General features: G+C 39.2%; 3 protein-coding genes and 7 pseudogenes across 7 annotated transcripts; 3 read left to right on the plus strand and 7 right to left on the minus strand.

Moving 5' to 3' along the window:
- The first annotated feature begins 39,840 nt into the window (after nt 1-39,840).
- Nucleotides 39,841-42,385, plus strand: LOC143548183 (zeatin O-glucosyltransferase-like). 3 transcript variants are annotated; one of them, XM_077039424.1, is made up of 2 exons: nt 39,841-40,766; nt 41,650-42,385. In XM_077039424.1, exons 1-2 carry the CDS (start codon nt 39,982-39,984, stop codon nt 42,326-42,328), a joined length of 1,464 nt encoding a protein of 487 aa, XP_076895539.1. In that variant the 5' UTR covers nt 39,841-39,981; the 3' UTR covers nt 42,329-42,385. The 3 variants fall into 3 exon arrangements, with proteins under 3 accessions (XP_076895539.1, XP_076895538.1, XP_076895537.1); XM_077039423.1 differs by having other exon boundaries at nt 39,842-40,811; nt 41,650-42,383; XM_077039422.1 differs by having other exon boundaries at nt 39,843-40,814; nt 41,650-42,380.
- Nucleotides 42,386-62,367: 19,982 nt separating this feature from the next.
- Nucleotides 62,368-64,116, minus strand: LOC143548184 (zeatin O-glucosyltransferase-like; annotated as a pseudogene). The gene is made up of 3 exons (XR_013137902.1): nt 63,815-64,116; nt 63,322-63,779; nt 62,368-62,999 (listed from the first exon to the last, which is right to left on the minus strand). The product of XR_013137902.1 is annotated as a zeatin O-glucosyltransferase-like (transcript).
- Nucleotides 64,117-67,120: 3,004 nt separating this feature from the next.
- On the plus strand, nt 67,121-69,016 carry LOC143548185 (zeatin O-glucosyltransferase-like). The gene is made up of 2 exons (XM_077039425.1): nt 67,121-67,924; nt 68,220-69,016. Exons 1-2 carry the CDS (start codon nt 67,147-67,149, stop codon nt 68,849-68,851), a joined length of 1,410 nt encoding a protein of 469 aa, XP_076895540.1. The 5' UTR covers nt 67,121-67,146; the 3' UTR covers nt 68,852-69,016.
- A 14,808-nt stretch (nt 69,017-83,824) lies between these two features.
- LOC143548188 (increased DNA methylation 1-like) lies at nt 83,825-85,872 on the plus strand (annotated as a pseudogene).
- Nucleotides 85,873-88,007: 2,135 nt separating this feature from the next.
- Nucleotides 88,008-89,221, minus strand: LOC143548186 (cytosolic sulfotransferase 13 pseudogene; annotated as a pseudogene).
- Nucleotides 89,222-90,241: 1,020 nt separating this feature from the next.
- Nucleotides 90,242-91,510, minus strand: LOC143548187 (flavonol sulfotransferase-like pseudogene; annotated as a pseudogene).
- Nucleotides 91,511-97,654: 6,144 nt separating this feature from the next.
- LOC143548195 (cytosolic sulfotransferase 13 pseudogene) lies at nt 97,655-98,866 on the minus strand (annotated as a pseudogene).
- A 1,240-nt stretch (nt 98,867-100,106) lies between these two features.
- On the minus strand, nt 100,107-101,141 carry LOC143548196 (cytosolic sulfotransferase 12 pseudogene; annotated as a pseudogene).
- A 1,834-nt stretch (nt 101,142-102,975) lies between these two features.
- LOC143548190 (calcium-binding protein CBP-like) lies at nt 102,976-106,698 on the minus strand. The gene is made up of 5 exons (XM_077039427.1): nt 106,083-106,698; nt 104,212-104,258; nt 103,934-104,109; nt 103,822-103,840; nt 102,976-103,236 (listed from the first exon to the last, which is right to left on the minus strand). The coding sequence occupies exons 1-5, from the start codon at nt 106,675-106,677 to the stop codon at nt 103,132-103,134; spliced, it is 942 nt and encodes a 313-aa protein (XP_076895542.1). The 5' UTR covers nt 106,678-106,698; the 3' UTR covers nt 102,976-103,131.
- Nucleotides 106,699-128,113: 21,415 nt separating this feature from the next.
- LOC143548191 (chromatin-remodeling ATPase INO80-like) lies at nt 128,114-143,022 on the minus strand (annotated as a pseudogene). The gene is made up of 23 exons (XR_013137903.1): nt 142,637-143,022; nt 142,462-142,525; nt 141,440-141,791; nt 140,922-141,357; nt 140,636-140,836; nt 140,377-140,487; nt 139,399-139,826; nt 138,641-138,749; nt 138,484-138,564; nt 137,619-137,791; nt 133,788-133,913; nt 133,490-133,651; nt 133,350-133,407; nt 133,032-133,262; nt 132,295-132,441; nt 131,720-132,224; nt 130,913-131,173; nt 130,114-130,221; nt 129,939-130,033; nt 129,680-129,836; nt 129,399-129,593; nt 129,164-129,310; nt 128,114-128,502 (listed from the first exon to the last, which is right to left on the minus strand). The product of XR_013137903.1 is annotated as a chromatin-remodeling ATPase INO80-like (transcript).
- Nucleotides 143,023-144,179: the final 1,157 nt, after the last annotated feature.

The following is a 144,179-nucleotide window of genomic DNA, read 5'->3' on the forward strand; positions in this document are numbered from 1 at the left end:
AAATATGTTAATTTGACTCTAAACAATTTTTGCATCAGCTCATCCGATAAGAAATATGCAGTTTGACTATTAGAAGTCAACTCCTCACACAAATGTAATCAAAACTTCCCCAGTTCCTAAAAATGACAGTGGCCCATAACTAGTTGAATACATACAGTCTAGTTCTTAAACCATTAACCAAACAATAGCAAACGATTAGTACAAAAGCATGTTATCCAAATCTGCACCAATTCACATTTACCCGATAATGAATCAAAGTGAGAGAAAAAAAAATATCCATTAGCATCCTAAATCGCCCCTTTGGCAAATCTATGAATCTCGTGAAACACTTTCACCCGTAACACAACATGTAACGGTTGCAACCTCAATTTCCAAAGCTGAACTGTATTTAACTTGGCTGATGCACACTTTGACTTTCACAAAAAATGTTATTCGTATCCTTTAATTTGAACTGAATTATCTAGTAGTGATAAGTTTTAACCCGTTTTAAATCAAATTTTCATATAATCCCTTTTAATACAACCCGTTTATTTGAACCTTGAAGGTACACTACTACACCGGTACACCTTAATCTGATTTTTTGGTTAGAAATATGTTGACATTGATACTTAGATTATTGTAGAATCTGTCTTTATATATGTTGGCAATTTCACATGCTTGGATTCTTGATTAGATTTATAGTTTTGAAATATACTTTTTGTATAATTTCATTTTTAGCCGGTGATTCCATTTTTGAGAATTTTGTCTATAATTTGTGATGTTTAAGACTTCTTAGATTTGTGATTCCTAGGCATTTGATACTTCAACTAGAATTCATTTTGTGAATCTGTTTGCAATTTGTTATTCTATAATGTTAAACAGAAAATATGAATTTGGTAATTCAAAAATTGTTTTGACAAACATTTTTTTTTGGAAAATATTGTAGGAACAAACGAAGAAATACAGGACAACAGGCCGATAGCCGCCGAACCCATCACCTGAACCCAAGGGAAATCCATCCAAGAGGTCAGGCAGATGGGAAGGAGGCAGAGGTTGGCGAGAAGCCCCAAGCATACCTGAAGGATCGGCCGTAGCTGCCGACGTCGGAGGAGGCATGGAGGCCGCCGCGGTAGAAACCAACGGAGGTGAACTCACCGGAGGTGAACTCACAACCGTGGTCGCCGCTGCGGAAGTACCCGCAGGAATAGTCACCGCCGGCTCAGTAACAGATTCAGTAAATATGGCACTGACAGCCGGCGGAGATGTCATCGCAGTTGGAACAGTTGGCTCAACTGGGTGAGCAACTGAACCAACAACTGAAGCAGGCACAGCCGCCTGGGTCATCGCCTCAGGTAGGTTGACCAAACCAACCGTCATGGGTCCGGAGGTGCTCCTCCCCGCTCCACCCTGGAATGCGGTAGCATCCACGCCTGCACAAAGAAGATATAAGTATAATGGCGGAAAGATATGAAGTTAAAAAATAAAGTTTGTACTTACGGGTTTTCTTGAGCTTAAAAGTGCGAACAGGCGGGGACGAACCCGATGGAGCCGGCCTCTTCACGCCGCTCACCGTCGTTGTCCTGGGCTGCTCGGAGGTGACGGTCGTCTCAGCCTCCGGAGCAGTGGTCTTATCACCACCAGGGTTCCCCGCCACCTCCTCGCTCTCGGTCTCTGAATCAGACCGAGGCACCGGATCGGCAGTGGAGGCAACCTTCGCCTTCCCCTTCCCGCCGGCAACCTTCTTCTTCCGCACCAACGGAGGACCATCTGCGGATTCCTCATCAGAACACAAGATTAGAGGAATTCCAGCAGAGGTTTCAGCATTGAGGGGTCGAGGGTTGAATAACTCCTTACCTGGCCGCCTGGCGCTCAGGATCTCGTGGCCTGGCGGGTAGACCTCCACGAACCGATCCGCCGTCTGTTCTAGGATGGGCAACTCGTTCTCATCTAGAGCACGAGTACCCATCCGAGCGGGACTATCAGCCTCCCGCGGATGCAGGAGCGACTGCAAGTCGTTCCCCTCTGAAATAAAAGAAACAAACAGTTAGAAGACAAATGTAACATCTGCCCGAATCCGACCCGACCCAGATACCCGTTTTCTGATCCGATTCTTTTTATGATTTAAAAATTAATTATAATCTTTATAAATCTAACCTTTAATAAATCTTTATGTATATATATATTTTTAAAATGTTTTTTCCGCCTCTCCTTCCTCTTCTTCTCTTTTCTTTCCGCCGTCCCGCCTTCTTTTCTCTTGTCGCCATCCCCCCCCCCCCTTTGTTTAACCCTTGAGCCTTGAACCCCTTTTTCTCTTAACTCCTTGCTTGTCCTTTGGCTCTTCCCGCCTAAGGATGTCTGCGCAGCTCCACGCGCTAAACTCCTTACAAGGAAGCCTGCGTGAAGATTGACTGTTCCTGCGCTACGCGCTAGGAACTATAGTTCTTCCCGCGGCGCGCTAAGAATGATACTTCTCCGCGCGACGCGCTAAGAATTGTAGATCCTCCCGCGACACGCTGTAAATTTGTAGTTCTTCTCGCAGCGCGCTAAGAATTGTAATTCTTCCCGCGACGCGCTAAGGATTTATGTTCTTCCCGCGACGCGCTAAGGATTTCAGTTCGTTCCGCGACGCGCTAAGGATTTGTGGTTCTTCCCGCAGCGCGCTAAGGTTTGTCTGTGTCAGCCTTCTGTGTGTGCCTTCGCGCTCGCGCACTCAGCTTTCTCGCGCTAAGTCTTGTGTCTTTTATCTTGATTTATCCAGCCGTTTACCTTTGGTGATATCTTATCTTTTGGGCTGTTGACCTAACTTGCTTTGTGTCTGAAAAGTTACTTTCGGCGCAGCATGCGCGTCAATCCTATTGGTTGACAGAAAAAGGTGACTGACAATATCTTTTGAGATCTTCTTTTCCTTATCTTGAACAGTGTTTGCCTGACATATCCCATGTGCTGTGAACAGTAACCTGACAGCTTTTTCCCCTTTTCCTGCTGCCATATCTTTTGCTTAGATTTGGTGAGATATTTTCCCCTTTTTCCGGGATTGTGTTCCCTAGGGTTTGCCTATTTATACCCAGCCATTTTTCTTTAACATTTCACACACAGACACTTAATCTCTTCTCCTTCTCCCTGCTGAAGATCCTCGCAGCGCAGCCGTCAACATAACTCCAGCTCTCCTTGCCTCTGTTTTTCTTTCTCTTCTTTTCTGCCCAGATCTCGGTTAGTAAATGTTTATAATTTGTTTAAGTAAATCGATGCATATTACCTATGGTTAGTTATAATCAAGACACTAAAACCAATCGTTAAACCGATAATCTTATTTATAGGTTAACTTTGCTTGTTTGGTTCTTGCTTTATTTATCTTCATCGCACCGTTTATCATGTGAGTTATCTCGTACCTAATCCCTTTTTATTTTTAATGTTTTGGGATGTTCATGTGTTCATACAAACTTAGAGTCTTAAACTGTTTATGAACTTTAGTCGCGCAGTATCCCATGTGTTGAGGATGTTTACTTGGCTGTTATTTGTATGTGTGTATCATTAACCGCTTTGTTCGGCCTATTCCGAAGTTTTCATGGATCCATTGGATGAACACGGGAGACCTATCGTTTACGGTTTTCTTTGTTTACACTTGCACTGATGTTTTCTCGTTTTTTTTGTGCTCAAATGGGAGCACGGATTGAACTATGAGCTATGATCTATCTTAGGCTTGATCACAATCTGATTACACCCTTGCTAAACTCTAGACATACACGTGTTGCGCGCAGATTTACTGTATTGCATTAAACTTGATTTCTCACCAACACGCAAGTGTTTGACGTTTATTTTAACACATGTTCAGGTTTGCAGTAGCTGTTTTGGAGCTTGTGGACACGTAGGAAGTTTTCTTTTATTTTGGACCTAGATTAAAATGTATCAAGACAAGTATATGTTGATCGAATACTTTGCTTTATAATATAATGATTTTTGTTGATTTATGTTATCTTGTGTTGCGCTGCGCGCGCGCGATAAATGTGTATTAATAAATATTGACACCCAATAGTGTCACGGGTAATGAAACAATATGTGGCGCCCCGATGTATAATCCGCCTTTGGTCGGGGTGTGACAGATTGGTATCAGAGCTCGTTGACTTTAGGATAGGTGGTTAGACGTAACGACCTAGAAAACTTAAGTCCCCTCTCGCGCATGAGAGAAATCTCGTGTTTGCGCGCTTATTGTTAATTACTCGTTATTTATAAATATGCTCGCGCCTGCGCAGTATATGATTTTATGTTTTATTCCGCGATCTTTCGATTTTTATTTATGTTCGTTTGTTGGAATTGAAAATCCGAGAAGTCATGGTGATACATGAATAGTTGACTTTCAATTCCCATTTACTTTATATTTTTAAGTTGAAGATTGAAAAGTCATGGTGATACATGAATTGTCAATCTCCAATGCTTATTTACTTGTATATTTTATATTGATGATTGAAAAGTCATGGTGATACATGAATCGTCAATCTCCAATACCCGTTTGCTCGTATATTTTTTTTTTAAATTGAGAATTCGGAAGGTCATGGTGATACATGAATTGTCGATTCTCGATTCGAATTTGTTACCTTTATTAAGTCTGCATATAAAGTCATTTACTTTACCTTAACTTTTGTTAGCAACTAACTTCGCGAAACAAGCTTTAACAAGGTTATACTTTGCGCTAAAACGGTTTCTCATAACATGATATTAACTAAAACTAGAACTTTTATAGAATGCCTCCACTATCAGCTCGTTATCAGAGGAGAGAAGCCGCGCGCAGACGTAGGCAGCAACGTTCCCAGGAAATGGCCGCCGCGATAGCCCAAGCCTTAAACCAAAACAATATCAACCACTCTGGTTACAATATTAAATCCTTTAATGCGGGTAACCCTCCGAAATTCAAAGGACTTGAAGGAGCCACCATAATGCTCCAGTGGCTCGAGAAAATTGAAAACACTTTTCTCCATACCCATTGCCCTCCAAACCAACGAACCTTATACGCCTCAAGTGTCCTGGAATCTAGAGCGCTTACTTGGTGGAACGGAGTAGCTCATGCGCGTGGCGCAGAGGTTGCTTCTAGCATGCTCTGGGAGGAATTCAAGGAACTTCTGACGCGAGAATTCTGCCCTCCCAACGAAGTCAAGCGCCTTGAGGAGGAATTCTGGAACTTGAAGCAGTACAGTGGCGAAGCGCGCGAGTACGCGACGCGCTTCCACGAACTAAGTTTGCTTGTCCCTCACCTTGTTACCCCTTCCCGCCGAGCCATCGAAAAATTTCTTGGGGGTCTTCCCATGGAAATTCAAGATTCTGTATGGGCGAGAAACCCAGTAACCCTCTCTGACGCCATCGAGTTGGCCGCTGTGCTCAGCGACAACCATGTCAGAACAGGAACCCTGTTCCTGCGGGGAACTGAAAAGACCAAACCCACCAAGACTGACCCAGAACCAACAGAAACCAAGCCAGAACCCTCAAACCATAAACGAAGGCGCAAAACCAATCATCAAGCTTACGCGCTTACTAACCCACTCGTTGTCCAGCAACCCCTTTACCAACCTCCAGTATACGTGCCTAACCCACTGTCTACCTACCCAACTCCCCCTGTAGTCCATAACTATGCCTTAACTAATCCTGCACTCCCTACCCCGCCAACTAAGAAACCCTACACAGGAAATCAGCCCTTCTGCCCAACCTGTAAATTTCATCACCCAACTCAAGCCTCGTGTAGGCAATGTAACCAATGTGGCCGCGCTGGTCACTCTGCTGAGTACTGTAGAGTCCCTCCCGCCAACCCAATTGTGCAAACATCACCAACCTACCCGCAGAACCCACAACCAACATACCAGAATCCCCAACCAAGATCGTGCTTTAACTGCGGTGATCCCAGTCATTTCCGGAACGCGTGCCCGAGGCTACAAGTACAGATTACGCAAGCGAATCCGGTGAACCAAATTTCGAACCAAGTGACGCGCTGACAAACTTTTAATATAACCGCGCACCAAGCGCAAGCGATTAATGACGTAGTTAATGGTACATTTTTTTTTAACGGGCGTTACGCATCTATACTTTTTGTTACTGGTGCCGATAGAAGTTTTATTTCTCGCGCGTTTGAGCAGAAGCTCGCGCGACCGTGCATTAACTTAAGGAAAACTTCTGTTGAATTGGCTAATGGCGAAACTATTTTAATAAACTTTATAATCATGGATTGCACGCTTAACCTTAATGAAAACGATTTTTTTTTTGATCGACCTTATCCCCGTACCTTTTCTTTGCGCATCCTACTTCGAGATAAATTTCGGGACGAAATTTCTTAAAGTAGGGGAGACTGTAACATCTGCCCGAATCCGACCCGACCCAGATACCCGTTTTCTGATCCGATTCTTTTTATGATTTAAAAATTAATTATAATCTTTATAAATCTAACCTTTAATAAATCTTTATGTATATATATATTTTTAAAATGTTTTTTCCGCCTCTCCTTCCTCTTCTTCTCTTTTCTTTCCGCCGTCCCGCCTTCTTTTCTCTTGTCGCCATCCCCCCCCCCCCCCTTTGTTTAACCCTTGAGCCTTGAACCCCTTTTTCTCTTAACTCCTTGCTTGTCCTTTGGCTCTTCCCGCCTAAGGATGTCTGCGCAGCTCCACGCGCTAAACTCCTTACAAGGAAGCCTGCGTGAAGATTGACTGTTCCTGCGCTACGCGCTAGGAACTATAGTTCTTCCCGCGGCGCGCTAAGAATGATACTTCTCCGCGCGACGCGCTAAGAATTGTAGATCCTCCCGCGACACGCTGTAAATTTGTAGTTCTTCTCGCAGCGCGCTAAGAATTGTAATTCTTCCCGCGACGCGCTAAGGATTTATGTTCTTCCCGCGACGCGCTAAGGATTTCAGTTCGTTCCGCGACGCGCTAAGGATTTGTGGTTCTTCCCGCAGCGCGCTAAGGTTTGTCTGTGTCAGCCTTCTGTGTGTGCCTTCGCGCTCGCGCACTCAGCTTTCTCGCGCTAAGTCTTGTGTCTTTTATCTTGATTTATCCAGCCGTTTACCTTTGGTGATATCTTATCTTTTGGGCTGTTGACCTAACTTGCTTTGTGTCTGAAAAGTTACTTTCGGCGCAGCATGCGCGTCAATCCTATTGGTTGACAGAAAAAGGTGACTGACAATATCTTTTGAGATCTTCTTTTCCTTATCTTGAACAGTGTTTGCCTGACATATCCCATGTGCTGTGAACAGTAACCTGACAGCTTTTTCCCCTTTTCCTGCTGCCATATCTTTTGCTTAGATTTGGTGAGATATTTTCCCCTTTTTCCGGGATTGTGTTCCCTAGGGTTTGCCTATTTATACCCAGCCATTTTTCTTTAACATTTCACACACAGACACTTAATCTCTTCTCCTTCTCCCTGCTGAAGATCCTCGCAGCGCAGCCGTCAACATAACTCCAGCTCTCCTTGCCTCTGTTTTTCTTTCTCTTCTTTTCTGCCCAGATCTCGGTTAGTAAATGTTTATAATTTGTTTAAGTAAATCGATGCATATTACCTATGGTTAGTTATAATCAAGACACTAAAACCAATCGTTAAACCGATAATCTTATTTATAGGTTAACTTTGCTTGTTTGGTTCTTGCTTTATTTATCTTCATCGCACCGTTTATCATGTGAGTTATCTCGTACCTAATCCCTTTTTATTTTTAATGTTTTGGGATGTTCATGTGTTCATACAAACTTAGAGTCTTAAACTGTTTATGAACTTTAGTCGCGCAGTATCCCATGTGTTGAGGATGTTTACTTGGCTGTTATTTGTATGTGTGTATCATTAACCGCTTTGTTCGGCCTATTCCGAAGTTTTCATGGATCCATTGGATGAACACGGGAGACCTATCGTTTACGGTTTTCTTTGTTTACACTTGCACTGATGTTTTCTCGTTTTTTTTGTGCTCAAATGGGAGCACGGATTGAACTATGAGCTATGATCTATCTTAGGCTTGATCACAATCTGATTACACCCTTGCTAAACTCTAGACATACACGTGTTGCGCGCAGATTTACTGTATTGCATTAAACTTGATTTCTCACCAACACGCAAGTGTTTGACGTTTATTTTAACACATGTTCAGGTTTGCAGTAGCTGTTTTGGAGCTTGTGGACACGTAGGAAGTTTTCTTTTATTTTGGACCTAGATTAAAATGTATCAAGACAAGTATATGTTGATCGAATACTTTGCTTTATAATATAATGATTTTTGTTGATTTATGTTATCTTGTGTTGCGCTGCGCGCGCGCGATAAATGTGTATTAATAAATATTGACACCCAATAGTGTCACGGGTAATGAAACAATATGTGGCGCCCCGATGTATAATCCGCCTTTGGTCGGGGTGTGACAACAAACCTATATAAACAAAGAAGACAGAGCATACCGTAAGGGACAGAGTTCAAACCGTATTCGAGGACGATGGGAACCTGTGACGCCTCCTTCCACACCCGGCTCATCCCAAGCATCACCATCCCAGACTCCGCAAAGCGGTATACCGGAGTCTGGACCCGGGAGATCTTGGCGAACCACTCCGCCTCCTGGTAGTTGAGGGCGTGAAGGGCGGGGAGTGCTCTCCCATTCTTAAAGGTCATCGCAAGGGGGATGACGCGAGCAGAGATATAAAAAAACTCACGCTTCCACGACCGAAGACTGCGCTCGGTAGCACAGATCTTCAACCCCTTGATCCGATTGACCAAGGTGTACCACCCCTGGATGCACCTCCAAAAATAGAAGGTCATCAACCGGTCAACATGGGGCTCCACGCCCAGAATGAGGCACACCCACTCAAAGTGGCGGATCTTGGCGATCGCCATCGGGTGTACCTCCGTCAGATGCACGCCGTGCCTCTCCAAGACACGGTATACAAACTTCGTCAATGGGAACCTGAGATTCCCATAAACGAAGAATGCAGCGTACACCCCTATCTTGCCCTGGGGGGCATCGTACACCGTCTGGTGTGGCTCCGGAAACTCAGGCTCGAACGACTCGAGCATGAACTTCCGGACGACGTACCGATAGATGTCGACCGGAAGAGCACACTGGCATTCGCCAGCAGTGCTCTTATCGTCTTTATCAGACGTAGACGTCGGGATCTCGACGTGCACGTCAGATTCTTCGGCAGCAGCTTCAAAATCGTGAGTAGAAGACATGGTTTGGAGGTAAAGAAGAGTGATTTCAGGAGAATGCTTGGCAGAAAGTATTCGCCGGAAATCGTTTACAAGAAGAGAAGAGTGAAAGTGAGAATTACAAGAGACCCTCTCCCCCTTTGTATACTCATCGCAATTAATGCGATGAATTTAATGCGGAAGAGAGAGAAATCGCAGGTGCAGTGAAACTAAGACACGTGGCAAAGTGCAAGCTGGCAACAGCTGTTGAAAGGACGCGTGCCATTAATTCGCGGCCACGCGCCCGAAAAATCGCGCCCACGCGTCTGAAAAAGCGTCTGGAATGACCATGTACTGTCACGTCGCCATAACTTCCTGCACGTCCTGACACAGTCAGAAGAAACCGTCGGACGACGTTTAAACAGTTTGGACTGTTCTTATCCTTTCACGAACTCTTCGAATTTCAAATTTTCAAAAAGATTCAAAAGTAAGCGGGAAAATACCCCTTACCTTGGCAACCAAGTAACTATAAGACAGGTGCGAGTACAGTGTTAAGGCAAAACCCTTCACATACTTAGCACCTGCAGGGAATTGAAGCCAAGAATACCTCGGCAACCAAGTAACCATAAGACGGGTGCGGGTACAGTGTTAAGGCAAAACCCTTCACATACTTAGCACCCGCAGGGAATTGACGCCAGGAACACCTTGGAAGTAAAGTAACCGTAAGACGAGTGCGGGTACAGTGTCAAGGCAAAACCCTTCACATACCTAGCGCTCCGCAGGGAATTGAAACCAAGAAGGATCTTCTGGGCCATGCTTGCGGAAACGGGAATAACATCCCCGCATAGCGGGAACGTCGAGAACTATATTGTTTGAAACTCCAAGATGGAATTGGTGGTTTTAACATAATTGATCACTATGTTCAAAACTACCAAAACCTCATGGAGAATCCACACAAGTGGGACTCAACGCTCCTGACTTGCGAGGAGGTTACAGACCTACCCGCATCATACCCAAAGATCAAGCAGGAAAGTCGGGAATTTCTGCAAGTGACATTAGGACTTCCGCGGGAAGAATCCCCATGGAAAACCTTAAAACTAAACCCTTTTCAAAAACCCTTTGCTTAAGTCCAAAAGTTCACCTCACTTATTAAACATTCATGATAAGAACATTGGACTGGGGGGACTTGAAGAGGTAGGTCCCAGCAGAGCCCAGTTGGACCCGCAGGACTCACCTTGAAGAGAGACGTCTGCGCAGAAACCAACTGGATTCGCAGGACCCACCATGCTCAGAGACGTGACGTCCTTACGCGCAGTACGCAAGCTGTTCCCGCAGGAAATGCCTCCCAATGGTGAAGTACTCCGCCTGTTCCCGCAGCTGCGGATACAAGCTATCAGGGAAGACCACCCGCGCAGCAAGGCTACACGCACAAGGCACTTAGCTCTCAAAATAATTCAGTAGTCACCTGAAGGAATGAGCAAAGCCGGGAACAATCCCGCACAAAGGCGGGAGGGGGAATACTCCCGCCCAAATGAGCCAGTTCGTACGATACTGGAAGATCTTTTGTACTGTACCTGACGAGGTATGGGCGAAAGATCTGACCAGAGATACGACAACTCATTGACAACAGTATGGCGAGCAGCATGCTCTTGTACTGTATGTCACTATTAGCCGCTGCCTACTCACCAACTCCTGTCATACCACGTGCATAGCCTGCAGTTGGTGGAAAAGGAATAGTACACAGCAGGCCTGGTCACTGTCAGCCGCTGCCTACCCACCAACTATCAGCATGGCACGTGCGTAGGCCACAGTTGGTAGAACATGAATACTATTCAGCCGGCTACACCTTCTTGGAAACCTACCTTCGGCTATAAATACCCCAAATGGTATGATCATCTCATCTCATCTTGTATCTTATATCTTATACCTGATATCTGCTCTAGCAATCTCTTAATATACACTTATATTCAAGAGCAATCTAGTCTGATTCTCACGCCGGAGGGTGGTCACAAGGAGGTACCCCCCCTTCTCAGTGACGAGCTCACGGTGTCTGTTTTGCAGGTTATCAGAAGAACCATCTTTGCCGGGTCTAACCCCTCGTGGGAAGCATCTATTTAACCCCCAGATTATCCGTAATCTGCCCGGGGTTAATTAGTGTTTCTTCAAATATTCTTATTCGAAACACATACTATAGCTTTTATCGAATGTTACATTTTGGGTGTTCATAATATTCTTGCATTGTTGTTTGTTTCAGTTAAACGCAAAAAAATTTGATAAAGCTTGTTTAGTTTGTTTTAGTTCTTAATAATGTTGAAAGCACGCTTTGGTGGCTACGATGACGTACTGGCCGTAGCTTTTTATTTAATACTATATAATTTAACGCCATTAACTACTACATTTAGCCACACTAATATATGTGGTGTTAATATAGGCAGTTGAGGGCATTTATAATTTATTCAAGAGAAATTCCACTAAAATTCTCATAAAAGTCACCTTACCTTAAAGACCACATAAATAAATAAATAAATAAATAATTCCAAAATCAAGAAAACATATTTCAGCCAAATAGTTTATCAACTGACTTGTAAGTTTTTTAAAGTAGAACAACACAATTTATACTTGCTCGGACATCTCATATGTGGTGGACCAATTAAGTTTCCATGTTTTTGGGCCTTTGGCCGTCAATTTTATTTCAAATTACATCAACCCTCGGTATTTCTTTAATCATCAATCTCCTTTTTAATCCGTATGATCATAAGATAAATATACATTAATAAAATAAAAATATATTTTTTTTTTACTTTTTGCAAATAATAACATAAGCTAAAAAAAATAAAATTAAAATTCATGTAAGGTGAAACGGTTTCTAATCCTAGATCCATCCAAGAAGTAAAAAAGGTAACACAAATGGATCACCCTAGTTTCAAAACATTGATAAAAATATTGTCCATGATCATCTTCATTGCAGTTTGTATATAAGTTGTCTAATAATTATTTACTTCATGATCTAATGTACTTTATCGCATATATGTATATAAATATAACAATAAATCACTACAAATATTAAGGTTACGGTTTAATGTACACAACCTCCTTCGTAAACCACTTCCCTTTTATGTATTATAGCCTTATAGGATATATATGCCTTTTTGAACACTTAAGGGTGTATGATGCCACCACCACTTCATTACATTGCATATCAAAAACAAAATCAACGTGTGAGTCAACAACTCATCATTTTTACTAATTAATTTCTGAAGTGACACGCAGCCACTTTTGGCTATTTAATGAGCAGCAACTAACAGTAATTGAGGATAATATCATCTAGTTCTTTATTTATTTACTGCAAAAATATATTTTAAACAGGTGACCTTACCGAGGGTGTTCATCGGATCGAATAACGGATTATTTGGATTTGAAAATTTCTGAATCCTATCTGAAATCCGTTTCGATCCGAATTAGGAATATTCCTATCCGATCCGAATATATCCGAATTCAATTCGTATAGGATTCAGATAATATCCGAATAATCCGAAATACACCTACAAAATTTTCCTATTTTTTTGTTCTTAACATCTAATAGTTTAGAATCACAATAAACATATAAACCGGAAAATACAAATTACTCTACACAAATTTAACGTTAAACTTCAAATAGTAGTCTAATAAATATACCAAACCAGAAAATACCACTAAAAACATGTTTTTTATTCGGATTAAACGGATATCCGAACAATCTGATTTTTTTAAAATTCCATATCCGAATCCGAATTAGTTATTCGGATTGGTTTATTTGGGTTTCGGTTTTCATTCGGATTTCTTGAACACCCCTAACCTTACTTTCTTAAGAGGTGGAGATTGTATACACACTACTAATTTGTATTAGCTAGCTTAATGTATAACCTTTTTCTCCTTTTTATTTGTATTCATACAAAAAAAACGGAGGTTTCGATAGCTAAACAGTGAAATAGTTAAAAGGATAATCTCACGGACCCTGCCCTGTGGTTGGTTACATGGCCAGTGTAAGAGCATTCTCATTCCATCCCATATAATTATATATGGAGAGTTTGTAAATTATAGGGTTGAGTTGTGAGTGTAAATTATAGGGTGGAGAGAGAAATGTAGTGATTTTTTGTAAATTTAGGGAAACATTTGGGAAACATTGTTTGCCCCTATTTATTTTTTAATATTTGTTGAATTGGTTGTGAGTAGATGAGAGAGAAAAGTGTAATGATAAAGGTATAAAAATATTTTTTAATTAAACATGAGAGAGAAATATAGTGTTTTTAGTGTAATTATAGAGATAAGGATAAAAAATGAGATGAGAATGCTCTAATATCCAATTCTCAACCATTATGATTGCGGGTGAAACGTTGGGCTCTTGGACCGTGTAAAAGGTCTTACACTTAAGACATCTTTAGTTGGTCTTTCTCTAGTATAATAAGCAATATTTTAAAAACTGGTATTTTACTTGTATCGGATTGAGTTAAAAAATGATACAACCAGTTGAATCGGGTTATACCGGAAGGTTCAACCGGCTGAATAGTTTACCTTATAATTTCTTATAAATGTAATTTCAATCCAAAAATAACCCAAAAGTAAATGATTTCATAACAAAACATAACCCAAAAGTTAATCCATATTAGAAAAATAATGCAAAAGCACTGAATTTAAAAAAAAAAAATAGTCCTAAAGTTTATACATTTGAATGTTAATTTTTAGGTTAAAAGTAATTTTGAAAAAATATGGGCCGCAAATATCAAAAATTTCTCGAATATAAAGCCGGTTTTTTAGACATGAACCGCCGGTACGATGTTCTATCAAACTGGCCAAAAATACCGGACTTCTAATACTGGTCTGCTGTGCGAAATCCGGTTTAACCAGCCGGTTTGAACCGGTTTTTAAAACACTGGTAATAGTGACCTCATTACGTTCTTCTCTCACATCCTGCACATCATAAATACATATACACTTACTAATGAGAGAGAGAGGGAGAGAGTGATATGATCCTACATATTAATATTTAATATAAGTTAGTATATATATATATATATATTAATTAAGATTTATATTTTATTTAGTTTTTTAATTATACTCTAATTGTGTTTCCTTATTGTTTATCGTTTTCTATTTTTATGTCTTTAATTTTTCTATAAATTGTAATCATTGTTTGAGAAAAAGAACAAGAAAAATAATCAGAAAATTTGTCTCAAGTTCAATTTCTCTTTTCTCTCTTGTTCTTAGAACCTAACCAACTCTATGGTTATATCGAAAGATTGACATTCTCGAATCGATCTCTATCAGTAAGTGATGAGTTTCTTCACCTTGAAACAATTTTTCAAGCAAGAGCAAATAATAGAAGTTTTGTCTTATAGTGTTCTCAGAAGTACTAAGACTATTATAATTAGTGTCTATCCAATTTGTCTAGTGTGTTGCATAACTAGTTTGAGTGGTAGTAAGACTATAACCTACCTATCTCTGCCCAAGTTGTCTAGCTAGCGTCTTCCATAACTAGTTTGATATAAGAACATATGTTATGTGATACGTTCCATAAGTTTCAATAGCGTTTATGGTACTGAACATCATAAGGCGATAAAAAAAAAGGATCCGTAACCGTAAGTGGTTTCTTCCATGTTTACAATTAAGTGTTAACACAAAAGAAACAAAGCAAGCCTATCTGCCCGGTAGATCCATGGTGTGTAATGGCTAATTATTAATTTATTATTATAATACGTCAATTCATAATCACATAGATTGTGTGATACTTTTTATGGTTCGTGTAACACCATTTTTAAGTAATTTCATGCACTTACATGCTGTGTGATGCATGTACAAATCCTTATATGGTCAGTGTAAGGATCTTAGCAAAAATGTTATTTTTTCAAGATAGACAAATGTATGATTTTTTATACAATGTTTATCTCTATTTTACATGACCCTATAAACAGTGGCGGATTCAGAAAATTTAGTCAGTGGGTGCAAAAAGAAGTTCAACCTAAAACTTGTCAATTCGAACTAAAACAAGTCAAACCAAAATGGGTCGGGTCAAACCGAAGTAGGTCGAGTAAAAAATTATGGATTACAAAGTTAAATAGTGTAGAACTCTAAAAAAATAACGATAATAATAAACTGCACACTCATACAATTAATAAATTAGAAAGCTAGAAACCAAATAATCATTCACCATAAGACAACAAAGATCACATACCTTTTGAATTTGAAGAAAATGGCCTTATTTTTTTTAAACAGAAGATCTCAACTGGTTACTGGACTTGTAGCTGTAGAAATCAAATACAAAAGAAATAAATTAACAAGTGATGAACCATAAATCATGAATGTTTGTTTTATATTAAAAATGAAATCAAGAATTCAAATAACAATTTACAAAATTAAATTAACCTTAAATGCCACATGTGAAGTCGCCATACCCTAATCTATTCGTCTACCAAAGTCTCACTAATTCCAAGTTTTCAATTCGTGGTTGAGTAATTAACTAATATGGGCTTATTTGTTATTGTTCGTAACAAAATTAAATTTGGGCTTTAAAATTTTGGCTTAATATTTAAAAAAATAAGTTTGGGGCACTAAAAAATAAGGAATGGGTCGCTATAATATTTTTGGATGGGTCACTTGGGTCTTTGTACATAATATACTACAAATTTATAAAGGAAACTATGGACTTGAGTGGGTGCAAACGCCCCCTGGCCGAACATTAGATCCGCCCCTGCCTATAAAGGTATGGAGTTAAGTCCTATGATGATCTAGATATTTGATACAAACTGATAATGCTATATAGATGGAAAACTATCGATTATTCTCACTTTATATAGATATTCAATTAGATAGACAGACTTAACATATATGCTTATGTGCTTAGTTAGACCAACTTTGGTCACGTTTAACCATTTTCATACCACGTTTAAGCATCCCTATACTTGGTAACTTTCATTCTCACTCTTTTACTCTCTCACTATATTCTTTATCATTTGTTTACTAACTAGTTTTTCGTAGTAAAAACTTCCTGGGATTTGCAATCCGTAGTAAAAAAAACATAAGTACATTGCTCGAAGTAGTACAATAGATTTCTTATGGCATATGTTGTGAACGAGCTATTTAACAAGCCAACACCCGGGTCAATGCTACAAGGGTGGAAATATAAAAGTCATAAATTAAACACATATATATTTTTTAATATTCTTTGAGACGACAACATGATTTGTAATTGCAAGTCATATTAAAATGGAAACATATCGTTTGTTAGTTAAAATGGGGATCAAGAATGAAGGTAAACGGGTCCGTGATTTTTTTTAAGTTGCAATTTTAATTTTAATTTCAATATAATTTAATCAAGATCATATGTTCTATATTTGGAAAATTGTCTATGTGGATCCCCGTTAGGATTTGAATTTCAATTTTAATCAGTTATACCTAAAAAAGTTATGTCTTTTCGTTTAAACCTTGAAAATAAAACAGATTTTGGTATTAAAAACTTGGTATTTATATGTTCTTCGTTCTTGTTCGTTGGCTCAATTCGGCTTTGTTGCTTGTGGATCATGGCCGATGGCCCAACCATTTTAATGCATGCATTCTTCATCTGAATATTAGCCCATGACACATAGAGGTGCACAAAAAACCCGAACCCGGAACCGGGCCTGAAATAAATACCCGGAACCGGTTTTTCTAATACCCGGGTTTTTAATTCCCGAACCCGAACCCGACCCTACCCGTAGGATACGGATAGGGTATGCATTTTGGCACTAAAACCCGAACCCGATCCGGACCCGATTTGTACCCGGTAATACCCGAAAACCCGATTTGTATCCGGTAATACCCGAACCCGGAACCGAGGTTTTCCAATACCCGAAACCGGGTATTTCAAATACCCGATGTATACCCGAAAAATACCTTAAAAATACCCTAATAATACCCCTAAAAAGTGTAAACTTTTAAAAAATCCAATCTATATAAAAAAACCCGTAAATAGAGTTTTTTCAATACCCGATAATAGGGTATTCAAATACCCGGTTTTAGAATACCCAGTTCTATACCCGACCCGAACCCGATGCATAGGGTATGATTTTTAGAGACAATACCCGACCCGAACCCTACCCGATTATTACCAATACCCGGTCATATCCGTACCCGGTCATATCCGAACCCAGTTCTATATCCGAACCCAGGTATTTAGAAAACCCGATTTGTGCACCTCTAATGACACATTCTATTTCATAGACACTTATTGTGGATTTTTGTGGTGCCATAAAATTAATTAAACGATTAGTTACTTCAAGTTAATTGAAGTTGATAGCCATAGTCCATAGAAGTTTGCATGAGATTTCATCCGTTGATCTTTTTTTTTTATGTATTTGTTGTAACACCGTTGGCAAACACAATATTGTCTTACTCTTAAGCTATCCCACATCGGCTATGGACAAGAGAGATCATTGGTTCATAATTAATGTCCTGCATCTTAACATCACCAACGCGTTTTGGGCTTAGTTGGCTTTGGAGCACATGAAAACTCCACGGTTAAGCGTGATTAGGTGGAAGTAGTACTAGGATGGTGACCACATGGGAAGTCTCTACCTGGGCAACCAAAAACAAAGCCGTGAGTTCCTAGATGGCAACCCATCGGGGACAAAGCGGACAATATTGGTAGTACGAGAGACCGGGGTGTTACATTTGTACCGATACATAAGCAAATAAAAGTAGTAAGTTACATGTACGAATACAACTAAAATAAACAACAATACAAAAAATAAGATGAAAAGGGCTTGATTCGTGTTAAATACAGGTTTTGTATAACAAATTATAAGTCTGTTTCCCAAGGTATAATAGCCAAAACACGTGTACTGCCGAAGAAGATTCTGGCATCGGAAATGCGTACCTTGAAGAAGAGGAAATAAAATGACCAAAGGATTTCTTGGAGAAAGTTCAAGTGTATTGTTTTGAGGTATGTTTGCAACTATGAAGCACGTTAGTGAAAAGAGATGTCCAAACATAAGTATTTATAGTGAAAAGAGATGCCTGAAGATGTATGCACCCGCCTTAACATCGAGCGGGGCGGGTCAACCCACAAGATATAGACAAGAGGCTTGAAATCAGGATGTCATGAAGACACAAAGCCAAAACCTATGCGCGTGGCGCATATCACATATGCTCACGCATATCACATATGTTCACGCATCACATATGCTCACGCGTATCACATATGCTCACGCATCATATATGCTCACGCATATCACATCTGCGCGTGGCGCATATCACGTATGCTCACGCATATTACATATGCTTGCGCATATCACATCTGCGCATGAAACATCTGCGCGTGAGAATAAAGAGAAGACCTCGCGCATCCCCAGGATAGGCGCATATCACACATGCACATAGTCAACCACGTCCTTATCCAAATCAGGATAAGGACAACCATGATTGTGCTCATCAGACAACCTTCCAAAAGGTATCCTTTAAGGAATAAAGAATACGCTGATGTTGACAGCTGCCAATGAAGGGTGGACAACTCAGCAAAACCCATGTGCTACCACGTGATTGCACATGGGTCAGGTGAAATACCTTGGTCAGAGAATAATCAATGAAAAAGCACCAGGTGTCCTAAGGACACGTGGCGCGAAGCAATAGGAGGAGGCCAAAAAGGCCCTAATTGGGTCTGAGCCCAATCATTGGAAACCCTAATACTATAAATACCACACCACCTCCACAGTGGGAGGGAAGCAAGAAAATACATTCTAAGTCCTTACTCACTTTCAGATTATTATTATCTTCTCCTACAATATCTTATTCTCACACCGGAGGGTTACCTCAAAGAGGACCTCTCTGTCCCTTTCTGAGGGGTAAGTTCACGGTGCTGCTCGTTTTGTAGGTGGAAGAATTCATACTCCGGAAAACCATCGGTGATATAGCACACTCATACCCGAGGAAAGTTGATCGTATACCAGTAAGTCGATCCACGTTTCTTCATTGGCGCCATCACCTGTTACAACGGCAACAAAACCACTATCTCATCAGTTCTCTCTGAAAATCTTCACCATGGTTTCCGGTGTTCGAAACAGCGATCAAGTTCTGGAGGATAATGAGCTTGAGGATGTTAATGAGGGACATCAGTTTCTGAGGGCGCCGCGTGATACTGCGCGCACCACCAGTAACCATCCCTTCATCACAATACCTCATAGCCAGACTGAAACTCCTCCAGACGATCTCACGTTCCAAAATCTGACTGGTGCAAAACAAAAAGGACCAATGGGTCCGGAAGTTGAAACCAATGACCCTAAAGAATGGCTCATAAACGAACAACGGCGTTTAATGGACAAATACAATGAGCTGGTCAAACACAAAAAGTTAGCCGACTTAACACAAAGGCTCGCATTTGATAAACAAACCATTCAGGGAACAACAAAAAGGGCGCGCGCGCCGGAAGATGGTCACTCTGTTCACACCGAACACGCTGATGTTAGTGATGAGGAAGAGGTGCACAGCATGAGGAAGACGCGAGATACCCATGCAGGAGGTTCACAGCTTCTCGCGCACATGAACATAGCGCCTGGAGCCAAAGTTGATATGTATCTATACACACCGTACAACCCACAAGCGAAAGGGCAAGTGGACGTAACCACACCATATAGGCCAGCCATCTTGGTGAAGCATTCAAAATTCACTGAGCGCATTGCGAAGGCTCCCATTCAACACAAAACAAAGATGCCAAGTGGTCTAGGCAAGTACGATGGTACAACAGATCCAGATGATTTCTTACAAGGTTTTTACAACACTGGAAACCTAGAAAGCTGGACGATGCCAACATGGTGTCACATGTTTGCTCGCTGCCTCACGGGTGCAGCGCGTGTCTGGTTCGAAAGCTTGCTGACAACAAATCGATGGGTTCGAAGAGCTATTGGAGAAGTTCCAGGCTCACTTTGTACAGCAGCGCAGACACACGCGCGACCCCGATGACATCATGCACTGCGTGCGTAGGAATGATGAAACCATTGAAGACTACATAACTCGTTTCAATCAGGAATCTCTTGCAATTGGAGGTATCACTGAACAAATCTTGCGCGTGGCCTTTATACAAGGTGCGCGCAGTGATCAACTCCGCAGAGCTCTCGTGAGCAGAGATGGCATGCCAACCACTTGGGCTAAGCTTATGGAAGCATCGGGAGTCTTCGCGCGAAATGAAAAACAAATTGCCCAAGACAGAGCAAGAGATAGAGGGCATCAAACAGAAGCACCACGCAACAATGAAAGGAGGGGCAAACAAAACTCAGTATGGTCCAGGTTGCAACAAACCAGTTATTCTCCCGCAGAAAAGCAAGCGCAACAAAGTTCACCCCAGCCCCAAAAAGACATTCGTAATCGCGGAGAAGGTGACAAAAGGGAAGGCGGCAGAGAGCCTAACAGACATCTACCAAGAATATGGACTCCCCTCACCAAAACGCCTTCGCAAGTGTTAAGCACAGAGAATGTCCAGTTTAAAAGCCCCAAGCCATTACTCCATAAGGGACCACCAAACAGTGGCAAGTATTGTGAGTTTCACAAGTCCACAGGGCACAACACCGATGCATGCCACCATTTGAAGGATGCGATTGAAAGAGATGTGAAATCAGGCAAGTTGGCTCACCTGGTGAAAAACCCAAGACCAGATAATGAACAACCAGACGGAGCCTCAGCCAGTAAAAAATTCAAAAGAATCTGTGTAGCTGAAGGAGGAAGGCAAGGGCAAAGATCGAGGAAGAGAAGCGCGCAAGTCCAAGGGGATTGGCGCGAGCAACAAGTAATCTTCCCAAGAATCAGAGGAGGCCCGTCTATCAGAAGTCCTCTAGTCATCACTGCACACATCGCTCATTATGAGGTGTCAAAAGTCCTGGTGGACACCGGCAGTGAATCAGACATCATGTATGAGCAATGTTTCAGGAAGTTGGATCCAGCAGACCAAGCAAGGCTCGAAATTGTGAATGCACCAATCTCGGGTGTCTCAAACGAAATTATTCACCCCCTAGGTCAGATACAATTCGAACTAACTATGGGGGGATGAGAAACACAAGCGAGCTGAAATTGTCAACTTCTTGGTCTTGCCCACCACTTCATGCCATAATATGATCTTGGGTAGAGGAACGATTGCCCAATTCAACGCCATACCGTCACCAGCGCACGGCGCGTTGGGGTTCCCAACACCAACAGGAGTAACATTTGTATACCGAGATCATTTGTGCGCAGTAACAAGTATACCGCGAGAAGGGAGAATGAAGCTTCCAATGGCAAACAACGCGCCAGAGGAATGGATTCTCAACCCAAAATTCCCAGAACAAACAATCACAATTGGAGCTACGATATCAGATGACACAAGGGTGAGAATGAAAAGATTGCTCACAACGTATATATCGGTCTTCGCGTGGCAACATTCTGATATGACTGGGGTCCGCGAGACCTGGCGCAGCATTCTCTCAACACATTCAAGTCTGTAGAGCTAATTGCTCAAAAGAAAAGAGTCATGAGGGATGAGAAGGCAAAGGCCATGAATGAGCAAGTAGAAGATCTACTGCGCGCAAATATCATCCGCCCAATACGATACCAAACATGGGTAGCCAATCCTGTGATGGTAAAGAAGAGCAATGGGTCATGGAGAATGTGCATTGATTTCAAGGACCTCAACAAAGCGTGTCCAAAAGATTGTTACCCCCTCCCAAACATTGACGCGAAGGTGAGCTCAAATGTTTCCTGGATGCCTATAAGGGCTATCACCAAATTCAAATGGCACCACAAGATGAGGACAAGACTGCCTTCAGAACTGACAAGGGTGTTTTATGTTACACAAAAATGCCCTTTGGTTTGAAGAATGCAGGAGCCACTTACCAAAGACTCATGGATGCGGTTTTCAACGAGCAAATTGGAAGAAACTTAGAAGTCTACGTGGATGATTTGGTGATTAAAAGCAGGGAGGAAAAACAAATGCTCAAAGACATCGAAGAAACCCTTTGGCGCCTAAAGGAAGTAAACATGAAGCTCAACCCGAGCAAATGCACATTCGGCGTAGAAGAAGGGAAATTTCTCGGTGTAATGGTCACCAAGGATGGTTTCAAGGTGAACCCAGAGAAGGTGGAGGCTATCCTTGACATGCCCTCACCATCCACCATGAAGGAAGTTCAAAAATTGAATGGCAGATTGGTATCAATTAACAGGTTCCTAGCAAACCATGTAAGCAAATCTACCCCATTCGTTAACACATTGAGAAATTGCTTAAAGAAAAGCCAATTCAAGTGGACGCCTGAGGCCGAGCAAGCTTTCAATGAGATAAAAGAATGTCTGATAAATCTGCCTGCGCTCACAGCTCCACTTCCTGGTGAAACTTTAACGTTGTACCTGTCAGCAGGAGAGCGCGCCATTGGCGCAGTATTACTGGTGGATCGCAAAGGAATCCAAACACCAATTTATTATGTAAGTCGGGTGCTGACAGATCCTGAGACGCGCTACACCATCATAGAAAAGTTAGTTTTATCACTAACGCATGCGTCGCGCAAGCTTCACAGATATTTCAATGGTCATCCTATTGAAGTCTTGACTGGTTACAACATCCAGCAAGTCTTGCGGCGTCCCGCGCTCTCAGGAAGGCTGACAAAATGGGCGCTGGAATTAGGAGAGCACACGATCACCTATAAGCCTCGTCCAGCAATCAAGGGACAAGTCTTAGCTGATTTCATCGCAGAAATCCCTGAAGGAAAAGTTGAAGAGGCTCAGCGCGAATTAGACCCTCCGCAAGCCAATAATGAAGAAAACGTTTGGAGATTATTCACTGACGGAGCTTCAAACAACGAAGGGTCCGGCGCAGGCCTCAAGCTGGTGGATCCAGAAAATCATGAATATACTTACGCAATCAGGTTGGATTTCAAGAGCACCAACAATGAAGCTGAGTATGAAGCCCTGCTGGCTGGTTTGCGCATCGCGCACAAGTTCGGAGTCAAAAAGCTAGAGGCTCATGTAGATTCATACCTGGTAGTAGCGCAAGTCAATGGCCTTTATGATGCCAAGGAGAACACCATGCCTCTGTATCTAGAGCAGGCGAAAAAACTCATCGAACAATTTGAATCTTTCAGAATCATACACATTCCGCGCAGTGAAAATAAGTCTGCCGACGCGCTGAGCAAGATGGCATCAACCAGCTTCGATCACTTTGGCAAAGATGTCAGGGTGGAAGTAATGAGCAACCCGTCGGTGGGAGCGAAGTCTGTCCTTGTAATTCATACAACACCTTCATCATGGATAACTCCAATAATGGAATTCTTGAAGGAGGGAAAGGTACCGGACGATCGCGCACAGGCGAGGAAGATAAGACACAAGTCACAGAACTACGAACTGCTTGATGGTACGTTATATCGACGCTCTTATCTTGGACCGCTCATGAAATGCCTGGATGCTGAGGAAGCAAGCTATGTGATCAGAGAGATACACGAAGGAATCTGTGGAATACATGCTGGCCCGCGCATGGTGGTTGCCAAGGCAATGAACGCAGGTTGCTATTGGCCAGGCATGTACTTGGACGCGTTAAAAGAGATCCAAAAATGCAAAGCGTGTCAGAGCTATGCGCCAAACACCATGCGGCCAAAGAACAACTTGATTCCAGTGACCTCCGCATGGCCTTTCCACAAGTGGGCAATCGATATTGTGGGTCCCTTACCACAAGCGCTGGGGCGAGTAAAGTTTTTGGTAGTGGCAGTAGACTATTTCACAAAATGGGTTGAAGCCAAGCCACTAGCAAAAATCACAGCCGAGGCAATGAAGCAATTTATTTGGAGCCACATCATATGCCGTTTTGGCCTGCCAATGGAAATTGTGAGCGACAATGGCAAACAATTCACTGACAGGAAGATATCCAGTTGGCTCAAGGAATTGCGCATCAACCAAGTCTTCACTTCAGTATACCACCCTCAAGGGAATGGCCAAGTGGAGCGCGCGAACCAAAGCTTGCTGAATGGGCTGAAGAAAAGGTTGGAGGGAGAATCCCATGCATGGGTCGAGGAGTTACCTAATGTCCTGTGGGCGCACAGGACATTAAGCAAAACCAGCAATGGCGAGTCCCCGTTCAGCCTAACCTATGGAACGGAGGCTATGATTCCAGCAGAGATTGGATGCCCATCCTATAGAGTGCTCATGATGAGTAAAAAAGACAACGAGCAAGAAAGGAGGTTGGATCTCAACTTACTTGAAGGGCGCAGAGAGGCGGCTATCATCAGTGAAGCCAGATACAAGAAAAAACTAGAAAAATATTACAATCAGCGCGTGAAAGAATGCCACTTCAAGAAGAATGATTTTGTCCTTCGGAGCAATGAAGCTAGTCGCGCAATACCCCCGGGAAAGATGTCTCCCAACTGGGAGGGACCTTATCAAGTCTCGGAAGAATTGGGAAAAGGCGCATACGCTTTAAAAGATTTGAATGGAAAGAAGATCTCGCGCACATGGAACGCAGCAATGTTTCATGTAAAAGTTGTCAAGTTTGTAATCAAGGCCCTTTAAGCCATTATGAATAATGATGCGCGCTATTTTCTCTTAATGTGTGTTCTATTACCTTTTGCATACATGTTTCACACTTCCCTTTATTAATTTTGAGCAATATGACAACATTGTATTGACATCAAACTAAAAATAAAACGAAGTAAAATATACATGCGCGAGCTTCAAGCTCAAACGCGTTAACGAGTTTTAACTCTAAAACGTCGGGGCCTTAGCCCAATAATATGAGCCTTAGCTCAAATCACTCACAACATCCATCCTACATGCTGCGCAGCTAGACCAAAAAAGTACCTAAGCACAACTAAGGCAAAGCACATGCCAAAACATAGTTGTTAAGGTCTCAGGTCGAGGTCGCGCATGGGATTATAATGGATATCAGAGTAACACATACTGACACGTAAAGGCTAAAAAACTCATTCATAATTCCCTATAATAAATGCGCGATAACGTCGCGCAAAGGAGGAATAATGAAGTGCCAAGGCACGTGTCAGCATATTCAGAATATTGCAAAATAACTTGAAATGTGACAACTGTTAAGGATTAAATAAAATAATTTCCTTACAGCCTTGTCCAAGTTTCAATGTGTAAGCATACCTTATATTCAACGAGCACAAACATGCAATATAAAGAGATGAATTGGGAATGCGCAAGATGCGAATAAGGGAAAAACAAAATTTCATTCCAAAACATAGAAGTTTACAAATTTACAAAATGATGAGATAAAAACTACAAACAAAAAAAAAACATGAAGGGCTTTTCAAGTCTCTATATCAACATCAGCCTCTTCATCGTCCTCATCATTACCTCCTCCCTCAGCATCTGGTGCAGCCCGCTCCTCGTCATCTCCAAACTTACCATAATCAAGCTGTTCGTCTTGAATGGAGTCGTCTTCTATCACGATAGTGTCAGGAGTAGGTCCTTTGGCCACGCCAGAGCCGCTAGCAGAGGCAGCATTGCCCGCGCCATCATCACTGCCACTAGTCCCTTCACATTCGTCAAGTAATTTCTTTAGCGCGCCAAGATCGGGCTGGTCAGCAAGCGCGGCTATCTGCAAGTCGCAAGGAAAAGTATGAGTACAAAAGATTAGGAAAATAAGTCAAGGTAAACTCATTAAGGTTAAAATACCTGCTCAAGGATGGGAATTGGAGTATTCAAGTACTTCTTCCCCACCTCGGCCATGTCAGCGCAGACAACGTCGATGTGATAAGGGTAGTCGGATGGATTCTTCTTCGGCATGCCATATTCATAGCCATCCTTAAACCCTTCAGCTCGACCCACCAAGCGCGACGCAGCATTGCAATCCATCACAAGGGTCTGAAACTCGTCTGAGTATTTCATCGCATAAGCGCAACGAGTCACACCCTGTGAAACTAGCCATTGACGATCCTGCGCGAGGGAAGAAACAGACGTCTCAAGAGCAGGAATCTGAGAGTTTAACAACTCAACAGTTTCCTTGGTTTGTTTTAGCTCTTCTCTGTCAGACGCTGCTGCCGCCAAGGCTTCATTCTTTTCTGCTCGCGCAGCATCGAGCTCTTCTCTGTCAGACGTTGCTGCCGCCAAGGCTTCATTCTTTTCTGCTCGCGCAGCATCGAGCTCTTTCTTCAGGCGCGCAACCTCACTCTCTAATAAAGATTTGTCAGTGTTAGCCTGCGCAAGAGTTTGATCACGCGCCTCTGCCTCCAACTCCAAGTCACGCGCTCGACGTGCGTACCTGGCCGCATCCGCTTCTGCCGCTTGCAGCTTCTCCCGCGCAGCCTGCAGCTCATGCCCGCGCTTCACAAAGGCAGCGTTGGCACTTGCTCGGTTCTCGCTAAGTTCTGCTTGGAGTTTCTCAGCTCTCTCTCGAGCGTCAGAAAGATTCCAAACAGAAATCTTAGCCTCTTGCTTGGCCTCCACAAGGGCATCACGCACTTTTATATAATCATTGCGAAGCTCTTGGCAGGCAGCAAAGAACGCAGACCCAGCAAAAAGGTGGTCGTTGAGCAAGTCCACGCGAGCACGGTCCTCCTGAAACCTCCTTTCAGCCGGAGGAACAGAGTGAGCCCAGAAGTCTTCACACACGCCCATGGATTGAAATGAGCTATCTTCAGTAATATTCCAGCTCGGGCGGTATATGTGATCAGCTTCCTGCAAACACAAAGCAACGTAAAAGAAACGTTTTAGTTATCTAGACACTAATTTGGAAGTCCGCACAGCGGAGAAAAACAAACTTATACCTGCGGAGAACCGGCAGAAAGGTCAGCGCCAGCTGGTGAGCTCCTTCCTGCCCCACGAGAAGAAGGCTGGGCCACGAAATCTCGTGGCGCTATAGGGCTTGCGCGGCCACCATCGGAATCTTCAAAATTGACCTCCTCATCATCCTCTGTAACAGGTCTTTTCTCCTGCGACTTGGAAAAATCAAAAACAGTCTCACGAGGAGGGCTGCGCGCAGGAGGAGGTGAGGGAGGTCTTGACGCCGTTAGATCAGCACGTAAAATAGTCTCCTGCTCCTTAGTAATCCCAATGAGAAGAGATTCAGTGCTTGTTGGAGCAGGAGCAGAACTAACGGCGCCGGCGCCGGCGCCAGCAGTGCCACCAGCAGCTTGTGTGCCAGCTATAATTCCTATGAAAAAACCAACAAGGAGAAATGATTCATGAAAAAAATCAGAAAATCAAAGCGCAATAAATACCTTGGCGCACCGCCGTCCGCGAATTGAGCATCGCCATGAAGTCCATTTTCCCCCTTTTCGAGGGTAAAACAGGGGACTTCAAAGCAACCTTCGGCGCAGCCTTGGTACCTTGCTGCGCTTGAGGTTGAGCCACCAAAGTCGCCGGCTCTATAAACATTTGAGTGAGCAAAGCTTCATTAATAACTCTATCGGAATCACGCTCATAAAACCACAAAATATAAACAAAGTATACCTGTTGGAGAAGATGAAACAGCAGGCGCAGCGCCGCTTCCCTGGTCCGCCGCGTGAAGAGATGAGGTGGCAGCACCATACCTCGTGTGGACGGGAGGATTGCCCACACCTCGAGGCAAAGAAGACCGCAGCATGGGGGATGTCCGCGTCTCGTCGCAAGGCTCATTTTTAGTTGTGGGTCATAGGGTGGGCAGCTTTATCTGATCAAGGGCCGGGGCACAAGGGTCCTAGTACTATCCAGGTGCGAAGAAGCCCGGAGGTGACTGCAATGAGCAGAAATCTCGAGGAAAACTTGGAGGTAAATCCCTTGGTTTTCTTAAGTCCCTTCGCTTGGGTAGGAGGAAAATTTTGGGCAACAGGGGCATCATTTTTCTTCTGTTTTTTACTGGCCCCTGCGCCAGTTTTGCCTTTAGCTTTGCGCTTGAGTTGTGGAGCCTCAGCTGCTTCCTCCTCCACCTCCTCTTCCGCAAGCTCCAACTCATAGTTCTCGAGCGCATCTACAATACGTGCAACAGAAATGTTAACCAAATTTGGTATTCTAAAGGCATAAGCATAAGTACAAAGGCTTACCAGGCGCATCGCTGTCAAAGCAAAATTCTAAATCGACAGGGATGAACATATCATCGAAGCGATCGGGGAAAGCAACTTCCCCAGCGCTCAGCGCGACAGAGCCGCCCTCCATATGCTCGTCATAGGCGGCGTGGACGTATTCCTTGCTTACTGCATAAAACAAGACAAATGATATCAGCAAAACGAATTATATTCGCGCAGAAATAATGCATTGAGCTAATAACTCACCTAAGCCATCAACTTGGACGACAGGCTCAGTCGCGCTGTCAGTCCACCTCTTGCTCATACCAACCCCCACCAGCGCCTCCTTGCAAATATTCTTGGCGGGGGATGGTTCAGCAAATAACTTGTTAACCCATGTGCCCGTTGGGTTCTTAAGAACATTCTCATCCGCGGGCGCAGAAGTGATCGCGCGCATGGTCATGCAGATGGGAATCACACCAGCCTTAATATAAAAAACTTTTTCAGACCAGTCATGAAGGCTTTTGAAGGAAACAGTGCAGCACTTAACCTTCTGATTGCGCGGTGTGAATGAGAACCAAGAATCTTGGATTTTTGGCTTGTAAAAATATTGAAAGCGCCGAGAGGTGGGCTCCTCGCGCTGAGCTTTGCACATGAACTCAAAATGAGTCATGCGCACTAGTCCACAAGGATGGACTTGGGATATGTGAATCTCATAAAACTGAAGGAGCGCACCTATAAACCTTGTCATCGGAAGACGAAGGTTACAGTGAGTGAAAAAGTGAGAGTATAAAGAGATATAGCCGGTGGGCGGATCTGCCGCCGTTTGCCCGGTCGCCGGGAGCAGACAGCTGTACTCAGGGAGAAAACCCTGAGAGGCGACGAGATTATCGAAGTCAGACTGTTTCAATTTGCAGGGAATCTCATCCCATCTCTTCACCGTTTTGTTCTTCCCCACCTCCTCCGACGAGGCCTCGGCAGCCCGTTTACCCTTGCCGGTCATCTTCAAAGTGGACATAACTAACGATTTTACACGGCGTTTGCTGGGGGAAATTGTGGTGTCTGGGTTATCAGACATACAATTGGGAATCAAACAGCGGTTACTTTAAGCGCGGAAATCTGGAAGCAAAAGATAAAGGCTCTTAATCGAAATGAAAATTGAAGGAGAAAGAGCTCTGAAAATAACAATGAAGATGAAGAAAAAACCACTCAAAAGGCTTGCTTTTATAGGCCCAGGAGAGAGAAAGAAACAGGTAATGATCAGAGTTACGCTCACGCGCCCCCACTCGCAGGTGCAGGCCAACATGAGCGCGACACGTGTTCCTGACACTGTATGAGGAGACATGAAAGGTCACTGTAGCACCTCGAGCACACGAAAAGTCTGACACATAACGTCTCCATCTCTGACGCATGTCAGCACCAACCAACCACGTACATGGACGATTCATTTCAACCAAAAGGATAGAATTTCGCGCAACGCACATATGAGAAATAAAAAAGAAAGACAAACCCTATTAAAAGAGCAAACTATTAAGTCTAATATCTATCTTACCTCGCTCGCGCGAGACAAGACACACATTAGACTGGGGGGCTTGAAGAGGTATGCACCCGCCTTAACATCGAGCGGGGCGGGTCAACCCACAAGATATAGACAAGAGGCTTGAAATCAGGATGTCATGAAGACACAAAGCCAAAACCTATGCGCGTGGCGCATATCACATATGCTCACGCATATCACATATGTTCACGCATCACATATGCTCACGCGTATCACATATGCTCACGCATCATATATGCTCACGCATATCACATCTGCGCGTGGCGCATATCACATATGCTCACGCATATTACATATGCTTGCGCATATCACATCTGCGCATGAAACATCTGCGCGTGAAAATAAAGAGAAGACCTCGCGCATCCCCAAGATAGGCGCATATCACACATGCACATAATCAACCACGTCCTTATTCAAATCAGGATAAGGACAACCATGATTGTGCTCATCAGACAACCTTCCAGAAGGTATCCTTTAAGGAATAAAGAATATGCTGATGTTGACAGCTGCCAATGAAGGGTGGACAACTCAGCAAAACCCATGTGCTACCACGTGATTGCACATGGGTCAGGTGAAATACCTTGGTCAGAGAATAATCAATGAAAAAGCACCAGGTGTCCTAAGGACACGTGGCGCGAAGCAATAGGAGGAGGCCAAAAAGGCCCTAATTGGGTCTGAGCCCAATCATTGGAAACCCTAATACTATAAATACCACACCACCTCCACAGTGGGAGGGAAGCAAGAAAATACATTCTAAGTCCTTACTCACTTTCAGATTATTATTATCTTCTCCTACAATATCTTATTCTCACACCGGAGGGTTACCCTAAAGAGGACCCCTCTGTCCCTTTCTGAGGGGTAAGGTCACGGTGCTGCTCGTTTTGTAGGTGGAAGAATTCATACTCCGGAAAACCATCGGTGATATAGCACACTCTTACCCGAGGAAAGTTGATCGTATACCAGTAAGTCGATCCACGTTTCTTCAATGCCCAAACATTTAACAAGGATGCTTTGCACCTTTTCTCTTTTTTTGTGGTCGATCAAGCTTATGTGTGTCTCGTTCTAAGTGAAAGTCAGACGTCAAATACATGAGGTTCCGTGCTACATGCAAAAGGTTGTTGTTTAGCTGCACCCCTAATTCAATGTAGCAACTTTTCACCATGGTTCATGGTGTTAGATAAGTACGAGACGTTATCATAATATCATTTTTATAGATCCCATTAGCAGTGACAAGTATTTCGTATAAACACATCGAGTATCGAGAGGTGATTACGTGATATACTGTTTGAGGTATGATTGGTTGTTGATGTATAAAACTAGGCGGCCTAGTGTTGTTTAATTCAGTTTTATGTAGTATAAGATTGCTTTCGACGGTGCGTTATTGTGTAGGAAGTTTTTTTTTTTTTTTTTTTTTTTTTTTTTTAGTATCACCTACTTCTCTGACTGTATGGTTGTCGGATTTACAAAAAGGGCCTTGACATGTGTACATCCACTATGTGTCTTATGAACCACCATCATTGCATAAATATTGTTTGGATTTTGGCACTATTCCATATGCTTTTCATATTCCAATATTCAGTGGTACGCCCTGCTTGCGGTGCGCACATATAAAGTATATATGTGTGAACCCTTGGGTGGGCAAAAGTAAAATTGCACTAATTTTGACGTTATTTTACTAATCACGTGAAAATAACGTTAAAAGTGGCGGAAGGTTAATCAGGCATCATGTGGTGGCGTTGATAGCCGAAAGACAAGGGCACATGCACCAATCAGCCGGTGTCCCGATGATTGAGTGTTATGTGTCTTATGTCTAAGGCTTGATTCAAAACTACTATCGAGCCGGGGGTCTCACCGGAAGCAGCCTCTCTATCCCTATGGGATAGAGGTAAGGCTGTCTACATCTTACCCTTCTCAGACCCTACCATAGCATTGCTATTGGTGGGATATACTGAGTATGACGATTTTTTTTTTATTCCAATATTCAGTGGTCCTGATGGATATCTATACCTTGTGTAACAATGAAGAAATTAATGCCTTGAGACATTGTTTTTTTCTATCAAAATGTGACCAACATCTATTGCTTGTTAACATGGGTGAGCATAGAGAATTTTTCTTAAGGTGTTCAAACTAAACTACTCCACAAAAGAATGGGAGAAGCTAGATGGTTTAGGAAAACACGTATACCTCTAAAGCATTATTTCACATGTTATTTAATTAAAGTAGGCAACTATGATGCCAACTAATACTATTACCATTTAGAATTACTAATAAAATTACAAATATATCTTTAAATGTTATATTTAATGATATTTTAGATATTTATAAATTATATAGGTTTATTTATCATGATTTATAACTTTTTTGTTATATTCTTTTAACCACACGTATTACACGGGCTATATCCTGGTGACATATATATTATATTAAACGTTGCGATATTATAAAGGGTGGTTCGGTAAATCTCATGGGATGGCTTGGAGGAGATTTAATATAATAATTCGTTTATTATTATAGATAAGTTAGTCTTATCTTAATAAGTTAGTCTGATCTATTTAGTCCTATTTGTTTTTGAGTCAAATTATGTATTTGATATAGAATAGGATTGGAGAACCGTGGGGTATATATGTATACCCTTGTATTGGTGTTTTGTTGAGTTTTGAGTTTGTCTTTTATCAATAAAGCATAATCATTTGTTGGTTTATTCTGTTTTTGTCAATTGCAGTCAATAGCTTGAAGATCAAAGCAATTTGTTTATGTTTTGGTTTTGGTTGATCAGCAGCAATAAACTGTTGCTGCAGTTCGTGTTTTAAACTGTGGTTTAATTATCACTTGTGAAACAATTCCAAGTTTAAAAAGTGGTATCAAAGCCACATCACCGAAGCGTCCGTTCGTTACAAGATTCTTGCGATCGAGGTCCAGCCAACGAGACTAGTCTCACGATCGATTGCTTCTGGGCGAACGATCAGGCTGTAGGTCGAAGAATCTTTAGGTGAGAAGGAAGAGGAGTCAACCCCATTCACTATGGCTGATTCTCAAGTGTCCGCTGCGATAAGGAAATTGAACAACAACAATTACAACACGTGGTCAACTTGTATGGTTTCGTACCTACAAGGACAAGATCTTTGGGAAGTTGTAAACGGAGATAGTACCGCTGAACCACGGGTCGATACGAATGGGGCTGTTCACAAGTGGAGAGTTAAGAAGGGTAAGGCTATGTTTACCTTGAAAACTACTGTTGAAGATGAACTCTTGGAACACATACAGGATCTCGAAACACCGAAGCAAGCATGAGACGCTTTGGCATCCTTTTCTCCAAGAATAATGATATGAGACTTCAACTGTTGGAGAATGAGTTATTATCTATAACTCAGAAAAATTTGGCGATCCCACAGTATTTTCATAAGGTTAGGTCCTTATGTCGAGAAATAGGCGATCTTGATCCACAAGCCCGTATTGGCGAGGCACGTATGAAGAAAATTATCGTGCACGGGCTGAAACCAGAATTCCAAAGCTTCGTTGCAGCTGTTCAAGGGTGGCTAAATCAGCCCTCGTTACCAGAATTTGAAAATCTTCTTGCTAGTCAAGAAGCTCTAGCAAAACAGATGTCAGATGTTTCTGTTTCGGGCTCAGTCAAGCAGGAATCGGAAGCCCTATATGCAAGTAAAGGAAAATCAAAGTGGCAAGGAAAAAGAAACTCGGGGTTTCGAACGAAAGGGGTTGAAGATAGCAGGGCAAACAACAACAATAAACGTGAACAAAAGGAGTGGAGTGGTGATCAAAAACAGGGAAATTGGAATAAGAAAAAAAAAACATTTAAGTGCTACAATTGTGGTCGTCGAGAGCACATAGCTAGAGATTGTCCATCGAAACCACAAGAAGAGGGTAACGTTGCAGAAGCGGAACCGAGGGTTGAACCTACTTGGGACGCAGAAGCAAATTTCACCCAAACGGTTACTAAGTCGGTCCATGCTCTAGTTGCAACAACTGAATCGTTGAGTAATAAAATCCAAGACTGGATAGTTGATTCGGGATGTAGCAATCACATGACAGGAGATAAGTCTCGTTTGAAGGACCCGATTAAGTATAAGGGAAACCAAGTAGTGGTGATAGTGGATAACTCAAGGCACGGTATTGAGCATATCGGAGACGTTGAATTATTCCCGGGAAGCAAAAGTGATATGTTACTCCTGAAGGATGTGTTCCACGTTTCGGGAATGAAGAAAAATTTACTTTCGGTTCCCCAAATAACCGACACCGGGAGATATGTTCTTTTTGCGCCAAAAGAAGTAATGATTTTTGATGAATTCGAGACTAAATCGAAACCGGTGGTGCGCGGGAAGAAGAACGAGTCGGTGTACGTATTGTCGGCTGGAACGGCTTTTGTAGAGAAGGTGAAAACAAACAATAGTGCAGATTTGTGGCATCAACGACTAAGCCACGTGGGCTATGACAAGTTAAAACTCATGATGACGAAACAATTGGCAACTGGTTTGCCTAATCTGGGCGTTAATCTTGATGTAGTGTGTAGCTGGTGCCAATATGGGAAGGCACATGAACTACCATACGGAAGCTCACAGCACCGTTCAACCGCGCCTCTCGAGTTGGTTCATACCGATGTGTTCGGTGCCGTCAAACAATCGTCAATCGGAGGTAAACGGTATATGATTACGTTTATTGATGATTTTTCAAGATATTTGTGGACCAACTTTATGAAGGAAAAGTCGGAGGCGTTTGAATGTTTCAATAAATTTAAATTTGAAGCCGAACTAGATACCAAGTGTTCGATCGTGTGTCTAAGATCTGGCAATGGTGGAGAGTATACATCGAAAGAGTTCTCAGATTATTTGAAAAAACACAAAATAAAGCGCCAATTTACGTGTTCAAATACGCCTCAACAAAACGGCATTTCAGAAAGGAAAAACCATCACCTAACAGAGTTGTGTGGAAGTATGATGCATGACAAGAATGTTCCTGGAAGATTTTGGGCTGAAGGTATGAAAACGGCTACGTACGTGAGTAACGTTTTCCACAACAAGGTATGGATTATGAGTCACCATTTGAAAGATTGTTCAAGATTAAGCCGAATGTTAGTCATTTTAAAGTTTTTGGATGCGTGTGTTACGTGTTCATCCCGAGCCATCTAAGACACAAGTTGGAAAAAAAGCGGTTCGATGCATATTTGTTGGGTATGATAACGAAAAAAAAGGGTGGCGTTGTTGCGAACCGGTAACCGGGAAGTGTTACGTGTCCCGAAACGTAATTTTTGACGAAGCGTCTTCATGGTGGTCAACTAAATATGAACAACTACCGGATTCAAATAACTTAAAGAAAGAATTGGATGAACAAGTTTCGTTAAGATTGGAAGAAACCGAAGATGAGTCAGAAGTGGACGAGAGAACAACCAAAACCTCTAAACAGTCATCTCCGAAAAGATCAGCCTTGCAAACGGGTCTGTCCCCAAGCCAGCAACCTGGTCAAAATGCAGCAAATAATACCGAAACGGGCCCATCTACTGTTCATCGATCGGAAAGAATAAGGCGGCCTAACCCAAACTATGCAAATGTGGCTATTACTGAAACTGTCGAAAGAGACCCAGAATCTGTTCAAGAAGCCTTAACCGATCAGAATTGGATTCGTGCAATGGAAGATGAACTGGGTGCGTTACGCGAAAATGAAACATGGGAATTAACCCCACAACCGGAAGGAGTTAAACCGGTTACTTGCAAATGGGTTTTTAAGATTAAGCGAAGGGCTGATGGATCAATAGAGCGGTACAAGGCCCGCTTGGTTGCTCGGGGGTTTTCTCAGGAGTTCGGAATCGATTATGAAGAGACATTTAGTCCCGTAGTGAAGCTCGCTTCTGTTCGAGTTGTTCTAGCCATAGCCGCGAGTAAGCAATGGAATTTGTGGCAAATGGACGTAAGCAATGCGTTTTTATATGGTGATCTTGATCGGGTTATTTATATGGAGCAATCGAATGGGTTCGTAAACGCAGAATTTCCAAGTTATGTTTGCAAATTAAAGAAGGTGTTGTATGGGCTAAAACAATCACCGCGAGCTTGGTTCAGAAAGATCGGTGAGTTCTTAGAGGCAAATGGTTTTGTACCAACTCTAGCCGACACGAGTTTGTTTGTTCGAACCGAAGGCGAACAAGTTGCGGTGGTGTTGGTGTATGTAGATGATTTAATCATAACAGGTAACTTAGTTCGTGTTATAAGTCAACTAAAAGTGAATCTGAATACTAGGTTTCGGATGAAAGATCTGGGTCGGTTGAGCCATTTTTTGGGTCTAGAGTTAAAATATGAAAATGATGGCATTATTATGCACCAACATAAATATGTGGTGGATCTTTTAGTAAGATTTGGTTTAGAATGCTCAAAACCCACTGTTACACCTATGTATGTGAATTTGCAGTTGCAAGTTGATAAAGGAAGTGAGTTAAATGATGCAACTATGTACACAAGGCTTGTAGGAAGTCTTATTTATCTTACGCTAACGAGGCCCGATATCACATATGCGGTAGGTGTGCTTAGTCGGTTCATGCAAAAGCCTTTGAAACCTCATTTAGATGCTGTTCGTTGAGTGTTGAGGTATGTTAAAACTACTCCGACTTATGGTGTAAAGTTTAAGAGGGAGTCGAGTTTGAATATAATTGGCTATTGTGATGCCGACTATGCTAAAGACGTGTCTACCCGACGTTCGACGACTGGGTATGTGTTCGTTATGGGAGGTGGAGCTGTAGCTTGGTGTAGTAAGAGACAACCAACCGTCTCGCTGTCTACCACCGAAGCAGAATACCGTGTAGCCGCTGTGGCTGCTCAGGAAAGTACTTGGTTGGTGCAGCTCATGAAGGAGTTAAATCAAAAGACGAGTGCTAAGGTAACGTTGTTTGGAGATAATATATCCTCGATTATGTTAGCTGAAAATCCTACATTTCATGCTCGAACGAAACATATTGAAGTTCACTATCACTTTATTCGTGAGAAAGTGTTGCGAGGAGAGATTGACTTCAAATATGTCAACACGATGGAACAAGTTGCAGATATGTTTACCAAGAGTTTGTCTCAAGAAAAGGTTATGAAGTTTTGCAGCGATATTGGCATGGTGGAAGCTAATATCGAGAGGGAGTATTAAACGTTGCGATATTATAAAGGGTGGTTCGGTAAATCTCATGGGGTGGCTTGGAGGAGATTTAATATAATAATTCGTTTATTATTATAGATAAGTCAGTCTTATCTTAATAAGTTAGTCTTATCTATTTAGTCCTATTTGTTTTTGAGTCAAATTATGTATTTGATATAGAATAGGATTGGAGAACCGTGGGGTATATATGTATACCCTTGTATTGGTGTTTTGTTGAGTTTTGAGTTTGTCTTTTATCAATAAAGCATAATCATTCGTTGGTTTATTCTGTTTTTGTCAATTGCAGTCAATAGCTTGAAGATCAAAGCAATTTGTTTCTGTTTTGGTTCTGGTTGATCAGCAGCAATAAACTGTTGCTGCAGTTCGTGTTTTAAACTGTGGTTTAATTATCACTTGTGAAACGATTCCAAGTTTAACATATTACTACTACATCATGTATCTGCATTGAAGCCAAATCACCATAAATGAGGAACGAGATCTACTTTCCAAGATGGCAAAACGAGGATGCAAAGATCGTAATCTATTCTCTCGAGACGTTCAAGTATCACGTTCGATAATAAACATTCAAGAAAGTTTGGGTGCCACTTTTATTCGAAACTAAAGATGAACAGGTTGGAGCTATTATAACGTTAATTTGTCCCCAAAATAATGAATGCCTTTGGTCTATAATTGGTATGATGTTTTATAATAAATTCGCATATTTGTTCTTGTAAATTATTCGATTAAATTTTTGATATATGTCATCAGACTATTTCAATCTAAACCGCTAAGGACACGTACGATTCACAAGATGTATCCAAACCTATACGAATTCATGTAAAACCTACAAGAAGTCACGGTCTGTTTATGGTTTCATAGAAATTACCAAAAGCTTTGGCTTTGTATGAAAACTCAAAATAAAAAAAGGTAACCATTTCTAAATTAATACTCACCCAACACACTTATCTAGGGCTATCACTTTCCTCCCAAACCCAAAACCCAACCCCAAAAAACTTGCACCCGAACTCGAACTAACCCAACCCATGGAACCCGAACCTAATAAAAGACTAACCCGAACCCAAACCGAAGTAATTCGGGTTGATTCTTGGGTTTGATTTATAATTCCGGGTCAACCCGAAAAACCCGAATAAACTTTTTAGTTTCTATTTTAAATGTATTTTATGTATAATAGGCTAAGTCTTAGCCACTAAGTTATCGGAATCTGGCTCTAATCGACTGTTATCATTCTAACTATTATGGATTGAGTGTTTATTATTAATTTATGTTTTTCATTTATTATTAATAGCAACCGTAATCGAACAACCAAAGCACGCCCAATTGAATACGATTATGGTTCGAGTTAGTTTTACTCTTGTTTTGAATTGCTTATCAAGTTATGTTGGTTTATTATATTATTATTTGCATTATAAACAAAGAATACTATGTTGTTTTAATTTTAGCATTTTAGTTTTTAAATTTTTTTTATTTTTGTTTTTGTGTTTTGTTTTTATCTTTGTCTTATATGATACTCGAAACTCGATTAGCCTAACCCGAAAAACCCGAACCCGAATTTACCTGAAACTAAAAAACCCGTGAGAGATTTGGGTTGAATTTCGAGTCAAGATTTAAAACTCTGAAATCCAAATAACCTGATCCGAAAAACTCAAAACCAGGAAAACGAACCCGAAGAACACCCCTACACTTATCTAGCAGGTAGCATGTGACTTAAAAAAGTGATTCATTTGTAATAAATCCAACCCTATCCACATGTATGACATGCAAACTAAGAGTTAACTTTTTGTGGCTTTTCAACCTTTTTTAAAGTAACAAAAGTTTTTCTTCATTAATTTAAGTTAGTAGGGTTATCAATCTACCTTCTAGTGTTCTCTTTTCCGTTAATTATCTTTTATGTCATATATAATATGCATTTATGCTCCAAAAGCTAGATGCCTTATGCCTAATTATATTTAAACAAATATAGTTAAATAGTCCGACTAACTTATTTGACTAATAAAAAAGTTATGTAATCAAATAAAATATTCACACACTGAATATTAAGTATACCCGGTGTTCGACTTTGCTTCTGTATTTACGCGAGAGGTGACGGGTTGCTGACTAGCTTCACGATAATGTATGTAACCTTATCTAAACTTTATATATGAGGCTATACATCATGACTTAAACCTCACAAGGTGAACTGGGAATTAGTTAATAGATCACGAATTAAACACACAAATCGTTGGTATAACTCTTCATTTATATTAATCAAGAAAATAACTTAAAATTTGATAAATTCTCTAATAACCTTAAATTCTTTAAGATTATATAGAGATTACAAATACAATTAAAAACTAAATTAAAATCCTAATGTATACTTAATAAATAGAAGTCCATTTTTACTACTAATATAAACTAGATACTTATCTTTTGAGATTATATAGAGATTACAAATACAATTAAAAACTAAATTAAACTCCTAATGTATATTTAATAAATAGATGTCCATTTTTACTACTAATATAAACTAGATACTTATCTTTTGAGATTATATAGAGATTACAAATACAATTAAAAACTAAATTAAACTCCTAATGTATATTTAATAAATAGATGTCCATTTTTACTACTAATTAATATAAACTAGATACATATCTTTTGAGATTATATAAAGATTACAAATACAATTAAAAACTAAATTAAACTCCTAATGTATATTTAATAAATAGATGTCCATTTTTACTACTAATTAATATAAACTAGATACATATCTTTTGAGATTATATAGAGATTACAAATTCAATTAAAAACTAAATTAAACTCCTAATGTATATTTAATAAATAGATGTCCATTTTTACTACTAATTAATATAAACTAGATACATATCTTTTGAGATTATATAGAGATTACAAATACAATTAAACCTAAATTAAACTCCTAATGTATATTTAATAAATAGATGTCCATTTTTACTACTAATATAAACTAGATACTTATCTCCAATTGTTTAAACCGACCCCAGTCTCATTACTTGAAATACGCCTGTCCCTAAGCCATTTATTCAGGCTCGGAAACTAATGTATAATAAATTACACAATTTTAAAGTCACAAAACAACAACCTTACCAGTTATTTATAGGTCTAACATACGTCATATATTAGTGATTCCATATCAATTCACATGATGGACCACGACATTAAAAAAGGAAGTGATGTGGGAACAAAAACGGCACCTTCATCTAAATCTACATGTGTATGTTTTTATTATATAAAGCTCCAAAATCTCATAAACCAAATGACACATCTATACTACACACAACTCCTCTCACACCTTATACCATGGTTGCTGACCAAAACCCCGTGGCGGTAGTGATGATCCCACTTCCACTACAAGGCCATCTCAACCAACTCCTCCACCTCTCCCGCCTCATCGCCACCCACAAAGTCCCGGTCCACTTTGTGTGCACCACCACCCATGGACGCCAAGTCAAACTCCGCGTCCAAGGGTGGGACCCTAACACTATTTCCACTATACACTTCCATGATCTCCCTATCCCACCCTTTGCATGCCCACCCCCTAACCCTAACTCCACTAATAAGTTCCCCTCTCATCTACAACCATTATGCGAAGCGGCCACGAATCTCCGTGGCCCTGTCGCTTCCCTTCTCCATAAACTCTCCCCCACCGCCCGCCGCCTCGTTATTATCCATGATTCCCTCATGAGCTCCGTCGTTCAAGACTTTGTTTCGCTCCCAAACGCCGAATCTTACACTTTTCATAGTGTTTCGGCCTTTTCGATCGCTTTATACATTTCCGAGAAAGTTGGAGAACAAATCCGAAAATTAATCAAACCAAACGGCATAACAAAAATCAGCCTCTCATTTGAAGGCTGCTTCACTCCCGAATTCAAGCAATTCATCAGTGTCCAACACGAGTATGCGAAACTTAGCTCGGGTCGCATATACAATACGTGTAGGATTATTGAGCAGCCGATCTTGGAACTACTTGAATCCGAAGCAAGAAGTGCTAACAAGTTACTATGGGCTCTTGGACCATTCAATCCTTTGGAATCAAAAAGGTTGTGAATGAATTTGATCTACATCTATTTTTAAATGCTATTCCCTCATGAATGTGAATATCACGTGCAATAACATATATGACAAATTGGTTAAGAATATTTTTTGGAATATAGTAACATTTAGGCACACAAAAAATAGTTTGCCTAAAATTTTAAATTGAATTTATTATTACTTTTTTGACGAACTACGTACTAGTTTAAACAAGTTCACATGTGAAGATGGGAACTTTTTTTAGTTTTTTCACATTTTTAAATAAAAAGTTTGTATTGGTTATCAATTAAAGTTAGTTTACATATTCAAAAACAACAAAGTCATAGTAATAGCAATAACATTTTTGGGTCGTGTTGTAGACATCCCACCTCCATCTGATTTAAGTACATCATCGGATGATTATTCACAAAATACCTGGACGACTATTTTGATCAAAAAAGAAATTATTTTTCAGAACGGCCATTTTCACAATATCAAAATGGCTATTCTAACCTTAGGGGGATTAAATTTTGAAAACCATTGGTCAACACGGGCTATTTAACCGATATCAGGCGGTGGTTCTGACCATAGACGGTCAAACTTTGAAAGTGTTTGGTCCATTAAAATCGTCGTCCGACCTGTATCCAAACAACCGTTTGAAACTGTGTCGAATTAAATGTCAGTTGATTTGTGTATAGATGACCCCGACATTTTTAGTGAAGTGGTTTTTAACATTTGTTAAGAGATTTGAATTACTAACGAACTTGAAACTATATTATATATTTACAAATACTTTTTATTTACCTATGAATACAACATAATATTCACATAAATAGCAACACTATAATGGTATATCATTTTGTGCAGTGGGTCAAAACTCCCTAAAAAAGATGGTGGTCCAGTCGATAGATGCCTCAACTGGCTTGACAAACAAGCATCCAACAGTGTGATATTCGTTTCATTCGGGACAACTACTTCATTCTCGCAACAACAAGTCAACGAGATCGCGACAGGGTTAGAAAAGAGCGAGCATAAGTTCGTTTGGGTTGTACGAGACGCAGATAAAGGCGATGTTTTTAGCGACAATAATAATAATATTATTCGTGTCGAACTCCCCAAAGGGTACGAAGATCGAGTTAAAGATCAAGGGTTAGTGGTTCGAGAATGGGCCCCACAGTTAGACATACTGGCTCACCCGTCCATCGGTGGGTTCATGAGTCACTGTGGATGGAACTCGTGTATTGAAAGTATGTCAATGGGTGTGCCAATAGCTGCATGGCCCATGCACTCTGACCAACCAAACAACGCAGTTTTGGTAACCGAGGTTCTTAAAACCGGGGTTTTGGTAAAAGATTGGTGTCAGAGAGAAGAAGTGGTGGTGGCGGCTGCGGTGGAGAAGGCAGTGAGACGACTGATGGGGACAAATGAAGGGGCGGAGATGCGGCGGAGAGCGGTGGCGTTAGGGACAAATGTTAGAAAGTATGTTTTAGACGGGGGCGTTACTCAAACGGAGTTAGGAAAGTTCATTGCTCATATAACTCGTTAAACTATTTGTTGCCGACATCAATATTAATATTATTAATAATTGTTTGATTAATGTTAAATTTAATATCTGCTAGCCGTTATTTTATTTTATTTTATTTTGTGGTGGCATGGGGCCGACAAATAATGTAGGATTCAGCCGCCAGAACATAGTACGTGAGTCATGAGTACGTTCAAGTGAAGAAACTAAATACTCTCTATATATTGGGTGCTGTATGTCGACTGAAGAAACACTAAGTGACCCCGGCAGATTACGGATAATCTTAGGGTTAAGTAGATGTTTCCCACGAGGGTTAGGTCCGGCAAAGATGGTTATTCTTCTGATGACCTGCAAAACAGACACCGTGAGCTCGTCACTGAGAAGGGGGGGTACCTCCTTGTGACCACCCTCCGGCGTAAGAATCAGACTGGATTGCTCTGAATATAATTGTATATTAAGAGAAATAGCTAGAGCAGATAAGATATGTGATGGTATAAGATAGTATATGATACCGTTCCAAGGTGTTGGAGTATTTATAGCCGAAGGTAGGTTTCCAAGCAGGTACAGCCAGCTGTATAATATTCCTTTTCTACCAACTGTGGGCTACGCACGTGCCATGCTGGTGGTTGGTGGGTAGGCAGCGGCTGATAGTGACATGGCCGGCTGTGTACTATTCCTTTTCCACCAACTGCAGGCTATGTACGTGCCACGACAAGTGTTGGTGAGTAGGCAGCGGCTGATAGTGACATTTTGTACTAGAGCGTGCTCCTCGTCGTACTGTTGTCAGTGAGCTGTCACCCTGTGATTGGTTCATGGGCTGCTTTGGTCAGATATTGTCTATTTTGTCCATACCTTGGCAGGTATAGTACAAAAGATCCTCCAGAAGCGTACGGACTGGCTCATTTGGGCGGGAGTATTCCCGCCTTGCTCATTCCTTCTTCAGGTGACATTACTGAATTATTGAGAGTTAGTGCCTTGTGCGTGTAGTCTTGCTATTAGTGCGGGTAGCCTTCCCTGATGGCTTGTATCCGCAGCTGCGGGAACAGGCGGGGTACTTCACCATTGGGAGGCTTTTCCTGCGGGAACAGCTGGCGTACTGCGCGTAAGGTCTTCATCTCTCTGAGCATGGTGGGTCCTGCGGAACCAGTTGGTCTTTGCGCAGACGTCCCTCTTCAAGGTGAGTCTTGCGGGTCCAACTGGGCCCTGCTGGGACCTACCTCTTCAAGTCCCCCCAGTCCAATGTTCTTCTCATGATTTGTTAATAAGTGAAGTGAACTTTTGGACTTAAGCAAAGGGTTTTGAAAAGGGTTTTTAGTTTTAAGGTTTTCCGTGAGGATTCTTCCCGCGGTTTTCCTAATGTCACGTGCAGAAATTCCCGACTTTTCTGCTTGATCTTTGGGTATGATGCGGGTAGGTGTGTAACCTCCTCGCAAGTCAGGAGCGTTGAGTTTCACTTGTGTAGATTCTCCACGAGGTTTTGGTAGTTTTAGACATAGTGATCAATTATGTTAAACAACCAATTCCATCTTGGAGCTTCAAACAATCTAGTTCTCAACGTTCCCGCTATGCGGGGATGTTATTTCCCTTTCCACAAGCATGGCCCAGAAGATCCTTCTTGGTTTTAATTCCCTGCAAGTGCTAAGTATGTGAAGGGTTTCGCCTTGACACTGTACCCGCACTCGTCTTATAGTTACTTGACTTCCAAGGTATTCTTGGCTTCAATTCCTTGCAGGTGCTAAGTATGTGAAGGGTTTCGCCTTGACACTGTACCCGCACTTGTCTTACGGTTTCTTGGTTACCAAGGTATTCTTGGCTTCAATTCCCTGCAGGTGCTAAGTATGTGAAGGGTTTCGCCTTGACACTGTACCCGCACTTGTCTTACGGTTTCTTGGTTACCAAGGTATTCTTGGCTTTAATTCCCTGCAGGTGCTAAGTATGTGAAGGATTTCGCCTTGACACTGTACGCACTTGTCTTACGGTTTCTTGGTTACCAAGGTAAGGGAGTATATTCCCTCTTATTTTTGAATCTTTGTTTCACGCATATTTTAGTTTAACTTAGCAATTTCTTGAGTAGTTTGGATAAGTTAACCTTTCAACGTGGCAGATGATAGGTTAAAGTTTTGCTCTCTTTCATGATTGTGCGGGTAAGACCGTCACTTTCACTTAATGACTTGCTTTATAAACGTTATATGACTTGCTCATGCATATTATAGTTTAATTTGGCACTTTTTTTGCCTCAAAAACAATATATGATTCGCTCGTGCATACTTTAGTTTAACTTAGCAATTTTCCAAGTGTTTTGGATAAGTTAACCTTTCGACGCGTGGTTGTCAATAGGTTAGTGTTCAGTTTCCTCTATCATGATTGTGCGGGTAGGACCGTCACTTTTATTTAGTGGGATGACCAATCTTCACCTATAACTGACCTGCGTGAAGGTTTTCCTCATCTTTTCCTTAGAAATTTTTGCCGTTTTGTGTTTATGCGGGGTTTGCCGCCATCCACACGCAACGACTTACTTTCCCACTTATTTATGCGGTGAATACCGGCATATCAGTGTTTTGAATAAGTTAACCTTTCGACGCGCGGTTGTTAATAGGTTAATGTTCAGTTTCCTCTATCATGGTTGTGCGGGTAGGACCGTCACTTTCATTTAGTGGGATGACCAAACTTCACCTATAACTGACCTGCGTGAAGGTTTTCCTCATCTTTTCCTTAGAAATTTTTGCCGTTTTGTGTTTATGCGGGTTTTGCCGCCTTCCACACGCAACGACTTACTTCCCCACTTATTTATGCGGTGAATACCAGCATATCAGTGTGGTCAGATCATAAGTATAAATGTAAGACCATCAGCGTCAATATGATAAGGAGAATCATTTCCATTAGAAGTGGCTCTAGGCCTTTTCTTTACAAGTTTGGAATTGATCTACATGCAGCCTGTGTAATTGAGCTCCCTTCCATGTTCTTGGGATGGGGGTGTCATCGAGCCTTTCGAGCCGATATGCACCTGGTTCGGAATCTCGTTGTTTACGCAGTATGTAGTCTCCAACATTGAAGCTGCAGTTTCATCCGTGTTTTCCCCAACTGGGTTTCTACACGCATTAGCCTGCTTAGCGTCCATTACGCCACGAGGTGAGTGAGTTTCCCATTTCTGACGAATGCTTCGACGACGTCCTTCAAGGATACGCATTCCTCCGTGGTATGGCCTTTTGTCCTGTGGAAGTCACAGGATTTGCTCTGATCAGCGTTGTGACGCTGTCGGATTATTGGAGCCTTTGGGCATGGGAGCCTCTCGGTGGCAAATATTTCGGTGACGCTTTTGGTGAGTGGCGTCCATCTGGAGTTCCGGTTCGACGACTGCATGTTATCCCTTCCGCCTAACCGAGGGTGCGGGCCGGATGAGGTGTCAAAGTTTACCCTTGACTGCCAAATACCAAGCTTCCTCTTTTTGTTTTGTCGGGCGGTAAGGACGTTGTTTTCTCTTGTTTTTTGAGTGTAGAGGTTTGTGCTCTGGGGAAGATCTCTACCCAGTTGTTTTTCCGTTTCCGCGAAGCGTTTAGCTGCTGTCATGATGGCATCCCACGTGGATGGCATGTCATCATTACCCGTTAAGGTGCGGATGAGCTCTGGGTCTTCCGCGCCCTGGATGAAAGCAGCGCGAACAAGATCTTTGCTAATAGTGCCCAGACTTAGCTTTTTTGAATTGAAGCGCGTGATGAAGTTTAGTAAAGACTCATCTTCCTCTCGGATGCAGTTGAGGATCATCCATTGCTCTTCAGTATACTCTTTGTTGACTGAAGTGTTGGCTGAACTTCTGCTGGAAGTCTGCCCAATCGTAGATGTGATGGACCGGTAGACGGTCGAACCACGCTCTGGCTGCCCCAACAAGCGTCATTTGGAACATGTAACACCACGTGGGTTCCGTCCAATTGCTGACGGTTGCCCCCGCTATGAATCTGTTCAAATGATCGTCTGGGTCAGATATACCATCATATGTGTCTATGTTGGACATTTGTTTGGCACTTTTCGGGGCAATTGCTTCCGCAATGTCCCTTGCAAATTTGGACGTTCCCGCATTTGCAACAGTTGGTCTGAAGGTTTTAGAGAAGTCACGTGGGTTTCCACCCGCGTTTTTTGGTTTAAAGGTTTCTCCAAAATCTCTTCTGTGGAAATCTGCTTGTTTACGCTTCCCTTTCGCCCTATGGCGCGGGTTTGCGTCACTGTCAGATTCTTCCCAATCTTTATCATACTCGCACTGATTACTCATGTTGAGCTGTTGTCGAGTGCTTCCGATTTCGTCAGCCTGTTGGAGTGAACGTAAGCGTTCATCCAACTCAGCTTGGAATTCCTTCTGACGTGCTTCCGCCCACGCTTTAACTTGATCAAGTGTTTGGCGGGGGAGCCTCGTCTGTTGTCTCTCCAACTGGGTATCGGTGAATCCCAGGGGAGGATTATTTACTGCACTTGCCCCGGGTTGGGTAACCGGGGTAGTGTTCGTAAATATTGTGTACTCGCCGGTGTTCCCCCCAGTAGGTGGGGTTGTGGTTACCGGAGTTTCTTGGTCACTCGTTGGCCTTGGCACCGGAGTAACCTTAACCATCTTTCCAGAGGTTTTGAAAAAACTGAGAAAATTAGTTCTAGCTTTTATGCACGGATGGCGCCAATGAAGAAACACTCATCGACATAAAACAGTTTTAGTATTGTTACATGTTTTCTTGTCCATTGCAAAATGTTTTGTTTTTTTAAGCAATAATTACAATACTTGGTTTATATATTTTTCTAAGAGCAACACGATGTAGGCTTAATTATAAGATTAATCAAACTGTGACACCAAAAATTGAGTTCTATTTGGGAACAGTACGTACTATATAATAACATTTAAATATTAGTTATTCATAGACAAAAGCATGCATTTCTTGTTATTGCGTAGCCGCCTTCAGACTTCAGAGTAATGTATAGCGAAGGCTCAGCAGAGGCACAAAAGATTAACTACCCATGTGGGCTTCCGTTGGGTTTCTTTTTAAGCTTAATTTCCTAGCTATTGAAACAAATACAAATATAAGAGCATACACAACAACAAATCGACACATCATCGCCATATCAAATTCCAAACTTTTCTTAAAAACTCTCACTCTCTTCCACAACAATAAATCTTCACAAACCTATTAAAAAATATTAAATATGTATATATATGCATGTATATGTGCATATAGTATGTGTGTGTATAAAAGATGGGGGCCCACAGTGCAAGTTTGAAGAGACAAACCTGTCACAAAACTTCAAAGCTTCACAATGGGTGATTCCAACTTTCCTTAAGTTTGTTTGCTGCCACAAAGACTCAAACTATGGGATTTATGGCCCATTGTGGGTGCTTTAAGACGAGGTAAAAAAAAACGTACAATTAGTTGATGATGCACGATACATAACATTACATACAAACCTCGGGGTGCCTAGATGAAACACTGTCAAAGGTGATCGCCTGATCCAGGGCCGGCTCTGAGAATTGAAAAAAAATTTGGTCCGAAGACGAAAAATATTTTTGACATTAATCGCTATGTTCTCGAGTAGTCGAGCTAACTTCACGAAAGAAAGGAAAGGAAAACTTTTATTTTTCTCTTCCTTTTTTTTTAAACATCATATCTATTTTCCTTTTCTTTCCATCCAATTCTTTTCGTATTAGAAAGAAAACTTTCACTCTTTAAAACCTCATCCCCCCCACCCATCCATTTTTCTTTCTACCATTAAATGGAACTTGGGAACACAAAGTTTTTATGTTTCCATTCATCTTTTAAAAAAAACTTGAGAACACACCTCCTTCTATCTTTCCATCAATTTCTTTTACTTTCCTTCCTTAAATGGAACTCGGGAACACACGGTAAGTTAAAAAAGTATTTTGTTGGGTTTAAATAATTTAATTTTTTAATTGGCTTACTTGGTTATAATTTGGATTGTGTAGAAAACTTTTGTATAAAATAGGCTTAAACATGTCTCAAATCCTTTTGGTTAGGAGTCATACCATTTTTGCCAATACACCAAACTAGTTGTTATGTAATTGAGTTTAAACATTGAATATACATATCGTTTTTCATAAATACATTTAATTTTGTTTAAAAAATATTTCAGACCTAGCTATGCGATTGACCACCTAGCCCCCTAGGGCCTGCCCTGGCCTGATCATTGAGCTTATATGCATGCCCCAGACTATGTTGTCGAAGCGGTCATATAAACGTGATTGCTTATTGGTCAGCAATTTGCACGCTGCCGGATAAACGTGATGGATAATATAGTAGCAAGAGGAGTGGGGTAAGTTTTTTAAAGTAAGCTAAACAAAATAAGTAGTCCTTGTGATTTGTAGAATGGTAAAGGTGTTATTTTACACTAAATTATCAGTCTTATAATTTACAAAATGTTAGTTTTAGTTACAAATTAACAAAAATATCCCAAACCTCATCTCTCTTAAAATTAAACTTCAAACCTTTATTTTTATCAAATCACATCATCATATAATTGCTTATATATATCATCTATAAAGCTTCAACTAACTTTTAAAAAGAGTTAAGTGCTATTTTAGTACATGTGGTTTGATCAACTACGCAACTTTAGTACTTTTTTGATTTTTTCGCAACTGGCTACTCTATGTTTCAAAAACTGGCCATTTTAGTACTTTTTCGTAACTCCGTTTAATTTGTCCGTTAAGTCAAGGGCATAATTGAGGACACTTTGGTAATTTCATTATTTTCTTTATTTCTTTTCTTTTAACACCCCCCCCCCCAAATATACCAGTAAACCCTAAATCCCTAACCCATAACATCAACCAATCCAAACTCTAAATCCCCAAATTAAAAGCCCTTATCTCCTCCATCGATCCTCGCCGGAAAAACGCACCCAACCACCGTCGCAAACCCGGAAAAACGCACCTCCTCATCACCGGAAAAACGTACCCAGCGTCCCAACCACTTTCGCGTCCACCGTCTACTCACCGGAAAAGCGTACCTCTTATTCGCCGGAAAAACACACCTCCTCCTCGTCGGAAAAACGTAGCCAACTCTTGCTCGCTGCACCAACACTTACATCCACCATTTTTACCCACCTCCATTATCTCCATCGCCGCTGCACCATACTCGTCACCTCCATCACCGGAAAATTCCTTTCGCCAGCAGTGAATTAGGGTTTTTTCAAATTTGTTTAATTTTTCCGATTTGAGCTTCGATTGAAATTGGGTTTCGTCTGATGAGGGTTTTGGTTTAGGGGTTTGGTTTGGATCCTCTGCGAGCTTCGAATATGCTGCAAAGATGCTTGACTTTGCCTTTGATTGAATCGGAGGGTTTTTTAACGGATTCGGAGCGGTTTAAGGTCAAATTAGGTGAGGGTTTTAGTGGGCAATAGATGGTGGAGGTTGAATTAATGGTTTAAGATCGGTTGTAGATTGAGAGGTGAAAGAATGAGATTAGGGTTTGGATAATATTAAAGGTGGAAGGGAAGGAGATCAAAAGAAAACAAATAAAATAACTAAAGTTACCATTATACCCTTGACTACAAATTAAACGGGGTTACGAAAAAATACTAAAATAACCAGTTTTTGAAATATGAAGTAGCCAGTTACGAAAAAAATCAAAAAAAGTACTAAAGTTACGTGGTTAATCAAACCACATATACTAAAATAACACTTAACTCCTTTTAAAAATGAAGACAAAAGCAATGAACTAGTCTTATATACTTTTTTACAAAACCCTGCTTTATTACATGGTATTAATGTTTTCCCATCCTTGTGCCCATCAATAGATTTGACCACCAAGGGCAATGCCACCTCATCTTTAGGCATGAGGAGGTTACATGCTCCACAAAGATTGGATACTTTCAAGAGAGGATATATTATACCCTACTTAATACAAATCCATGAATTAAAATGACAAGACAATTACATATGTTTCCTTAGGGATTACTTCGAGGTCCACATCAGCATGACATTGACTAAATGTAAATCCAAACTAATCTAGTAGACACACATTAACCGCTATTAAAGTAAAAGTATCATCAAGATAAACCACAATATTATAATGTCATTCGGCCACGTTGCCTATGTGTAATAACCACAATTCAATATTCTGTATTATATTAACGACACATCATAGATTCATAGTCTTCTCCAACCACCCTAATCATACAAAGATATATTATAGTACCCATCATTATTTATTCATTACTTTTATCATTTTTCTAATACAAATAACGTTTATTTTAATTTTGAAAACGAAAACCTACTAAACACTAATTGAATATAAAGAGACAATATTATTTTGTTTAAAAAAAAGTGCATCACCTCAAACTGAAAATAACAATAAACGTAAAAAGCTAAAGAAAGTTCAACATCTACATTCGTCACGTAAACATTTTCATACTTTGTAAAGTCGTACAGAGCCATCCGTATTTAAACTTTCAATAGTATTTATATTTATGATATTCCCACGTAGTTCTATTTATATTGTACAATACCGTAAACATATAATGTAGTTTTATAAAATTTTAGTTGTGTTAACTTTTAATTGAATTGTTAGTACACCACTTTGTGGACGAGCATTATCTTAGTGCTTTGATGATTCAAACCATGTGTACTTAAATGCATAAAGCCATTAATTTAGGGGAAAGTGACAATGTGATTTGCTATTTTGCCATATCTTTATAAAATATAAATCTAAAATGCCAAATGAGCATTTTCATTTGTGTGTCAAAATAAAAAAGGTGGAGTGGTCTTGGGGTGGGCTCGGGGAGCTATTGGGACCGCTGGAAACACCACCCTTGTGCCCCCCGAGCCCTAAAAAACACCTTAATTCAGGATCACTACACCGATTTAAAAAGGAAACAAATAGTTGAGCCATTTTTTATGGTGAGTATTAAAAAATGAACTATAAATTGTAATATTTGTGTTTTCTCTTTGTAGCTTAGGTCATGGGGTATACTCTAACCCCTCGTAACTCCACATAAGCACAACCTTACTCATTTTTTCTCTCTTTCACTCCAACTCATCCAAAGAAAATGGTTTAATCCATTTAACTTCATCCCACTCCTATTGATTGTTAATTTAATATATTGTCATTTGACTTTTAACCCGTGAAGAGCATAATCCATGGCCCTTTTAAACAAATTTAACACAAGTGCGGGTGGTTTAATCCATCTGAGTGTCATGTCATCTTAATTTATGTTGAGCGTTAAGAGTATATCCCATGACCATTTAAGTTGATACCATTTAACTTGTTTAAATACTCGTTTAAAAAAAGTTGGATTATTTGCTGTTGACGAGATTCTGTGGGTTTTTCAGTAAACACTTTTCATGATTATCAAATAAAGTTAAAAAAAAAGGTAATACACAACTAGACATTCATCCGTCCCCCACTTGTGACCCAGTGGTAAGAGGTTTGTGTTTTTCGGTGGAGACTCATGTTTGAATCTCATTTGTGTCACTTTTGGATGGATATTGACAATGAAGGATTTGAGTTAGTTCTTGTGTAAAGGTTGTCAGTTCGAGTCATTAGTCCACTCGGGTTTTCGTCCCACCGTGTGTTACGCCAGAGAATTTTGCTCTTGTGGTGGCACAATGACTGTCAAGTGGCAATCGGCGGTATGGTTTCCTAGGAGAACGCCGAAGCCAAACTCTGAAGTTAGCATGCGCCGATTATGACAACATAGTCTGACTAAAGTGCATCAGGGCTCTCCAACTTTAAAGAATACGATAACTTATATACAAAAAAAGTCGATGTTAAAAAAAACTATAAATTCATCTATTTTGTTCCTGTGCATTCCACTTGTATCATTTCTCTCATTTGCATTCAACATATATCACTGATAACTTATACAAATAAAATACTTATACTAATAAACAGTTATTTAATGTACTTTAAATTATTATCAAAATAATTAGATTTCATGAACATTTTAAAACATAAGAACTTATATGATATGGACATTAATACATTATCAAATTCATATAGTTCACGATCATTTCGATATTAGATGTTTATGATTGGTGTTGGGTGTGCTAACATGATGTTGGTTAATTTACCAAGATTTCATAATATAAGTATGGATTTTGGGTCGGTACTGACTACTAGTGTTTCAACCCATCTTTCATTATTCATTGTGGTTCTCAACCCGTCTTGACCCATTTCTTCTTTGTTCTATTTTTCATGGATTCGGCATCACCAACTTGCTCGGGATGTTTTTATTTTTTGCCTCAGTACCGACCACCATATGAGGGTGTTCCCACAGGTATCGATCGGTACCGGCATCCGTTTAGAGCCCGCTTCATCCACCCTAACAAGTGGATTATTACTGACACAGGCACACAGCCTTTTGACATCTGTAAATGTTGGATTGTTGTGTTGGATTTTATGGACGTTTCGGGTCAAGTCAACGTGACCGACCCGAACGTGACCCGGAGAGTTACACCGGGGGTAACGAGAGATGGGCCTACTTAAATGTTAATTAGGCCCGACACAATTAATTAGATGGACAAGATGATGGTCAAGGCTTGTTTTGTTAATTGGGCTCAAGCCCAATTGGTTTAACATGCTTAAACCCTACAAATATTACTATATATAGAATATGATATTAATATTTTATAAAAACAGTTAACAAACGCCTAAACCCTAGCTGCCACCTTAAAACCGGCGCCGTTTTCCGGCAGCCGCTTTTCCGGCGATACATTCCGGCCACCGGAATCTCAACCACATCATCTTCTCCGGCCATTTACTTGCAAACCACCACCACAATCCCTTATCAAGCTTCTGGTGTTGTTCTTTGCTCGTCTCCGGCCACCTATAGCCCTACTCCGGCCACCACGTTTTTCCGGCGAGCTATTTTAGGCCGCCAAATACCGTCTCAGCCAACCTACACCAAACACTGTCACCAAGTTTCATTCTCTGGTCATTGCAATCATCACCGCACCCCAATAAACTCTTGACGTCCATTAAACACTGATCCGTGCTTTTCCGGTGAGCTGTTATCTTTCCGGCAAGCTCGGTTTTCCGACGAGGGTTAGTCCGGTGAGTTGCTGCTGTTGTTTGCTGCCGTTAGCTGCTGTCCGTTGTTGTTGGAGCTGCTGTCCGCTGTCGTCTACTCTTGTTCCGATGAGTCGCCGCCGTCTGTTGCCGCCCTCCGCCGCCGTCCGCCGCCGGAGCTGCTGTCGGGTCTCTTTTGTGTCCAGATCTAGCCTTCTTGTTAACTCCTCGGTGTCTTCCCGGTTCTTGTTAACCGAGGTATATCGAATACCCAACTATGGTTGATTATTTATTTGTTATTCGTACTCGTAGTGTTGTAATCGGATTCGGGTTCGGGTTTCCGTTTTTGGTTCGTTTTAACTCGTTAATATCCGCTGCGTTTTGTTGTTCGTTTACATACATATATTAATATTGATTTCGAAACGAAACTTATAACTAAAACGGGTTCAATTTTGTTTATCCGTTTTCGTTCTCGAACCACCGTTGAAACCCAACAGTGGTATCAGAGCCGCGGTTACAACGTACGAGTCGATCCCGGTTCGTTTAAAACTGGATCTACATCTTAAACTTTAAATCGTTTAAAGTTTATAGATCTAGAATTTTTTTTTCGGGTGATTTTGGATTGGTCAAAGTTTTGTTTATTTTATTTGACCAAGTCAAAACGACCCGAAATTCGTTTATTGTGAATATGTAAATCCGGCCCCGACGTATGTGATTGATTGGTTGTGTTTGGTGTTTGAGCTTGTTTTGGCCATACGGTTGGTTCAAAAGTTGTAAAAAGGTTATTATTTAATTTTCGGTTTTCTTTTGACCATAAAGATGGTTCAAATTTGTAATAGGACATATTATTGTTAGTCTATAAATTTGTAATTAAGAAGACGCGAAGATAACCGAGGACGAGCTCATGGACATCTTGGAGTTAGTGGGAGTTCGGACAAGACGATGGGATGCACGGAGAAGTCCATCCTTGTGGTTGTTTGTGTTGTGAACCCCTTGACCCGATCGGTCTCCCTAATTGGCTCTAGCGAGACCGATCACCTTTTGGCCATAAGGATTTACATATTATTGTTATTTGCTATTTGTGGTTGCTTGGATTGTTTATAATAGGATTATAATATCACCGACCTAATACCAAATAAATTGGAAAATAAACATTTTTTAACCGATTTTGTTTTGCAAATTAAAATCGTTTTGATTTCCAAAACTAATAAGTTATTTTAACTTAAAATTGGTTAGTCATATCGCGACAAACTTAGTTTTTAATAGGTTATCTAAAACTAAGTGTCATAAGAGATGAAAGGGTTCATCTATTCGTCCCGATAATAATTACAGTAAAATTTGACTTTTACTCTATTTGGTAAATTTTAAAATTAATCCTAATTTAAAACCAATAGTTTATGTCAATCCTACTACAAGTCACACTTGAGGCATACTGCGAAATTTCGAGTGTTTGGAGCTACAGCACCGCATTTGTTTTCTAGCCTATCCCATCAAGGTGAAAGCTCTTCGTTGACACATCCGGCCCTTTCACACGTCACGGTACTAGGACAACTATTATTTTACTCTCCTGTTACGTGCTAAAGCTGTCTGGAGACTTAAAATGGGCAAAGATGAGGCTAAACGTATCTATACAGACAATCGTTGTCTCTATAGGCCTCATAACCGAGAGTTGTGCTCTATTCACAATTGGCAATCGTTGTCAGTCTGCCTAACCACTTATTAATGTTGTGTGCTACAGCTGCCTTTAATAACTGGAAACCAGATTCTCATACTCCTAATTAATTAATGTTATTGGGTCATTAATAATAGGACTACAACGTCGAAAATACTTATTAAATTTACTTTTGCTTAATTAATCAGATGTCGTCAAACGAAATTTCACCCTACGCCCTTAAGACTATCCTTGAGAAGGATAAACTGAATGGTACCAACTTCATCGAATGGCACCGCAACTTAAAACTTGTTCTCACCATGGCAAAGCGCCTGTATGTTCTCGATGGACCTGTTCCAACCGAGCCTGAAAACAACACAGCCGCTGCACGAAAAGTTCTTGACAAGCATAAGGATGACTCGGCTGAGGTCTCCTGTATTATGCTAGCCACCATGACTTCTGAGCTTGCTAAAGGCTTGGAAGACTTTGGTGCCTATGAGATGCTTGAGCAACTCAAGGGCATGTTACAGAAACAAGCCCGTCAAAAACGTTTCGACACCATGAAACAACTCATCAGTTGCAAGATGGCAGAGGGGTCTCCCGTCAGTGCTCATATTCTAAAGATGAAGGGGCACATCGATCAGCTTAAGAAACTTGATTATCCCATGCCCGATGAAATGGCATCGGATTTCATTCTCAACTCTCTCCCCAACTCATACGACCAGTTCGTAATGAATTTCAACATGAATGGTTGGGTGAAGACAGTGCCGGAGCTTCATAACATGCTCAAAACGGCTGAGATGAACATTCCTTCTAGGACCAATCAAGTTCTGATGATACGATCTGCTGGTGTCAAGAAGCCAAAACCAAAGAATCGGGGTTTTAAGGGAAAAAGGCAAGAAGAAAGTTACTGTTGCTGCCCATGTTGCCACCAACACTAACAAGGTGGTTGCAAAGAAAAAGCCGCCACCTTTTGAGGAGCGCAAATGCTTCAAATGCAACCAAATGGGGCACTAGATGAGAAACTGCCCCGAGCACCTTGCTGAGATCAGAAAGAAGAGAGCCAATGGTGAAGGCTCTTCTGGAGGTATTTCCTTATACGTTATTGAACTTTTCACTGTCTCTAGCAATACATGGGTATTTGATACCGGATGTGGTTACCACATCGTTAATGTCTTGCAGGAGCCTGAGAAGTGGAGGAAACTGAATAAAGGCAGCATGGAACTCATCGTTGGAGATGGGAAGAGAGTACCAGTTCTGGCAACTGGAGTATTTCATTTTACTTGTCCATCTGGCCTAGTTTTTCCTTTAAATAATTGTTTGTATGCTCCTGGCTTGACCAGAAACATCATTTCAGTTTCTTTGTTATTTGAACAAGGATTTAAGTATGTTCTTAATGGCATTGCTATTTCTGCTTACTTAAATGATATCTTTTATTTTGAGGCTAAACCTCGAAATGGTATTTATGAGATTGATGTTCAACCTGACAATAACGTATATCATCTTTCAAAACGTAACAAGACTAGTGTCAATGATACTTTTCTATGGCATTGCCGACTTGGCCACATAAGCAAGGCAAGAGTTAAAAGGCTCCAATCCAAAGGTATTCTTGAATACACAGGACCAGACTCTTTTAACACTTGTGAATCTTGCTTAGTTGGCAAACTCGTCAAAGACTCCTTCACTAATAAAAGTGAACGAGCAAGTGATCTGTTAGGACTCATACTTACTGATGTATGTGGACCTTTCAGAACCATGACTAGAAACCATGAAAGATACTTCGTTTATTTTATCGACGATTATAGTCGATACGCTTATGTGTATCTTATGAAACACAAGCACGAAACTTTTGAAAAGTTCAAAGAGTTTCAAAGCGAAGTGGAAAAACAACTTGATAAAACCATTCAGATACTTCGATCAGATCGAGGTGGAGAGTATCTCAGCACAGAGTTCATCACTCATCTAAAAGAGCATGGAATTGTTTCACAGCTCACTCCACCTGGCACACCCCAACTTAATGGCGTGAGCGAGAGGAGAAATCGAACTTTGCTAAACATGGTTCGATCGATGATGTGTAGAACTAACTTGCCTCACTCCTTTTGGGGTTACGCCCTTATGACCGCCGCCCGCATTGTCAATCTAGCTCTAACTAAGAAGATAGACAAAACACCATATGAGATATGGCATAAGGGAAAGAAACCCAAATTGTCTTATCTTAGAGTATGGGGATGTGATGCTTATATCACAAGTGAGTCTGATGACAAACTTGATCCCCGTGGCGAAAAAGTTATTTTCGTCGGATACTACTGCAAGAGCGGTTATTATTTCTTTCATCCTGATACAAATACGATTTTTGTCAGGAGGAAGGGCTACTTCCTTGAAGAAGAATTTCTTAGTCAAGGAACTAGAAGTAACATTGTCGATCTTGAAGAAATTCAAGAACCACAACCAACTGCTGAGGAAGTTGGAGAGTCTGATCAACAAGTTGTTGTTGCTGATACATCAGACGTGAACGCAAGCGTTCGCAGAAGTAGTAGGACTCCCGTACCAAATTCTAGATACTTATGTCATCTAGATGGTGCCGAAGTCTTATTAGTAGCCGAATCTGGGGACGAGCCTACTAACTACAAGTCTGCTATCTTGGATCCGGAATCCAAGAAATGGCAAGATGCCATGAATGCTGAGATGCAGTCCATGCATGATAACCAAGTTTGGAACTTGGTTGAGCTACCCCCCGATTGTCGGGCAGTAGGGAGCAAATGGATTTTCAAGAAGAAAACCGACATGCATGGAAATGTGCAAACCTACAAAGCACGGCTAGTCGCGAAAGGTTTCACTCAAACTCAAGGTGTTGACTATGATGAAACTTTTTCGCCCGTTGCTATGACTAAGTCAATTAGGATATTGCTTGCCATTGCTGCATACTATGATTATGAGATATGGCAAATGGATGTCAAAACCGCTTTCCTTAATGGACATCTTTCTGAAGATGTCTATATGGTTCAGCCTGAAGGTTTTGTCGATCCAAAATATCCTAATAAGGTTTGCAAATTGAACAAGTCCATTTATGGACTTAAGCAAGCATCTCGAAGCTGGAATCTTCACTTTGATGAGAAAATCAAAGAGTTTGGTTTTGTCAAAAACGAAGATGAACCTTGTGTTTACAAAAAGGCTAGTGGGAGCACTATATCATTCCTCATCTTGTATGTGGATGATATACTGATCATTGGAAACGACATTCCTATGCTTAAACAAGTTAAGCTATGGTTGGAATCTTGTTTTGCAATGAAAGATCTTGGAGAAGCCGCTTATATTCTGGGAATAAAGATCTATAGAGATAGATCTAAGCGGATTCTAGGGCTTAGTCAAAGTACTTACATAGACAAAGTGATGGCACGCTTCTCAATGGAAAACTCTAAGAAAGGAGCTGTTCCAATGACTAAGGGAACCATGTTGAGCAAATCGCAATCTCCGGCAACGGACATTGAATCCAAACGTATGCAAGCAATTCCATATGCTTATGCGGTTGGCTCTATCATGTATGCTATGTTATGTACTAGACCTGACGTCTCGTATGCCTTGAGCATGACCAGTCGTTTTCAACAGAGTCCTGGCATTGCCCATTGAACTGTTGTGAAGAACATTCTAAGGTACTTGAATAGGACCAAAGACATGTTCTTGGTGTTTGGGGGAGTGGAAGAGGAGCTCACTGTAAAGTGTTACACTGATGCTAGCTTCCAGACTGACCGAGATGATTCTCGCTCACATTCGGGTTTCGTTTTCACTCTCAATGGAGGAGCTATTTATTGGAAGAGCTCCAAGCAGAGTGTAGTAGCGGATTCTACCACCGAATCCAAATATATAGCCGCATCTGATGCTGCTAAGGAGGCTGCTTGGATGAAGAAGTTCATCACCGATCTCGATGTGGTTCCGAGTATTCACAAACCAATCGAGATATTCTGTGATAACACAGGTGCTATTGCTCAAGCCAAAGAGCCAAGGTCTCACCACAGAACCAAGCACATTCTAAGGAAGTTCCATCTTATTCGGGAAATATTGGAACGAGGTGACATTGTGATAAGCAAAATAGACACAGATCAAAATCTAGCCGACCCGTTCACTAAGCCAATGACTCAGGACAAACATGATCAGCATAGAGATGCTATCGGGCTTAGACTTGCTAGTGATTTATTTTGATTTAGTATTTGGATGTATGAACATTCAAACAGTTGTACTTTTTAGTTCACCTTTGATTTAATGGTTAAATGCAAACGTTGAATGATACAACTGTGTTCTTTTTAATACGTTTAATCCATGAATATTATATTCTAAACTATCCGTAGTCGATCAGACTCGTGGGAGCGATTCTGAATTAAGACTATTCTGACTTTGGACTCAAGCAGTTGACTTCCAAACTCACAGACCTCATTATGAATGACGTTGGATGTAACTCGCATCAAATCATCTTCATGGATCTTGATCATAAGATGTTTTGATAATAGTATGCTCATTTAGTATCCTTAGACCTGAGATACATATTAGAACTTTCGTTTACCGAGGGATATTCTTTGATCATGTCAACCGCTGTTGCGTAACTGCCAACCATAAAGGCATAGGTTGGGAATGTTCTGGAGTTCAGTGGGAGTTATATGTAGTCAAGATGGGATTCTGCACTCTTACATTTAAATGTAACAGTTAGACATATTGACGCCCTCGTTGATTCAAACTGGTAAAGTGTGAGGCCTCACCCAAACTAACTGTGTGTTTGATTGGACCACTTTGACTCTATATCGAGAATTACAATAATTGAACACTATATGAGATTGATTTGATCCATGTCTCATTGTTCAATTAATGTTTTATACAGAAAGGATAGATGACAACGATTACTATAAATTCATTATCTTGCAATAAGATATTTAAGATACTTTGGTTATGGATTTAAAAATGTCATATTCGGTTGGGGACATCTATGTGTAGCTAGAACGCCTCTAGCTGTCAGCGTTGTGATACTTGACCCAAATACGTCTAAGTGGGAGACTGTTGGATTTTATGGACGTTTCGGGTCAAGTCAACGTGACCGACCCGAACGTGACCCGGAGAGTTACACCGGGGGTAACGAGAGATGGGCCTACTTAAATGTTAATTAGGCCCGACACAATTAATTAGATGGACAAGATGATGGTCAAGGCTTGGTTTTGTTAATTGGGCTCAAGCCCAATTGGTTTAACATGCTTAAACCCTACAAATATTACTATATATAGAATATGATATTAATATTTTATAAAAACTTTTAACAAAAGCCTAAACCCTAGCTGCCACCTTAAAACCGGCGCCGTTTTCCGGCAGCCGCTTTTCCGGCGATACATTCCGGCCACCGGAATCTCAACCACATCATCTTCTCCGGCCATTTACTTGCAAACCACCACCACAATCCCTTATCAAGCTTCTGGTGTTGTTCTTTGCTCGTCTCCGGCCACCTATAGCCCTACTCCGGCCACCACGTTTTTCCGGCGAGCTATTTTAGGCCGCCGGAATACCGTCTCAGCCAACCTACACCAAACACTGTCACCAAGTTTCATTCTCTGGTCATTGCAATCATCACCGCACCCCAATAAACCCTCGACGTCCATTAAACACTGACCCGCGCTTTTCCGGTGAGCTGTTATCTTTCTGGCAAGCTCGGTTTTCCGACGAGGGTTAGTCCGGTGAGTTGCTGCAGTTGTTTGTTGCAGTTAGCTGCTGTGCGTTGTTGTTGGAGCTGCTGTCCGCTGTCGTCTACTCTTGTTCCGACGAGTCGCCGCCCTCCGCCGCCGTCTGCCGCCGGAGCTGCTGTCGGGTCTCTTTTGTGTCCAGATCTAGCCTTCTTGTTAACTCCTCGGTGTCTTCCCGGTTCTTGTTAACCGAGGTATATCGAATACCCAACTATGGTTGATTATTTATTTGTTATTCGTACTCGTATTGTTGTAATCGGATTCGGGTTCGGGTTTCCGTTTTTGGTTCGTTTTAACTCGTTAATATCCGCTGCGTTTTGTTGTTCGTTTACATACATATATTAATATTGATTAATACTTATCGAAACTAAACTTTTGTTTATCCGTTTTCGTTCTCGAACCACCGTTGAAACCCAACATGTTGGACCTCTACATGGTGACTGTTAAGGTTGGCCCATGACCTAATTTTTTCCTAGACCAAAGTCGTCCAAAAAAGTATAACCTCTTTATATCCACCCAACTTTTAGGCCCACTAGTAGCCCAACAATAAATCCAATCATTTTATTTTATTTTATTTATTTATTGTTTTTTTGTACACAAACATGATTCATATATTGAAAAAAGAATCCGTTCATATATATCATCAAATGCCAAAGCTTAGGAATTTAAGTAACACGTACTATAGTGAAATTGCCTGTTCACCGTTCTCTGGGTCGTTCCCATAAGTAACACTTTAGTGAAATTGGTTCTTGACGTCAATACGTTGACAACTTAGAGTCGCATTGGCACATCATAGCAATTAGCAACTCTAGATTACAAGTTTAAACAGTTTTTCAATCCCAACCGACACAACAAGAAAAATGGTTAGTCAAACCAGTTTTTAAGTATGAGCGTGTGCTGAGTGTTGTAAGAAACGATCCATAATGGTTCAATCGGTCCCCTTTCAACCAAAGACAACTAAGACATCAGCTTTGGCAGCTGTAGCACGTTAGCTTCCGGCATGCACACAACCAGCAGTGACGTCCTAAGCGCTGATGTTGCTCCGAACTTGATTTAAGGACATTTTGGATCAATCTCAATGACATATTTGAAGATTACCTCATCCAACTATTTATAAGAGGTCAAAACAATCAAAGGCTTGCAATATTGAATCAAACGGTTATGATTGTTTTAACACATAAGTTTGCACATTGTGACCAACATATATAAGCTACTTAGTGACCATAACCCAAATAAAGGGCAGAATATGTGTCTTTATATCTGGCTTGATTTGGTGTAGTCATTAGTTTTGATTCACATGTATTTCAAAGCGGATGTAAGTATTATAATGATGCATCAAACTCATCAGGTATGATTCGTTGGTGTAGTTACTTTGGATGCAAATTGCATATTAACGGTGAGTTTAACCAATTACAATAGTGTGTCCAACTTCACATGTTAGATCCGTAGTAATATTGAGTTGTGATGTAGAAGTTTAACCATAGATACCATAATTAAAAACAAAATGGCCATGATATAGAAAGTTATATAATATTTGAAGATATATATGTTGGATATTTTTAAACAAGAAAAACGAACACGATACAAAGTTAAAAATTTGAGTTGTGTTCGGGTTAAAGAATACAATCTGCCAACCTAACACGATTAAAACCCCACAAGTATGTATGCATATACATGCCTAATGTGTTTTTGTTACAGTATACTTAATCATCTAGTGATGTGGGCAATAAACGATTGTAATTGCAACCAAGAGCCACCATTTTCCTTCACCGATTTCCTTACACGGCCGCCCATCTCCATCGCCCTCCTCCGTATATCCACCCCTTCCTTCGTCGCCATTAATATCCTCACCGCCTTTTCGACATCTTCTGCCACCACTATCTCATATCTCCACTTCCAATCTCTTACCGTCACTCCAACTTTCAGAATATTGGTAATAAGCACCGAGTTAGTTGGCTGATCCGAATGCATGGGCCAAGCCACAATTGGTACACCCATGGATATACTCTCCATACACGAGTTCCATCCACAATGACTCATGAACCCACCCGTGGCACGGTGAGCCAAGATTTCTAGCTGTGGGACCCACTCACGAACCACCAATCCTCTTCCTTTGATTCGTTCTTCGTATCCTTTTGGTAATTCGACTGTAATGTAGTTGTTAGAAGCGTCGCCTTTATCGGCATCTCGTAGAGCCCATATAAACTTTTGCTTGCTCGTTTCTAATCCGATTGCGATCTCAGTTATCTGTTCTTTGGTGAGTGAGGTTGTTGTTCCAAAATAAACGAATATCACCGAATTTGTTTCTTGTTTATCAAGCCATTTAAGACACTTGTAACCTACATCAAATAATCATGTGACATTATTATTTATATAACTATATGAAATAAAGAATTCGTCTAATCATATAAAAAGTTAGTATTTTTAAGTGCACTAAATAAAAAATTTGTTCATACTTTAGATTAATGAATCTTAATCCTAAAAGATTGGTTTTTCACTTGTACGTTTTACATCATAAACTTTTAAAAACTGTCTACCTAGTGCAAGTTGCGATTCACAGATTTCATTGATTAGCATGGTATTAGCAGGTTCCGTGAGTTGTCTATTAACTTCGTTATACTAAAAATATGAAAATCTTTTCTTCTCAAGAAAACTACTTACCTTTCTCGCCTTCTGTTGTCCTTATAATGTCTAGGGGATTAAAAGGACCAAGAGCCCACAACGTCTTGTTTCGATTTCTCTCTTCATTTTCAAGGAGGTCTAACATCGGTTGCTCCATGATTCCACACGAGTTGTAGATGCGACCGGAGTTTAGTTTAGCGTAATCATGTTGCATAGCCGTGAACTTCTTGAACTCGGCGGTGAAACAGTCCTCGAACGACAAGTGGTCGTTCGTTAATACTACTGAATCAGTTATGTTGTCAAATTGTTTACGAATGTTTCTTAAAGTATACAACAATATAGTAAAAGCCGACACACTATGAAAAGTGTAGGATACCGCATTAGGAAGGGATACAAAGTCTTGGATGAGCGAGCCCATGAGGGAGTCATGGATGATCACAAGGTGGCGTGTGGTGGCGGAGAGTTTACGGAGGATGGACGCCACCGGGTGGCGGAGAGTTTACGGAGGATGGACGCCACCGGGTGGCGGAGTTGGGTGGTGGCTTCACATAAAGGTTGAAGGTGTGATGGGAATTTGATGGTGGAATAAGGGTTTGGTTTTGGAGACACAAAGTTAGGTGTTTGTATTTCATGGAAATGAATAGTGGCAACCTTGAGTGGGTCCCACCCTTGAACCCGGAGTTTCGCTTGGCGTCAGTAGGTGGTGGTGCTGATGAAGTGAACGGGGATGTTGCGGTCGGAGACGAGGCGGGAGAGGTGGAGGAGTTGGTTCAAGTGGCCTTGTAGTGGAAGTGGAACCATTACCACAACTGCCGGAGACAATGAATGAGTCATTTTCAGGTTATAGTTGCAAGAAGTGAGTTGTCTTTGGTTTGTAGGGTTTTTATAATAACGTTTTTTACTTATGGTGATGTGATAATTGAATTATAGGTGACGTGTTTGACCAAAAGGGGTTGGTGTGCATGTGTTTTTAATATACACCTAGACATCTTCCTAAGCAATTTAAAACGTTTAAAACATTCCACAAACTTGTATTTAGAGTATGTGTCGTGTTTGATGGTTCGTTAATGAAAAGTGATGTCACATTACTGTCACGTAGGCGGTGGACATTAACAATTAATCCAAAAAACAAATGTAATAGATATAGGCTACTTAACCAAGTGTACGTATGGATATGGGTTAGTTATTTGACTCAAGTCCTCAATCAATCAACCATCGGATCTTTTGGAAATGAGGGAATGGCACAACTATTTTGGCGAGAAGGGAGGATTGCGCCTGACAACCATGGAGTTGTAACGGTGGTTGGCGTCTCGCGCGCTTGCTTATGTGACGGTGGGCGACGCCCCTCAACAAACCACAACACTTAGTGTTACTAGTAAATCTTTTGATGATAGGGTAATAAAAGGAACGATTATTTTAAGTTATTAACAGTATTAACTACCAAGTTACTTCATTAGTACGGACCACAAGTTATACACAATGCACTTGTCTTATTAAAGGTTCATGAAACACAATGTGTACACGCCAAAAGGTGAGTTTCGCCGACATTTATTTGCAAAACTTTAGCATTGGTTTCTTATAAAAAAACATGCATGCAAAACATTTTATGAATACCAATTTGGTTATTCTTAAAAACATAAATGAATCCATACTACAACAAATTAAATCAACTTTATTGCAATAACGAAAGTCGCAGATGTGATGACAACATGTCGTCGCTATACGGTTTAGTTTGGGGCCAAAGGATCGTACGAAATACATGTGTCTTTTGTCACTGCTGTGGATGCCATCATACATCATAGCTAGTCGATTCATATGGTGTAATTTGGGGCCAAGGGATCGTACGAAATACATGTGTCTTTTGACAATGCTGTGGATGCCATCATAGCTAGTCTAATCCCAACAAGAAGTTGTCACCATAAGCTTGTTGTCAATAAATAGTATTTACTAAATTAAAGAAAAAACCTATGTTTAATTATTTTTGGCCCTATCAACAAGTACGTCGTCATTGCAGACTTGTACGCATAAAACTTTTTTCAAATGAAAAGTATCCATTTAATTATTTGATTAACTAGTTTATAGCTATAGCGACGAACTCTCGTCGCCATAGGTTCGCTAGATTTAACGTTTGTGGTTATATGTGGCAATGCCATATCGACATTATAGGTCTTCAAGAATTACTATAATAATAATATATTATTATTATTATTATTATTATTATTATTTCATGGCTTTTTCATACGATGAACAACAATAACAATTTATAGAATATCATAAAACTAACTTTGATTCTAGTTAACATAGCATATCAAAATGTTTAAAATCTTTGTAAATTATCATTATTTTAATTTATAGAATATCATAAACTAACTTTGATTCTACTTAACATAGCATATCAAAATGTTTCAATTTTTTGTAAATTATCATTACTTTCATCACGTCGTTGCTAATTTTTTTTTCTCATTTCTTCCATTCATTGTTGAAAATGTTTTAAATTGTCACATTTGTTGTTGGATTTGTTGTGAGGGGGGGGGGGGGGGGGGTATGAACTCAACACATCGGGAGTTACACCCATGACAAGTTTGAGACACTCAATATCATCAATTGAAGATGAATCACCAAACTCGCTTTTCATTTTACTTTGCTTGAATAAGTTGATATGTAAAACAACATATATAACGTATATTAAATTATTGCTAAAAATTACTATTGTAAAATGGATAACCAACATGTTCCATTGTATATAATCGGTACAAATTCCGAATTTCAGTAGGCCTACATTAACAGCAACGCAATTAAAAATGCAAAAAATAAATACAAAATTTAGTCTTTTTAAAGTGAGCTTGAGTCATCTTGACCCCCTTGAACTAAAAGTGGAATATTTTAAATTTATTAAGGTAGGTTTAGTTCATCTTGTCTCATTTAAACTTAAAGCTTGATATATTAAAGGTATTAATGTGGGTTCGGTCATTACTTAAATGTCAAAACTTTTATTTAAAAGGGTCGACCCTAACCCGCTTTGATACAGTACTTAACATATCAGTCCTTTACTTTTAGTGTGTCAAATAACCCGGGCCTACTTTTATACACTTAATATATCAAACTGAAAGTTTAAATTAGTTAAAATGACTCGAAACTACTTTAAAATAGTCTTAGTGTATACAACTTTAGTATAAATGAATCAAAATGATCCGAACTCACCTTAATTAACTAAAATATCCAATTTTTAGTGAATCAATTTGGTTTGGGGCTATTTTCACCCACCTAAATTACTAAAAACTGGATATTTAAGTATAATAAGATGGTTGTGCCTGTTATTTTGACTCATTTAAACTTATATATTATAATATAACATATATGTAACATATATGTAGATAAACAATGCCATAAAAGTAAGACATGAACATTTAGCTTGGTGTTTGGTGTTTTGTCAATCATCGTTATTTAGTTTTATTAGTTTTTTTTATATGTTTTTAATCTTTTTGTAAGCGCTTATAAATGACTGAAAATGGAGATTTTTAAAATTTTTAATGTTTCAATATATAAGAATTAATGAAATTATATATATATATATAATGGTAATAATATAGAAATTGTTAATATATAAATCATGGTGAAATTTGAAAAATAATTGTAAAAAAACAAAATAAAATGATCTGAATTGCTTAGAAAAATTGTCTAGAAGGGATATATTTAAAGAGGAATAAAAACATGTTAGTAATACCCACAACTAACCTATTTTGGTCAAACACACATCACCAATATTCAATATTGCATCACCATGCATAAAACGTTATTATATAAAAAACCCTACTAATTAACCAAAGACCGTAACAAACATAACTTATTCCACACATACCAAAAATGGCCCACGTTAGAAACAATGAGCCACCACCCTTTCCGGCAGCCGTGGTGATGGTTCCACTTCCATTACAAGGCCACTTGAACCAACTCCTCCACCTCTCCCGCCTTGTCTCCGACCGCAACGTCCCCGTTCACTTCATCAGCACCACCACCCACTGCCGCCAAGCGAAATTCCGGGTTCAAGGGTGGGACCCACTCAAGGTTGCCACTATCCATTTCCATGAACTAAAAACACCTAACTTTGTGTCTCCAAAACCAAACCCTAATTCCACCATCAAATTCCCTTCACACCTTCAACCTTTATGTGAAGTCACCACCCAACTCCGCCACCCGGTGGCGTCCCTTCTCCGTAAACTCTCGGCCACCACACGCCGCCTTGTGATCATCCATGACTCCCTCATGGGCTCGGTGATCCAAGACTTTGTATCCCTTCCAAACGCCGAATCCTACACTTTTCATAGTGTATCGGCTTTTACCATATTGTTGTATACTTTAAAAAACATTCGTAAACAATTTGACAACATAACTGATTCAGTAGTATTGACGTACGCCCACTTGTCGTTCGAGGACTGTTTCACCGCCGAGTTCAAGAAGTTTACGGCTATGCAACATGATTACGCAAAACTAAACTCCGGTCGCATCTATAACTCGTGTAGAATCATGGAGCAACCCATGTTAGATCTACTTGAAAATGAAGAGAGAAATCGAAACAAGACGTTGTGGGCTCTTGGTCCTTTTAATCCCCTAGACATTATAAGGACAACAAAAGGAGAGAAAGGTATTACTCTTTTTTTTGTAACCAATTATTACCTTTGGTACCGAGAGATCAGATAAATCACAGTTTGTGTTGGTTAACTAGTCTTCGAGATGTTACGATAGTAATTAAACTAGTGGAAGCATCGGTCTTTCTTCAAGGAATTAGGTGTTTATCACTATATCAATCCTTAAAAGTAAGATTGGTTATTATTTTTTAGTATTAACAAATTAAATCCTCCTTTTCTACAAGTAGGCAACATGTTATTACTTTATATGATTACAATGAATATTTTACCATGATTATATGTTTCCTATAGGGTACAAGTGTCTTAAATGGCTAGATACACAAGAACCAAATACGGTGATATTCGTTTCTTTCGGGACAACAACATCACTCACCAAAGAACAAATCACAGAGATCGCGATCGGGTTAGAAACTAGCGAGCAAAAGTTCATATGGGCACTAAGAGATGCCGATAAAGGTGATGTTTTTGATGAATACATTACGGTCGAATTACCAAAAGGATACGAAGAACGAATCAAAGGGAGAGGGTTGGTGGTTCGAGAATGGGCCCCACAACTAGAAATCTTGGCCCACAGGGCCACAGGCGGGTTCATGAGTCACTGTGGATGGAACTCGTGTATGGAGAGTATATCAATGGGTGTGCCAATTGTGGCTTGGCCCATGCATTCGGATCAGCCGACTAACTCGGTGCTTATTACCAATATTCTGAAAGTTGGAGTGACGGTTAGAGATTGGAAGTGGAGAGATGAGATAGTGGTGGCGGAAGATGTCGAAAAGGCGGTGAGGATATTGATGGCGACAAAGGATGGGGAGGAGACACGGAGGAGGGCGGTGGAGATTGGCGACGGTGTAAGGAAATCGGTGAAGGAAGATGGGGATTCTTGGTTGCAGCTACAGTCGTTTATTGATCACATCAGTAGATGAATATTGTAAGGAAGAAGATATATATGACCTATGAAGTGTAAAGATATTATTCCACCTATGATTTGTCTTCCTAAACTTTGTGACACAACATATTTGCATGTATGTGTTGGTTGAAGTGTTTTACTTGAACACAACCTATATTTTTATTTATATCATTTCATGTCAGAGTAACTAAATATCGAGTTTTGTTGAGCTTGTATTTTGGCTTGATCCGTTGACTTAACAAATTAAAAATTGATTACACTGCTTAAATGGAACATTTTTGTGATTCGTCTTTTTAACTGCTCGATTATACCTCCACAATTAACAAACACATTTTTACATATTTAGCTCAGAATTACAATAATTGAACAAAGAGAGAATTGAAAAATACACTTAATATTGTGAAACAAGACTAATAGCTTACACATAGGAGAAGGAGATGTAGAAAGAAAGGGAGAGATTTCATTAATAGGGTGTATATTACAATGAGGTATAATAAGATGTATATAAAGAGAAGATAACTTGGACAATCAGCCTAATCTATATTAGGTATTGATAACCACAATAATATATATTTATAACAATCTCCCTTTGTTATCAACTTAATACGCATGTTGATGCTGCCTCATTAAAAACCTTGCTAGGAAAACCTAGTGGGACAAAACCATAGCTAAGGGAAAAAGAGTGCAGCGCGTATTGTCTCCCCCTGATTTATAAATCTGTCAAAATGGTAAATATCGATCTTCTATGAAAGTTGCTCAAAACTTTGTAGTCAATCATTTGCGTCTTCGTTCGTTGACATTTGAATCCTTAAGTTGAATGATGTTGTATGATCTACACGTGAAAACTTCTATTGCTTCATCTGGTAAACACTATGATCCTGTTGTGTTTCTCTGCATCAACAAGACTAACCAAACTTTGTTTTGATGGGTTAGTAAAATATAAACACATATTTTCATACCTGAAATATATGTTTTAACCCATTCTGATGTCTCATAGCAGGACACATGCTGATAAATATAATAAAGAAAATAATAATATAGCTAACAACATAATGCATATATGTATTTAATTATGGTATTTCTGAACCAATAATATTCATATTCAGATAGACAATGATATAGAGTCATTGTTAGACATCCTTTAACATGCTAAAAGGATTAAATTTGTCTATGGTAAAATGTCTCAACATTTTCTAGATGCACTTTGATGGATTTATAAGCATATAATTACACATATACTCAAACTATAAGTCGAACAATAATCACACTGTGTCAAGTTCTTTCAAAAAGAATTTTCTCTTTAAAAGCTCATAAGTTTTTCTTGGTGATATGTACATCATTGTAAATTGTGATTATAATGACCTTTTAAGAGTGAAATTTTGATAAAAGTATGACTAAATATATCCAACTTATCTCCCTCTTTATCAAAATATCTCTTGATTTGTGCCAAAGTCAATTCGAATAATTTAGTCCATACATAATAATCATAAATCCATGCATTCACGAATCCATCATGGACTTCTTGTCAACTTGACAATTTATGCATACGCATTCACTTTTCTAGGATTTTTTGCTGCATAAACTTGCTCATTAACACATAATTTTATGTCACATATCAAAATTCCATACTATAAATTTTTTTTGTTTATTGAGATATTGTACTCATCATGTGCATTCTCTTCTATGTGTATGCTTATTGATGCACAAGAATTCCATCATTAAGATGTATCAATCAACCTTTCAAGTATACAACTGTCTTAGGAAACTCTTCAGGAGTTCCATTTATATTCAACATATTCAATAATCGTAAAGTATTCAAATACTACTCTATACACAACAATTAATATGTTCTCGAGAACTTACTTTACATGATTTGATAATTTAAATCCTTCATATATTTTCTTGTGAACTTTCAGTATCAACTGAATAACAATATTTATTAGACGCATATAAATTCTCTCATTATATTACCAGATTGTTTAGTTATCGGAAAGTCATTGCTTCTACCATTGGAGAATGTGTCTCCTCATAATTAATCATGGGTCTTGCATCAATTTTTCCTTATATCACTTGATGAATTTTCATAACTCATATACAATACCCGTTTGTATCTAACACATTTTACAACTTTAGTTGTACGGACTGCTGGTCCAAAACTTTCCGTTATTTAGAGAATTCAACTCTGTCTTGTTTGTGTCTTTCCGCTTTGGCCAATCATTTTTCATTGGCAGATTTAGATGCTTGATCCTCATCATCATTTCAAGCGCTAAATATATATATAAATGAAAGTATAATGACGTCGACTTTATTTCGATTCCATATATATTTATAGACATGATACAATAATTTTTGAGAGCTCTTTGTTTTCAGGTACCTAAAGTTCTTTAAGAACCATCATGTCTAATCTCACTCAAGAGACCTTTTACTGCACCTCGACTTGACCATCTTTATTACTTGCTCCAATTTTCAAGAAAATTTTACATTTGGAACCGATCAATCTACCACGCTACAAGCGTGCATTAGACTTATTATCAATACGTGTTTGTTCTTTTGGGACATTTATTAATTGGAGCATTAGCAGTTTGTATAGGTGTCTTAGTTAGACACTCCCTTTTGGTCAGTGAATCGTCTGGTAGATGATTTGTTAATCTTTATACATGAATTATCCTTTGAACTTTTAGTTCATATAATTTAGTTTGAGGATCAGTGATAATTCATTCCAACTAAATTCGTTTTCCAACTGCTTATATCTCCCTCTAATGTTGGAAATGTTAATTCATTAAACTGAACACCGATGAGCCATAAACAAATATCTCACTAATGGCTCTAAGTATTTAATCATAGATAAAATTTAATACCCGACATAAATTCCCAACTTCCTGTGTGGTCTCATCTTTGTGTGTTGTGGTGGATTAATTTCAATATATAACACACACCAAATATTAGATGATAAATAATTGGTTCCTGACCAAAAACCAACTTTAATGGGGAGTAATTATTATAACTTATTGGCTTGATGTGAATTATGATATTGTATGTAACATACATGTACCCAAATGCAAACATGAATTGTTGCTCTTATAATCACTTGCTTTGAAATCAATTGTAGACGTTCAATAATTGTCTCACAACATAAACAATTTATTTGTGAACATAATCTATATGGAGTTCAACAATTATCCCAATGATTATTAATAACTTGGTAATCGAATTCATTATATAACCAAATATAAATATGAAAATACATAATATTGTGCTTGCTATCTCATTAGCTAAGCCACAAATCACACAAACTTTAAGTTGTGAAATTGATAACCATTTAGACGATGCATCGATTTTGAAAACACTAAATGGTATCATGTTTAGGATATGTGTATCTTTTTCTCAATTCCATGACATTTAGGGATTCACACCCTCCTTCATTTGGTTTTATAATTCCCTTCGAGAGCAATATTACATGTATAATTGTTAGAAAGAATCTTTTAGTTCCTCAATAAATTTCACATCATTGACTCGGTGTGGTCTAACCGGCCATGCCATTATATAATCATGATCCATAAACTTCATGTTTATGATCGTATATGTATTATATGCTTCTTTAATACAATACATAAAATGTAAGAGAACCTTTTATTATCATTTCAAGCGATCATGCGGTTTCACTTTTGTATCTCCATATTTTGTTCTCATATATGATCAATCCATTTGCCACTTGTGGTGGTCGATCTCATTATTAACATGACCATGCTAACAAATTCCTATGGTCGATCTCGTTTTTAATATGACCATCATTATAGAGATTTTCTCAATCGTGTTCATGATCGTAATATATACAATGATCATTATATAGTCACATTCACTTTATGGAATGATATAAAACCAAACCATTTTCATGGTTTAGTCATATTTTCTCGGACATGAATACAAAATCACTTCAAATTTTTTCATACGTATTTAATAATATGCTACTTCACGAGCATATTTGAGGTTTGACAAATGAAAAAGTGTCTTATCAAGATTTTCCTTATAATTAATCATCGAGAAGTAATTACATGAATGAGTCATGTAAGATTTACCATGCTAATACTTTATAACCTTTAACAACGAGATTTACATAGTTTGACACATCAAGTGTCGTGTTATAAATGAATCTTAACCATTATTCAAACGCGTTTATAATATTTTGTAACGGTAATACAAAACCACATCTTTGATCATATAGTTTTCTTCAATACTATCATCGATCTATGTAATATATTTTAAGACATAGAACACAACTAAATTTAGATTCTACAATACTCGACATCATACAATGTCTCAATATAAAACAAGTTTTATTAAAACTTTGATAAATAAGATGTTTGTTTTTCATCCGTTATAAACAAATATATAAGTCATGTATCCACATATCATACCATAAGCATTCACACGTATATATGTTGCATACATATATATACTACTACACTTTGAAACATAAACAAATTTCTCATTGAATTTCTTTAATGCTATAATAAATTCTTTACTAAGAGTTAAAAACCTTTATTTTCGTAACATATCATTCTTTTCCATATGTGTTGAAGATCTCAATGTTACAAATATATCTTTTGTCATACATATGTTTCAATTATATTTGATTAAGCAAAGTTATAAAACGTATATATGATTACATCCATATACTAATTTGTATATCCACGACATACATAAATTAATAATTCTTGCTTAGTTATTTTTTATTATTATTTTTTTATTAAAAAAAACAAGAACTTAATTAATTAATACAAGGATTCATTTAAAACTAGACAAAGCTGTCGTGAACCTCAACGTAAATATATTTTATGGAAAGTTCTAATTAACTTGGCAGCCAAGTACGTAAAATATTGTTACCATTAAATTGTAAAAAATCTTTATTGTGAATGAATTAAACCATTAAATAGTTTAAAAGAAAATATATTGATGATATGTTCCTTTTAAGCTTTTAACCATTAGGAACTTCATCTAAAGGAACCTTCCATGTATATCTCCATTATTATAGATTAATAATCTAGTCCGTAATTCATTATACGTAAAAATAGATTTTACTAATTATTAGAAACTTCTTAATTTGTCAAGAGATCAAGTTTATTAATCTAAATCAATATTATGCATATATAATTTCTAAACATGATGAATTCATACATCTTAACAACCATATGCATAAAATATTATAGATATCTTCACAGAATATATATATATATATATATATATATATATATATATATATATATTTAATTAAGATTGCTAAAAGAATATTCAGTTTTACAAAATATAATGCATGAATAAATAGTATTTTCTTCTAAATGAGCAAATACATGTAATGACTATAATCTCTCTTTTCTTCTCAATATGAAAGTTAACTATCCATTTATTTTAAAACCAAATATAAAAATTCATAAGCTTACCCGGTAAAAAAATTCAAAAATCTTTACAAAAGAATCATTAAATTTTAATATAATTAAACCACTCTTGTATCATTGTATGCATAATAAATAATAACATGTTACTGGACCCATGAATAATTTTTCATGTACCAATTATATATATGGAAAAAAGTATCATCATAGTGGACTAATTATTGTAAATATGAATAATTTTAATATCTTCGATTTACCAAAAATCAGATTACTACCTAATAGGCCAATATTGAACGACTTCCCTTAGGTCCTAGTCTATGTGAAAAATAATATCGAAAAGAGAAGTGAAGTATTTTAGCCTTTTGACTTTTGTCTACTATTATTGTTTTATGAACAAAATAATGTTTTTGTTTCGAGTTAGTTTATTACAAACAGAATATCAACCTCTTATAAATCAAAGACGTGCGCATATGAGTATAAACATGAATTACAAGGGCTAGTCTTGTTACCTGAATTATAAATGAAGAACTCGTTTAGCTGAGATGATTGCCTCACTCTTAGGTTATTGGCAAGCTATTCATTGACTTCCATCTTCTTCTTTTGCCGGTATCTCCATGGGGTTTTGACCAAAGGTAAGGAGCAAAAAATAAAAAAATAATAAAAATGAGTTAAGCAACTCGTGCTGATAACGTATTGTGAAACAAGCCTAATAGCTTACACATAGGAGAAGGAGATGTAGGGAGAAAGGGAGAGATTTCATTAATAGGGTGTATATTACAATGAGGTATAATAAGATGTATATAAAGAGAAGATAACTTGGACAATAAGCCTAATCTATATTAGGTATTGATAACCACAATAATATATATTTATAACACTTAAAACTAATCTACGAATTTTTAAAATTAATATTAAGTGGTACGTAATGAAGAGTTAAAAAAAATAAAAACTTTAGAAATTCAAATTTAAACATTACCACTTTTTAAATTTTCATCTTAACATCTATATATGTACTAAAAAAATACTTACAACAAGTTAATAAGGTAACCAGTTTATTATTAACCTTCTAATATATTAAATGTGTTGTATTCGAATTATACTATTTATTAAAACACTTTTTGTTAGTAATTGATCCAGAACCTATTTAATTTTGTGTCGTGTTCGAGGCTGTGTTTGAAATCGCCAACTCTAATATTTGGTATGAAATCGCCACATCATATTTCAAACTTTTATCAAAAACTAATTTTCTTTCCCAACAACAAAACTTCACAAACCTTATTAAAAAATATTAAATATGTATGCATAAGTTTAATATTGTATGATATGGGTGTGTAAGAGAGATAGAGGGACCTATACTCCAAGTTTGCAGCAAGTTCCCAAAGTCAAACTTACAACAATCTTTAATTCTCTACGGTGGTAGAGTTGGGCTCCCTTAAAGTCAAGGCTATCACATGAACTTGGACATTAGGACGTGTAGCCTATTGTGAATGCTCTAAGCTTATTCCAAACACGATTTGAGTCCGTAATTGGTTAAACAAATCGCTATCACAACTATATCATTTCCAAACCCAAATAATATAATATTGTTAGGATATTTAGAATTATAAGCTTACGTGGTCAAAGTTGCATTCATGTCCATAAGCCGTGTGGGCACCTGGCTCAAAGCTTAAGTAACGTTCTTTGAGAATTGACAACTTGTTTAGCTTAATTCTAGTTTCAACAAATATTGGTTTACTATATATAGAAAAAACAAGTCATAAACTATTGTGTATATCTACTAGGGAAGTACATGAGGTATGTCTGAGATGGTATTGAGCTTAAAACAAATCAAAACTGAAATATTGGTTTTCCGACTTTAAAAATCATATTGGACCATAAATCCAATAGCAAACGTCGAAACAAGTCTTGTTCATGTTCAATTTGGTGTGATTTAGTTTTGAAATGAGGCATAACTGAAATTGAAGCATGATCTTCTGTTATTTAATCGGTCTTTTTTGACCCCTCTCTTTTCGTTTCCACTTGGGGCAGTGTCTTTTCGTTTCCATTTGGGGGTGGAAAAACCATAAACAGTGGACTCATGTGGGCTTTGGTGCCACCATCATATGATAAGTCAACCGAATGCTACCGGTTTGAACTATGAGTCAACCCGAACATGACCTTTTATTAACCAATTTACTTGTTGACCGGCCGTTAATAATTAACCTTTTTTATTTGAACCAAAACCGTAGCTAAACACTACAAATAAAACATTCATAATATCCCAATAAAATCCAACTTTTTTACACACACAACCAAATTATAAACCACTAATATATTCATCTTTTATTCAACCTCGAATATTAATAATTCAAATGGCTCAATAAGATTCAAGTCGTCTCTGATTGTTTTTCGGCTTATCTGATTGTAGTGGTATGTCTCTACTACTTTCCGACTAATCCGATTCTAGCGGTATTACGAATTTATGTCCGAAGTGATTACCACTGCAATCAAACTTGAAAATATAACTCCATCCAAGAAAAGGCGTGCGAGGAGACATAAATCCAAGAAAATAACCTTTTGGATCATCTTTAACATCTACATTTAAAGCACGTATGCTCGTTGTTAAGTTGCAACTTGGTACATGAACAACCACTTCCATTTATTGGGGGTGGTCAAGGGTTTTCTCTTGAGGTGGTGCTCAAGTTCGAATCTCGGCTCATGCACACAGGGCCGGCCCAACCTTTTTAGAGGCCTAAAGCAAATAAAAAATTTGAGGCCCTTTCACAAATTATTTGTTATCAATATGTTATTTTATTTTGTCAAGTATAGATTATACTAATTTTTAATAGCATAAATATTTACGCGTGTAAATATTAAAACATTTAACCTTTAAAACATACAATCTATATATGGACATATGTTATACATCAAAAGATATACATAGAAAAAGGTTAAATATTAATAAAAAGTATAATTATAAACATCGTAAATAAAGGATACGTTCAATAGACTATTAGATTAATAAAAAGAAAGAAAGAATAAAAAAGAGTAAAGAGATTTTAATAAAAATAATTGAAAACACATAGATTAATAGAGAAAAAAATGAGTGGCTGGCATTCAATTCAATTGTGTGGTTTCCTTTAACCATTAACCATCTCCTCTTTCAATAAAAAAACCTGCAACCTCTTTTTTATCATCACCTACGTATGGGAAACACTTCATCGACGCAATTAAAACTTTCAGCTTGTCCGATTAATCTAGATTCCTACTCTTATTGATCTCTCTACCGGTTGGCACAAACCTTGGTTCTACATGCTTTCAAAATATGGAGGCCTTCTCAAATTAGAGGCCTTAAGCCCTTAATTATACTGTAGGGCCGGTACTGCATGCACATGCTTTGAAATATGGGCAACATCGCTATAAAGGAGATTCGAAGTTGGATAAGATGGATTATATACTTGTGGTAAGTCTTTCAAGGTCCTACAACAACTAGTTGCACTTGGCTATTAAAAAATTATAATAACAAAAAAAATAAATGCAACTTGAACAATTGATTTTCTCACACTTCACAACAAAAAATCTTAGTTTCCTTTTATGTGGGACACGTACGAGACATGACGTTAAGCACGATATTATTTGGGTTGCCTGCTTTTGTTTTTTTGTCGCCTTACCTTGCCGACTAATGACGACATGTATAAGGTTGGCAACTAATGCACATATTTAGTTTGACGAACTTACTTTAGTAGTTATAAAGGGTTTTCACGTGAAAGTAACATTATAAAATGATCTCTTCACATAATTAACACCATCAGTGTATAGAATATTATAAAGACATTATAGGTTCATATGAAGTTCACATACCATATATATACCACCCCCGGGACATTATATGGGTATGAAGAGGCAAGAGTATTTCAACAATAATATCATATATGGCTTGAATGAACATTAACCATTACACAAATATTTGACTAAAAAAAGTGATCTGGTAGAAAATGCCCCCCTAAGGCACGTATGGTCTACAAATATTGCATTAATTGGCCATCTTTAATTCAGAACTTAAACACCATACTCGTCATTTAATTATTTGAACTAAGATAAAAGCACTACGTCTGGAATTTATATAATCGATATATCTTGTTTACGTGCCTTATTTTTTGTGTCCCATCTGCACTAAAGAGGTTGAATTGTTGAAACGTTGTTTGGAGGAAGCAAAGTTGTTTTTTTAATGTGGCTATCCTTTTTCAAGTGGTTAAATATTTCTTGCCAAATTTCATATGGGCATTAATTAAAGAAAGAAGAAAGAGTTGATTCATGCCTTCGTGGGCATTATTTTTACTATGATTTCAGAAGTCGTTAGACGCTCATGATTCGGTTGACTGAGAGTGACGAGTACTCATCTAGACGGAAAGTACTCGGAGGTATTCAGACATGATAAATTATTTTTTGAGAAATTACATGTATATCAAATAACATTACTTTACTAATATTCATAACAAAATACATTAATATCAATATAAAAAAATAAAAAGTGCATCCTTAAATAGTTAAGTATTCTTAAAGTTGATAATAATTGTTTATAAAAATGATATTCATTCTTTAGTATTAAATCAAGATCGGCCCTAGTTCAATTCCAAGTAATTAGACGTACTTAAAAAGAGCCGCATCTGCATTATACCTTGTAGCGATTACTTGGTCTTCTAGACCTACTTTTACAACTCCGATTTTAACATATTCATGGGGAATTTACGACACACTTTGATTATGTTGATCGCCAAAAAGAAGCCACTTTTTATTTCACTCGTAATTACAATTATTCTTGGGTTTTTTTAATAGGAATAGGTATTTATTTAATTTCATTAATTACTATTTTTCTGGTTTGTTACGGTTATTACATATTGTATCCATATAAATAGGGGTGTTTTCGCCAACCCATATATTCTAAATATGGGTAATTTTACGAATATATTCCTCCCACTGTCCCACATGCATTATCCAATTTGGTCAATCATGCTTGATATATCGTTGTACGTGATGTACTACATTAGTAGCCAATGAGTACTAAAAGTATAAACAATACAAAATACGTTTCCTTGAAAATCTGCATAATCCAAAACATTGAGGATAAGAATAAATTGGATTAGACTGTATTTGTGTTGATATTTGTTACTTATCATGCCAAGTCACAAGTGTAGAGAGCGATCGGAAAATGTGACATATTTATAATTTATTATTTTTATATAATGAGATTATAAATTCGATTTTTTATAAGGTCTTAGCTTGCAAACTTAAATATGGTGGAATTAATTGGATCGAACACACACAATAACAAACAACCATGTTTATAACCCCAACTTCAGGACACAACTTTTTTATTTTTGTTTAGGATCAAATTAAACCACACAAAATATACATTGACATTATTATTATAGTTTCGAAACGTGTTTCCTACTATAACTATAATTCCTAAGGATAAAATTGGTTGAGAGAAATTATTGACTTGTCTCCATCTTCATTAACAATTTGATAACCCAAAGTCTTTCATTGTCATTCTCCCTCTCACATGTAGCTCTCCTTAGATTTGATCAATCAAAACCCCATCTCACTTCATTGAGGATAATATTGTAATAGGCAATAATAAAGGTTTGAACTTCCAACGATTAACCCGAAATATGTAGTTTTACCATCAAAATATTTAACTCAAGTCACACATGCTACGTTTGATCCTCAAATAATCCAAAAATCTTCAATTCAGTTCCCCTTCATTGTGAAACAAGGGACGGACTCACACTATGTGGGTCAGGGTCCCGGTACCCTAGTCTTTTTGAACATGGGCGAATCTAGCATAGGATGATGGTACTTTCTTGAAGAAGTACATTTTTAGTGTAAATTTTTTGTTTTCTTCTTTATTTTATGCACTGGCTACTCTTGAACCAAATTTTTCGGTCCATGTCACCTCTCAACTTTTCTTTTAAATCTGTCACTATTTTTGAAAATTTCTTAAAAACAGAATATTAAATGTTTTATGTACCCCATATCATATAATAAATGTTACCCAGAGTATCAATATCAGCATTGATGTAGTTTGTATATCTCTTTGTATTATATCTTGCGTCACATGTTCAAGACTTCCAAAAATCTCCTTTTTGTGATTTTGGAATAGCATGGAGATGTTTCATCGGGATTTGGGTTTATATTTACGTTGAGAGATGGATTAATTTGTTCATTTAATTTGATGATCTTGGTTTCTTGTTATATAGGAACATGATTTCTTGTGAATTTTGTTACTTTTTGCTAATGGTTATTGAACTAAATAGGCTTGTTTATATCATGACTTACTATACACAGCAAGTGTTTGATGGAATGTTTGAACCAAACCTACTTGACAAACATGATCTTAAATGTATAAGAAAGAAGAATATGATTTCCTGTGAATTTTGATATTCTATGTTAATGGTTTATTAACTTAGAGAATATTCATATCGGATGCGTGATGATTATATTAACGATGCGAAAGAGACTTTCTTACCAACGCCCCAACCGAAGATTTAATGGTTTGTTTTCCAAAGATGAAATCTTGTATTGGACAACTTTAAAAGGTAGTAATATTTTTTTTTCATATTTCGAATGGCATCGTACATCACCCCGGCCCAACTCGACGACAATATACTCAAAAATTCTAACGTTGCCACCATTATCTCCTCTTCTCTTTCTTAATTAACTTTGTCACCAACGTAGCAACATTTATTCTCTAACCATTCAACTTTCCTATTCACCATTCTAGTCGAGGTAGTTGAATACTTATACAACTTCCATGTAATATTATCCACCATCATGAATTCTTTGAGAAGTATCAAAGATTTGTTGGTTAAATGTTTTAAGACAAACAGAAAACACAATAAAACAAAGATAAAGCTCTATAAGCTAATAGTATCCTTATCTTTCGCACTTTTCAAGTATTTGCACCCGACAAAATTCATTATAGCAAGTTTGACGGTTTGTGCGTGATAGATAACGATGAAATGATGTTCTTAAGAAATTTTGTTGAATCCTTTGAATTTGAATGTATAACTTTTGATGAGGGTATACCAATCATGTTGATGTTGGACACTATTGAATGATCGAGACATGAAACTGTCCTAATTAGCTAATAATGACTTTTGAATTATGCTTTATGAACAATGATGTTTGTGCATTAATGTTATACATAATGGTTTCCTTGAACGTGGGATGGTGGGTTTGGGCTACCCCAAGTAGCCGACTTTTTTTTGCTAGTTGTTCAATAAAAAAATGTTATCGTAATCGGGTATATAATGAAATAAGGTGTGTTACCACGTTTAACTAAATTTACATATATGATCACAACATAGTTGAATCATCAGCTTACCATTAGACGTAAAGCTCTAAATGTGAGGCTTAAAGGAAGAGAAGGGGAAAGGGTTTCTCAACGAAAGTGAAGAAGTTTCTTTTACTATTATACTTAACCCTCTAGTCCACATGTTATTTACTTTGATCTAATTTTTCAGTTAGATGACTAAATATAAATTGAAGGTATTTTGTAATGCTTAAAGCAATTTGGTATAGGGTAGTCTCCTTTTGGTTTTATAATAATGTTTGTTAGAACGTATATATTTAGCACTTTGTTCATGTGTCAAGTGAAGCTCGTTATTATCTTAATAACACACTGTGTTTCACAAAATCAGCTTTCACGTTCTGTGGTCGATATTGTGGAGTTGGCGGTTTGTGTCTTGTGTTTGAGGGGTGCATGCATGTTCTAGAGCCGACAAACTTAACGCAATCCTTATAGAACTACGGTTATGATCGTAGGCAGTGGAAATGCCTGTAAAAGCACTAGGGTGGTTACTCATTAGGGTGGCATTTGTAGCATGGGACATGGCTATCGTCCTTTTATCAACATGAAAAGTTCAAACCTTTACAGTTTATGCGACTTCTGGCATATCAAAGTATGTACGTTTTGATATAACTCTAATGGTGATATATCCTATCAGGCTATCAAGATATAAATGTTGAATCCGTAAGGTTTGAGGGAAAAGGATAGTTAGCATGGACTTAGAGCTAGGGATTATGGTTGGTGCTAACATGAATAGGGTGGTTAATTGGGAACCGGTTGTGTCCAAGTTCGAGAAGAGGCTTTCTAAATGGAAAGTTAATTCGTTATCTATTGCCGGTCGGGTAACCCTTATTAAATCGGTGCTGGATAGTCTTCCCACTTATTATTTTTCGCTTTTTAAGGCACCCAAGAAGGTTATCAATGATTTAGAAGCTTTGATGAGAAGGTTCTTATGGGGTGGTTCGGATGAAGTGAGGAAGATGTCATGGGTGGCTTGGGAGGTAGTCACCAAACCTATAAAAGAAGGGGGTTTAGGTATCGCTCGTTTAGAGGTTAATAATCAAGCGCTGATTACTAAATGGCTTGGGAGATTTCTAAACGATCATCACGCGATGTGGAGAAGAGTAGTGTTGTCTATTCACGGGTCCTCGCGCTGTTGGGGGCTTGCTCGCTTAGGTTAATAATGGGATTCCCGGGGTTTGGAAGAATTGTGTTATGTTTTGGAACAAATTTAAGGTTGATGGTGTGGGTTTTAATAGAGTGATCCGGGCCACAGTTGGGAATGGTCGCCAAGTTCGGTTTTGGATGGATTTGTGGTTGGGTTCGGCGCCGATTATGGACAAGTATCCGTCCTTATATGCGGTAGAAAAACATAAAAATGTCTTGTTAGCAGATCGGTTGGTGGTCACTGGATCCTCTCGTCGCATTGTGTGGGATTGGCTTAGAGCTCCTTGCTCCCAACAGGAGGTGATCGAGAAGCAAAAGTTGGAAGATCTCCTTCAAGGGGTGGTGATGGTTGACCGTGAAGATTCATGGTCTTGGGCGGTTGGTAGCTGCAAAGAGTTCGAGGTTTCGTCGATTAAAAGATGGATGGTGCGGTCCGTTGTGGATGCTGGGAGTTTCGGTTTTCAATGGAGCGATTGGGTCCCGAAAAAATGTAATATTTTTATGTGGAGGGCCGTTCTGGATTGTCTTCCAACCAAGGAGGCTTTAGCTAGGCGTCATTTGCATTGTGATGATCATAGTTGCGCTTTATGTGAGAGTAATGAGGAATCGCTCGAGCACTTGTTAACCGGGTGTTTCATTTCTATGGCCGTTTGGAATGCGATTGGTTCATGGTGCAACATCCCTAGATCTTTTGTTTTCCATGTCAATGATTTGGTGGAAGTGCATAAGGTTAGTGGTGCGACGGGGAACAAGAGATTGATTATTCATGGCATTGTTATCATTACTTGTTGGAGGATTTGGCGGGCTAGGAATGAAAAGATTTTTTCGGGCAAGAACACTAAGGTGGTAGAAATGGTTGCGGATATAAAATCTTTGGGTTTCCTTTGGTACAAAAATAGATCTAAGATAGGGGTAGTGGATTGGAAAAGATGGTGTTTATTTGATGTAACGTGATTGTTGTTATTGGTTTTTGGCTTTCGGCGTCTATCTCCGTCTTGGTGATAGTCGTTGGTTATGTTTGTTTTTAATGAAAGTCAATTTTCAAAAAAAAAAAAAAATCAATAGCCCATATTCAATTCATTCACACAAAAAAACACCCTAAACCGTCATCACTCCAAGAACCAAGATTCAGCACCATCATCAAGCAATCTTCTTCAATGGAGTTATCTCCAGATTACGTAAAGTATCAACCCGAACACAACCCAGAAGCCATAATCAAGTACGCTTCTGACGGCGTTAATATCGGCCGAGTCAAGAACCCGCACGTTAAAGAAACAATCTTGAAGGCCAAGAAGCATCTCGCTGCACTCGGTTGGTCTTTCTTCTACTATCACAAGACTGATGACCGCCGGGAACTGCGGTATCATTCTCCCGCTGGGAGAACTTATTGTTCCCTCCGAATCGCATGTCTCAATGCGGTTCATTCCCAAAACACTAAAAAATCCGAGAAAACTGACGATTGTTCGTTGGGTATTAGTCGACCGAAGAAAAAGATTCGTGTGGTGGAAAAAGATTTATGTCAACATGCAGTTCAAACCCAAAACCCTAAAGAACCCGAGAGCAAACCCGGAAAGAAAATCAATTGCTTTCCGTCGGGTGGTAAGCGACCGAAGAAAATGATTCGTCTGGAAGACGTCGAAGAATCGTATTTTCGACGACAAAAAGATGAATTTTTAGTCGAAAATTATGAAAACGAGAAAATTGGGGGTTTTAGGGTTCAAGAAGTTGGTGTTGGAAAGAAAACTTGTGGCACAAGGAACTATTTTAAGCCGAAGAAACTTATTAGAAAGGTGTCTGCGGGTTCGGGTTCGCGTTTGGGTTCGTCTACACGCAATCGAAGGTGCGTTCTTTCGTTGTTAATCGAAGAGAACATAATATTATCGGGTTCACGAGTCTCGTATTGCAAGAAAGATGGTCGGGTTTTGGCGAAAGGGCGGGTTTATGATTCGGGTATACAATGTGATTGCTGTGATCAGTTCTTTTGGTTGAGTAAATTTGAAGCACACGCGGGAAGCACGATTCGTCGACCGGCTGCCAACATATTTCTCGAAGATGGGAGGTCGATTTTCGATTGTCAAACGTTGTTACAACACACCAACAAAGCTGTTCGTGTTACGAAAACCTTAAAGCCCACGAAATCGGTAAAACCGACAGTAAACGATGATTTTTGCGCGTTTTGTATCGATGGTGGCGAGCTGGTGTTATGCGATTCGTGCACGAGTTCTTTCCATTTATCGTGCATTGGGTTGAGTCAAATCCCGGATTCGGATCACTGGTTTTGCCCTTCGTGTCGTTGTGGAATATGCCACCAAGGCGATATTGGTAGTGATAGTGATAGTGATAATCAAATTAAATGCGAGCAATGTGACCGTAAATTCCACGTGGATTGTCTTAAAAAGTTAGGGTTTTTTGTAACCGGGTCGGGTCATGGTAACTGGTTATGCTCGAAGGGTTGCGAACGCATATCCTTCAGGCTAAAATTGCTGTCAAGAGAAACGATCATACCGTTCACCGAAATTTTAAGTTGGAGGATATTAAAGCTTGAAAACGACGAATTCGACACGTTTGAGTACACGGAAACTTATAGTAAACTAAAGGTTGCATTAGACGTAATGCACGAGTGTTTTCAACCCATAAAGCATAAATGGTCCAATAACGATTTAGTCGAGGATTTGGTCTTCGGTAGAAGCTCAACCCGATCGAATTTAAAAGGGTTTTTCACTGCGGTTTTGGAGAGGGACGACGAGATGATTACGGTGGCTACATTGCGTGTTCATGGCGGTAAAGTGGCGGAGATCACACTCGTGGCAACGAGGTTTAGGTACCGAAGAATGGGGATGTGTAGGGTGTTATGGGTGAGATCGAACGAAAACTGGGAGATTTAGGGGTTGAGAGGCTCGTGTTGCCTGCGGTGACGGAGATGGTTAGTACTTGGACGTCGTCGTTCGGGTTCGAAGTGATGAATGAAGATGAAAGAGGGGAACTTGTTGCATACAAGTTAGTTGATTTTCCTGGTACTGTAAGATGTCATAAGATGTTAAGGTGAAAGTGAATTGTGTTTTATGTATGGATGTTTTATTTTGGGTTATTGTGATTATTAATATGATTTGTAGAGATGTTTTGATTCATGAGTTTAATGAAACTTATATTTAGGTGGTCTAATTTGTGTGATATAACCTATCGTGTGTTACTGTTTATGTTTAATTACTGTTTCTTTATTATTAATGAGCCAAGCAACTCGAGCTTGTATTAAAAAGGGTCGAGTTTTTTTGAGCTCGAGCCGATATCAAGTCTTAAATCCTGGTTCTTTAGTTATCAAGCCTTGTATGGAAAGCTAGTTTTTAGGCTTGTTGAGCCTTATGTGTTTTCAAGTTTACCTCTTTTGGATTTCTATGTATCAATTTCACATTACACGGTCGAGCTCGAGCGGAGCTTTGGCTCGTGTAAGGTACCTTTCGAGCTTGAGTCGAGCCTAAGCTTGAAAAAAACAAACTAAAAACAAGCTGAGCTTGAGTTTTAGAAAAAAAACTTTGAACGAGCCAATCTATAGCTCTTGTAAGTCAAAACGAAACGACCTAGCCAAGTTCGTGCTTGAAAAAAAAGAGTTCGAAACTAAAAGACTTGTTTATTCATGGGTTTTGACAAAGAGAAGAGAGGGTTGACACGTCTTGTCATAACCAAGACGTCTTCCTAAATTAATTATTTTTGTACTTCTGTTTGTATAATATGCTAAAATCCATTCCAAACATAAACTTAGTTAAGCAAAAAATTTATTAAACCAAAAGTATATCATGTGATAAAGTATATGGATCAGTTTTGTTCTTTAAGGAGTTTGTGATTCTGGGCCAAAGGTTACAAAACAACACATAAGTGGGCTTGGGAAGCTAATAAATTGGGCTGTGAACGCCGAACGGGTCCGAAGGTCAATTAATATTTTAAGCGAATTAAAAATAAAAATTTCTTTTATATTAATTTGGGTCAAAATTATTCTCTTACGATTTTAAATTTATGGTTTTGTGTTCTTCTTAGTTACGATTTCGACCGGTTCATCATGATCCTTTTTTACCGTTAAAGACGCATCAATATATTCCCCGATTATGAAATGTCATGGTCACAAGGATTTATAGGTTGTTAGATTTGTTTGTCTTTCTTGGAATATATGCTCATGAACATGTATATAATTAACATCTAGGAGATTCTAGTCTTATGTGACACAATAAGAGATGAAGTTTTGCAAGAATATGAACAATTGTTAACCGCCAACCAATCATTCATTAGTAATTCTAAGGTACTCATAATATTGTGAAATGGTGGAGAAATAGAATGGTAGTTTTGTTTGGCATTTCGTAGTCCCGATAAAAAATAAGCATAGTCAACAGAATAATGATACCTTCTGTGTTGATGGTATGTGGGATGTGTCATGTGTAGCAATAGCTACAAGGTGTAGGTGTAAGGCTATGTATAACGGGAGGTTGTACATGAGAAGTTAGGCAACATAGGCATAACGTCCATAGAACACCACTCCACGGTTATGTGAACAGGGCGTGGAGAGGCATCTCGTGAGCCCGCCCATGGGTGTGGAGGAAGTGTGTTAGTAAAATGAAAATTGTGGAAGACAAATATGTACCTCCACTCACCATTTATTTAATTCAAGTTTGGATTTATTTTTCTTAAATAGCAATACGCAGTATTGTTTGTTATTTTATTTTTTCTGAAAATTATGATACAAATCTTGTCTAAAACATAGTTTTCAAAAACAATGTTTGTAGTCTCGATGGCGGGTTTGACCAATTGTTGGATTGACATTTTAGATTACACGTAATTGTTTAAAGATAAGTAGTATTAACTTTTTAAAGATATTTCGATTAAAAGCTAATGGTGAAGTGGTAAGAAGGAAACTTGGTGTTTCAGGTAACAAATGTTCGATTCCTTCCCCTAATATTTAGTTTCAGCCTCACCAGGGTGATGATGAAAGATTAGACGAGTAGGTGACGTTCACTGATTAGATCCTTGAACTGAACAAGTTTTATCTCACCGCACTTTCGTGCCTTTGACAAGTGTTCACGGACATTGGTCTTAGGTGAGAGTTTTTCCCGGATCAAAAGACTATATCCTGATATGGTGAATTTAGCCAGTAGTTCATTTGAAGGATTTTTTTCCCGTTCAAAATAATAATAATAATAACACTATCAATAGATTAGTTAAGGAAATTCATAAATAAAAGCATGTATTCATACACACCACAATAACGAAATTTACTAACTTATTACATTCAAATCAAATTTATTTTATTTTGGAACGACATACTGAAACCATAAACATTTATTTTGAACAATGAGTTACGAAACTTATGTGACCCAGTTGTCACATATATGCACTTAGTGAGAGATCCAAACCATTAAAATTTTCTTTTGTAATTTGATCCAAAGTTTGACTCATTTCGGTTGTAAGATGGTTTCGCCAATCACCAACTTTTCCTTCTCTAAAGAAAGCATGATTAGGTATGCCTATACTTAAAGTCCCATGTTTATTAACTTCGCTTAGGTTTTCGAAACTACATAAACTTGCAATCTCTTCCACTATACCTTTGGCCTCTTCCTCCTCGGTGAAAGGGTATCCCAAGAACTTTGCAAGACGCCTCAAATTATTTTCGGTATCCATTTTCATGTCCTCGTATGTTACAAACATAATCCTTGTTGGTTGTTCTAACCCGACCTTATAGTATCCTTTAACGTGATTCCAATATGATCCATTTGGTACAACACCTTTTATAAACATCTCAAACGCCTCCTCAAATGTCATTAAATCCTTTGATGATTTCGCTCTCAACTTATTTGCAAAGTGAAACAAAGAGACTAACACGTCTTTAGGGTTTCAACACATATAAATTATACGACAACCAGAATCAAGAATGGATTGAGGTAATGAAGTGTAAGGCATATGGGTAGCAAAGAGACGTGACGAATGCACATCAACATAAGTAGGGCTAGTTCTTAACACTTCACTCTCAACAAAAGGTACACAATCATGAGGGTTAGAGGTTTGTAGTGGGTGAGATGATAGAGGCTTATTTTTGTACGTGTTTCGGTTCACCATAGCAAACACAAGAGCTTTGAGCCATGTTGTGCCCGATTTTGGTAGTGTGGATAGATAGTTGTCGTTTGGACGGGCTTCGAAAGTGTCTTGTGTAGCCATCACAGTTTCAACTGAGACAACGTCCTTCGACTGGTACCAAAAGCCTTAATAGTTGTATAGATCTTCAGTCATCCAACCTTTTGCTTTTGGGAAATTTGTAAATCTATCCTTGTATCGATCAAAGATCATGGCCAGATTGGCCTCTTCATCTTGATTGTCTTCTAAAACAACTTTAGTTTCCAGTGACATTTGCAAGATTTTCTTTATAAAGGGATTGTTATTCTTTACATCCTTAAGTAACTACATATATATAGGGAAAACAATTCATATATTGGGTTGGAAAATTGGTTCATGTGGTAAACGTTTACAAATTACAAGTACCTTTTGAGCAAATTTTAACAAAGTGATCACAAATCTATAACATATTGAAGATATCTTATTTAAATACATTAAATTGACTGCACAACAAACCATTGATTGTTTACTTAAACTAAATGTTTTCGTGACTCATTATTCTTGTCATAAAATAAAATATTTGGGAGATACAACACACCTTCAAAAATGTATAACATAAATGATAACTGATAAGCATCTTACTATCTTAGGGCTATATAACAAGGGACACTACGACATTGTAGACAAGTGTAAAGCTATGTAATGATTTTAAGTATTCCCTTAGGTGTGTGATGAGAAATCGCAATGAGTCGTGTATTAGGGGTCGCACGGTGTGGCACGCCCGATGTTATAAGGCGTGACAATTTTACACCTACAACCTACAAGTGATAATATGGATAACAGAATTACTTAATCATGTATCACATCTTTATTTTTTGGTGAGTGACAACTATCATGTTTCTACCATGAAACAAAATTTTCAGCGTGGGCATCCGTCAAAGAGATCCGTCAAGAAATATGGTGTGCGTAAAGATCTTATCGATGGTCGATCGATCTACTCGCAATATCGATGGTTTGGTGATGCAGTACACTCCTAGTTCACATGTCAAATATCAACGATAGATTACGATCCTAGGGATGTGATGCATTTTATATGCACCTTGTTGACTATCAATTATGTTATATGAATGCATTTATATTGTGATAATGTATATTATCATTTAACTTCAATGCATACATTGGACAAATTTGATGTGTGTAGATCATAAAGTAACAAGCATGTGAATTTGGTCAAAGGAGACAACTAGGCAAGTTTTATTCTAGATATTAATAAACAAGATAAGTAATTTTTTGATTAACATATTTACATATGATATGTAGCTTTGTTACAAACTTCTCGCTATATGATCGGCCAAATGATGATGATGGATCATCATCATCTATGTTAGAGGATCATCTAGTAGTATCTCGTGTCACCTTCGAGTCACTCGTAACAAAGAATTTGCAACTTATTACAAACATGGGAACATAAGGAATAACATCACTCGTAATGAAAATGGACTAATTTATTACATTTGATATGTTTTCTAATATCAAATCTCGGCCAATGTTGGAAACTTATACTTTTAATCACGGTTTTCAAAAGGAGATATCCAAACCATGAAACTGTTCTTTAGTGATTTCATCTAAAATGTTAGTCATTTCTTTAGTTAGATGGTTGGTCCAGTCACCAACTTTACCTTCTCTGAAGAACAAGCTATTAGGTATGCCTTCGCGTAAATTCCCATGCTTGTTAACCTCACTTAATTTTTCAAAACTACAAAGTCTAATAACTTCTTGCACCGCACCCTCAGCCGCCTCCTCCTTTGTGAAGGGGTAGCCCAAGAACTTCGCAAGTCGCTTCACAATGTTCATAGTATCGCGTGACATGTCCTCATATGTTAAGAATAATATATTCTTGTGGTCTTCCATACTAACCTTATGGTAACCTTTCACATGGTCCCAATAAGGTCCGACTGGCACGATACCTTTACTAAACAACTGAAACGCCTCTTCAAAAGGCATTATACCATGCGATTTATCTCTCAACTTATTTGTAAAATGAAACATAGAGACCAAAACATCTTTAGGGTTTCTACATAAGTAAACTAATCGACAATCGGAATTAAGAATGGATTGAGGCAATGAAGTGTAGGGTATATGGGTAGCAAAGATCCGTGGCGAATGTGCTTCTACATATGTAGGCGTGTTTCTAAAAACTTCGGTTTCAACAAAGGGTATACAGTTATGGGGGTTAGATAGAAGTAAAGGGTGAGTTGAAAGACAATTTTTATACCGGTTTCTATTTACTAAAGCAAACACAAGCGCCTTGAGCCATGTTGTACCGCTTTTAGGTAGTGTGGCCAAGAAGATATCGGTTGGATGAGCTTTGAAAGTGCTTTGCACTTCCATCACAGTCTCGATTGAGATTCTACGCGACGATTCATACCAAAATCCTTGGTACATGTATAGGTTTTCCTTCATCCAACCTTTCTCCTTTCGAAGCATTGCGATCTTGTCTTTGTATCTATCGAAAATGAGAGCCATATTTGCCTTTTCTTTATCTTCATTACTATTTTTAGCCATGTAAGCAGGAAGAGAGAAAGCATAAGACCCTATAGGTGCTGACATTTTAAGGTTATTTGTATGGAATCAAACGATTTTTTTTTCATATTTATAGACCAAAATAGTCTTCTTTATTTAACTTTCTTTTATTTAAAATTGTTCATACTAGATTTAAGGAATAAAAAATCTTATAATATCAAAGTAAAAGACTATATGTCATTAAAATACATGAACCAATAAATCTTGGATTTGATCACAAGTTTAGTTTAAGACAAAGGACAAAACTATGCAGGTTTTCTATGTTTCAATAAAAAAATAATAAACAAAAGGTAAGTCAGCGGTGTATCTTGAAATTTTCATTCATGGCCTGAAACAGGTTCATTGAAACGATTACTAGCATTTAAAAAAAACTATACATTTATAAAATTTTATTGAAATTCTCTTTGAAAGGCCACAAAGTTTGCATCTCTTTCTGAAATTCACAAAAAGCCACAAAAGTTTTCATCTTGTTAAGTGTGTTTCCAAGATCCTTGGGATCGGATGCATGTGATGGAATTTGTGACCCCCATGGCCATGAAAACAGATCTACATCGGTTTCCTTTTGATTTAGATTGATCCGGTTTTAAGCTATTTAACAAAATAAATACTTGCATGTTTTAACTTAAAAGATGTAAATCTTATATTTAGACGCTTTAACTTTAGGAATTAAAAATAAAAACCAGGGTTATCATACGAATTCATTGGCAAGATTGGTTGAAATGGTCTAAAGAACCGGATGACCATATAACCAATTTAAATATATAGCAGAGTTGCAAAATTAATCATCCATATAGGTAATTTCAAATAATATTCCAAAACTTAAAAAACAACCATCTAAAGAATATACATAAATATAAACATAAAACATGTATACAATAGATAGCAACTAAACTGAACAAACCGATTTTTGCAAATTCCCGCCGGTTCATTGTAAACTAGTCCACTCGGTCCAATTTGACTAAAGATAGTCAACAAAAAATAAGTTTAGAAAGATAAGTGTTCTTGCTTTTGATATAAGCTTAACCGTAGTGGTTTAACTAAAAGATGCAAAAAGGATTAGCACATCATTGCCACGTAGATACGGGGTCTCTCACTAACTTTTTCCTCAATAACACGTAATGATAAAAAATACACAATTACTTATTAATCTTTTTAAATTAAAAATGTAAGATGATTATTGGTTAGATATATAATAGGCCAGTCCCACACCCAAGCCCTTGGCGCCCAAACCCTCACACCCTACGTGTTTTGGTGTTTGGTGTGTTATGCGGTTGATGTGGATAGGGGCATTAACCCGGATGGTTAATGAAAAGTTCTACCTATTTCTAAATATATCCGCATTAGAGAAATAACAATAGAAAATTTTGGATATATAGAAAACTACCATACACATGATTTAACGAAAAGTTCTAACTATATCCAAGATTACGACAAAGTTCACATCTATCTTAACATATGAACAAATAACTATTGATAATAAGGTTGTTCGTTGGGGTGTTGTAGGAACCAGCGTTAAGCACCACTTGACTGCCTATGTGGCACGCTTTTTGCAGAGACTGTGTTGTTTCAGACGTTAAAAGTCATGCATGGGCGTTGCTTGGTGTTATTTACCTAAAACGTTAATGGATAGAGGGAGTCGGCCGGTGTTAACCACAATGAACCTAAACAAATTTGGTGGTTTTACCGGCTCCTCGCTGTCGTGCCATTTGGCGAGCGTGGGGGACGGGTTTTATCCGGTGAATCCCTCAATATGTGAACCGCTAGGGGCTCCGTCCGGACTAGTGGCCGGCTCGGGCTATCTTTAGCCAATGGGGGCCGCGTACGAAGTACCCGGCGTAACTTAGTTGGCCGTTCAAAAAAAAATAAAGAAATTGCAAGTAGCACACACATAATTCCATATGTTGCAAGTAACATTAAAAATAACGAACAATTTCACTCATAAAAAAAATGGACTAGTTTTTCTACACACGATATGTTTTTTAATACTACATAATATATTATATGGTTAACCATGATTAACCTTATGAACTTTATTAGTGTTAGAAATTATAACAAAATAATAAAGAATATCGCTTGGAATTAGTGTCCATCATTTCTACATATAGAAGATTTCAATATTGACAGCAATATCATACCGTTGGACATAATCAAGGAATACACATTCCTTTTATTTTATTGTTTTCCTTGTTAAGAGTCAACCCCTTTTTTTCTTGTATTAATAGTTTACTCTGTACTTTCTAAACACATAAACATATGAATCAATTGAAATCATCAAAGTTCTCTGTTCCATATCAAAATATGGTATCAGAGCAGTAAAGGTCTTAGGATCCTATTGCTCATCATATATTTTTTGATCCTTCTTCATTCAAACATCACAGCAAGCTACCATGTCTAACACAGACGGTAACTTGGACCACGATAATCTCTCCATTCAAATAGCCAATCTTCTCAAGAATGGTCTCAACTCTCAAACCCAAACTCCCAAACAAAACCTCTCTCATAGCCTTAAGATCAGCCTGAATCTCAACAGCCAAAACTACGCCTTGTGGGCTCGGATGATACGAGTCGCCATAGGCGGAAAATCAATAACTCTTCTGAACCATCTAACCACCGATCCACCGGAACCAACTGATGAGAAATATGACCAATGGGAACAAGGCGATCTTGTCGTGTTCTCGTGGCTTATTCAAAATATTGAACCCGCCATTGCTAGTAACTGAACCGGGTTCCCAACAACAAAATCACTATGGGATGCTCTGGTTATTACCTATAGCAGCAGTAAAGACAAACTCCAAACGTTCGATCTACACGTTAAAGCTAATGAATTCAAGCAAAATGGCATACCTCTAGAAGAGTTTTGGATTGTGATGCAGGGAATTTGGGGAGAAATCGATCGGCGTGATCCCAACCAGATGACGTGTGCCACTGATATCACCACATACAACAAAATCAGGACTGAACAAAAACTTTTTCAGTTCTTGAATGCTTTAGATCGTAGATACGACGCGATCAAACGAGAAATTCTAAGATGGGAACCCCTTCCTTCAGCCGAAGGGGCATACGCAACCGTGAGAAAAGAAACGGCACATCAAAATATTTTAGGGGGAGTTTCGGGCGAACCATAAGGGATAGCGGCTGGTCTGATTGCATCTGAACAGAGCAATACTAAAGGGTTAGGATTAGCAACGAAGGGGAATCGCCGGTCGGACCAGGGGTGGAAACCTACCGGGCCATCGTCTCGGGTTGATAAGTCACAATTGAGATGTACTCACTGCGGGATGACAAAACACACAAAAGAGCAGTGCTTCAAACTCGTCAGTTTCCCCGATTGGTTGACCGACGGGCACAAAAAGGAAAATAAAGACAACGGAAAGGCAGCGGCCGCTGTGGGAAACTTGGAGGCTACCGACGCCAGCGATGTACAACCCTCTAATGTAAACAAAAGTGGCTCTTTTTGTGGGATGGCATCGGTCGATAATGAAGGCACCGTTCATACTGATTGCAATAGAGGTAACGGGTTTGAGAGTTTATTCTCAAACCCTTGTATTTGTAGTCCTAATTTTATTAACCCCAATGTTAGGAGATTGCTAGACTGCTCTCTTGAAGAAACCAATAATTTCAATAAAAAACATGGAGAGTCTGCTACTCTTAATAATATCATTGGAAAATCAGTGATGTTAAATGACTTGAAAGAACATGATTTTATTGATACAGGCCAAAAGTCTACGAATGTTGACTCAGAAGCCCCTAAAGATTTTGATTTTTTTAAAAAAACAACCAAAATAAGATGGGAGAAGTTAATATAGTAGGAAAATGCGAAAATTTAAATAAATCGTGGATTTTTGACTGTGGTGCGACCGACACCATGACGTTTGAACTATCTGACATTATTTCAAACTCTAAACTAAAAGTTAACTACATAAAAACCGCTAATGGGGGATAGTTCCCGTAAAAGGTAGGGGAACTATTGAAATATCGCCCACATTAAAACTGTCAAACTGTCTTTATATTCCTTCTTTGTCACATAAATTGTTATCCATTAGTCATGTGACAAATAAACTTGTTTGCACTGTTTTAATGCACCCGACCTTCTGTATCTTACAGGATATCAGGACGGGAGCGATTATTGGGCGTGGCACTGAACGTAAGTAACTCTCAAAATTCTGAGAATATAATAGATGACGAGCCTCATGATATTAATGAAAATATAGCTAACAACTATGAGGTAGATGTAGAACAAACAGTGCAGGCGGAACAAGAAGAACCAATACAAGAAGAAAATAGACAAGAAGAAACCACCGAGAGATACGTTCTTCCACCAAGAGTTAACAGAGGAATTTCAGCAAAACGGTATTCTCCGGAAAAACAATCTAAATCTTCTAGGTATCCCATGGTGAACATAGCCGATGGGAATCTATCCAAAGAAGAAAAAGCCTTTAGCTCTTCTCTTTACACCGAACAAATTCCAACTACTGTGGAACAAGCCCTGAATTCAAAGCATTGGAAGGATGCAATGGATACTGAAATGAAGGCATTAATGAAAAGCAACACATGGGAAAAGTGCAATCTTCCTCCAGGAAAGAAACCAGTGGGATGTCGCTGGGTCTTTACAGTTAAACACAAGCCAGATGGAACAATTGAAAGATATAAAGCACGATTAGTGGCTAAAGGGTATACTCAAACATATGGGATTGACTACTCGGAAACATTCTCTCCGGTAGCCAAGTTTAACACAATACGGGTTCTTTTTTCGATTGCTGCAAATGAAGGATGGCCTCTTCAACAGTTTGATGTTAAAAATGCTTTCCTGCACGGGGAATTGGAAGAAGAAGTTTATATGGAAGCTCCGCCTGGGTTCACACAAACTTTCAAAAAAAGGGAAGTATGCCGGTTAAAGAAATCTTTGTATGGGCTTAAACAATCCCCTCGAGCATGGTTTGGTAGATTCACTCTAGCAATGAAGACATATGGATATCAACAAAGCAACTCTGATCATACATTGTTCCTTAAACAAAGAGGTAAATTCGTGACTTGTATAATTATATATGTTGACAATATGATTATTACAAGAAACGATGAGGAAGAAATGAAGAAGTTAAAGATAAACTTGTTCACGGAATTTAAAATGAAAGACTTAGGAAGACTTAAATATTTTCTTGGAATTGAGGTATTAAGATCCAGAAAATGGATCTTTATATGCCAGAAGAAATACATTCTCGATCTTCTAGCCGAAGTAGGAATGGTTGATTGTAAGCCGGTGGACATACCAATGAAGGTGAACCATCAACTTCATATGGAAGAAGGAGTGGAGTTAACAAACAAAGAAAGATACCAACGCCTGGTAGGTAAATTAATTTATCTTTCACATACCCGTCCTGATATTGCATATGCAGTTGGAGTTGTTAGCAAGTTTATGCATCAACCTCAAGTCAACCACATGGAGGCAGTATTGAGGATTATAAGATATCTTAAAGGAACAGTGGGCCATGGAGTTCTTTTTCAACAAAACAAACATTTGAAAGTCCAGCTATATACTGATGCAGACTGGGCAGGAGATCAAGATGACCGTAGATCTACATCAGGATACTTCACTCTGGTTGGCGGAAACCTAGTAACCTGGAGAAGTAAGAAACAAAAATCAGTGCCTAAGCCGAATTTCGAGGAATTTCTCGAGGCCTGGCAGAAGTTCTCTGGATTCGTCGACTTCTAACTGAAATTGGTTTCCCTCCAACAGAAGCAAGTAAAATTATGTGTGATAACAAAGCCGCTATACAAATCTCGGAAAATCCAGTTCAACACGATCGTACAAAACACATAGAAGTTGACCGGAACATCATCAAAGAAAAGCTCGAAACCAGAATTATAGAATTACCATTTGTCCGATCTGAAGATCAATTAGCAGATATATTAACAAAGGCAGTCAACGGACGAATATTCAGTTCTTGTCTTAACAAGTTGAGCATCGGAAACCCCACTACTCAACTTGAGGGGGAGTGTTAGAAATTATAACAAAATAATAAAGAATATCGCCTGGAATTAGTGTCCATCATTTCTCCATATAGAAGATCTCAATATTGACAGCAATATCATACCGTTGGACATAATCAAGGAATACACATTCCTTTTATTTTATTGTTTTCCTTGTTAAGGGTCAACCCCTTTTTTCTTGTATTAATAGTTTACTACTCTGTACTTTCTAGACACACAAACATATGAATCAATTGAAATCATCAAAGTTCTCTATTCCATATCAAAATAATTAGTTAGGGAAGGATATATCCAAACCATGAAACTTTTCTTGAGTGATTTCATCTAAAATATGGCTCCTTTCATCGGTTAGATGGTTCTTCCAATCTCCTACTTTACCTTCCCTGAAGAAAGAGTCATTAGGTAGGCCCTTCACCAAATTTCCATGCTTATTAACCTCACTTAAATTTTTGAAACTGCAAAGTCTAACAATTTCATGCACTGCGCCTTCAACCTCTTCTTCCTCCGTGAAGGGGTAGCCCAGAAACTCCGCTAGTCGCTTCACAATATTTGTGGTGTCGAATGTCATCTCTTCGTACGTTAAAAATAAGACTTTTTCGGGGTGTTCTAAGCTAAACTTACGATATCCTCTCACATGATCCCAGTACGGTCCATGTGGCGTGATACCTTTAGTAAACAACTTAAACTCCTCCTCAAATTTCATTAGACCAAGAGATTTATCTCTCACATCTCTCAACCTATTTGCGAAATAAAACAAAGAGACGAAAACATCTTTTTGGTTTCTACGTAAGTAAACAACACGACAACTCGAATCAAGAATGGATTGAGGCAATGAAGTGAATGGTATATGGGTAGAGAAAAGGCGGGGTGAATCTCCATTTGTGTATAAAGAAGGGTTTCTAAAAATTCCGACGGTAATGTCAGGTACACATGCATGGGGGTTGGAGACAAGTAGAGGGTGCGTTGCCAGATTGTAATTCTTACACCGGTTCCTCTTTACCAAAGCATATACGAGTGCCTTGAGCCACGTTGTACCAGATTTAGGCGTAGTGGCCAAGTAGATATCACTTGGAAGAGCTTTGAGTGTGTCTTGTATGGCCATCAAAGCTTCAATCGAGTTTATAGGACCCGATTGATGCCAAAAGCCTTGATACATGTATAGATCTTTGGTCATCCAACCTTTCTCCTTCGGAAGCACTGCAATCCTCTCTTTGTATCGGTCAAGGGCCATATTTATCCTTTCTTCATCATCGTTAAGTTGAGCAATAGGAGGAGGAGATGACAAATGAGAAGCCTTAGGAATCGACATATGAAAATTATTTGTGTGAAATCAAATGATAATTTCCTTATTTATAGACCAAAATAATTCTTATACTTTTCTTAACTTTTATTTTCCACGCATGGATGACTCATGACTAGTTTATATGTGACTAGTTTATAGACTAGAAATATTTGCTTTTGGTTAACTTTTTTATATTTTATTTTAAACGTTCATAATGATAGGTATGTAAGGAATAAATTATTTTATAAAATCACGGGAATAGATTGTATGTGATTAGTTTATAGATTGAAATAGTTTTAAATTGTTCATACAGATTGCACAAGACTTCACTCCTATTGTTCACTAAGTTTGTATAGTGGCAAATATACGAGCGAGTGTGTAAACCAGCTACTCATGCAAGTAAAATTATGCAATGTCGATAATTTAAAAGATGACAAAACGACATGTGCAACCCATAGCTGCTTATATATTAACTTTATATATGACTTCAAATAAACGACAATCCATCACTCATAACAAAGAATTTTGGGGGTGGGGGGGGGGGTTAGCTCAGTGGTGGATCTCGAAATTTTCATTCATGACCTGAAAACCCAATTTGTGCACCTCTACACAAGCAAGGTTCGGTGAAACGATTACTAATAGATTAAAATAAATATTAATAAGAAAATTAAGAAAACTGTACATTCATAATATTATTGAATTTTTTTTAAAAAGGCCACAAAGTTTGCATCTCTTACTGAAATTCATAAAAGCCACAAAGTTTTCTTCTTGTTAAAGTGTGTTTCCAAGATCCTTGGGATCGGATGCATGTGATGGAAGATTTGCGACCCCCATGGCCATGAAAAACGATCGACCCTACACCGGTCTCGTTTTGATTTAATCGACCCGGTTTGAAGCTAATTAACAAAACAAATACTTGATTTGTTTAAACTGAAAAGACGTAAATGTTATATATATTAAGGTCGTTTTAACTTTAAAAATTTAAATAAAAACCAGGTTATCATATGAGTTCATTGGTTAGACCGGTTGAAATAACCTAGGTTTTAGTTTCTAAATATGCATGGAAATATGCATGGTTCGGTTTGGATATAGTTAAATTAGTTAGCCCCGTCATGGCTACAAAACTGAAACCAATTTAAACATTGGAAGTATTGATTTAGTGATTAAAAAATTATGTGGCGGCCGGCTCCGACGTGGATGATGAATAACATGAACAGCCTAAACAAATTTGGTGGGTTATAATTCTTATTTTTATTTAAATATGTTTTATACTTTGTATAAGAAACTATAAAGAAATTTGCAAGTAGCACATACTTAATTCCATGGGTAGCAAGTAGCATTACAAATAACGAACAACTTCATTCATAAAGAAAATGGACTAGTTTTCTACACACGTTAATATTATATATATGGTTATCCATGATTAATCTTATGAACTTTATTAGTTAGGGAAGGATATATCCAAACCACAGAACTTTTCTTGAGTGATTTCATCTAATATATGACTCATTTCATCGGTTAGATGGTTCTTCCAATCTCCAACTTTACCTTCCCGGAAGAACGAGTCATTAGGTAGACCCTTCACCAAATTTCCATGCTTATTAACCTCACTTAAACTTTCAAAATCACAAAGTCTAACAATTTCTTGCACTGCGCCTTCAACCTCTTCTTCTTCTTCTTCTTCCGTGAAGGGGTGTCCCAAAAACTTCGCCAAGCGCTTCACAATATTTGTGGTGTCGATTGTCATCTCCTCGTACGTTAAAAATAAGACTTTCTCGGGGTGTTCTAATCTAAACTTACGATATCCTTTCACATGATCCCAATACGGTCCATGTAGCGTGATACCTTTAGTAAACAACTTAAACGCCTCCTCAAATTTCATTAGACCAAGAGATTTATCTCTCACATCTCTCAATCTATTCGCAAAATGAAACAAAGAGACGAAAAAATCTTTAGGGTTTCTACATAAATAAACAAAACGACAACCCGAATCAAGAATGGATTGAGGCAATGAAGAGTATGGTATATGGGTAGAGAAAAGGCGGGGTGAATCTCCATTTGTGTATAAAGAAGGGTTTCTAAAAATTCCGTCAGGTACACATGCATGGGGGTTGGAGACAAGTAGAGGGTGCGTTGCAAGATTGTAATTCTTATACTGATTCCTCTTTACCAAAGCATATACGAGTGCCTTGAGCCACGTTGTACCAGATTTAGGTGTAGTGGCTAAGTAGATATCACTTGGAAGAGCTTTGAACGTGTCTTGTATGGCCATCAAAGCTTCAATCGAGACTACAGGTGCTGATTGATGCCAAAAGCCTTGATGCATGTATAGATTTTTGGTCATCCAACCTTTCTCTTTCGGAAGCGTTGCAATCCTTTCTTTGTATTGGTCAAGGGCCATATTTATCCTTTCTTCATCATCACTATGTTGAGCAACAGGAGGAGAGGACGAATTAGAAGCTTTAGGAATCGACATATGAAGATTATTTGTGTGCAATCAAATAGTAATTTCTTTATTTATAGACCAAAATAATTCTTATTTATATTTTTTGCTTAACTTTTGTTTTCCACATAATGATGACATGCATTTACGGAAAAGACAAATCTTATAAAATCAAAGGTAAGATTATATGTGACTAGTTTATATAGACTAGAGTGCTTTTCATTTACTTTATTTACTTTCTTTAATTTTAAAATGTTCATAATGATAGGTATTTAATGAATTAAATATTTTATAAAATCTCAGGAATAGATTTTATGTGATTAGTTTATAGACTGGAATAGTGTTCTTTTATTTCACTCTTTTAATTTTAAATTGTTCATACATGATGACAAACCTTTAAAGAATAAAAAATTTAATAAAATCAAGGGAAGAGATTATATGTGATTAAAATTCATGAAGTCATGAACCACGAATTCTTGGATTTGGTACAAAGTTTACTTCGACATGATTAAAAATAAATAAGAGAAAAATCGATTTTGTATAGTAGGTAAGTCAACAGTGGATTTCGGAATTTTCATTCGTGGGGTTGTAGGAAAGTCGGTTTGGTTTGGTTTTTGTTTCTACCGAAGCCAATAACCAGCAAGCTTTGGTTATGGTGGGTTCCTTATCCGTAATCAATAACCGAGCTTCGGTTATAGATGGTTCAATATTTTCTTTTTTGCTTTGTTCCGGCTGAAAATGGTTTAGTTACGGTATTCCAAGCTCGGTTATGCATGAAATACGTGGAAATATGCATGGTTCGGTTTGGAAATGGTTAAATCAGTTAGCCCTGCCCTGGGAACAAAACCGAAACCAATTTGAACATTGGCAGTATAGAAAATTTGAAATAGTGAGTCGTCTGGCCCTCTTTAAACATAAGAACATTGGAACTTATGTGGCTTAACTAGACCATACAAAATCTTGGGCCGAGATATCATTCTTTATTGTTTAAGGCCCAGTTAGGGTATCAAACAAAAGCTGACCAGGAACATGATACTGATTGCTGATACATGTATCTAACCTGCGGGTAGAAACCACCGGAACCAAATAACCCGCCGGAACTGGTTCCACCTCTACCCGGTCAAAAGCTCATCCAGGCCAAAACTTGATAAGGCAAAACCAGTCAAAAACCCAACCATACCCAGAACCAGTTCCAACTTGGTTCCGGTTCCAAATAAAAACACGGTTTGTGCACCGCTACACAAGCGAGTTAGGTGCATAGTAGCTAAACTGCTAAAGGCCCGAAGCAAACCAAGGCTGTGTGTTTGTTGGAACCGACTATAATCAAGTTCTTGGTTTGTGATCAACATGAAAATTCAGTTTTTTCCGTAAACCGATTTTTAACCCTCTTCAAAACTCAATTTCTCTTCTTTAATTTGATCGTTGACTACTTCAACGAAAGCGTTCGATCTTTGCAATAATCAGTGATCAGTGTGTGTAACTATCACTTTCAATTTATCAAGTTAATGCAGAAGAGTTCACTCCTATTGTTCACTAAGTATATAGCGACAAATAAACGGCTGAGTGTGTGAGCAAGCTACCGATGCAAGTAAAATTATTCAACGCTGGTAACTTATGACAAGATGAAAAACCGATACATGCAACCTGTAGCTGCTTACATAAACGACGTCTGACAGAAAAGTACAGGGTGTCGGCAGCTCGGCAACTAGTAAAGTGCTTGTATCTAGAGTTGCATAAATTGCCCCTCTTTAATGACTTTTAACATATTATCGGTGTTCACACATCGTCGTCATAAAAGAGATGTTTGATACCTAAATACGAAAATGTGATAGCGTATCACATGCATTTACAAGTGTTTTCCACACCCTTCTTGAAAACGGGTTTTGTTTCATACCTACAAGGCTACACCCTTCAATAACTTCGCAATAACGAGTCGACAACACTTTATTTAAACAAACACATCACAAAACAAATTCAACAAAATATTAAACAAAACAAACAAATGTTTTTTTAAACGAAAGTACTAGGCAATGAGGAAGGGCAAAACGGTCAACATAAACGCTTCATATGTAAACGTCGCATTCCCTGAGTATGTTGTGTCCTTCTCCTTGAACTTCTCTGTTAGCCCCTGAAATCACCATAAAAACATATCTTTAAATAACATCAAAATTACAATTTTTATAAATGATTCGATTTGGATTATCGTTTGCATTTCATTGGGTCTAGTAAGAAAATTGGTCAAATAATTTGAACCCATAAAATATGAGTTGGACCAACAACTGATCAGTAACCGAAATAACTGAACAACCAAAACAAAATTTTGACAGTTTGGTTTTATTTTTTCGTAAAACATAAATTTGATTCAGTTTTGGTTTTGCTTGTAATTAAACCAAAAAAGACAAACCAAATGTATGCTTTTTCCTTTTTTTAATTTTTATTCTGAATGTTAATACTTTACAGGAATTTAACACGTGGAGTAACCCAAAAAATTCAAATCCAAATGGTATAACCGAAACCAAAACCAAAATGTTTTCAAAAACTCTCGGTTTTTTGGTTCGTTTTAACCTATAACAGAATCATAAATCCATAATGACATCAGACCCGTTTTGACCAAAACCCAACCAGTCATTCTTCAACCTCTAGCTATAACAAATGTAGTCAAAGTTTAATGAAAAGAATAGTAGTTTTCAAGTACACAAATTTTGTTACATACCTTAACGGTCAAACAGCACCTGAAATCATCAAACATAAAACAAGAACATCGTTAGAGATGACCCAAAAAAAAAACTAATAAAAAATAAAAATGATATATCAAATTAACATACTCAATGAAGTTATCATATTCAATAGCCTTATTCTTTCCACCAGTTTTATCAAACTTGGACACCAGTAAATCCAAAACCACAGGTGAAACCGCAAAGCCAAGGCTCAGCAGAGCTTCTCGTAATTCATTCGCATCAATCTGGCCACTACGATCACGATCAAATTTCTCAAAGTTTGCCTACAAAAACAAGAAATATGAATATTATTTGTTTGTTAGGATATTAGTAGATAAAAGATCTTGAAATGATTATAATGAATCTTGTTAAAAGTTGAAACTCACCCTCCAGTTTTGTAAGCTGTAGAAAACTTGAGTAAATTCTTTGGGTCCTGATTTCATAAGGAACAATGAGTCAGTATAAAGTTCATAATCATTACGTAACACATATTCTTGCCTCTAGCCCTCTATATAGTTATGAAATTCCTTAAATTATTTTAAATTTCGTGTATTGTACATGTCTCAAATATAAACCGAAACAAAAACCAACAGTTGGGTTTTATACTAAACTTTCGGTTCGGTCTTGGTTTTGCATGTAAAAAAAACGTAAAGACCAAACTTAACTGAATGTGTTGTTTTTTAATTTTATGTGCTTTATTAGAGAATTTAATAAATAGTGTAACTCAAATATAGTCAATTAGTTATTAATTAACTAATTTATTTAGGCCAAAATTTATTATTTCGAGCCAAATTGTATTCGGCCCAAAAATATGGGGGTGTTTGGTTGAGCTTCTAAAAGTTGTTTATTTGCTTACTTGATTTTTAAAAAGCAAAAGCAATTTTGAAAAGCTCCAATTTGAAGCTTTTGAAGCTTTAAAATGAAGCTTACCAAACAGCTTTTGCGTTGCAAAACGCATATAAGCAATTTTTAGAAGCTCAGCCAAACACCCCCTATATAACTTAAATGGTAAAACCAAAAATACTGCAACCGAGCAGTTTTCGGTTTTTGGTTCCAAAACCGAGCCATGCAAATACCCTACAAGGATAATCATGGTAAATTCACTAGTTTTAACATTGCAAATATCTTATAAAAATATTTATTTTCATGAGTTTATCTAGGGGTGCAAACATGCTAAGCCGCTCGTGAGCTACTCGAGATTGGTTCGCTAAAAGCTAGAATCAAACCAAGCTTAAACGAGCCTGGCCTAAAAACACACTTTTCTATTAAACGAGCAAGCCTAAGCTTCACTTGTCAAGTTCAAGCTGGCTAGTGAGTCTAAAACTAAAAGAGCCTATTATTAAGCTATTATTTATATACTTTTTATTCAATATATAAATATGTATTTTTATATTAGCTATTAACGCCTGAAAAAATATGAAAAACTATATAAATTATATCATGTTATATATAAAAACTATAACTAAAATATATACAAAAGGTAAAAATATAAGCAAAATAGTTAATAAACATCAAATGAGTCGAGCCCAAGCGAAGCTAAAGCTTGAAAAACTACTCACGAATCACGATTCAAGCTCAAACTTTAGAAATAGAGCTTGAAAGTTGAAACGAGCTGAGCTCAATCTCAAGCTTAAAAAGTTACTCATGAGCCGAGCCGAGCCTAGACGACCGAAGGGCTGCTCACGAGTCGACCCAGGGTGCGTTCGAGCACAAGCTCGACATTACACAATGTAGCTCACCTAGGCTCGAGCTTGATTTTTAAGTTAAATGAGCCTAAGATCAAGCCAACGAACCAACCCATGACCCAAGCCGAGCTTGGGATGAGATTGGTTCGGTTACAAAAACAAACCAAGTCAGCTCAGGATATTCATATCAAAGTTTTTAGTTAGTTTATTCGAGCTTTTATCGATAATGTTCTTCTACACCCTTATTTTCTCTAATAAATACTCATCCACTAGAAGAGAATTATTAAATTAACACACACATGGCATGGGGACACACGTCACCATCTGCACACATGCAACTCGTTTTACCCGGGCCCACACAGTCCACGTGGATCCAAAAACTAGCCTCTTCCAAGGCGTTTATGCTTACGTCAGAATTAATAACATCCAACTAACCACTCCCCTAACCACCGCCACGTGTCCAATTTCCCCCAATTCAATTCAATTCAAAATCAAAATCAAAATCAAAATCAAAATCAAATCTACTTTCAAAGAAAGCAGTTAGTTATATAATATACTTAATAATTACTTACCGATCTTTCTGGTGTTGTTATTAGTAAACAGATACATGAGCAGATGAACTGTACGGAGGCTGAAGCTCTGGTTATACGAAGACAACGCCCTCTGCAACTCCTTATCATCAATCACACCGCTTCCATCCTGATCCGCCACCTGGAAACACGCCACCACGTTCGGATCTGTCCCCGGCGGAAACGTCGACGGCAACAGCGCCGAAAACGGACTTCCATACGATCCCGCCGGCGCAGGATAGCCTCCGCCTGGTTGACCACCGTATGGCTGTGACGGTGCACCGTAGGGCTGTGCAGGCGCACCGTAAGGCTGCGCGGGTGCACCGTAAGGCTGCGCGGGTGCACCGTAAGGCTGCTGTGGTTGTCCTGACGACGGCTTGTTCTCCTTTGGAGGTTTGTTTGGTGGCGGTGCACCGTAAGGCTGTGCGGGTGCACCGTAGGGTTGTGCGGGTGCACCGTAAGGCTGTGCGGGTGCACCGTACGGCTGTGCGGGTGCGCCGTAGGGGTTTTGTGAGGGTGCACCGTAAGGTTGTGCGGGTGTACCGTAGGGTTGTGCAGGTGCACCGTAGCCGGAAGGATTTTGAGGGTAACCGGACATGGTTTTGATGATATTGTGAGATGTGAGTGAGAGTTGATGTAGGATATATACGTACTTTTAAGGGGATATTTGGGTATTTATATTATTTATTTTGGAGACTTTAATTTGTAAAAGTTAAATTTTTGGAACTGAAATTAGATTAAAGTTATTTCTTTATTTGGTTAAAGTTTAATTAAAATTGAAATACGAGTTAGAAAGAAGTTAATTGGTGACTAAGATCGAAAGAAATTAATCGATGGCGTTCCTAAGTCGAATCATTTCCGTCAGGGGGGGAGTTTGGGATTGCTTATTTTACTTCCTTATGACTTATAACTTTTATAAAAAAGTCATAAGGTGTTTGGCAAAATTGAAAGTTGTGAGAGGAATAGGTTATAAGTTACACTTTTGTAACTTATAACTTATGAGAATAAGTTATAAGGAGGTGGAAATAAGGAATCCCAAACACCCAATAAGAAGACTTGCAAATATCAGGATTTTCTTTTAATTTTAATTAAATAAATGTTACACTTCATAGAAATTAAAACCTCTTATTTAATGTGAGGACTTGCAAAAATTGTGATCAATTCCAAAGATAAAAGGTGTACTTTTTAAACTAGATTAATTAATATCAAGACTATAAAGGGGGAATTTTTTGTATTTTTTTTAGTTTGTTAGTATTACGTCGGTAAAACTATTAAACATGCCTAGATTTTTGTCAAATTTCATCGAAAATGCGATAAATAACCAATGATACGTTTTTCATTGGTAATTTTATCGATAAAAGTCAATTGTTTTGTAGTGTATCTCTCTCTATTTTTATCAACATAGATATAGTAAAATAACATATTATGTGTATACCCGTGTATTTTGGTTATTAATCACGTCATGACTTATCAAAATCAACCACACATTTCACTTTTAAGAAGTTGATTTGTGTCGATCAGAATATGCTAGTTATTTATAAAACTAGTTGTTTTCTATTAATAGATGTTACGATTAAAAACCGATTTTTAAAAAGCTTTGTGATAAATTTATTTTTATTCAAAAAATAGAAGAGAAAAATGCATTGAAAAGATAGGCATGTATAATTGAAGCCAGTTAAAATCAATGGGAAACGAGAAACATGAAACTAGTTGCCAGCACGCAATTACAATGTGACAAAACGTATTTTGCTTTTATTAAGAATTTGATCTTGAATACTGTTTTGTAATCATATTTAATTCAATGGTTATTCATAAAACTAAAATTGAAAATAAATAAATAAATCTTCAAATCAACACGACATGATCTATTATCATAATATTATGGTAATCATTTTAATATGAACTAATTATAATCTAATTTTACTCCCTGTGTATATTAATTTGATTCTAATAAAAATTAATATGAACTTGTTTTCTGTTATTAGATACTCGTTTTTTTTATGTATACGATGATAGAGAGAATAGAAAATGAAATTAAAAGGAAAAAAACAAGAATAATAATAGTACTTTTAACCAGCATTCAACCATCGTGATCTATCACCGAAGAAACACTAAGTGAACCCTGGACAGATTATAGATAATCTGGGGGTTAAGTAATGTTTCCCACGAGAATGAGGTCCAACAGAGACGGTTGTTCTTCAGGGGACCTGCAAAACAAACACCGTAAGCTCGTCACTGAGAAGGGGGGGTTCCTCCTTGTGACCACCCTCCGGCGTGAGAATCAGACTAGATTGCTCTGAATATAAGTGTATATTAAGAGATTGCTAGATAACAGGATAGCAGATGATCCTACCATTCCAAGATGTTGGAGTATTTATAGCCGAAGGTAGGTTTCCTAGAAGGTACAGCCGGCTGAATAGTATTCCTGTTCTACCAACAGTGGACTATGCACAGGCCATACTGGTTGGTGGATAGGTTACGGGCAACAGTAACAAAGTCGGCTGCACTATTCCACCAACTGTAGATTATGCACGTCCCACCTACTGTGGATTATACGCAGACCATGCTGGTTGGTGAATAGGTTACGGCCAATAGTAACACTATTCTACCAACTGTAGGCTGCGCACGCCCCTCAGTAAGAGTTGGTGAGTAGGCAGCGGCTAATAGTGACAAACAGTACTAGAGGGTGCTCCTCCTCGTACTGTTGTCGGTGAGCTGTCACCCTGTGATTGGCTCATGGGCTGTTCTGGTCAGATTGTCTGTCCTATCCATACCTTGGTAGGTATAGTACAAAAGATCTTTCAGAATCATACGGACTGGCTCATTTTGGCGGGATTGTTCCCGCCTTGCTCATTCCTTCATGTGACTACTGAAGTAGCTATTGTCTTGTGCGTGTAGCCCTGCTGTCTGCGGGTAGCCTTCCCTGATGGCTTGTATCCGCAACTGCGGGAACAGGCGGGGTACTTCACCATTGGGAGGCTTTCCCTGCGTGTACAGCTTGCGTACTGCGCGTAAGGTTCTCTGAGCATGGTGGGTCCTGCGGGAGCAGATGGCCTTTGCGCAGACGTCCCTGTTCAAGGTGAGTCTTGCGGGACCAACTGGGCTCTGCTGGGACCTACCTCTTCAATCACAATAATATTTCTCTTTTACAAGGCATATTTGATATTTTCCTTTGCTTTTTTCTTATTCTCCAATCCACTTGTCACGTTCACTTTACTATTTATTAATTATTTGTCCAATTTATTTCTCAACTTGTGACAGTATAATATTAAAATAACCACTTAGTTGACTTTTCTTTCAATATTCTAAAATTTATGGTACTAAGAAATTATATCTAAGTTTTCATGTGCATTATTTTAGTTTCAGTCACAAAAATGTTATTTTATATTGATCATGCATCCATCGTTAGTCTCCATCCTGGCCCATCTAATACCATCTTATCAAACTTTAATCATCTGATGGAGGGAAAGAAAACAGATTTTTAAACAGGTATTTCTGTATGTGTGTTGCTGTGGACCATGTTAAACGTTTGTAGCCATAGTTAAAATGATATATGTTTGTTAATTATAGTTTTAAGGCTAATAGTATTATGATAAAAGTTAAAAGGTCAAAATTTTCAATACCAAACTTTATGGCAAAAAAATAAAGACGTTAACTGAAGTTGAGGGATCAAAAAATTAAGATGCGAAACTTTTAGGGCAAAAGTAAAACTCCAAATAACCAAATTTTAAGGAATTCACCGATAAAATTGAACACGCTTTGTAAATGTTAAATTTAACTCTTCTTTTAAACTATTACACATTTTTTAAAAGCGACATGACTTGAAACCCCACTCTTTGTAAAGAGAAATTTATTCAACACATTGATACCGTTGGACCAGAGACCCTTTGGTAACTGTCCCGTTGTTTTAAACGGAGTTGGGGTTTAAATGTTGAATCAAACTCGACGTTGTATGGGTTACTTTTGGACTCGTTACTTTTTTTAAAACCATATTTTGGATCACTGACCCACCAAATTATCTCTGCTCCTCGAGTATGGAACCGTGGTGTGCTAGGCTGGCACATTTCTAAAGAGAAGCTCGTACATCAGTCCGCTCCATCCGTCTCAACTCGACCCGGAGACCACCCTCAGAAAGAAACCCATTATACATGAGAGAAAACTTACAAGTCCAATCTGAAACTCCTATTTTGTTATTGTCAAAACTTGGTCTGGTTACTATAGTTAAGCGACAATTTTAATTTTGTGAATTGACAATTTATGTATTGACGTTTAAACGTGCCAAGCCGCAATCTAAGAGTTGAATTCCAAAGGAGTTGACTTTTAAGAAAAAGTCGGCCATTCCTTATTAGCCTCCTCGCACCAACCCAATGAATCAATGATCCACCGAAGAATAACTTGACGTTACAAAATATAATTAATCTAATATATTTAAGAAATTAAATTGAATAAAAAAATAATCACAGTTAATCCATCAAAAATAGAAAAAGGATCGAGTAAGCAAACTTGGGTGGTTGAAGACTAGAAGACTAGGGATGACAAAGAAACCTGAGCTCGATGGGAAAATTCGAAACCAGACATAAATGGGACGGGTAATTCTCGACCCATTAGGGTTTGGGACGGGTTTGGGTTTAGTTTTAAAATATTTAGCGGATTTGTGACGGGTTTGGGATTTCTAATATGCCCGATTACCCGATAACATAAACCCATTTACCCGATTATATGCCCGATGCACCCGATATAGGTTATTATATTATATATATACCATATTCCAAATATATTATTTGTCGAAACTTGTTTATGTTAATTATTTGAGATATTTTATCTTTATAGTAAGCATATTTGTAATCGATTAGTTATATTTTGTCAAACTCAGCGAGTTTTGAGCTGGGTATACCCGACGGGTATTTTATCAAAACCCGATAAGAAACTCGAAACCCGATGAGAAAACCCAAAACCCAACGAGTAATTACCCGATTAAAACCCGACAAGTTTTGGACAGGTTTGGGATAGACTTTAATAATCGGGTATAAGTTTGGGAATACCTAAACCTGACCCATTATATCCCTATAGAATATTTCTTTTCAGTTTCATTTTTTAATTAAAATTAGTTGAAAAGGTTACCTAACCCTAGTGTTATGGTTACCTAACCCTTTTAGTGTTATGGTTTGCCAAATCATATTTAACATCTAAAGAAAAAAATTCTATATTTAATAATAACTATGTACTAGTCAATTATATCACCCAAAAAAACAATAGTAAAAAACTAAAATCTAAGTTGATATTGTTTTATTAGTGTGAAAATTTTCATAATTTATTTTATAACTAGTTAGGGGTGAGTAGCTTAACCGTTTAATCGAATCATAACCGGCATAATAAACCGATAACCGACATAATCAATATATCGATTTAGTGAATTTTCAAAAACTGCTAAATACAAGTCGGTTTTGGTAAAAAAAAAATTCCAAGCCAGCTATAATCAAACCGACTCATTTATTTAACCAACAATACGTGTTGACACTAACTTCCAACATATATATATATATATATGGTCGGATTATACCATTTTGATGGTTTTTGTTCAACGTTTGTTATTGAATTAACTTGAATTTCATTGTCAGGATCATGAGAGAACCTTTTTGAAATTAAGATCTATGAGAACCATTTTAGACCACAAAAAACCCAAAAATAAAAAAAATCATAAAATAAAATAAAACACAAAAATAAAAAAAGTAAAAGAACAAAAATCATTTTTTATCATCCCGGTTTTATAAAAAAAACTCGGTTTACCTAAATTATATACACATATGTATAATATATACATATGTACATTTTCATGTTTTTTTTTGTACACATGTTTATAATTTAAGATAAATGATGTTGTACATACTAAAGATTAAATAAAATTATATATATGTGTATAATACAACGTTTTTTTTGTTTTTTTTTCTATTTTTTTTTATTTTTTTAAATGAAACATGAATGAAATATAAGAATTTTGGTTTTTTTACTTTTTTAAAATTTTTATTATTTTTTGTTTTATGATTTTTTTAAATATTTTTTAAAGGTGTTTTTAGTGGTCCAAAATGGTTCTCAAAATTCTCAATTTGCAAAGGGTTCTCTTAGGATCTTTACCCGTTGATTATATATTGTTGGTTTTTTTTTAATATATTTTGTTGGACTATATAATTTCGTTTTTTGTAATATTTGGTACCAAACTTTTTGGCGCATATACATTATTTTGGTTACGGTTAACCGAGCCAAACCGACTCGTTATAACCTTCAAAACTGATTAATCGAAAATCCATTAATTGAAATGTCGGTGATGAGTTTGGCACAAAACCACCCAAACTAACCCCATGCACACCCTACAACTAGTTAACACTAGTTTTTTTAATAGAAACCTTATAAAACCTTAAAAAGGAAAACATAGCATTGTTAATGGGGTGTTTGGAATTCCTTATTTTAGTTCCGTATAGCTTATAACTTATGGATTATAAGTTACAAGGTATTTGTAAAAGTTAGATTTTGTGAGCGTATAAGGTATAAGTTACAACTTTGTAACTTATAACTTATGTCTTAAATAAGTTATAAGGATGTGAAGAAACACTAAGTGACCCCGGCAGATTACGGATAATCTGGGGGTTAAGTAGAAGTTTCCCACGAGGGTTAGGTCTGGCAAAGATGGTTGTTCTTCTGATGACCTGCAAAACAGACACCGTGAGCTCGTCACTGAGAAGGGGGGGTTCCTCCTTGTGACCACCCTCCGGCGTGAGAATCAGACTAGATTGCTCTGAATATAAGTGTATATTAAGAGAAATAGCTAGAGCAGATATGTGAGTATGAGATGATCATACCGTTCCAAAGTGTTGGAGTATTTATAGCCGAAGGTAGGTTTCCAAGCAGGTACAGCCAGCTGTATACTATTCCTTTTCTACCAACTGTGGGCTACGCACGTGCCATGCTGGTGGTTGGTGGGTAGGCAGCGGCTGATAGTGACATGGCCGGCTGTGTACTATTCCTTTTCCACCAACTGCAGGCTATGTACGTGCCACAACAAGGGTTGGTGAGTAGGTAGCGGCTGATAGTGACATTTTGTACTAGAGCGTGCTCCTCCTCGTACTGTTGTCGGTGAGCTGTCACCCTGTGATTGGTTCATGGGCTGCTTCGGTCAGATCTTGTCTATTTTGTCCATACCTTGGCAGGTATAGTACAAAAGATCTTCCAGAAGCGTACGGACTGGCTCATTTGGGCGGGAGTATTCCCGCCTTGCTCATTCCTTCTTCAGGTGACTACTGAATTATTTAGTGCCTTGTGCGTGTAGCCTTGCTATTAGTGCGGGTAGCCTTCCCTGATGGCTTGTATCCGCAGCTGCCGGAACAGGCGGGGTACTTCACCATTGGGAGGCTTTTCCTGCGGGAGCAGCTGGCGTACTGCGCGTAAGGTCTTCATCTCTGAGCCTGGTGGGTCATGTGGAACCAGTTGGTCTTTGCGCAGACGTCCCTCTTCAAGGTGAGTCTTGCGGGTCCAACTGGGCTCTTGCGGGTCCAACTGGGCTCTTCAAGGTGAGTCTTGCGGGTCCAACTGGGCTCTGCTTGGGAAAGGACATCCGCATTGAACTCCTTGGAGCACCATCAGTCCCGCACAAGGAAATCTGTGTCATCCAAACCGGCACAGAAACGTGGATGACACCAATAATAAATTACCTTGCGGCGGGTATACTGCCAGAGTCAAAAACACAGACAAGAAAAATACGCTGTAAAGCACTGAACTATCAACTCATCGATGACATCCTTTACAGACGTAACTTTCTTGGCCCACTCCTAAGATGCGTGGACAACCAAGATGCTGGCTACCTCCTAAGGGAAGTGCACGAGGGCATCTGTGGAGTACACGCAGGTCCACGCGCTGTTGTAGCTAAGCTAAACAACGCGGGATACTTTTGGCCGGGGATGCATACGGATGCGCTGGCATACATCAGAAAGTGTAGGTCTTGCCAACTCTACGCACCCAACACGCATCGCCCGAAGAATGAACTTGTTCCAGTCACCTCTTCATGGCCATTTCAGAAGTGGGCCATCGATGTGACAGGTCCATTTCCCACAGCAGCAGGGAACGTTCAGTTTCTAGTGGTAGCCATCGACTACTTCGCCAAGTGGATAGAAGCAAAACCCTTAGCCCAAACAACCGCAAAACATATCAAAAAATTTATTTGGGAATTTATTATTTGTCGTTTTGGACTTCCACAGAATTTGGTGAGCGATAACGGCACCAACTTTGCTGACAAGAAGCTACAAAAGTGGCTGGAAGAACTTCAAATCACCCACACCTTTACCTCAGTGGCGCACCCGCAGGGTAATGGTGAGGTGGAAAGAGCAAATAAGAGCATCGTCGACGGCATAAAAAAAAGACTCTTGGAACACAGATCCGGCTGGGTGGACGAAGTTCCACACGTCCTTTGGGCAAACAGAACGCTGAAAAAGGCCAGTACGGGAGAAACCCCGTTCAGCCTCACTTATGGCACTGAAGCCATGGTCCCGGTCGAAATTGGTTTACCCTCACCAAGGGTCTTGATTCAGCCAGAAGACAATGATGCGGAAAGACGGTTAGACCTTATGCTAACCGAAGAACGCAGAGACTTAGCCGCAGCGCGTGAAGAGAACTACAAGCGACAAATGCAAAAGTACTACAACACGCGGGTAAAACTCTGCAACTTCAATGTCGGAGACTGCATACTGCTTAACAACGAGGCTTCGAACCAAGAACGCCCAGGAAAGCTGGCCCCGATCTGGGAAGGGCCATACATTATCAAAGATGTTTTGGGAAAGGGCGCATACCGGCTCGAAAGGCTCGATGGCACCCCCATCCCAAGAACATGGAATGGAGCTCAATTACGCAAATGTTACATGTAGATCAATTCCACACTTGTAAAGAAAAGGCCTAGAGCCACTTCTAATGGAAATGATTCTCCTTTATCACATTGTGTTGATAGACTTACCTTTATACTTATGAACTTTCCACACTGATATGCCGGTATTCACCGCATAAATAAGTGTGAAAAGAAGTAAGTCGTTGCGTGTGGAAGGCGGCAAAACCCGAATAAACACAAAAAACGGCAAAAATTTCCAAGAAAAAGATGAGGAAAACCTTCACGCAGGTCAGTTATAGGTGAAGTTTGGTCATCCCACTAAATGAAAGTGACGGTCCTACCCGCACAATCATGATAGAGGAAACTGAACATCAACCTATTGACAACCGCGCGTCGAAAGGTTAACTTATTTAAAACACTTAGAAAATTTCTAAGGAAAAGATGAGGAAAACCTTCACGCAGGTCAGATATAGGTAAAATTTAGCCACCCTACTAAGTGAAAGTGACGGTCTTACCCGCACAATCACGAAAGAGGAAGCAAAACTTTAACCTATTATCTGCCACGTTGAGAAGTTAACTTATCCAAAGTAATCAAGAAATTGCTAAGTTAAACCAAAATATGCGTGAAACAAAACATATAAGGTTTACAAGGCAAGGCATTAACAAATAATATATATTCCATCAAAATTCAAATATTACAAGAATTGCTGGGCACATACCCGCATGCAAAAATATAAATCTATTCTAACAGTGGGAAGGGATCTAAAGGTTCAAACTTCAGGACCACTCCCTCCAAACCCACTTGAACCCGCACCATCAGTTGGCTGTGGCGGTTCAAGGAAAGTCTTGAGAATAGTTAGCCCATCATCAGCAGCAGCAATTTCGTTCACCTTTTCCATCACCGGATGCGGGAAGGCAGCATACTGGTTCACTGCTTGGTCGTAAGCAGCTTCAGTGTCCACGTCATAAAGAGGGAAGTTGGAAGGCGGGATGCCCTTCTCAACAAACCCCAGACCAAGCAGGAAACCAGCCTTTTCCCCATCATCATGGGAAGCGTTGAGGGCTGCGCTCATGGCATCGTCATAGGATGTGTTTGTGAAGACCCGATGCACAACCTACAAAAAATATGTATGTATCAAAAACTTTTCTTCTAAGTATAAAGAAAAGCGTAAAGATATTATGAAGCTGCGCATACCTGCGACAACGCTTCTCGTAGAAGCCATTCCTTGGTTATCAGAGCTTCCTGGAGGGCAGCTTGAGATTCCTGGAAGGCAGCTTGAGCTTGGTCACGGGCGCGTTCAGCTTCATTTTGGTTAAGGTTGGCAAGCAACACTTCTTTAGCTGCAGCCTCTTCAACGCCCTTCAGCTTACGCTCAGTGTGGTCAAGCATACCCCTCTGGTCCAAGATCTCTTGGAGCTTCTTGGCGTCTTCCATGGCCAAGGCATCATGAGCCTGCTGGAGCCTCTCTAGTTTGGCTTTAAGCTCCTCATTCTCGGCGCGCAGAGGCTCAGCAATGGCTTCAGCTTTGATGGCCCTCTCGGTCGCGTTCCGCGCAGTTTCCTTAGCCAACCTAAGCTGTTCGTTAACAGCTTGGGTAGCCTTGGAACGGGCCTCGAGCCGGGCCTGAACTTCAACCTCGAGGGTCTTGAAGGCCTTTTCCTTATCCGCAGCAATGGCGGCAAGTCTCATGTTCTCCTCCCGGATAGCCCGCGCCTGAGCCACTTCCTGGCTACGCGTCGTCTTTAACTTGTCGTTTTCACGACAAAGCAACTCGACGCGCGGCTGCATCCGGGCAAGGAGAATCCGAAGCTCATTCGTCAGCCTACCCTCCTGGTAGCTAGACATGGCTTCCCCCAACGCACCACTTGGGGCTGCGTGACGCGCCCACTCGACGCAGTCCACAGCTGTTCGAAGGGTTGTTCCCCGGCGGATGTTCCACCGTGGAACATACACCTCATTGAAATCCGAAACTGTAAAAACAAAAAACAGTTAGGAAAAGATGATAAAAAAAAATAATAATAATAAGCCAAAATAACCATACGCACCTGTAGGGTCGACAACAGGCCGGTAGCCGCCAAACCCATCACCCGAACCTAAGGGATATCCATCCAAGAGGTCAGGGAGATGGGAAGGAGGCAAAGATTGGCTAGAAGTCCCAACCCTGAACGCACCTGAGGGACCGGCCATAGTCGCCGGCGCTGGAGGAGGCATTGTAGAGGCCCCTGCGGTAGAAACCAACGGAGGTGAACTCACTGGAGGTGAACTCACAACCGTGGCCGTAGCTGCGGAAGAACCCGCAGGATAAACCACCGCCGGCTCAGTGAAGGATTCCGTGAAGATGGCACTGACAGCCGGCGGGGATGATGTTACAGTTGGAACAGTTGCCTCAACGGGATGAGCAACTGAATCAATGCTGCAAACAGGCGCAGCCGCCTGGGTCATCGCCTCGGGTAGGTTGACCAAACCTACCGTCATGGGTCCAGAGACGCTCCTTCCCGCTCCACTCGGGAATGCGGTTGCATCCACGCCTGCACGAAGACGATGTATAAGTATGATGGCGGAAAGATATGCAGTTAAGCTGAATATAATTTATACTTACGAGTTTTCTTGAGCTTGAAGGTTCTGACAGGCGAGGACGAACCCGATGGAGCCGGCTTCTTCATGCCGGTCATCGTCGTCGTACTGGGCTGCCCGGAGGTGACAGCTGTCTCAACCTCTGGAACAGTGGTCTCACCACCCCCAGGGTTCCCCGCCGCCTCCTCGCTTTCAGTCTCGGAGTCAGACTGATTTCCTAGGTCGACGGCGGAGGTAACCTTCGCCTTGCCCTTCGCGCCAGTAGCCTTCTTCTTCCTCACGAAGAAAGGACCATCTGCGGATTCCTCATCAGAAGATGACAAAATTAGAGGAATTCCAGCAGAGGTTTGAGCATTGAGAGGGCGAGGGTTAAAGAGTCCCTTACCTGGCCGCGTGGCGCTCAGAATCTCGTGGCCCGGCGGGTAGACCTCCACAAACCGATCCGCCGTTTGCTCCAGGATGGGCAACTCGTTCTCGTCAAGATCACGAGTACCCAACCGAGCGGGACCACCGCTCTCCCGCGGCTGCAGAAGAGACTGCAAGTTGTTTCCCTCTGAAAATAAAAAGAAAGAAATTGTTAGAACAAAAACCCTAAATTAGCAAATAATATGAAGCATACCGTAAGGGATAGAGTTCAAACCGTATTCGAGGACGATGGGAATCTGTGGCGCCTCTGCCCCAGCATCTTTCCACACCCGGCTCATACCGAGCATCACCATCCCAGACTCCGCAAAGCGGTAAAACGGAGTCTGGATCTGGGAGATCTTGAACCATTCCGCCTCTTGGTAATTGGAGGCGTGAAGGCTAGGGAGCGCCCTCCCGTTCTTGAACGTCATCGCAATGGGGACGACGCGAGCGGAGATGTAGAAAAACTCCCGCTTCCAAGACCGAAGACTGCGCTCGGTAGCGCAGATCTTCAAACCCTTGATCCGAGTGACCAAGGTATACCAGCCTTGGATGCACCTCCAGGAGTAGAAGGTCATCAGGCGGTCGACGCGGGGCTCAACGCCCAGAATATGGCACACCCATTCAAAGTGGCGAACCTTAGCGATCGCCATCGGGTGCACCTCCGTCAAATGTACACCGTGTCTCTCCAGAACACTGTATACGAACTTCGTTAATGGGAATCTGAGATTCCCATATATGAAGAATGAGGCATAAACCCCTATCTTGCCCTTGGGGGCATCGTACACCGTCTGGTGAGGCTCAGGATACTCAGGCTCGAAAGGCTCGAGCATGAACTTCTTGATGATGTACTGGTACAGGTCGACGGTAAGAGCACACTGGCACTCGCCAGCAGTACTCTTATCGTCCTTATCTGACGCGGACATTGGGTTCTCGGTGTACACCTCAGACTCCTCGGCAGTAGCCTCAGGATCATGAATGGAAGACATGTTTTGGATGTAAAGAAGAACGATTTCAGGAGAATGCTCGACGGAAAAGTTAGAGTATTCGCCGGAAATCGTTTAGAAGAAGAAGAGTGAAGTGAAGGTGTGGATTAAGATGCACCCTCTCCCCCTTTATATACTCATCGCAATGAATGCGATGAATTTAATGCGGAGGAGAGAGAGCGCAGGTGCAATGAAACTATGACACGTGGAAAGAGCAAGCTGGCAACAGCTGTTGAAAGGACGTGCGCCCTAAAATTCGCGCCCACGCGCCCGAAAACTCGCGCCCACGCGCCTGAAAAAGCGTATTGAATTACCATATACCGTCACGTCACTATAACTTCCTGCACGTCCTGAAACTGTCAGAAGAAACCGTCGGACGACGCTAACGTCCCTTCAACAGTTTGGACTGTTCTTATCCTTTCACCAACTCTTCGAATTTCAAAAACATTCAAAATGATTTAAAGATTCAAAAATAAGAGGGAATATACCCTTACCTTGGAAAGCGAGAAACCATAAGACGAGTGCGGGTACAGTGTCAAGGCGAAACCCTTCACATACTTAGCACTTGCAGGGAATCAAAGCTAACAAGATACCTTGGGAAACAAGAAACCGTAAGACAAGTGCGGGTACATTGTCAAGGCGAAACCCTTCACATACTTAGCACTTGCAGGGAATTGAAGCCAAGAAGGATCTTATGGACCATGCTTGCGGAAAGGGAAATAGCACCTCCGCATAGCGGGAACGTTGAGAACTAGCTTGTTTGAAACTTCAAGGCGGAATTGGTAGTTTAACATAACTGATCACTATGTCCAAAACTACCAAAACCTCGTGATGAATCAATGCAAGTGAAACGCAACGCTCCCGACGTGCGAAGGGGTTAAACACCTACCCGCATCATAACCAAAGATCAGGCAGAAAAGTCGGAAATTTCTGCGAGTGACATTAGGAAAACCGTGGGAAGAATCCCCACGGAAAACCTTAAAACTAAAAACCCTTTTCAAAACCCTTTGCTTAAGTCCAAAAGTTCACCTCATTAACAATTCATGAGAACATTGGACTGGGGGGACTTGAAGAGGTAGGTCCCAGCAGAGCCCAGTTGGACCCGCAAGACTCACCTTGAAGAGGGACGTCTGCGCAAAGATCAACTGGTTCCGCAGGACCCACCAGGCTTAGAGATGAAGACCTTACGCGTAAGACCAAATGGTTCCGCAGGACCCACCAGGCTCAGAGACCTTACGCGCAACCAGTTGGTCTCAGGCTCATTAACAATTCATGAAGACCTTACGCGCAACCAGTTGGTCTTACGCGTAAGGTCTTCATCTCTGAGCCTGGTGGGTCCTGCGGAACCAGTTGGTCTTTGCGCAGACGTCCCTCTTCAAGGTGAGTCTTGCGGGTCCAACTGGGCTCTGCTGGGACCTACCTCTTCAAGTCCCCCCAGTCCAATGTTCTCATGAATTGTTAATGAGGTGAACTTTTGGACTTAAGCAAAGGGTTTTGAAAAGGGTTTTTAGTTTTAAGGTTTTCCGTGGGGATTCTTCCCACGGTTTTCCTAATGTCACTCGCAGAAATTTCCGACTTTTCTGCCTGATCTTTGGTTATGATGCGGGTAGGTGTTTAACCCCTTCGCACGTCGGGAGCGTTGCGTTTCACTTGCATTGATTCTTCACGAGGTTTTGGTAGTTTTGGACATAGTGATCAGTTATGTTAAACTACCAATTCCGCCTTGAAGTTTCAAACAAGCTAGTTCTCAACGTTCCCGCTATGCGGAGGTGCTATTTCCCTTTCCGCAAGCATGGTCCATAAGATCCTTCTTGGCTTCAATTCCCTGCAAGTGCTAAGTATGTGAAGGGTTTCGCCTTGACAATGTACCCGCACTTGTCTTACGGTTTCTTGTTTCCCAAGGTATCTTGTTAGCTTTGATTCCCTGCAAGTGCTAAGTATGTGAAGGGTTTCGCCTTGACACTGTACCCGCACTCGTCTTATGGTTTCTCGCTTTCCAAGGTAAGGGTATATTCCCTCTTATTTTTGAATCTTTAAATCATTTTGAATGTTTTTGAAATTCGAAGAGTTGGTGAAAGGATAAGAACAGTCCAAACTGTTGAAGGGACGTTAGCGTCGTCCGACGGTTTCTTCTGACAGTTTCAGGACGTGCAGGAAGTTATAGTGACGTGACGGTATATGGTAATTCAATACGCGTTTTCAGGCGCGTGGGCGCGAGTTTTCGGGCGCGTGGGCGCGAATTTTAGGGCGCACGTCCTTTCAACAGCTGTTGCCAGCTTGCTCTTTCCACGTGTCATAGTTTCATTGCACCTGCGCTCTCTCTCCTCCGCATTAAATTCATCGCATTCATTGCGATGAGTATATAAAGGGGGAGAGGGTGCATCTTAATCCACACCTTCACTTCACTCTTCTTCTTCTAAACGATTTCCGGCGAATACTCTAACTTTTCCGTCGAGCATTCTCCTGAAATCGTTCTTCTTTACATCCAAAACATGTCTTCCATTCATGATCCTGAGGCTACTGCCGAGGAGTCTGAGGTGTACACCGAGAACCCAATGTCCGCGTCAGATAAGGACGATAAGAGTACTGCTGGCGAGTGCCAGTGTGCTCTTACCGTCGACCTGTACCAGTACATCATCAAGAAGTTCATGCTCGAGCCTTTCGAGCCTGAGTATCCTGAGCCTCACCAGACGGTGTACGATGCCCCCAAGGGCAAGATAGGGGTTTATGCCTCATTCTTCATATATGGGAATCTCAGATTCCCATTAACGAAGTTCGTATACAGTGTTCTGGAGAGACACGGTGTACATTTGACGGAGGTGCACCCGATGGCGATCGCTAAGGTTCGCCACTTTGAATGGGTGTGCCATATTCTGGGCGTTGAGCCCCGCGTCGACCGCCTGATGACCTTCTACTCCTGGAGGTGCATCCAAGGCTGGTATACCTTGGTCACTCGGATCAAGGGTTTGAAGATCTGCGCTACCGAGCGCAGTCTTCGGTCTTGGAAGCGGGAGTTTTTCTACATCTCCGCTCGCGTCGTCCCCATTGCGATGACGTTCAAGAACGGGAGGGCGCTCCCTAGCCTTCACGCCTCCAATTACCAAGAGGCGGAATGGTTCAAGATCTCCCAGATCCAGACTCCGGTTTACCGCTTTGCGGAGTCTGGGATGGTGATGCTCGGTATGAGCCGGGTGTGGAAAGATGCTGGGGCAGAGGCGCCACAGATTCCCATCGTCCTCGAATACGATTTGAACTCTATCCCTTACGGTATGCTTCATATTATTTGCTAATTTAGGGTTTTTGTTCTAACAATTTCTTTCTTTTTATTTTCAGAGGGAAACAACTTGCAGTCTCTTCTGCAGCCGCGGGGAGAGCGGTGGTCCCGCTCGGTTGGGTACTCGTGATCTTGACGAGAACGAGTTGCCCATCCTGGAGCAAACGGCGGATCGGTTTGTGGAGGTCTACCCGCCGGGCCACGAGATTCTGAGCGCCACGCGGCCAGGTAAGGGACTCTTTAACCCTCGCCCTCTCAATGCTCAAACCTCTGCTGGAATTCCTCTAATTTTGTCATCTTCTGATGAGGAATCCGCAGATGGTCCTTTCTTCGTGAGGAAGAAGAAGGCTACTGGCGCGAAGGGCAAGGCGAAGGTTACCTCCGCCGTCGACCTAGGAAATCAGTCTGACTCCGAGACTGAAAGCGAGGAGGCGGCGGGGAACCCTGGGGGTGGTGAGACCACTGTTCCAGAGGTTGAGACAGCTGTCACCTCCGGGCAGCCCAGTACGACGACGATGACCGGCATGAAGAGGCCGGCTCCATCGGGTTCGTCCTCGCCTGTCAGAAGCTTCAAGCTCAAGAAAACTCGTAAGTATAAATTATATTCAGCTTAACTGCATATCTTTCCGCCATCATACTTATACATCGTCTTCGTGCAGGCGTGGATGCAACCGCATTCCCGAGTGGAGCGGGAAGGAGCGTCTCTGGACCCATGACGGTAGGTTTGGTCAACCTACCCGAGGCGATGACCCAGGCGGCTGCGCCTGTTTGCAGCATTGATTCAGTTGCTCATCCCGTTGAGGCAACTGTTCCAACTGTAACATCATCCCCGCCGGCTGTCAGTGCCATCTTCACGGAATCCTTCACTGAGCCGGCGGTGGTTTATCCTGCGGGTTCTTCCGCAGCTACGGCCACGGTTGTGAGTTCACCTCCAGTGAGTTCACCTCCGTTGGTTTCTACCGCAGGGGCCTCTACAATGCCTCCTCCAGCGCCGGCGACTATGGCCGGTCCCTCAGGTGCGTTCAGGGTTGGGACTTCTAGCCAATCTTTGCCTCCTTCCCATCTCCCTGACCTCTTGGATGGATATCCCTTAGGTTCGGGTGATGGGTTTGGCGGCTACCGGCCTGTTGTCGACCCTACAGGTGCGTATGGTTATTTTGGCTTATTATTATTATTTTTTTTTATCATCTTTTCCTAACTGTTTTTTGTTTTTACAGTTTCGGATTCCAATGAGGTGTATGTTCCACGGTGGAACATCCGCCGGGGAACAACCCTTCGAACAGCTGTGGACTGCGTCGAGTGGGCGCGTCACGCAGCCCCAAGTGGTGCGTTGGGGGAAGCCATGTCTAGCTACCAGGAGGGTAGGCTGACGAATGAGCTTCGGATTCTCCTTGCCCGGATGCAGCCGCGCGTCGAGTTGCTTTGTCGTTAAAACGACAAGTTAAAGACGACGAGTAGCCAGGAAGTGGCTCAGGCGCGGGCTATCCGGGAGGAGAACATGAGACTTGCTGCCATTGCTGCGGATAAGGAAAAGGCCTTCAAGACCCTCGAGGTTGAAGTTCAGGCCCGGCTCGAGGCCCGTTCCAAGGCTACCCAAGCTGTTAACGAACAGCTTAGGTTGGCTAAGGAAACTGCGCGGAACGCGACCGAGAGGGCCATCAAAGCTGAAGCCATTGCTGAGCCTCTGCGCGCCGAGAATGAGGAGCTTAAAGCCAAACAAGAGAGGCTCCAGCAGGCTCATGATGCCTTGGCCATGGAAGACGCCAAGAAGCTCCAAGAGATCTTGGACCAGAGGGGTATGCTTGACCACACTGAGCGTAAGCTGAAGGGCGTTGAAGAGGCTGCAGCTAAAGAAGTGTTGCTTGCCAACCTTAACCAAAATGAAGCCGAACGCGCCCGTGACCAAGCTCAAGCTGCCATCCAGGAAGCTCTGATCACCAAGGAATGGCTTATACGAGAAGCGTTGTCGCAGGTATGCGTAGCTTCATAATATCTTTACGCTTTTATTTATACTTAGAAGAAAAGTTTTTGATACATACATATTTTTTGTAGGTTGTGCATCGGGTCTTCACAAACACATCCTATGACGATGCCATGAGCGCAGCCCTCAACGCTTCCCATGATGATGGGAAAAAGGCTGGTTTCCTGCTTGGTCTGGGGTTTGTTGAGAAGGGCATCCCGCCTTCCAACTTCCCTCTTTATGACGTGGACACTGAAGCTGCTTACGACCAAGCAGTGAACCAGTATGCTGCCTTCCCGCATCCGGTGATGGAAAAGGTGAACGAAATTGCTGCTGCTGATGATGGCTAACTATTCTCAAGACTTTCCTTGAACCGCCACAGCCAACTGATGGTGCGGGTTCAAGTGGGTTTGGAGGGAGTGGTCCTGAAGTTTGAACCTTTAGATCCCTTCCCACTGTTAGAATAGATTTATATTTTTGCATGCGGGTATGTGCCCAGCAATTCTTGTAATATTTGAATTTTGATGGAATATATATTATTTGTTAATGCCTTGCCTTGTAAACTTTATATGTTTTGTTTCACGCATATTTTGGTTTAACTTAGCAATTTCTTGATTACTTTGGATAAGTTAACTTCTCAACGTGGCAGATAATAGGTTAAAGTTTTGCTTCCTCTTTCGTGATTGTGCGGGTAAGACCGTCACTTTCACTTAGTAGGGTGGCTAAATTTTACCTATATCTGACCTGCGTGAAGGTTTTCCTCATCTTTTCCTTAGAAATTTTCTAAGTGTTTTAAATAAGTTAACCTTTCGACGCGCGGTTGTCAATAGGTTGATGTTCAGTTTCCTCTATCATGATTGTGCGGGTAGGACCGTCACTTTCATTTAGTGGGATGACCAAACTTCACCTATAACTGACCTGCGTGAAGGTTTTCCTCATCTTTTTCTTGGAAATTTTTGCCGTTTTTTGTGTTTATGCGGGTTTTGCCGCCTTCCACACGCAACGACTTACTTCTTTTCACACTTATTTATGCGGTGAATACCGGCATATCAGTGTGGAAAGTTCATAAGTATAAAGGTAAGGCTATCAACACAATGTGATAAAGGAGAATCATTTCCATTAGAAGTGGCTCTAGGCCTTTTCTTTACAAGTGTGGAATTGATCTACATTTAACATTTGCGTAATTGAGCTCCATTCCATGTTCTTGGGATGGGGGTGCCATCGAGCCTTTCGAGCCGGTATGCGCCCTTTCCCAAAACATCTTTGATAATGTATGGCCCTTCCCAGATCGGGGCCAGCTTTCCTGGGCATTCTTGGTTCGAAGCCTCGTTGTTAAGCAGTATGTAGTCTCCGACATTGAAGTTGCAGAGTTTTACCCGCGTGTTGTAGTACTTTTGCATTTGTCGCTTGTAGTTCTCTTCACGCGCTGCGGCTAAGTCTCTCCGTTCTTCGGTTAGCATAAGGTCTAACCGTCTTTCCGCATCATTGTCTTCTGGCTGAATCAAGACCCTTGGTGAGGGTAAACCAATTTCGACCGGGACCATGGCTTCAGTGCCATAAGTGAGGCTGAACGGGGTTTCTCCCGTACTGGCCTTTTTCAGCGTTCTGTTTGCCCAAAGGACGTGTGGAACTTCGTCCACCCAGCCGGATCTGTGTTCCAAGAGTCTTTTTTTTATGCCGTCGACGATGCTCTTATTTGCTCTTTCCACCTCACCATTACCCTGCGGGTGCGCCACTGAGGTAAAGGTGTGGGTGATTTGAAGTTCTTCCAGCCACTTTTGTAGCTTCTTGTCAGCAAAGTTGGTGCCGTTATCGCTCACCAAATTCTGTGGAAGTTCAAAACGACAAATAATAAATTCCCAAATAAATTTTTTGATATGTTTTGCGGTTGTTTGGGCTAAGGGTTTTGCTTCTATCCACTTGGTGAAGTAGTCGATGGCTACAACTAGAAACTGAACGTTCCCTGCTGCTGTGGGAAATGGACCTGTCACATCGATGGCCCACTTCTGAAATGGCCATGAAGAGGTGACTGGAACAAGTTCATTCTTCGGGCGATGCGTGTTGGGTGCGTAGAGTTGGCAAGACCTACACTTTCTGATGTATGCCAGCGCATCCGTATGCATCCCCGGCCAAAAGTATCCCGCGTTGTTTAGCTTAGCTACAACAGCGCGTGGACCTGCGTGTACTCCACAGATGCCCTCGTGCACTTCCCTTAGGAGGTAGCCAGCATCTTGGTTGTCCACGCATCTTAGGAGTGGGCCAAGAAAGTTACGTCTGTAAAGGATGTCATCGATGAGTTGATAGTTCAGTGCTTTACAGCGTATTTTTCTTGTCTGTGTTTTTGACTCTGGCAGTATACCCGCCGCAAGGTAATTTATTATTGGTGTCATCCACGTTTCTGTGCCGGTTTGGATGACACAGATTTCCTTGTGCGGGACTGATGGTGCTCCAAGGAGTTCAATGCGGATGTCCTTTCCCAAGCAGAGCCCAGTTGGACCCGCAAGACTCACCTTGAAGAGCCCAGTTGGACCCGCAAGAGCCCAGTTGGACCCGCAAGACTCACCTTGAAGAGGGACGTCTGCGCAAAGACCAACTGGTTCCACAGGACCCACCAGGCTCAGAGATGAAGACCTTACGCGCAGTACGCCAGCTGCTCCCGCAGGAAAAGCCTCCCAATGGTGAAGTACCCCGCCTGTTCCGGCAGCTGCGGATACAAGCCATCAGGGAAGGCTACCCGCACTAATAGCAAGGCTACACGCACAAGGCACTAAATAATTCAGTAGTCACCTGAAGAAGGAATGAGCAAGGCGGGAATACTCCCGCCCAAATGAGCCAGTCCGTACGCTTCTGGAAGATCTTTTGTACTATACCTGCCATGGTATGGACAAAATAGACAAGATCTGACCAAAGCAGCCCATGAACCAATCACAGGGTGACAGCTCACCGACAACAGTACGAGGAGGAGCACGCTCTAGTACAAAATGTAACTATCAGCAGCTGCCTACTCACCAACCCTTGTTGTGGCACGTACATAGCCTGCAGTTGGTGGAAAGGGAATAGTACACAGCCGCCCATGTCACTATCAGCCGCTGCCTACCCACCAACCACCAGCATGGCACGTGCGTAGCCCACAGTTGGTAGAAAAGGAATAGTATACAGCTGGCTGTACCTGCTTGGAAACCTACCTTCGGCTATAAATACTCCAACACCTTGGAACGGTATGATCATCTCATACTCACATATCTGCTCTAGCTATTTCTCTTAATATACACTTATATTCAGAGCAATCTAGTCTGATTCTCACGCCGGAGGGTGGTCACAAGGAGGAACCCCCCTTCTCAGTGACGAGCTCACGGTGTCTGTTTTGCAGGTCATCAGAAGAACAACCATCTTTGCCAGACCTAACCCTCATGGGAAACATCTACTTAACCCCCAGATTATCCGTAATCTGCCGGGGTCACTTAGTGTTTCTTCAGGAGGTAAAATAAGGAATCCCAAACACCCCCTAAAAAACATCCACGTCTAAACAAGTTCGAACTTCCCAACTTGTTTTTTCTCCTTCTCTCTACGCTCTTCTTTTTCTCATCTTCCTAAATTACAAAAGTCGATCAAGAATCAAAAGACGCCTTTACAACAGGTACTCTAATAAATGGGTTTTCACATGTAAAAACTATCAACAAATGTTCATGGTTTAACTTGAGTGGGCTTGACAAATACCTTGAACTAAAACCGGGCACTACAATAATGAGCTTACAGTTATTACAAAACTAACAACGAGCTCATTATATCAAAGGCATAATGTTGTATTATATTAGTATATAATATGTTCTAATGGCTCCATGCAATTGAGAATAATTTAAATATTATTCTCAAAGATCCCGATATAAGCTCAAACTTTAACACGCATTTCATGTACTGGCCCTTGAGAAACCTTTTTACTCTTAAGCAACAAGCTCATAAAATGATCCAATAAACTATATAAATTCCTGCTCAAATAATAATTATAAGAAGCTAATATATAAGTATAAAAAAAATATAACCTGTACAGGGCTATCATACAATTTGGCCATCCAAGGTTATCTTATCCTTGTTCTCCCGCCAAAAATAACAAAGATAATAATATCAATTTTGTAATCACTCGAGATATTTTTTATATAAATGTTGTAAATTATATATTTAGATTTAGCATTGTCTTCAGGCGGAAATGTTGGGGCTGTAAATGCAGATTCAAGATTCTCATTTACAATCTCATCATGTCATCGGATTCTGCTATCGAATTGGATGCCAAAGAATCAGGGTTTTTAGGACCTTTTGGAAGCCTTGATTTTGGTGGCCCTTTTTCAGCTGTAGATTTTCTCTGCAAACGAAACATGCTTGTGTGTTAATCGAGATTGACACGTTAAAAGCTGGAATTGGGCCTAGTTCAAATGAGCTCGCACCGTGAAAATTTAAATAAGCTTGTTAATTAAACGAGCCCATGCCCAAGCTTCACTTATCGAGCTGGTTCGTGAGCATAAACGAGCAAATTATTTATATAACTTTTATTTGGTGTATTAAATATATATTTATAAAATAATATTTATTATTCATAAAATTGTGAACTGATAAAAATAACTAAACAATATATGTTAATTTAAAAATATATAGAAATAGCTAAACATGTACATTAGAGCTTGAAAAAACAACTCACGAGTAGAGCTCGAAACAAGCCGAGCTCGAGCTCGGGCTCTCGTTAGTCCATGTGAGCCGAGCTTGGGAACGGCTCATTTACATCCCTAAACTTTTATTAAATTTATTTTTTAGTCTTTCACATATTTGATGTGGTGGCTAGAATGGCATCATCTAAAATCACATCAAGCAATTTACACAAAAAATCAGTTAAATAAAGTTGGTTAAAAATTAGGAAAATATAGTCCACTTATTATTTTTAAATTAGGTAAACTAAACTAGTTTATGCCATAACACAATATTTTCAGCAACTTTCAAACTGTTGACCTATTTTGGCCCGGTTTCCATACCTTCTTACTAGACGTTGGTTTATCAGCAGGGGAGGTTGTGTTTGCATCTGGTGTTGGTTCCGGGCCCGTAATATCTTCAAACCGTGCATCGCCTTCATCATCTATCCTGATAGCTTTTGTCCCGCTTTTTCTCTTATTTCGGTTAACCTAAAATTTGAACAAATGGGTGCATGATATATGATAATCAGATATTATAATAAACTAATTTTTAATTATTTAAACATTCCCACTATACCTGTGGAATTTCTTTTAGCTTTTGCTCCATTTGTGCGTCATCAATGAGCAAAGAAATAACATCTTCAGGAGCTAATATGTCACCCTGTATGTGACCACCTGTCATTACAAGTTGTTGAACTGTACTTTTTTGGCTAGCTCTCTGTAAAATCTTTTCTTCAACTGTTTCTTTGCAAATTAACCTATAAACTGTTACCTGCATCATCAAAAACACAAGTTTCAGAAACTCTATTATTTATGTAAAAAAAATATAAAAAAGAAGTTAATGATGAGAAAACTAACATCTTTTGTCTGACCCAAACGGTGGGCCCTATCCATGGCTTGTAAATCCAATGTTGGATTCCAATCACTTTCATAAAATATAACCGTGTCAGCAGCAGTCAAATTGATCCCGACACCACCCGCTCTTGTGCTCAGTAAAAACACAAAAATATCATTTCTACAAGAAAACAAGTGTTAACCAAAGGATAAGTGTACCTTCGAGAAGGGTCTCAAAAAATAATAAAATAATAATGAATTAATATTGATTTACTATTCTGACCTTAGTTGGAAGTCTTTGACCATATCCCTACGGTCTGTTATGGTAGATGATCCATCAAGCCTTAAGTATCTGTACTTCCTATAGTTCATATAGTCCTGCAAAATTAAAAGAAACCATCAAGAAAATAAAAAATAAGCAAATGCATCCAATAAATAACTGAAGTAGTTTTTAATACCTCAATAATATTCAACATCTTGGTCATTTGTGCAAACAGAAGAACACGATGATTTCCTGCACGCAACCGCTTCAAGAGTATATCCAGTGTTTGAAGCTTCCCTGAATCCTAAATAATGAATCAGAATCAATTCAAGTTAGATAATGACCAGAAATGGACAGAGTATGCAGATTACAGGTGGCAAATTTGACCAATGTAGAACAGGTCAATATCATGTTCTATCTCTAGCAAGGCAATCCAATTAAGCTAAAATATTTAACTCCATCCGTCCAAAAAAAAAAAGATGCCATTTAAGAAATGAACAATTCATGAAATTTTAATTTAGCAGAATGTCAAATTTACCCTTGATGCATTTAAGACACCATTTGCTTACAATCGTTTGTATATTCATTTAAAATAATTATTCTCATTACAAGTTAGTCTAATTCTATGAAATTGAAATATCACCTTTTCCAATTTAGTTTAGCTTTTTAGGCCCAACAGTTGATGTTTACGTCTACTTTTAATTGGTTTTCACCCGGTTATATCCGCTCATCTATGTTTGTGAACCGTTCGTTTATAACATCAACAAACAAACATAAACGAACACGCACATGTTCTTAACGACCGAACACGAACAAACAGAACCTGTACATTTAATTGTCCATGTTCATTCGGTTCGTTTACTGCCTAACTTTCCTATTTTCAAACTCCCCATTTTGACCCATTACTCATTTTTTAAACGGCCCGTTTCCACTTCTAACAAAAAATATTAAAGCATGCAAGAAAATTAAGTAAACAAAATGTTAGATTTTCATACTGTGAGCATCTTGGCGGGATCAAAACTCTGCATAGGTGGACATGAACCAAAGATCTTGTGAGTGAGCTGGAGAGCAGGTTGCACAATAGGTAGTTCTTCATCAATTTCTTGTATCAAATGATGAGGAGCATTATCTGGTTTTCTAGGTCCGTTTGAGTCGGACGTGCGTGCAAAACCGAGCAATAATCTTTTAAGCCAAGGATTATGCAATTCCTCAACTTTTTTATAAGCAAAATCTCTATCTGGACAGTCTGCATCAATCTGCCAATCACATAATGTAGAATGTCAAAAACAGATATATTTATTTACAGCAGTAAGTTTGTTTACTAGCACAAATAAACCCATTTGTGTATTCAATATTTAACTTACACAGTGATTTAAACGAGAAAATTGAGTAAAATAAACGAACTTTTTGACAAAGTGCATTTTCACATAAAACCTCCTAAATCATTTTATTCAAAACAGTAGATTATTATTAAACAATATTTATTATCATATTATTATTTATGAAAAGTTAAATACTCTGGCCAAATGGTGTTTGGACCAACCCATCTGTTTTGACAATTAAAAAGGTTCTAGAAACTCTCGAACCAGAACCGCGATAAAATGGGTCAATATCTGTTTGATCAAATCTAATAACTGATTTTATTTGCCTATGAAGGATTAAAAATGAAACTACGAAGTTTTGAAGGATGATATAAAATTGCCCCTAAAAGTTATCCATGGTGCAGCTGTCCTTTAAGGATCGTAAGAGTAAACATTATATACCATAATGAACAAATATATTAACTTGATGATAACACTTACAGGAGGTGCTCTTATTGGTGGAATGAAAGAGAAAGCCGAATGAAGTAGCCGAGCATCAGACGCAAGTCTATCTTCATGTGAGAGTACCAAAGCCTCAAACGGGACATCCGTGGGTCCCGTTGCAAGTCTCCGTTTAAGAATATTTATTTCCGACTTAGATGGTAATAATAGCATTCTTGTTACCCGCCCTCACTTTCTCCTTCCCAATATTATTATCCTCATCTGCCATTAGAAAGTCAACAACCTCGTCTAAAATACTCGAATCACATCTAGAAATTGAAAACAATAATCTCTCCATCATAGAAGCATTTGCTATGAATGATGTTTCGGCTGGTGAAAGATCAATCAATCGTGTAAATCCAAACGCTCCATTGTAACTGGGTTCGTATTTAACTTGCTTAAATATGGATTGATAAATCCTTTGGGGAGAGAATATGTTGAAATGTTTCTCAAAAAACTCTTTCCTGGTACTATGTTTTCCTTCTTGGTGAATTAATTTTGGAATCTGCAAACAAAATTAGTGATTAACAATCTGATTCTGGAAACTTAAATGTATGATTTAAGTAATTAATTACCTTATATGTAATAGGATTCTTAATCCCAGAATAATATACATCCTCCAATTCCCCAAACGAGGCTGGAAGAAGCGGATTTGGGATATCTCCAAAATAGAAATATGAACTTCCTTCGTTTCTCTCAAATAACTCAGGATGGTTACAAACCTATCATCACAAGGGAAAATAATGATTCAAACAAAAATATAAAATATTGATAAAAGTGCTCTAACAATCATAAATAGGCTTGTAAGCAAGCCCAACGTTCAGTGAACCACTCGTGAACAGGAAGTTCGTTTATTTAATAAACGAACGAACATGAACAAAACTTTTTGTTCATTTGGCAACGAGCACATGTCTTGTTCGTTCATTTATGTTCGTGAACGTTCGCCTAAGTTTGTTCATTTAAATCAGTTTATGTTAAGTTGTTTATGTTCATCCATTTGCGTTCATTTGTGTTTCTTAGGCTACATTTGTTTTAAGTTTGTAAAGATATTCATTTAAAATTTAGGCCCACTAGCTACTTTTAATTGGTGTTAGCTCAGTTATGTTCATGAACCGTTCATTTATATTATTAATGAACGAACACAAACACATTTATTTTCTAAACGAATCAACATGAGCAAAAAACCCTCTTTGTTTAATTGCTCGTGTTCGGTTAATATGAAACGAACGAACACGAACATGCCCCATTCGTGTTTGTTTACAAGCCTAAACGCAGAGAAAAGGAAAGTTGAAAAGATAAAAAGGAGAATTGCCTTTCTCAACTGGATGACAATATTCATCAAGTTCATAAACTTCTTCTCATTAAGTTGACCACGGTTACTGTCAAACAACTCAGCAAGAGATATTTTGTTTTTAATAGCTTGGTAAAACGCTTGTTGCCGTGAACTCAATTTGCAATGCACTGTAATTTCGGTCTTCCGAGTCAACTCGGAAACCACGTCCTTCTTAACACGCCGCAACATAAAAGGCTTTAAAATAGCATGCTGGCAAAAACGTAATAAACAAAATAGAATACTAAGGTTAAGAATATGGTGAAAATCTCATGTAAAAAAAAGAAACTAAGTACTTACCAATCTACTAAGTTGATGCTCATTTAAAGTCCCACCATGTTCAGCATGATTTTCAATACTGATGCATACACAATGAAGCATTATTCTTTATACTGTTGATATATAAAAGGAATACAAGTCTTAAAAAATCAAAATCTTACCCTTTAGAAAACCACTCATTAAATTGCTCATGGCTGTCGAAAAGGGTTGGCATGATGAAATGAAGGAGGGCCCACAACTCAGCCATGTTGTTTTGAACAGGTGTCCCAGTTAGTAACAGACGATTTCTACAATTGAAACTGAGTAGTGTCTTCCATCTTATACTGTTAGCACGATTAAACAAAATACGGTGAGATATAACATCCTATAAAGCACATTATTTATCCATACAAAAAATAAACTAAAAGGACAAAAAATGGAAGGCCAATTCAACCGGACACAGCCCATTAAAGCCATTACCTGGTTGAACTTTTGATTGCCTGAGCTTCATCCAATACCATGTATTGCCATTTCACACGTCTGAAGTACTTTTCATCAGATACTAGAAGTTGGTAGCTGGTAATAAGGATATGGAATCCAGCATCCCTGTTGAGTCAAAATTAAGGGAATCAGCATGTCTGGAATATTATGAAACACAACACAATCTGTAAACTTGCAGTTGAAAAAAACAAACGGCATGAAATTGTCTGAATACATGTATTTATCTAATGTTGTTAGAAAATACTTTGTAAAACTTTAATTTTAATTTAAATATTTACTTATATTAGAAAATATATCTAAATTATATTAAAAAAAAAAGACGGAGAGTGAAAAAGCACCCACTAGTAACCCAGTAAACGAACCAAACGTTCAGTGACAGAACAATTTTTTCTGTTCATTTAGTTAAACAAACAAACATGAAGACATGTCTCATTCATTCATTTATGTTTCTGAATGGTCGCTCATTTACGCCCGTTTATGTTTGTCCTTTAACATTCAATTATGATCGTTTGTTCATGTGAGTTTAAGTTCCTTCGTTCACGTACGTTATATATATTCAGTTAAACTTTTTAGACTCACACTTAATCTAGTTTCTTTTAGGCCCAACAGATTGCTGTTTACATTAAATTTTAATTAGTGTTTGCTCATTTATGTTCATTCATCTACGTTCAATTATGGTGGTCCGTTTATGTTCGCGAACCGTTCATTAATACTATTAATGAACGAAGCACACTCAGTTTTTTCACGAATGAACATGAACAAGAAAACACTGTTCGTTTAATTGTTCGCGTTCGATCGCTTGTTCAGTTAAAGTTAAACGAATGAAGTCACAGGCATCAACATGCCACGTTTGGTTCGTTTACAAGCCTACCCATTGGTGCCATGTTAGAATCGCCTACAAAGTACAAAATTAAACAAGCAACCTAACAATCAGCCAGAAAATATGATTGAATAAATTGCAGTCAGCAATTCATTTACATATGTATGTTGACTCAAAGTAAACAATATAATACAAAAGCATAGGCATTTGCTGAATAGAGGAAGCCTAAAGGTTCACACTGTTTTAAAAAATCATATTTTTTCTAACATGGTTTATAATATATATATATATATATATATATATATATATATATATATATATATATATATATTGCAATATATATATATATATATATTGCAAAGAAAAATACAAAAAGATTGATGCAAGTGCACAAAATAAGAACCGTGGGATGAGTACTGATAGGAATTGAAACTAAATCGAAGCTCAAAACGAACAACAATGGTGGAATTGAAATATTATTATGGAGAAGATGATCACAAGGATCTACAAGATAACTAACCACCTAAGTGGTCCCGGGCTATGCCCTTCTCATGCACATGGCAATGAGCCTAACAACTAACCAATTCTATTCCTTCCCCTCCACTAGAGACTAATGCCTTATTTATAGAACTACTAATTACACTAACCCCCCTCTATTAATAGACAATGACAATTAGAGTAGACTTAGGCAAGGTTTAAAAGTACGGAATCGCGCCTCGAGGCGTTTTACCATAGCCTCACGAGGCGTAAGCTCGAGGCGGGATTTAAAAATAAATATAAAAATTATATATCTTATTAAAAAAATAGTTAACATCAAACAAAGAACTTAGGAACTGAAGGACTATTTGCTGCATTAAATGGGATTCCATTATCATAAAAGTATCTCCCGATATCCAAGCAAACTTGGTTTCGTTGCTCTTTAGCACTCGTCGGTGTCATTTTTTCACCCGGTATTGATCCTTCTTCATTGTTTATTCCATCCCCCATCCACCGGTCTATTGGTCCTCTAACTCCCCTAGAGCTAGCACATGGATTGACACTTCCGCCACTGTTGTAGTATGCCCCGCTTCCCACATTCTCCTCAAAGTTGCGTTGGGCAACAAATTTAGACTCTTGAAATTGCTTTAGGTATTGTGTTATTTCATCTTTCACTTCCTTGGGCACATTAGGGCAAGGCATGACATCGTTATGTGTACAAGCAAGATGCTCCTTCATTCTCTTCACTCCTCCTTTAATGACTTTATTACAAAAATTACAAAAAAATAGGTTTTCCCGCCTCTTAAGCCTCAGCCGTACTTTCCGCCTCGACCGTTTTTTTTCCGCCTCAGCTATGAAGAGGCGTACGTTTATTTTTATCCCCTGAGGCGCCGCTTCAAATTCGTTTTGTTACCGCCTCGAACTGAGGCGCGCCTCGAGGCGCCGCCTCACGGCGTTTTTTAAAACCATGGACTTAGGATATGATTCCTATCAATACTCCCCCCTTCGAAAAAGTCTTGTCCCCAAGACTTTGATCAGAAACGGGGCCCAGAATCCAGATTCGTCTTCTGGTGGCCGCGGCTGCCCATGCATGAGCCAGAGATGCCACGTAACTGAAAACCTCAAACACGGTCTGTTGAGAGGACGATGATACATTGTAGCTTTTCCCTTATCAAATGGAGTGAACACCAAATTCAGACCCGTTCCAACATGAAAGTTGTGAGGCGAGCATTTCAGCGAGTCCAAATCCGGACAATCCAGTTCCAGAGCTAGTGTCAATGTCACACCACGGCCCACCACCGTTCCTGAGTCCAACTGCTTGTGTGTATCATCCAACATAGCCCTATCAACCCTAACCGGCATCAAAATTGCAAGGCTGTTTGAGTTTTCGGCAGATCGCGAACATGATACTGTTGCCGCCAATACTCTTTACTTCTTCTCTAAAGTGTGGATATCAAAATTCAGATTGGCCTGCTGAATCCTTTCTTGCGGATCGAAACCAGTGAACTCAGGCAATTGCACCTTGTTCACAGCCTCAAGCAAATCCACAGGAGGAGCAACCGGACCAGATTCCGTCCCCGAACCAGAAAAACCTTCTTCAGATCTGGAAACGAGCACCTCCAGTTGAGCTATTAGAGACGAAAGACCACCAGAAAAATCCCCATCGGAAGCATACTTGGGACCGGAATCCCTATCGGAAACAGATTGGGGACAAGAATAGGGAGGTACCTCACTGAAATCGCCTCCCGAACCAGGCGACCCAGCAATAGACATCTTCTCATGTTGTTTCATCCAATCGAGAAAACACTTCTGAAATTCTCTCTGTTTCTCCCGATCCTCTTGCAAAACCAGCAACGTCGATTTAATTTCAGTAACATCAGATTGTAATTGGAGAATTTGCTGCTCATGTGCATCTTAACGAGATGATTGATTCACCATGATCGGATCTGAAATTGAAAGAGTGAAATCGGATCTGAGATTGAATCTGAAATCGGATCTGAGAATGAATCTGAAATCGGATCTGAATTTGAATCGGAAATTGGATCTGACATTGAATCGGAATCGGATCTGAGATCTGAATAAAAACACAGATCTGGACTGAAATTGACGGTATAAAATAGATGGAGAGATTTGGTGAGGTAATCGGATCTGAGATCTGAGATGTGAACACAGATCTGAAATTTTGAAATTAAATGGAGAGTAGAGGTGAGGCAGGTCGGACCAATGATAGGAATTGAAACTAAATCGAAGCTCAAAACGAACAACAATGGTGGAATTGAAATATTATTATGGAGAAGATGATGATCACAAGGATCTACAAGATAACTAACCACCTAAGTGGTCCCGGGCTATGCCCTTCTCATGCACATGGCAATGAGCCTAACAACTAACCAATTCTATTCCTTCCCCTCCACTAGAGACTAATGCCTTATTTATAGAACTACTAATTACACTAACCCCCCTCTATTAATAGACAATGACAATTAGAGTAGGATATGATTCCTATCAAGTACCTTCGATAAAGTCGCTTTGGATTTATGTTTTTCCTAAGTACTGTTCGTTCCTGAATACCACCCCAATAAGGAAGCGTTTTTAGGTCAGGGCAGAACCGGCCTATTTCATCAGCCCAATTGTTCAAGACAGAAGTAGGTGCAACAACCAGAAACGGGCCCCATATATTTTTCTCCTGCAGAAATACATAATCATTACATGTTATTGCAACTGAAACCGTAAATATCAGAGGTAAAGGTGACAATTTCGACCGATGCACTTTTGAATATTCATATAAATACGTTCCACGTTCGTGTGTTCGCTTAAGATACACTCATTTATGTTCATTAGTTTACAATTGTTTAAGTTCATTTGTTTAAGTCCACTTATATATTTATTTACCTTTTTCTTGGTTAATGTTCATTAACCATTACAATTTAGTCTAGTTTTATGAAATTATTAAAATATAACTCATTTCAAAATAGGTAGTTTATTTACTTTTTAGGCCTGCCAGATTGATGTTCACGTTTACGTTTAAGTGGTTTTTGCTCAGTCGTATTCATTAATGTTCGGTCGCCTATGTTCAGTTAGGTTAGTTCGTTTACGTTCATTTATACTCTTTCACGAACAAACATAAACAAGCACGAGCACATTCCTTTTCTTGACAAACAAACACAGACAAGAAAACCATCTTCGTCTAATTTTTCGTGCTCAATCGTTTGTTTGGTTAAAGTTAAACGAAGAAACATGAACATCCCCTGTTCGTGTTTGTTTGGTCTGTTTACATGACTAGTGATCAACCCAACCAGCCCGTTTCACACAGAACACCTCGTTAACCAACCTGCCCATCTTGCCACAAATATTCAGAGTTTCAGGCAGTTTACTTACTTCAGCCAAATGAGCCAAGAACGCCATTGCTTGAATAGTCTTCCCAAGGCCCATCTCATCAGCAAGAATACCATTTAGACCCTTTAAGAAAACAGTAAACAACTCAATATGACAATAAGAAAGAAGAATAAACATGTCCATGAGACTACATTATTACCTGCTCATAACAATTGACCAGCCACTGGAGACCTTTTAGCTGATACTCTTTCAAAGAACCTTTGAATAATTCTGGTGTCTGTACCGAAGATGCTACCGGCATAGTTGAACTGAAACAATATGGAACACGTACCCATTTTAAGTAAATAAACTACTGTAGACTTAGGGGGCTTTTGGCTTGTAATTACAACTATGGGTTTGAAAACAGGATGAAGCTGATACAGGAATGGAAATAGATTTCTAGATCCAACCCCCTTGGTGAGTTTAGTATACGCCCAATTATTTGAGTTTAATATCCATTTTCAAAACCAAACCCACTAACCAACGACTTATATTAGAAATAAAAATCATTCCTTCATTCCCATACACATAAATAGGCTTGTAAACAAACCAAACGTTCAGTGAACAGCTCATGAACCATTGCGAGAACATAAATGACGAACATGAACAAAAAATTTTGTTCATCTAGTTAAAGTGTTAAAAGAACTGAACATGACACATGCCCCATTGTTCTTCACATTACTTTTAACTAGTTTTAGCTTAACTATGTTCGCTCATATATGTTCAGTTCGTTTACGTATGTGAATCGCTCATTTATATTGTTAGCGAACGAACACGAAAACCTGGTTCTTAAATTGTTCAAGTTCGGTAATTTGTTCGGTTATGGTTAAACCAACAAACACGAAAATGCTTCAATCGTGTTCGTTCAGTTCGTTTACAGACCCATGCACACTAAAAATTGGAAGAAAAAACACATACGGGTGCAATAAATCTATGTTGCTAGATCCAGCAACTGAAGAATCATGTTGTTCAGGGACCTCAACACCTGAAGCTTGACGCAATTTTAAGCATTCATCGTCAAATGCATTCGTGATTTTTTTCTGCTTGGAAACTGCATCTTGGGCTGCTTTCAGGGCCTCCATTTTCATTTGGGCCTCTTCAGGATCTTCTTCAATTGCAATAGCATCTGAAGAACTCATGATTGCTTCTTGATCATTGGTTTTATCATTTTCGAGCAATGCTTCGCCTGGCTGTGCAGATGACTTGTTCTGCATGAAGTGACCATAAAGTTCTGTTTGAGATAATAAAAAGTTTAATCTCTGTTGCTGGCGTTTGGCTTCACGAAGTTCCTGTTCACGTTTCAAAGCTTCAGCAGCTTCCTTTTCTTCTCTTTTCCTAATCTCAGCCTGAACGACAAATTGAATATAAGTTAATCATTCCCCAACTTACTACAAAAATGTTCTTTCTAAGTAGGATATGTAAACATCATGGGTGTATAAGAAATAAACAAAAAAGCAAGAAAAACTGTGTCGATGCATTTTAAGATAAACAATAATTCTATGTTGAGCATTGTTTTAATCTCCTATAAGCATTTAACATGAAGATTCATTTAGTTGTTAACTTGCCAAAAAAAATGATAAAAGAAGTAGAAGTTTGTAGCTAACAAGCAACGCACAGAGTTATGCGTTTAATCAACCCAACAACTGTAGGTCAATTTACAAAGAAAAAGAGAAACTTTTCTTCTACATCGGATGTAAAGAGGACGTTACGTTTTTTATGTAAAAACGTATATGTATAAAAGGTGAAAGATCAGCAAAAGTGTTAGAACTACTTAATAGACTTTCTTGTAAACATGTATAATGAGCTTTATGTAATAAAAGCAGTTTTCAATTCTTTTCTGAGATGTATGTACACACTACACAGTATTTCCCAATAAATTTAGAGTAAAAATATTACCATCTCTTTATCCACTCTTTTCCAAAACACCAGCATATCGCGTGCCAGTTTACGAGTGCGAATTGAAGCACCCCTCATCAACTTAAGTGATCTGCTCACCTTCATTTTTACCTGCAAGAAAAAATAAATTTTAAGCATGCCAATTGGAATATCAGAATTTTAAAAGGCTAGCACTTGAAACTATATCACAGATTTTGACTAATGCAGTAATGCTTGTAGATTCAACAAAATACAAGTGACATAAAATTTGATAAAATACCTCTCTTTGACAGTTCTCAGAAAACCTCTTTGCATCAGTTAATTGCTTTCTATGAAAGTTGATAAAGAATCTGTGATGTTTTGGTATGTCTTTTCTGACCATATTCACCCAATATTTATCAACTCTATCCATCTCCTCCTTCTCAATTTCAGACGGATCTTTCTTCACATTTTGCTTCTTAGGTAGACTACGTTCAATAATCTGGAAGACAAACGATTCAACAAAACATATGTCAACAAATCCTAACAAACCGTAAAAAGTCAACATCTAGAGACAAATTACAAACCTCGTATGTGTCACCTTTCTCCAACACCTTCACATAGTGCACCTGTAGCACTCCACTTTCTGACATGATAAACCGCCTAAAACCGCCAGCTGCACCCTCAGGAGCTGAATATGACTCCAACGCAGCATCACTGACTTTAAGACTGAACTTTTGTGAGGAGTTATTTGATGTTTGGGAACTTAATCTTGCCCAAAGTGATTCATATTGTGGTTTGGGCTCGCCCATTCCTGATCCACTTCTGGGCCCAAATCTTTTATCAGCAGACATCATTGAAGCCAAAGAACCCAAATCAAGAGTGCCTGTAAGGTAAAACTCCTCCACCCGGATATCTGATGTTTTTGGTAAGTTTAATGAGGCGGCTAGCGAATCATAAGTTGGAGGAATCTTGTAACTGACACCATCCCCGATATCTAGATAAGCCGGTTCATATACTGACCTGCATATTAAGGTAAAGAAAACTAAATAATCAGATCAAAATGCAAATTGAAACATCGTTTAACAATTTTAACAGCACAAACCTATCTAATCCATACTCTGGAGAAAAATCTGCATCTTTGTAATGCCCTACATATTGAGGAACCGTTTCAATCTTGTGTGATCCCGGACGGCCATTCCCCAATTTATGATCCTTTGATCCAATACTACCCTTGCTACCAAACATCCCATTCCGCGTGGAAGCAGAAGATGGCAGATTATTATGTTTATGCCTTCTTTTATACTTATGAACATGCTCACCAAGCATTGCTCTATATCTCTCCTCAGATACATACTCATCATAACTTCCTTCCTGATCCTCATCACTACTATACGTATTTCTCCTCTTTCTCTTTTCCAACATCATTCCATTATTTCGGTCTGTCATTGCTACACCTGATAATAATATAATACCCAACCATTAACTTTAATATACACATTTAATCTCCTCTTTATCAATCATTCAATCAACAGATATAAAATAACAAAGTTAATCAACAGCTAATTCGTGTGTTTCTGTGTCAAGTAAACAAATAGTCAAATACCGAAAAACAACAATCGCTTTTAAACCTGTAATTGACTAGCTGTGATGTAATTTTAGTGAAAATCTACACAGAAACCTTTAATCAATCAATCACTAGATACAAAGTAATAAAGTTAAGCAACAGCTAGTTCGCGTGTTTCTCTGCGGCATATTACATATTGCAACCACTGAATCTAATTGACTAGCTGTGATGTAATTTTAGTGAAAATCTATTAACTGTGGTGTATTTTTACTGTAAATACAGAGAAACCTTTAATCACTCAACCACTGGATACTAAACAATGAAGTTAATTTACAATCACGGAATAAGAACTATCGTTTTAAACGTGTAACTGACTAGCTGTGATGTAATATTAGGGAAAATCTACAGAGAAGCCTTTAATCATTCAACCAGTAGATACAAAACAACAAAGCTAATCAACAACTAATCACCGAACCGGTAATCGACTAACTGTAACGTAATTGCACTGTAAATCCACAAACAAATAAAGCACCTACCTCCTCGGTTACCTCTGCTCTCACCTTGACTACTATTCGCATAATAATCAAACTCATCACCTTGCGGCACTTGAAACTTCGTCAGAGACTACAACACCACCACACATAAGTCAATCACACACATCAACACGAACGAAATCACAAAACTGAACCGTGAGACTGAAATTCAACGAAGAACAGAGACAACAGAGACAAATACCTCGAGATTAAAGAGATTGGAGTAGTTATACGAGTTCCTGTGGTGTCGATCTGAGTCCATAAACCGCCAATTTGAATAATAATGAGAGTGAAAGCGTAGGATTGTGAAGAGAATGATGAATTTTATGAGAGAAAGAAACCCTAGGTCTGTTGGAGAAGAAGGCGGAGGAGGTGCGCAGGATAAGAAGAAGATACAGAATGGACATGATTAAGGGGGTGGTGCTAAAGTGAGCGGGTAAGGGGTATGGGTCGTTAACGTGAGCCGGGTGGGTACTTTGTTTTCAGATCAAGGTCTCGCGCGCCTGTACAGGGAGTTTGAGGGGGTTGAGATTAGGTCAGATATGATGAGGTACACTATAAAGGTGTTGTGGTAATTTGTAGATTTTATCCACCTGGCATGGCATGTTTAAGATTAACTATAATTATTAAATATATTTATATAAAAATATATATAACTTTAGGTTTTAACTACCTGGCTTGTAAAATTATATTTATGGGAAAATTTCGGCTTTGGATGTTTGTAAACTATACATTTATGGATGCATCTAGACTACGTGGTTGTAAGATGGTTTGTTTGGTGTATTTGCCGTTGTCGATGAACAATGACAAGGACATGAGTAGAGGCAGAAAGGGGCTCTAGGTCAACGGCGGCTGAGAACAAAAAACACCATTGAAGTTGAACTTTTGGGTTTTTTTTGTGTGTTCTTATTGCATTGTTGAATTTAATTTGTTTGTCACCTAATTTTGGTAATGTTTGGCATCGGTTCAAATTTTTGGTCTGTTGTTACTGTATTTTTTACTTTATTATTTTTGCACCGGTTCATTGTCGTTTGTAGTGAATTGGCTGGTGCGGCGCCTCAGTAACTATCATCTTTTATAACATGAAATTAAGTATGCACATGAGTTGTTTTATAGAATATTCGAACTAAAACCACTACATAAGTCAATTATTGACTTTTAATCAAATTGTTTATTTAAATTAATGTTCCTATTAATTTAGATCCCGGATTCATGTGCATTTTGTTAACTAACTTTATTGTCTTTTTTTTTTCTGCATTGCATGAAAAGTTGTGTGTGATTGTGAAAATGTGTAGTGTTTTCAAAGTAGATCTTTATGGCATGTATGTATCAATCTCAAGTATTTTAGTTACTATATTTACCCGTTGAACTTATGTTTATATCTCATATTTAGGACAAACAATCGTTTGAAGTTTTGCTTTACACCGGAGGGCCATGGGAAAAGAGTCAGATGACTCTAATGATATGGAGTATAGGGGTAATACAATAATGGCACACGTCTTAATGTTGCCTTCCACTTTCACATTGTCGTTTTTGATGAATCATGTGAGGGTGAAACTCGGTATATCCATGGACGAAAGGTTAGAACTTACTTAATTACCCAGTTCCTGTTTGGATGGATCCAGTATTGTTTGTAACGTTAAATGTCTATAATAAGAGGGGTATTAAGGGCTTTATGCGATGGATGCATTGGTTGAGTTCAGACAACAAACCTATGGAATTGTATGTTGGGTGATCTATCAATC

The sequence above is a fragment of the Bidens hawaiensis genome, unplaced genomic scaffold, assembly GCF_021521415.1.
Source record: "Bidens hawaiensis isolate Kalapana, Puna unplaced genomic scaffold, B.hawaiensis_p1.1 tig00014937_1, whole genome shotgun sequence".
In the NCBI taxonomy this organism is placed as follows: Eukaryota; Viridiplantae; Streptophyta; class Magnoliopsida; order Asterales; family Asteraceae; genus Bidens; species Bidens hawaiensis.

What these genes read in the sequence shown, in the direction of transcription:
- LOC143548183 (XM_077039422.1), top strand. Translation starts at nt 39,982, where the DNA reads ATGTGTATGTTTTTATTATATAAAGCTCCAAAATCTCATAAACCAAAT. An exon ending in CCTTTGGAATCAAAAAGGTT is followed by an intron (nt 40,815 to 41,649) that starts GTGAATGAATTT and finishes CATTTTGTGCAG; the next exon opens with TGGGTCAAAACTCCCTAAAA.
- LOC143548185 (XM_077039425.1), top strand. Translation starts at nt 67,147, where the DNA reads ATGGCCCACGTTAGAAACAATGAGCCACCACCCTTTCCGGCAGCCGTG. An exon ending in GACAACAAAAGGAGAGAAAG is followed by an intron (nt 67,925 to 68,219) that starts GTATTACTCTTT and finishes TGTTTCCTATAG; the next exon opens with GGTACAAGTGTCTTAAATGG.
- LOC143548190 (XM_077039427.1), bottom strand. Translation starts at nt 106,677, where the DNA reads ATGTCCGGTTACCCTCAAAATCCTTCCGGCTACGGTGCACCTGCACAA. An exon ending in TAACAACACCAGAAAGATCG is followed by an intron (nt 104,259 to 106,082) that starts GTAAGTAATTAT and finishes TTATGAAATCAG; the next exon opens with GACCCAAAGAATTTACTCAA. An exon ending in ACAGCTTACAAAACTGGAGG is followed by an intron (nt 104,110 to 104,211) that starts GTGAGTTTCAAC and finishes TTGTTTTTGTAG; the next exon opens with GCAAACTTTGAGAAATTTGA.